The following is a 137,446-nucleotide window of genomic DNA, read 5'->3' as shown; positions in this document are numbered from 1 at the left end:
TGAGGGGTTTTTTGGGGTCTCTCAGTGGTTTTGGGGTCTCTGGGGAGATTTTTTTGAGGGTATTTTAAGAGTTTTTGGGGTCTGTGAAGGGGATTTTGGGGTCTCTGGGGTACACTTGGGGGTCTCTGAGGGGGTTCTTGGGGTCTCTGGGAGGATTTTTGGGGTCCCCGAGGAGGTTGGGGGTCTCTGGGGGGGGGTTCGGGGGTCTTCAGAGAAATTTGGGGGGTCTCTTGGGGGTTTTTTGGGTTTTCTGGGAGGATTTTTGGCATCTCTGAGAGGATTTGGGGTCTCTGTGGGATTTTTGGGGTCTCTGGGATTTTTGGGATATTTGTGGAGGTTTTGTGATCTCTGTGAGGATTTTTTGGGGTCTCTGGATCTCTGTGGGATTTTTGGGGTCTCTGGGGGGTTTTGGGGGTCTTCGGGGAAATTTTTTGGGGGTCTCTTGGGGGCTTTTGGCTTTTCTGGGAGAATTTTGGTGTTTTTGAGGGGGATTTGGGGTCCCTGTGGGATTTTTGGGGTCTCTGTGGGATTTCTGGGATATCTGTGGTGGCTTTGTGATCTCTGTGAGGATTTTTGGGGTCTCTGGGGTTTTTGGGATCTCTATGGGGATTTTTTTTTTTTTTTGTGCATCTGTTTGGGATTTTGGGATTTCTGTAGGGATTTCTGAGATCTCTGTGGGATTTTGGGGGTCTCGGGGTGGATTTTTGGGGTCCCTGCTCGCACCAAGCCCATTTCCCCCAGCACATCACGGTGGTCGTGGGGCGCCCGTTCAGCGCCCGGCCCCTCCTGGAGCGGCTGCGCAGCGAGGGGACCCCCACGGTGGGTCAGGGGTGGGACCCCCACATTTGGGGAGTTCTGACCCCAGGATTTGGGGTTTGCCCCATAGAATTAGGATTTACCCCAGAGTTTTGGGATTTACCCCAAAATTTAGAGTTTAACCCATAGAATTGGGGTTTACCCCAGAGATTTAGGGAGGTTGGCTCCACAGATTTGGGATTTGACCCCCATATTTGGGGGGTTCTGACCCCGAGATTTAAGGTTTGCCCCATAGAATTGGGATTTACCCCAGAGATTTGGGGTCTCATCCGTAGATTTAGGGGGTTCTGACCCCAAGATCTGGGGTCTGATGCTGAGATTTGGGGGTTTCTGACCCCAGGATTTGGGGTTTGCCCCATAGAATTGGGATTTACCCCATAGATTTAGGGGGTTCTGACCCCAAGATCTGGGGTCTGATGCTGAGATTTGGGGGTTTCTGACCCCAGGATTTGGGGTTTGCCCCATAGAATTAGGATTTACCCCAGAGTTTTGGGATTTACCCCAAAATTTGGGGTTTGACCCATAGAATTGGGGTTTCCCCCAGAGTTTTAGGGAGGTTTGCTCCATAAATTTGGGGTTTGCCCCAGAGATTTGGGATTTGACCCCCATATTTGGAGGGTTCAGACCCCGAGATTTAGGGTTTGACCCATAGAATTGGGATTTACCCCAGAGATTTGGGGTTTGCCCTATAGATTTGGGGTCTGGTCCTGACATTTGGGGAGTTCTGACCCCAGGATTTAGGGCTTACCCCATAGAATTGGGATTTACCCCATAGATTTGGGGTCTCACCCGTAGATTTAGGGGGTTCTGACCCCAAGATCTGGGGTCTGATGCTGAGATTTGGGGGTTTCTGACCCCAAGATTTGGGGGGTTCTGCCCCATAGATCCATGAGTCCCTTTCCCAGCCCCACAGCTCTGTGGGTTCCCCTTTCCCAGCCCCACAGACCCGTAGGTCCCTTTCCCAATCCCGTAAATCCCTGGATCCCAGCCCCACAGATCCATGGATCCTCATCCCAGCCCCACAGATCTGTAGCTCCCAGCCCTGCCCCATGGATCCCATCCCAGCCCCATCAATCCACAGATCCCAATCCCCTAAATCCCTGGATCCCAGCCCCACAGCTCCGTGGCTCTCTGCCCCATAAATCCCTGGATCCATAAATCCATAGGTCCCAGCCCCACAGATCCCTGGATCCCAGCCCCATAAATCCATAGGTCCCAGCCCCACAGATCCCTGGATCCCAGCCCCATAAATCCATAGGTCCCAGCCCCATAGATCCATAGATCCCAGCCCCATAGATCCCTGGATCCCAGCCCCATAAATCTAGATCCCAGCCCCATAGATCCCTGGATCCCAGCCCCATAAATCCATAGATCCCAGCCCCATAGATCCTTGGATCCCAGCCCCATAAATCTATAGATCCCAGCCCCATAGATCCATAGATCCCAGCCCCAGAGATCTGTGGGATCCCTGGATCCCAGCCCCACAGCTCGCTGTCTCCGCCCCATAGATCCCAACCCCATAAATCCCTTTCCCAGCCCCACAGCTCGCTGTCTCTGCCCCACAGATCCCAACCCCATAAATCCCTTTCCCAGCCCCACAGCTCGCTGTCTCTGCCCCACATATCCCAACCCCATAAATCCCTTTCCCAGCCCCACAGCTCGCTGTCTCTGCCCCACAGCTCGCTGTCTCTGCCCCATAGATCCCAACCCCATAAATCCCTTTCCCAGCCCTACAGCTCGCTGTCTCTGCCCCACAGGTGGAGCTCCGCAAGGCTCTGACCGATTTTGTCCAGCGGGAATTCGAGGCTCTGCGGGGCCACGCCCGGACCCTGCACCCCGCCCCATAACTGGGGGTCCCCCTGCCCCACAACTGGGGGGTTCTGCCCCACAACTCGGGGTTGTGCCCCATAGCAAGGCCCTCCTGCCCCATAAACGGGGATTTTACCCCAAAGCTGGGGGTCTTGCCCCAAAATGGGGGGGTCCTACCCCATAGCAGAGGGTCCCAGGTGGAGCCCCTGCCCCATAGAGGGGGGTCCTGCCCCCTGAGACCCCAACTGTGCACGGTGCCAATAAAAGAAGGTGGAACCTCGGGGGTCTCTGGGGGATTTTGGGGTCTCTGAGGGATTTTGGGGGTCCCAGGGAGAATCTGGGATGTCCCAAGATGCAATTTGGGGTCTTAGGGAGGAAATTTGGGGGTCCCAGGGGGGAATTTAGGGCCCCAAAACCAACCAAGTCCCAACCCGAGGTGATTTTATTGAAGCCGAAAAAAGGGGAGGGGTCCCCATTGCCCCCCAAAAAACCCCCTGGGAAGAGGGGAGAACAAGGGGGGGGGGTTCAGCCTCCCCAAAACGAGGCTTGGACCCCTCAAAAAATGAGATTTGGACCCCAAAAAAAGGGTGGAAGGTCCCAAAAATGACGCCAGAACGCCCCCCAAAAATGGTGTTGGAGGCGTGGCCTTGTCACGGGGGCGGGGCTTGGTCCGGGAGAGGTTGGGGGGCGTGGCCTGGTCCTAAGGGCAGATGTTAGAACCGTTGTGGGCGTGGTCTGTAGCTGTTGTGGGCGTGCCCTTGCGTGGCCCCGCCCCTCACTCCTCCTTCTTGTCCCGGGGTCCGTCGTGGGCGGCCTGGGGGGGGCAAAAAGGGGGAATTGGGGGGAGGTCCTGGGGGGGGTTGGGGGGTCCTGGGGGGCTTTGGGGGGTCCCCAGAGGGATTTGGGGGGTCCCCAGAGGGATTTGGGTGGGTTTGAGGAGGGGATCTGGGGGTTTTGGGGTGAATGGGGGGGGGTTTGGGGGGTCCCCAGAGGGATTTGGGTGGGTTTGAGGAGGATCTGGGGGTTTTGGGGTGAATGGGGGGGGGTTTGGGGGGTCCCCAGAGGGATTTGGGTGGGTTTGAGGGGGTGGTCTGGGGGTTTGGGGGGGAATCCTGAGGGGATTTTGGGGGGGGTTGAAGGGGTCCCAAGGGGGTCTGGGGGGATTTTGGGGGGTTTGGGGGTATTTCGGGGTGTATTTTGTGCTCTTTTGAGGGGTATTTTGGTGATATTTTAGGGATACTTTGGGGGTATTTTTGTGGTATTTTGGGGTGGTTTGGGGTGGTATTTTTGGGCTATTTTGGGGGGTATTTTTGGGGTGTTTTTGTTGTATTTTTGGGGTGTTTTGGGTCACCTGCAGCCTGGCGTGCTCCTCCAGCAGCCGATCGTACTCGCGGGTCAGGCCCTGGGCCTGGCGCCTCATGGCCTGCACCTCGCTCTCGGCCTTCTCCAGGGCTGGGGGGATTTTGGGGGAAATTTGGGGGATTTTGGGGATTTTTGGGAATTTTTTCTGACCCCCCCAAACCCCCCTGGACACCCCCAAATCCCCCAAAGCCCTCCCGGTCCCAGGACCTCGCTCTCAGCTCTCCCCAGGCCTTCAACCTCCCCAAAAATCCCCAAAATTCCTCTTCAACCATCCCAAACCACCCTAAATTCCCAAAATTCCCCACAAAAAATCCCTCAGACTCCCCAAAATTCCCCTTTAAACCCCTCTAGCCCCCCAAAATTCCCCCAAATTCTCCTTCAACCCCCTCAGAACTGCTAAAATTCCCCTTTACTCCACAAAATTCCACTTTAACCCTCCCAGACCACCCTAAAGTCCCAAAATTCCCCCCAAAATCCCCTAAGAACCCCTAAAATTCCCCTTTAAGCCTCCCAAAAATCCCCAAAATTCCCCTTTTACCCACTCCAAAATCCCCAAAATTCCCCTTTAACCCCCCCCCAAAATCCCCCCCCTCAGACCCCTAAAAATCCTCCTTTCTCCTTACCCCCAGAAATTCCAAATTCCCCTTTAACCCCCAACCCCCAATTCTTACACCCTCTCAAAAATCCCCAATTCACCCCTCCCCTTTAACCCCCCCCCAGAAATCCCCAAAATTCCCCTTTAACCCTCCCAGACCCACCCCCAAGCCTCTAAAATCCCCAAAATTCCTCTTTAACCCCCCAGAAATCCCCAAAATTCCCCTTTAACCCCCCAAAATCCTCTTACACCCCCCGAAAAATCCCCTTTAACACTCTCAAAAATCCCCAAAATTCCCCTTTAACCCCCCAGAAATTCCCCCAAAATTCCCTGTAACCCTCCCAGACCCACCCCAAATGCCTCTAAAAATCCCCAAAATTCCTCTTTAACCCCCCAGAAATCCCCAAAATTCCCTTTAACCCCCTAAAATCCTCTTACACCCCCTCAAAAATCCCCCCCCCCCCCCCCCCAAAATCCCCCAAAATTCCCCTTTAACCCCCTCAGACCCCCCCTAAAATCCCCAAAATTCCCCTTTAACCCCCCCAGAAATCCCCAAAATTCCCCTTTAACCCTCCCAGACCCACCCCAAATGCCTCTAAAATCCCCCAAAAATTCCCCTTAACCCCCTTCCCCAGAAATCCCCAAAATTCCCCTTTAACCCCCTAAAATCCTCTTACACCCCCTCAAAAATCCCCAAAATTCCCCTTTAACCCCCAAAATCCCTTTAACCCCTCAGACCCCCCCCAAAATCCCCAAAATTCCCCCTCAAAAATCCCCAAATTCCCCTTTAACCCCCCAGAAATCCCCAAAATTCCCCTTTAACCCTCCCAGACCCACCCCAAATGCCTCTAAAATCCCCAAAATTCCCCTTTAATCCCCCCAGAAATCCCCCAAAATCCCCTTTAACCCCCAGAAATCCCCAAAATTCCCCTTTAACCCCCCAGAAATCCCCAAAATTCCCCTGTAACCCCCCCAGAAATCCCCCAAAACCCCCAAATTTGCCCCCCACCCTTCTTGCTGAGCTCCAGCTCCCCACACCCCCCCGGCCTTGAGCTCCTTCGCTACTCCACCTTGGCTTGGGGTCTCGGCTCGGCGCTGGGACGGGGCCCCCCCAGACTCCTTCAGTTGCTGAAGGGGGGGGGACACAAAAAAAAAACCAAAAAAAAAGGGAGTTCAGGGTTTTTGGGATGGGGTCTGAGGGGTTGGGGTTTTATCCTGATGTTTTTTGGGGGAGTTATTCCAATTTATTTTTTTTTAGGTTTTTTTTTGGGGGGGGTTTATCCGGATTTTTTTTTGAGCGATTCGTGCTGGTTTTTCGGGGGCCGTTTATTCTGAGTTTTTTGAGGATTTTTGGGAGGTTTATTCTGATTGGGTTTTTTTTTTTTGTTTTTAGGGGATCCCGGGTGTTTTTGGGGTTGTTTTCAGAAGTTTTAGGGCTGTTTTAGGGGATCACAGGTGGTTTTGTGGTGGGTTTTGGGGTCTCAGGTGGTTTTGGGGATTGTTTTTAGCTGATCCCAGGTGTTTTTGGGGTTGTTTTGAGGAGTTTTAGGGCTGTTTTAGGGGATCCCAGGTGGTTTTGTGGTGGTTTTTGGGGTCCCAGGTGGTTTGGGGTTGTTTTGCGGTGGTTTAGGGCTGTTTTAGGGCTTGGATCCCAGGTGGTTTTGGGGTGGTTTTTGGGGTCCCAGGTGTTTTTGGGGTTGTTTTCAGGTGTTTTAGGGCTGTTTTAGGGGATCCCAGGTGGTTTTGTGGTGGTTTTTGGGGTCCCAGGTGGTTTTGGGGTTGTTTCCAGGTGGTTTAGGGTTTGTTGGGATCCCAGTTGTTTTTAGCTGATCCCAGGTGGTTTTGGGGTTGTTTCCAGCAGTTTTAGGGCCTCTGTGGACCTTTTTGTGGTCGTTTGTCCTCAGGTGCTGCTGCGGCTGGCGCCCTCGGTGCTTGGGGCTTGCTGGGAGGCACCCAGGGCAGCCTGGGCCGAGATCAGCGTCACCAGGCGCCTCAGGAGGCTGGGGGAGACAAAAATGGGGGTGAGGGGCCCCCCAAATCCCACTGAATCCCCAAAAACCCCCCCTGAATCCCCCAGGGCTGCCCAGAGCCATCCCTGAGCCCCCCAGGCCTGGCCAGAGGCCTCGAGTGCGGCCTGGGCTGAGATCAGCGTCACCAGGCCCTCGAGAGGCTGGGGGGACAAATTTGGGGTGAGGGACCCCCCAAATTAGGATCAGGGACGCCCAAATTGTGGTTATGGAGCCCCAAATTGGGGTTAGGGACCCCCCTGGGTCACCCAGAGCTCTCCCTGAGCTCCTCGGGCCTGCTGGGCTGAGGCCTGGCTGGAGGCCTTGAGTGCGGCCTGGGCCGAGATCAGGGTCAGGAGGCACCTCAGGAGTTTGTGGGGGACAAATGGGGGTCAGGGACCCAAAATTGGGATCAGGGACCCCCAAATTGGGTTGAGGGACCCCCCAAAATCCCCCTTGACCCCCCAAAATCTCCCCCAAGATCCCCGGGTCTGTACAAGCAGGGCCTGGCTGGAGGCCTCAAGTGCGGCCTGGGCCGAGATCAGGGCCAGGAGGCGCCTCAGGAGTTGGGGGCACAAACCTGGGGTCAGTGACCCCCAAACTGGGGTGAGGGACCCCCAGATTTGGGTCAGGGACCCTGAAAATCCCCCTGAATCCCCCCCAGAGCTCTTTGGGCCCATGTGAGGGCCTGGCTCAAGGCCATGAGTGCGGCCTGGGCCGAGATCAGGGCCAGGAGGTGCCTCAGGAGTTGGGGGGGACAAATGGGGGTCAGGGACCCAAAACTGGGGTGAGGGACCCAAAACGGGGGGAAGAGCCCCAGATTTGGGTCAGAGACCTCACAAATCCCCCTGAACCCCCCGCAGGCTCTTTGGGGCCTGTGAGGCACTGAGCGCTCAAGGCCTGAGTCAGGGCCTGGGCCCCCCAAATGTTGGGACCCCCAGTTGATTCCAGTTCCCCAAATTGACGGGACCCCCAATGGGTAGGGACCCCCAAATTCGGGTGACACAAAGAACAGGGGAGCAAACCAGCCAGCCAGCTTTCCAGCCCCAAACCACTCCAACCCCCAAAACCCCCCCCAAACCAGGAGGCCCAAGCTAGCCCAAACCAGCTCCAGGCCCCCAAACCAGCTCAGGACCCCAACCAGCTCAACCCCCAAACCAGCTCCAAACCCCCAAACCAGATTCCCAAACCAGCTCCCCAAACTAACTCCAAACCCCCAAAACCAGCTCCAAACCCCCAAACTAGCCCCAGACCCCCAAACCAGCTCCAAACCCCCAAACCAGAGGACCCAAACCCAGCCAGGTCCCCAAACCAGCTCCAGACCCCCAAACCAGCTCCAAACCCCCAAACCAGCTCCAAACCCCCCAAACCAGCTCCAGACCCCCAAACCAGCTCCAAACCCCCCAAACCAGCTCCAGGACCCCCAAACCAGCTCCAGGACCCCCAAACCAGCTCCAAACCCCCAAACCAGCTCCAAACCCCCAAACCAGCTCCAGGACCCCCAAACCAGCTCCAACCCCCCAAACCAGCTCCAAACCCCCAAACCAGCTCCAAACCCCCAAACCAGCTCCAGGACCCCCAAACCAGCTCCAAACCCCCAAACCAGCTCCAAACCCCCAAACCAGCTCCAAACCCCCCAAACCAGCTCCAGGACCCCCAAACCAGCTCCAAACCCCCAAACCAGCTCCAACCCCCCCAAACCAGCTCCAAACCCCCAAACCAGCTCCAGGACCCCCAAACCAGCTCCAAACCCCCCCAAACCAGCTCCAGGACCCCCAAACCAGCTCCAAACCCCCCCAAACCAGCTCCAGCACCCCCAAACCAGCTCCAAACCCCCAAACCAGCTCCAACCCCCAAACCAGCTCCAAACCCCCAAACCAGCTCCAAACCCCCAAAAGCTAACCCAAACCAGCTCCAAACCCCCCAAACCAGCTCCAGGACCCCCAAACCAGCTCCAAACCCCCAAACCAGCTCCAAACCCCCAAACCAGCTCCAAACCCCCAAACCAGCTCCAGGACCCCCAAACCAGCTCCAGGACCCCCAAACCAGCTCCAAATCCCCCAAACCAGCTCCAAACCCCCAAACCAGCTCCAAACCCCCAAACCAGCCCCAAACCCCCAAACCAGCTCCAGGACCCCCAAACCAGCTCCAAACCCCCAAACCAGCTCCAAACCCCCCAAACCAGCTCCAAACCCCCAAACCAGCTCCAAACCCCCCAAACCAGCTCCAAACCCCCAAACCAGCTCCAAACCCCCAAACCAGCTCCAGGACCCCCAAACCAGCTCCAAACCCCCAAACCAGCTCCAAATCCCCCCAAACCAGCTCCAACCCCCCAAACCAGCTCCAAACCCCCCCAAACCAGCTCCAGGACCCCCAAACTAACTCCAAACCCCCAAACCAGCTCCAGCACCCCCAAACCAGCTCCAACCCCCCCCAAACCAGCTCCAAAGCCCCCAAACCAGCTCCAAATCCCCCCAAACCAGCTCCAGGACCCCCAAACCAGCTCCAAAGCCCCCAAACCAGCTCCAGGACCCCCAAACCAGCTCCAAACCCCCCAAACCAGCTCCAGGACCCCCAAAGCCAAACCAGCTCCAGACCCCCCCCAAACCAGCTCCAAACCCCCAAACCAGCTCCAAACCCCCAAACCAGCTCCAGGACCCCCAAACCAGCTCCAACCCCCCCAGACTGACTCTCAAGTCCCCTCAAATCTTATCCAGGACCCCCCCAAATCCCCCCCAGGCTCACAAGGAGAGCAGCAGGGCGAAGCCAGCCAGGTACAGGTTCCTCTGGGCGCGGAAGAGTTTCATGTGGAAATGCTCCAGCGCGGCCGGGCTGGTGCCCAGAGCCTCCCTGTCCCCCACGTTGTACCTACGGGTCTCCCTCACGGCATCTGGGGGGCCAGGGGGGTCAGCGGGGGGGGGCACCCCCAGAGATGCCCCAAAATCCACCCAGAGCCGCCCCAAAATCCACCCAGAGCCGCCCCGAATCTGCCTGGACACACTGAGGCAGCCTCCGCCCCAAGGTGTCAAAATCTCCATCAAATCCACCCAAAATTCCCCCCAAATCCACCCGAAGTTCCACCAAAATCCACCCAAAATTCCCCCCAAAGTTCCACCAAAATCCACCCAAAATTGCCCCAAAGTTCCACCAAAATCCACCCAAAATTGCCCCCAAATCCACCCAAAGGTCCCCCAAAGTTCCACCCAAAATTGCCCCAAAGTTCCACCAAAACCCAAAAATTGCCCCATCCACCCAAAGTTCCACCAAAATCCACCCAAAATTGCCCCCAAATCCACCCAAAGGTCCCCCAAAGTTCCACCCAAAATTGCCCCAAAGTTCCACCAAAATCCACCCAAAATTGCCCCAAAGTTCCACCAAAATCCACCCAAAATTGCCCCCAAATCCACCCAAAGTTCCACCAAAATCCACCCAAAACTCCCCCAAATCCACCCAAAGTTCCCCCAAAGTTCCACCCAAAATTGCCCCAAAGTTCCACCAAAATCCACCCAAAATTGCCCCCAAATCCACCCAAAGTTCCACCAAAATCCACACAAAATTGCCTCAAAGTTCCACCAAAATCCACCCAAAATTCCCCCCAAATCCACCCAAAGTTCCACCAAAATCCACCCAAAATTCCCTTCAAATTCCCCCTAAAAATACCCTCAAAATTCTTCCAAAATTCCCCTCAAATTTCCCTCAAAATCCACCCAAAATTCCCTTCAAATTCCCCCTAAAAATGCCCCCAAAATTCTTCCAAATTCCCCTCAAATTTCCCCAAAATCTCCCCAGATTTCCCCTCAAGCTCGCACCGAGCAGCAGCAGCACGAGGATGACGATGAGCACGATGAAGAAGGAGTTCCCGTAGGACACGGCCAGCCCCACCAGGCGGGAGCGGAAAATCTTCTGCCATCTGAGGGGTGGGGGTCACAAATTCGGGACCCCCCCCCCCAAATTCCTGGGAAATCCCCCCCCACAGGGACCCCCGAATTTTTTTTAAATTAAATTTTTAGTTCCAGGGTCAGGCAAATGGGAAGGAAATTTTCTTTTTTTAAGGAATTTTTTTGCTTTCATGTGGGAGGGAGTGGGGGGGGGGCACAAATGGGGACCCCCCCAGCACCTCCAAAAAACTCCCCAGGACCCCCCAAATTTCAGGGAATCCCCCCCAGGACCCCCCAAATTCCCTCAGGAAATCCTCAATCCCACAAGACCCCCCTGCCCCCAAATCCTCCCCTCAACCCTCAGGGACCCCTCCCCACATTTAGAGACCCCTTCCCACATTTAGGGACCCCCCCACTTTTAAGGACCCCTCCCCACATTTAGGGACCCCCCCCCACTTTTAGAGACCCCTCCCCATTTTTAGCGACCCTCACTACTTTTAAGGACCCCTCCCCTTTATAGCGACCCCTCCCCCCTTTTAGCGACCCTCACCACTTTCAGGGACCCCTCCCCTCATTTAGGGACCCCTCCCTTTACAGCGACCCCTCCCCATTTTTAGAGACCTCTCCTCACCTTAAGGCCCCCCCCCCCCCCCTTTAGCGACCCCTCTCCACCTTAAGGGACCCCTCCCCACTTTTAAGGATCCCTCCCAACTTTCAAGGACCTCTCCCCATTTTTATCCCCCTCCCCTCCCCTCACCTGGCCGGGGACACGAAGGGGACGCAGAGCAGCAGCACCAAAAACACCTCCGCGTACAGGAACGTGGCCACCGCCGTCCACTGCAGGCTCATGGCGGCCTGAGGGGGGCACGGGCAGCGATGGGGACCCGGTTTGGGGCACCGGGACCCCCAAAATCCCCTCAGGACCCCCCAAAAACCGCCCCGGGGCCGCCCCTCCCCCACCGCCCTCACCCTCAGCTGCCGCCCCCGCCCAAACCGGAAGCAAACAGGGGAAGCCACGCCCACCCGCTGGGGGAGCGGCGAATCAGAGCGAGAGGCGGGGAAAAACGAGGTGACGTCACGTCTGTCCGCCATTTTCCACGCCTCGCCCGGGAAAATTTAACAAAAAATTTGTTAATAAATTCCATAACGAGTTTAATCGATTGGAATGAAATCGTTAACGCGGGTAAAATTAATTGCAGTTAATTTAATCATTAGTGAAGTTAATGAGATTGAAAACGAAGCCACGCCTCTTTCGTCGTGGCACCGCCCATACCTCCCCACACCTTAACGCCAATGGTTCAACCCTCACCGTAGCCACGCCCCCACCTCATCCCAGACCCAATCATTGTCCCTCCCTTACCGTTTGCCCCGCCCGCGGCATTGATTGACAGCTCTGGACACGTTTAATGCATTTATTGAGGGGGGCCGGGACCCCCCGAATTTGGGGGGGTCGTGAGGGGTCCTGGGGGGCCCCAAGGGGGTTTGGGGTCTGAGGAGGATCTCGAGGGGATTTTGGGGGGTCCCAATGGGAATTTTGGGGATTCTGGGTGGGGTCCCATGAGAATTTGGGGATCCTTGAGGGGTCCCAGGCGGATTTTGAGGATCCTGGGGGGGGTCCCAAAGGGATTTTGGGGGTCCCAAGGGGGTTTTGGGGGATCCTGGGGGAATCCCGAGGAGATTTTGGGGATCCAGGGGGGAAGGGGGGGTCCCAAAGGAATTTTGGGGGTCCTGGGGGCGTCCCACGAGAATCTGGGGATCCTGGGGGGGGGGGTCCCATGAGAATTTTTGGATCCTCGGGGGGTCCCAAAGGGATTTTGGGGGTCCTGAGGCGGGGGGGGGGGGGTCCCTGCTGAATTTTGGGGAGAATTTTGAGCATCCTGAGGGGTTTTGGGGAGGATTTTGGGGTGCCCCATGATTTGGGAGGAGGGGTTTTTTTTGGGGGGGGGGGGGTCCCGGCAGGATTGTGGGGGTCTCAGCCGGGAGCCCCCCCCAGCAGCAGCAGCCCCAGCAGGACCCCCCCGATCACCCCCAGCGCCACCAGCTGGGCTCGGAGGGGGAGGAGGCGCCCGGGGGGGGGTCCCGGGGGGGGCTCGGGGGGTCCCGCGAAGATTTTGGGGGGTCCCGGGGGGGCTCGGAGCGGCTGCCGGGGCTCCAAACGCAGGGGGCTGGGGGGGGAGGATAAATTAGGGGGGTTTGGGGGGGTCCCAAAATCCCCCCCAGCCCCTCCCCCCCCCTCACCTGTCCGCGTGATCCGTCAGGGTGGGGGAGGGGCTGGGGGGGCGCTCCACAATCTGGGGGGGCGGGGGAGGGGGTAAGGGGGGAAGGCTCCGCCCCCAATATCTCAAATAAACACCGGACCACCCCAAGGTGTGAAAAATTCCCCCAAAATCGCATCAAATTTACCTCAAAATCCGCCCAGAATTGCCCGAAAATTGCAAAAAAAAAACTCCCCCAAAATTGCCTCACAATCGCCCCAAAATTCGCCCAAAAATTCCCTATAAATCGTCTCAAAATTCCCCCCAAACTCCTTCAAAATCCCCCCAAAATTCCCTCAAAATCCCTCCAAATTTCCCTCAAAATCCCGCTAAATTTCCTCCAAAATCCACAGAAATTTCCCTCAGAATAACCCCAAAATTCACTCAAAATCCTCTCAAAATCCCCCCAAACTTCCCTCAAAATTCCATCAATTTTTCCCCCCAAAAATTCCCTCAAAATTGCCTTGAAATTGCGCAAAAATTCCCTCAAAATTCCAACAAAAATTCCCCCAAAGTTCCCTCAAAAGCCCCCCAAAATCTCCTCAAAATCCCCTAAAAATTCACCCCAAAATTCACTCAAAATTTGCCAAAATTTGCCCAAATTTCCCCAAAATCCCCCCAAATTTCCCCCAATCCCCTCCCCCTCCTCACAGGCTGCCACGCTCGTGCCCCCCCCCCAAATTCTGGGGGGGCTCTGTCGCTGTCGGGATCATCTGGGGGGAGACACGGGGGGTGAGGGGGGCGCAGAGACCCCAAAAACCCCTCAGGACCCCTCTGGGACCCCCCCCAAATCCTCCCAGGGACCCCAAATCCTCCCTGGGCCCCCCTAAATCTCTCCAGAAGACCCCCCCCCCAAGGATTGTCCCCCTCCCCAAATAGCCCCAAAGCACCCCAGGACACCCCCAGGGACCCCCAAACCCCCCTAGGGACCCCCAAACCCTCCCGGTGACCCCCAAACCCTCCCGGTGACCCCCAAAGCCCCCTGGGACCCCCTCAAATTCCCCCAGGGACCCCCAAACCCCCCAGGACCCCCCCAAATCCCACCAAGACCCCCAAAACCGCCCCAGCACTCTCCCCAAGCCCTCCTAGGATGCCCCAAAATCCCCCAGGGACTGCCCCAACCCAAACCCCCCCCACCACAGGGACCCCCCAAAACCCCCAACCGCCAGGACCCCCCAAACCCCCCAGGACCCCCAAAACCCAGGGACCCCCAAAACCGCCCCGCACACCCCCCAAACCCTAGGAACTGCCCCAAAAGCCCCCAGGAGGACACCCCAAAAACCGTCCCAGGACCCCCCCCCCAAAAACCCCCAGGGACCCCCAAATGCCACAGGACACCCCAAACCCCGGACCCCCAAACCCCCAGGCCCCACCCAGGGACCCCCAATATGCCACGGGACACCCCCAAAACCGTCCCAGGACCCCCCAAAGCCCCCCCAGGGACCCCCAAAACCACCCAGGGACCCCCAATATGCCACGGGACACCCCCAAAACCCCCCCAGGACCCCTCAAAGCCCCCCGAGACCCCCCCACGGACCCGCCCCCCCTCCTCCAGCGCCGGGTCTCGAACTCGTAGAATTTCTTCTCGTAGAGTTTGCGGGGGGGCCCTGAGGGGGGGCACGGGGTCAGCCCGGGGCAAACCAGTGCAAACCAGTGCAAACCAGTTACCCCTCCCAGTGCAAACCAGTGCAAACCAGTGCAAACCAGTTACCCCTCCCAGGGCTCCCAGTGCAAACCAGTGCAAACCAGTGCAAACCAGTTACCCCTCCCAGTGCACCCAGTGCAAACCAGTGCAAACCAGTTACCCCTCCCAGGGCTCCCAGTGCAAACCAGCGCAAACCAGTTACCCCTCCCAGTGCAAACCAGCGCTCCCAGTTACCCCTCCCAGTGCTCCCAGTGCAAACCAGCGCTCCCAGTTACCCTCCCAGTGCAAACCAGTGCAAACCAGTGCAAACCAGCGCTCCCAGTTACCCCTCCCAGTGCTCCCAGTGCAAACCAGCGCTCCCAGTGCAAACCCGCCAGTGCTCCCAGTGCAAACCCAGCGCTCCCAGTGCAAACCAGCGCTCCCAGTTACCCCTCCCAGTGCTCCCAGTGCAAACCAGCGCTCCCAGTTACCCCTCCCGGTGCTCCCAGTGCAAACCAGCGCTCCCAGTTACCCCTCCCGGTGCTCCCAGTGCAAACCAGCGCTCCCAGTTACCCCTCCCGGTGCTCCCAGTGCAAACCAGCGCTCCCAGTTACCCCTCCCGGTGCTCCCAGTGCAAACCAGCGCTCCCAGTTACCCCTCCCAGCGCAAACCAGTGCTCCCAGTGCAAACCAGTGCTCCCAGTTACCCCTCCCGGCGCAAACCACTGCTAACCAGTGTTCCCAGCTCAAACCAGTCCATCCCAGTTACTACTCCTCATCCATCCCGGTCCAAACCAGTCCATCAGAGTTTTCCCCAATCCCCTCCCAGTCCCCCCCAATCCCCCCAATCTCTCCCAGTCCATCCCAGTCCCCCCAGTGCCCCCCAATCCCTTCCCAGTGCCTCCCAATCCCCCCCAGTCCCTCCCAGTGCCCACCGAGGGGTCCGCGCCGGCTCTGCAGTTTCTCCAGCAGCTCCTGGTCCGAGAGGCCCCGAAAACTCTCCATGGCTGGGGAGGGGTCCGAGGGGGTCACTGGGGGTCTCAGGGGTCCCTGGGGGTCCCCCGTGTTTTTCGGGGTGTCCCACAGGGGTCTCCGGTCGATTTTGGGAGGTCCCGAAGGGTCCCGGGTGGGTTTGGGGGATCCCGCGGGGAGTGCCGAGGTCCCCTCACGGCTCTGGAGGGGGAGTTCGGGGGGTCTTCCCGGGGGCTTTGGGGTTTTTGGGTGGTCCCGTGGTCCCCTCACGGCTCTGGGGGTGGTTCTGTTCTGGGGGGTCTCTCCATGAATTTTTGGGGTTTTTTGAGGGGATTCTTGAGGAGTTTTTCGGGAGTGCCGAGGTCTCCTCACGGCTCTGGGTGGGTGCGATCTGAGGGTGTCCCCTAAGTTTTGGGGTTTTTTGGGGGGTTTTGTGGTGGTCCCGAGGTCCCGTCATGGCTGTGGAGGGGATTTTGGGGGGTCTCCCCCTGAGTTTTTTGGGTTTTTTGCGGGGTTTGGGGGTTCTCGAGGTCCCCTCACGGTTCTGGGGAAAGGGTCTGAGGGTCTCCCCCTGAGTTTTGAGGGGTTTGGGGTTTCTTTGAGTTTTTTTGGGAGCTCCCGAGGTCCCCTCGCGCCGTGTGGGGGTTCTGGATGTGTCCCCGTGAGTTTTTGGGGGTTTCTGGGGGTTTTGTGGAGTTTTTGGCGGGTCCCGGACGTTCCCGATGTCCCCTCACGGCCCTGGGAGAGGTCTCGGGTTTTCCCCCGCAGTTTTGGGGGTTTTGAGGTTTTTTAGGAATTTTTCGGGGGTTCCCGAGGTCCCCTCACGGCCCTGGTGGGGTTTCTGGGTGTCTCCCCTGAGTTTTTGGGGAGTTTGGGGCTTTTTTTGGGGTTTTTGGGGGGTCCAGGTACCTTGGCTCCGCCGGGGCCGCGCTGGGAATGACTCAGGGCAGGGGGCGTGACCACCACAGACCCCGCCCACCACCTTGTACGGAGTGATTCCGCCCTAATGTGTGGGTGTGACCGCTTATGGGCGTGGCTACCTCTAGGCCCCACCCACATCCTTATTTGGTGTTGTGGGCGTGGTCTACACTAAACCACGCCCGCTCCTTATTTAGGGTGGGGTCCCAGGGCAGTTTGGGGGGCTCCAACCCCTCCCATGAAGTTCGGACCCCCAAACTCCCCCCAAATTCGACATCTCCATCCTCGATACCTCCCCAAATGTGGGGTCACGACCCCCAGACCCCCCCACAAACAGACCTGGACCACAAGACCACCCCCTCCCCAAAAAATTGGGGTCCGGACCCGCCCATTCCTCCCCAAGATTTGGGGTCCCCCGAGACCACCCCCAAATTTAGGGCCCAAGTTCCCCCCCAAAAAAATGTGGGGACCCCCCCTGGCGGTGTCACCGTCATCTTTTATTCCCTCCGGGGGGGTCCCAGGGGGGGCTCAGCCCCCGCCCCCCACCCCCGGCCCTGCCCCACATTATTTTGTTTGGGGGGGGGCATTGAGGGGGGGCAGCCGGGGGCGCCCCCAAAACGTCACAATCACGGCACAAAGACACGGAGGGGGAGAGGGCGTGGGGTGGGGGAGGGGCACGGCCGGGGGGGGCGGGAAGGGCAGCTTTGGCACGGCCGTGAGGTGGGGGAGGGGCTGTGAGGGGGATTTTGGGGGGATTTGGGTGGTTTTGGGGGGGTTTTAGGGGATTCATTGGGGCGGGGGTTCTATGGGAGGGGTCAAGCCCCGCCCACTCCACGGTCCCGTCCCCCTTGGGGGCGTGGCTCAGCCCCAGGCCCCGCCCCCGATCGCCGCCGCGCGGGGCGGCTCTTCGGCACAGCGCCCCCTGCTGGAGGGGAGGACCTGGGCAAAGGAGATAAGGGGGAGGGTCAGGGCGCCCCCTGGCGGCTTGGAGGACTCGGGGGGTATTATTGGGGAGGGGGATCCAAATTTTACAACACCCCCCCCCGCCCAAAATTACCCCCAAAACCCCCAAAACACCCCAAAACAGCCAGACCCCCTAAACCCACCAAACCTCCCCCCCAAACCACCCAAAACCCCCCCCAAGCCCCTAAATACCCCCCAAACCCTCCAAAACCCCCAAAACACCCCCAAAATCTCCCAAACCCCACCAAACGTCTCCTCAAATCCCCTCAAAAAGCACCAAAAGTCCCCCAAATCCCCCCAAAACCTCCCCAAGCCCCCCCAATCTCCCTCCCAACCCCCCAAACCCCCCTGAAACTCCCCTAAACTCCCCCAATCCCCCTTTCAAATTCCCCCCAAACTCCCCTCCAAAACCCCCACGCAAACCCCTCAAAACCCCTCCCCAACCCCCAAACCACCCCCAAATCCCCCCAACCCCTCCCAAAACCCCCCAAACCCCCTCCCCAAAACCCTCCCCAACCCCCCCAAAACCCTCCCCCAACCCCCTCAAAACTGCCCCCAAAACACCCCCCAAACTCCCCCCAAAACCCCCCCCAAAAGCCTCCCCAAACCCCCCAACCCCCAAAACAGCCCCCCAAACCCCCCCCCAACCCCCCCAAAACCCCCAAAAACCCCCAAAACCCTCCCCAAACCCCCCAAACCCCGAAAACCACCAAAACACCCCCCAAACCCCCCCAATCCCCCCTCAAATTCCCCCAAACTCCCTCCAAAACCCTCCCCAACCCCCCCTCAAAACTGCCCCCAAAACCCTCCCCAAACTCCCCCCCAAAGCCCCAAAACACCCCCCAAAAACCCCCCCAAACCCCCCAAATCTCCTCCCCAAACCCCGCCCTAAACCCCTCAAAACCCTCCCCAAACCCCCCAAACCCCTCCCCAACCTCCCCAAACTCCCCAAACCCCCCCCAAACCCCCCCCCAAAACCCTCCCCCAAAACCCCCCAATCCCCCAAAACCACCCCAAACCCCCACAAATCCCCCCAACTCCCCCAAACCCTCCCCAAAACTCCTCCCCAAAGCCCCCCAAAACAGCCCCCAAAACCCCCCAAACCCCCCCAAACCCCCCAAACCCCTCCCCAAACCCCCCGAACCCCCGAAACCACCAAAACAGCCCCCAAAACCCCCCCCAAACCCCTCAAACTCCCCCCAAACCCCCCAAACCCCCAAACCCTCCCCAAAACCCCTCAAACCCCCCCGAAACCCCTCCCCAAACCCCCCCCAAACCCCCCCAAACCGCTCACCCTACATCTGGTTGGCGAAGGAGGTGGGGGCTCCCTGGCCGTACCCCCCCTCCGAGGGGGGCCCCCCGTACCCCCCCTGGCCGTAGTCGGGCTGGTAGCCCCCCCCGGGCTGGCCGTAGCCCCCCCCGGGCTGGCCGTACCCCCCCTCGGGGGGGCCGTACCCCCCTTCCGGGGCCGGGGCTTTTTCGGGGACCCCCCCCGGGGGAGGGGCGCGGGCCCCCAGGCCCCCCCAGCCGGTCTCCTTGAACACGAACCAAAGGTTGCCCGTCCACAGCACCAGGTTCAGGAAGCCGAACACCTGAGGGAGGGTTTGGGGGTTTTTTTGGGGTTTTTTTGGGGTTTTTTTTGGGGGGGGTTTTGGGGGTTTTTTGGGGGGGTTTCAGAGGATTTTTTTTTTTGTTTTATGGGTTTTTTTGGGGGGCTTATGGGGGATTTTTGGGCGATTTTTGGGGGGATTTTGGGGCTTCCCCATCCACAGCACCAGGTTCAGGAAGCCGAACACCTGAGGGAGGGTTTGGGGGTTTTTTGGGGGAATTTGGGGTTTTGGCGGGGTTTTGGGGTTTTTTTGGGGGGGGGTTGGGTTTTTTTAAAATTTTTTTTTTTTTTTATGGGTTTTTTGGGGGGGGGGTTATGGCGGATTTTTGGGGTTTTTTTTGGGGAATTTGGGGTTCCCCATCCACAGCACCAGGTTCAGGAAGCCGAACACCTGCGGGAGGGTTTGGGGGCTTTTTTGGGGGGGGTTTGGGGTTTTTCTGGGGGGGAATTTGGGGTTTTTTTGGGGGGAGGTTCAGGGTTTTTTTTAGGATTTTTTTTTATGGGTTTTTTTGGGGGGTTATGGAGGGTTTTTGGGGATTTTGGGGCTTCCCCATCCACAGCACCAGGTTCAGGAAGCCGAACACCTGAGGGAGGGTTTGGGGGTGGGGGTTTTGGGGGTTTTGGGGGGGGGTTGGGGTTTTTGGGGGGGGTTTTGGGGATTTAGGGATTTTATGGGCTTTGAATTTTTCGGGGATTTTTGGGGGGCTTTTGGGGCTTCCCCGTCCACAGCACCAGGTTCAGGAAGCCGAACACCTGAGGGAGGGTTTGGGGGTTTTGGGGTTTTTGGGGGGTTTTGTTTTGGGGTTTTGGGGGAGGTTTTTTTTTTTTTTTTTTTGGTTTTTGGGTTTTTTTGGGGGGGTTATGGGGGATTTTTGGGCGATTTTGGGGGGATTTTGGGGCTTCCCCGTCCACAGCACCAGGTTCAGGAAGCCAAGCACCTGAGGGAGGGTTTGGGGTTTTTGGGGGTTTTTGGGGTTTTTGGGGGGTTTTGGGGTTTTTTGGGGGGAGGTTCAGGGTTTTTTTTAGGATTTTTTTTTTGGTTTTATGGGTTTTTTAGGGGGATTATGGAGGATTTTTGGGTGCATTTTGGGGCTTCCCCGTCCACAGCACCAGGTTCAGGAAGCCGAACACCTGAGGGAGGGCTTGGGGGTTTTTTGGTTTTTTTGGGGGTTTGGGGGTTTTTTTGGGGGTTGGGGTTTTTTTTTTAGGGATTTTTTGGGCTTTTTTTGTTGTTTTTTTTGGGGGGGGATATGGGGGGTTTTGGGGGGATTTTGGGGCTTCCCCGTCCACAGCACCAGGTTCAGGAAGCCGAACACCTGAGGGAGGGTTTGGGGTTTTTTTTGGGGGGGTTTTGGTTTTTTGGGGAGGGTTTTGGGGTTTCTTTCGGGGGAATTTTGGGTTTTTTTCTGCGGGGGTGGGAGAGGGATGATACGGGAATTTCAGGAATTTTTCGGGGATTTTTTTGGGGCATTTTGGGGGGTTTTTGGGGCTTCCTGGTCCACAGCACCAGGTTCAGGAAGCCGAACACCTGAGGGAGGGTTTGGGGGTTTTTGGGGTTTTTGGGTTTTTTGGGGGTTTGGGGTTTTTGCGGGGAGGTTCAGGTTTTTTTTTAGGATTTTTTTTTTGGTTTTATGGGTTTTTAGTGGGGGGATTATGGAGGATTTTTGGGTGCATTTTGGGGCTTCCCCGTCCACAGCACCAGGTTCAGGAAGCCGAACGCCTGAGGGAGGGTTTGGGGGTTTTTTGGTTTTTTGGGGGGTTTTGGGGGGTTTTTGGGGGGTTGGGGTTTTTTTAGGGATTTTATGGGCTTTTTTTGTTGTTTTTTTTGGGGGGGATATGGGGGGTTTTTGGGGGGATTTTGGGGCTTCCCCGTCCACAGCACCAGGTTCAGGAAGCCAAACACCTGAGGGAGGGTTTGGGGGTTTTTTTGGGGGGGGATTTTTTAGGATTTTTTTTTGTTTTATGGGTTTTTTTGGGGGGGGTTATGGGGGATTTTTGGGCGGTTTTTGGGGGGTTTTTGGGGCTTCCTGGTCCACAGAACCAGGTTCAGGAAGCCGAACACCTGAGGGAGGGTTTGGGGGTTTTTTGGGGGGGGAATTTGGGGTTTTTTGGGGGGATTGGGGTTTTTTTCTGCGGGGGTTTTTGGGGGGGATGATACGGGAATTTCAGGAATTTTTCGGGGATTTTTTTGGGGCACTTTGGGGGGTTTTTGGGGCTTCCTTGTCCACAGCACCAGGTTCAGGAAGCTGAACACCTGAGGGAGGGTTTTTTTGGGGTTTTTTGGGGGGAGTTTGGGTTTTTTTTAGGATTTTCTTTTTTTGTTTTTATGGGTTTTTTTGGGGGGGGGTTATGGAGGATTTTTGGGTGCATTTTGGGGCTTCCCCGTCCACAGCACCAGGTTCAGGAAGCCGAACGCCTGAGGGAGGGTTTGGGGGTTTTTTTGGGTTTTTTTGGGCGGGGTTTTGGGGGTTTTTTGGGGGGGGGGTTTTTTTTAGGGATTTTATGGGCTTTTTTTGTTGTTTTTTTTTGGGGGGGATATGGGGGGTTTTTGGGGGGATTTTGGGGCTTCCCGTCCACAGCACCAGGTTCAGGAAGCCGAACACCTGAGGGAGGGGGGGTTTGGGGGTTTTTTTGGGGGTTTTTGTTTTTTTTTTTTTTATGGTTTTTTGGGGGGTTATGGGGATTTTTGGGCGGTTTTTGGGGGTTTTTGGGGCTTCCCATCCACAGCACCAGGTTCAGGAAGCCGAACACCTGAGGGAGGGTTTGGGGTTTTTGGGGGTTTTTTTGGGGTTTTTTTGGGCGGGGTTTTGGGGGTTTTTGGGGGGTTGGGGTTTTTGGGATTTTATGGGATTTTTTTGTTGTTTTTTTTGGGGGGGATATGGGGGTTTTTGGGGGGATTTTGGGGCTTCCTGGTCCACAGCACCAGGTTCAGGAAGCCGAACACCTGCGGGAGGTTTTGGGGGTTTTTTTGGGGTTTTTTGGGTTTTTGGGGAGTTTGGGGTTTTTTGGGGATTTTGGGGTTTTTTCCCGGGGTGGGAGGGATGATGGGAATTTCAGGGGTTTTCGGGGGTTTTTGGGGGCATTTTGGGGGGTTTTTGGGGCTTCCTTGTCCACAGCACCAGGTTCAGGAAACCGAACACCTGCGGGAGGTTTGGGGTTTTTTTTGGGGGGATTTTTGGGGCTTCCCCATCCACAGCACCAGGTTCAGGAACCCAAACAGCTGAGGGGGGGAGATTTGGGGGTTTTTTTGGTGTTTTTGGGGTCTCTGCACCCCAGACTCACCACGGAGGTGTTGAGCCCCCAGGTTCGTGGGGATTTGGGGTTTTTTGGGGGAGTTTTTAGGGGAATTTGGGTTTTTGGGGGGAGTTTTTTAGGAGAATTTGGGGTTTTTGGGGTCTGAACCCCAGACTCACCACGGAGGTGTTGAGCCCCGAGGTTTATGGGGATTTGGGGTTTTTGGGGTTTAGTTTTGGGTCTGTGCCCCAGCTCACCAGGAGTGTTGAGCCCGAGGTGCAGGGGATTTGGGGTTTTGGGGTGGTTTTAGGGGATTTGGGGGATTTTTGGGGGTTTTTGGGGTCTCTGCACCCCAGACTCACCACAGAGATGTTGGGCCCTGAGGTTTGTGGCAATTTGGGGTTTTTGGGGTGGTTTTTAGGGGGTATTTGGGGGATTTTTGGGGGTCTGCACCCCAGACTCACCACGGAGATGTTGAGCCCCGAGGTTTGTGGCGATTTGGGGTTTTTTGGGGTGGTTTTTAGGGGCGATTTGGGGTTTTTTGGGTGGTTTTTAGGGGGGATTTAGGGGATTTTTGGGGTGTTTTTTAGGGGGGATTTGGGGGATTTTTGGGGGATTTGGGGGGATTTTTGGGGGAATTTTGGGGGATTTTGGGGTGGCCCCAGACTTTTTTTTTTTGTGGGTTTTGGGATTTGGGGTTTTGGGTGGTTTTTAGGGGGGGGTTTTTTGGGTGGTTTTTGGGGGTTTTTGGGGTGGTTTTAGGGCGATTTGGGGGATTTTTGGGGGGATTTTGGGGGGATTTTGGGGGGGAGGTGTTGGAGCCCAGCTGGTGTGGGGTTTTTTTGGGTGGTTTTAGTTTTTTGGGGGTTTTGGGGTTTTTTGGGTCTGCCCAGACTCACCACGGAGGTGTTGAGCCCTGAGGTCTGTGGGGGGGATTTGGGGTTTTGGGGATTTGGGATTTTGGGGGGGTTTTGGGGGGATTTGGGGGGGGATTTTTGGGTGGTTTTAGGGGGATTTGGGGGATTTTTGGGGGTTTTTGGGGGTGATTTCCGGGGTTTTGGGGGGGGTTTTGGGGTTTGTTTGGGTGGTTTTGAGGTTTGTTTTTTGGATTTGGGGTTTTTTGGGGTGGTTTTTAGGGGATTTGGGGGGTTTTTGGGTGGTTTTTGGGGGGTGGGGTTTTGGGTGGTTTTGGGGGTTTGGGGGTTGGGGTGTTTTTGGGGGGGTTTTTTTGGGGGGATTTTTGGGGGGATTTTTGGGGTCTGCGCCCCAGACTCACCACGGAGGTGTTGAGCCCCGAGGTTTGTTTGGGTTTTTGGTGTTTTAGGGGAATTTGGGGTTTTGGGTGGTTTTAGGGGGGATTTTTGGGGGGTTTGGGGGTTTTTGGGGGTTTTGGGGTTTGGCGGCGCCGGGGTGTTGCCCCCTGGGTTTGTGGCAATTTGGGGTTTTTGGGGTGGTTTTTGGGGGTGGTTTTTGGGGTTTTTGGGGGGTTTGGGGGGATTTTTGGGGGTTTTTGGGGGATTTGGGGGGCGCCAGACTCACCACGGAGGTGTTGAGCCCCGAGGTTCGGGGGCTCCCAGCCGTCCGGTTTGGGGGATTGGGGTTTTTGGGTCGTTTCAGGGCCGCCAGGGGGGCTGTCGGGGGATTTTGGGGGGGGCCTGGGGAGCGATGACGAGGGCCACAGGAAAGCCAGGGCTGCCCCCAGCGCATCCTGGGGAAAAATATACCATGAAAAATAAAATCATCACCATTAAAAACAAAAAATCCCAATGAAAAACCCAAAAATCCCAATGAAAAACCCAAAAATCCTAATGAAAAACCCAAAAATCTCAATTAAAACCCCAAAAATCCCAATGAAAAACTCAAAAATCCCAATTAAAAACCCCAAAATCCCAATTAAAAACCCCGAAATCCCAATGAAAAACCCAAAAATCCCAATGAAAAACTCAAAAATCCCAATGAAAACCCAAAAATCCCAATTAAAAACACAAAAATCCCAATGAAAAACCCAAAAATCCCAATAAAAACCCCAAAATCCCAATTAAAAACCCAAAAAATCCCAATTAAAAACAAAAAAAAATCCCAATTAAAAACAAAAAATCCCAACGAAAAAGCCAAAAATCCCAATGAAAAACCCAAAAATCTCAATTAAAACCCCCAAAAATCCCCATGAAAAACCCCCAAATCTCCATGAAAAACACAAAAATCTCAATGAAAAACCTAAAAATCCCAATGAAAAACTCAAAAATCCCAATTAAAAACCCCAAAATCCCAATTAAAACCCCAAATCCCAATGAAAACGCCAAAATCCCAATGAAAACCAAAAATCCCAATGAAAAAACCAAAATCCCAATCAAAACTCCAAAAATTCCAATTAAAAAAAAAAAATCATCACCAAAACCCAAAATCCCAAAATGAACACCAAAAATCCCAATTAAAAACAAAAAAAATCCCAATGAAAAACCCAAAAATTCCAATGAAAAACTCAAAAAATCCCAATTAAAACTCCAAAAATCCCAATTAAAAACAAAAAAAAAAATCCCAATGAAAAACAAAAAAATCCCAATGAAAAAGCCAAAAATCCCAATGAAAAACTCAAAAATTCCAATTAAAACTCAAAAAATCCCAATTAAAAACCCGAAATCCCAATGAAAAACCCAAAAATCCCAATGAAAAACCCAAAAATCCCAATGAAAAACCCAAAAATCCCAATTAAAACTCCAAAAATCCCAATTAAAAACAAAAAAAAATCCCAATGAAAAACCCAAAAATCCCAATGAAAAACCAAAATCCAAAAAAACCAAAAATCCCAATGAAAAACCCAAAAATCCCAATTAAAACCCCAAAAATCCCAATTAAAAAAAAAAAAAAAAAACCCAAAAAAACTCCCAATGAAAAACCAAAAAATCTCAATGAAAACCTAAAAATCCCAATTAAAAACTCAAAAAATCCCAATTAAAACCCCAAAAATCCAATTAAAAACCCAAAAATCCCAAATGAAAACCCAAAAATCCCAATGAAAAGCCAAAAATCCCAATGAAAAACCCAATTCCCCCAGGAGCTGCCACACAGAAAAGCCCCCCAGTTAAAAATAAAAATACTTAAAAAATCCCAATGAAAACCCAAAAATCCCAATGAAAACCCAAAAATCCAATTAAAACCAAAAATCCCAATTAAAAACCCCCAAAAATTCCATGAAAAACCAAAAATCCCATTAAAAACCCAAAAAATCTCAATGAAAAACCTAAAAATCCCAATGAAAAACTCAAAAATCCCAATTAAAAACCCCAAAATCCCAATTAAAAACCCCAAAATCCCAATGAAAAACCCAAAAATCCCAATGAAAAACCCAAAAATCCCAATGAAAAACTCAAAAATCCCAATCAAAAACCCAAAAATCCCAATTAAAAACAAAAAAAAATCCCAATGAAAAACCCAAAAATCCCAATGAAAAACTCAAAAATCCCAATTAAAAACCCAAAAAAATCCCAATGAAAAACCCAAAAATCCCAATGAAAAACCCAAAAATCCCAATTAAATACCCAAAAATCCCAATGAAAAACAAAAAAATCCCAATGAAAAACCCAAAAATCCCAATGAAAAACCAAAACACCAATTAAAACTCAAAAAAAAAAATCCCAATGAAAAACCCAAAAATCCCAAAGAAAACCCAAAATCCCAAAACCCAAAAATCCCAATGAAAAACAAAAAATCCCAATAAACCCAAAAATCCCAATTAAAAACAAAAAAAATCCCAATAAAAAACAAAAAATCCAAAAAAACCCAAAAATTCCAATTAAAACTCCAAAAATCCCAATTAAAAACCAACAAACAAAACCCAAAATCCCAATGAAAAACAAAAAAATCCCAATGAAAACAAAAATCCCAAAAAACAATCCCAATGAAAAACTCAAAAATTCCAATTAAAACTCAAAAAAATCCCAATTAAAAACCCAAAAATCCCAATGAAAAAGCCAAAAATTCCAATGAAAAACCCAAAATTCTCCCCTCAGGAGCTGGCCAGCCACAGGAAAGCCAGGGCTGCCGTCACGCCCAGGTCCTGGGGACACAAAATCCCCCAAACCTCAAAAACTAAAATAATCTCAATTAAAACCCAAACCCCCAAATCCCATCCAAGCCCCCAAAATTCACCATTAAACCCCCAACCCCTCAAAAAGACCCCCAAAACCCATACCAGCGCAAACCCCCCAAATCCCCCCCAAATCCCCCCCACCCTCAAAAAATCTCACACAACCCCCAAATCCCTTCAATGAACCCCCAAACTCCACACCACCCAATCCCCCCATGAACCAAAACCCCCCAAAATCCCCACTACTCCCAAAACTGCCCAAACCCCCCAAATCCCATCCAAGCCCCAATCCCCCCCCCCCAAAACCCCTACCCCACCCACCCCAAACCCCCAACCCCAATCCCCCCATCCCCCCCACCCACCCCAAATCCCCCAAAACCCCCCAAATCCCATCCAAGCCCCCGAAATTTCACCCAACCCCCCCAAACCCCTTCAAGAGACCCCCAAACCCCATCCCACCACTCCAAACCCCCAAACCCCCCAAACCCCCAAACCCCATTAACCCCCCAAAACTGCTCCACCCCCAAATCCATCCAACCCCCCAAATTCACACCCCATAACCAAACACTAAACTCCAAACCAAATCCCATCCAAGCCCCCCAAAATTTCACCCAACCCCCCAAACCCCTTCAAGAGACCCCCCAAACCCCATCCCACACCCAAACCCCCAAACCCCCAAAGCCCCCCAAATCCCATCCAAGCCCCCCGAAATTTCACTCACCCCCCAAAACCCCTTAAATACCTCAATAACCACTCCAAACTCCCCCAAACCCCCCAAATCCCCCCAAATCCCATCCAAGCCCCCCAAAATTTCACCCAACCCCCCCCAAACCCCTTCAAGAGACCCCCAAACCCCATCCCACCCACTCCAAACCCCCAAATCCCCCCAAATCCCCCATCATCCAAGCCCCCAAATTTCACCCAACCCCCCCAAACCCCTCAAGAGACCCCAAACCCCATCCAGCCACCCAAACCCAAACCCCCCACCAACATAACCCAAAAACCCCCCAAACTCCCCAAACCCCCCAAATCCCATCCAAGCCCCCCGAAATTTCACCCAACCCCCCAAACCCCTTCAAGAGACCCCCAAACCCCCACCCCACCCACTCCAAACCCCCCCAAATCCCCCCAAATCCCATCCAAGCCCCCGAAATTTCCCCCCCCCAAAACCCCCCTCAATAACCACCCAAACCCCCCAAACCCCCAAACCCCCAAATCCCATCCAACCCCAAATCACCACCCCCCCCCAAACCCCTTCAAGAGACCCCCAACCCCATCCCACCCCCCCCCCACCTACCCCCAACCCCCAAAACTGCCCAAACCCCCCAAATCCCATCCAAGCCCCCCCAATTTCACCCAACCCCCAAACCCCTTCAGAGACCCCCAAACCCCACCCCACCCACTCCAAACCCCCCAAATCCCCCCCAATCCCATCCAAGCCCCCCGAAATTCACCCACCCCCAAAACCCCCTTAAATACCCCAACCCCCAAACCCCCCAACCCCCAAACCCCCCAAATCCCATCCAATGCCCCCCAAAATTTCACCCAACCCCCCAAACCCCTTCAAGAGACCCCCAAACCCCATCCCACCCCCCAAACCCCCCACCAACACCCCCAACCCCAACCCCCCCAACCCCCCCCACACATCCAAATCACCCAAATCCCCCAAACCCCCCAAATCCCATCCAAGCCCCCCGAAATTTCATCCACCCCCCAAACCCCCAAGAACCCCCAAACCCCATCCCACCCACCCCAACCCCCCCGAGTTCCCCCCAAATCCCCCATTAAGCCCCCCGAAATTTCACCCAACCCCCCTCAAACCCCCCCAAACCCCCCTTACATACCTCAATAACCACTCCAAACTCCCCCAAACCCCCCAAATCCCATCCAAGCCCCCCCGAAATTTCACCCAACCCCCCCAAACCCCTTCAAGAGACCCCCAAACCCCATCCCAGCCACTCCAAACCCCCCAAATCCCCCAAACCCCCCAAATCCCATCCAAGCCCCCCCGAAATTTCACCCAACCCCCCCCAAACCCCTTCAAGAGACCCCCAAACCCCATCCCACCCACTCCAAACCCCCCCAGCCCCCCCAAAACCCCCCAAATCCCAAGCCCCGGCCCCCCTCACCAGCCAAACCCCTCACCCGCCGCCCGACCTGGCGGGCGACCAGGCCCCCGGGGGGGGCGGGGGGGGGAGGAAGCCCAGCGGAAGCCCCCCACGGTACGAAGAACTGAGCGGCCGAGGAGTGGTCACCGACCAGGAACACCCACCGGCCCCCAGAGGGGGCCTCAAGTACCCCTGGTGCGCCTGGGGGTCCCCCGTTTCCACCCACCGGGGCCGTACCCCTGTTGGGGTTTTTGTTTTTGTTTTTATTACCCACCTGGTGCACTGGGGGTCCCCCCCCGCCGGGCCAGGGGCCCAGGCGGCGCGCCCCGCCGGGGTTGGGGGAAGGTCCCGGCGGGGTTTTGGGGAAGGTGGGAATTTTGGGGATTTTTGGGATTTTGGGGGACTTGACAGTTTTTTGGGGTTTGAGGGGGCCCCACACCTGGTGCAGCCTGGGGGGGGGTCCCCGTTATTTGGGGGGGGGTCCCGTCCTGATTTTTGGGGATTTTTTTGGAACTTATGGGGATTTTTTTGGATTTTTTGTGAATTTTTTTTGAGATTTTGGGACCCCCCCTTACACCTGGTGCAGCCTGGGGGGGGTTCCCGTTATTTGGGGGGTCCAGGGTAAAGTTTGGGGGGTCCCCGTCCTGATTTTTGGGGATTTTTTGGGAATTTTTGGGGATTTTTTGGGGATTTTGGGGGACTTTTTGGATTTTGGGGTTTGGGAGCCCCCCTACACCTGGTGCAGCCTGGGGGGGGTCCCCGTTATTTGGGGGGGGGTCCCGTCCTGATTTTTGGGGATTTTTTTGGAATTTATGGGGATTTTTTTGGATTTTTGGGGATTTTTGTAAATTTTTTTTGAGATTTTGGGACCCCCCTACACCTGGTGCAGCCTGGGGGTCCCCGTTATTTGGGGGGGGGCCAGGGTAAAGTTTGGGGGTCCCCGTCCTGATTTTTGGGGATTTTTTGAATTTTTGGGGATTTTTTGGGGATTTTTGGGGATTTTTTGGGATTTTTGGGGATTTTTGGGGACTTTTGTTGGGAGCCCCCCCCTACACCTGGTGCAGCCTGGGGCTCATGCCCCGTACATGACGCTGTCCCCAGTAACGCCCATTCCCCTGACCCCAAAACCCCTCCAAACTCCACCAAACCCCTCCAAAACCCCAAAAAACCCCACAAAACCCCCCAACCCCCCATTACCAATATCCAGCGTCCATAAATTCCCCAGCCTGCAGCCGCTCGTGCCCCTATGATGACCGAGGCGCCGCGCCGTCAGCGCCCGTGTACACCCACGCCGTGTGGGATTCCCGGGGAGGGGCAGCACCCCGTAAGTGATGGGGGATGTCCCAGGCCAGCACCCCCGAGGCCGGGCGAGCTCCAGCACGTACAGGTCGTTCAGGTACCTGGGGAAAGGGGTATAGGGTCAGGAGGTCCTGTAAGAAATCCTAGAGGGTGCTTGGGTATGTGGGATTTCCCTTAAACAGGTGGTTAGGGATATAGGGTTGCACCATAAGGTCCTTTAAATCCCATAAAATGTGCTCAGTGTCACCTGTGCCTATGCGTGGGAGGGTTCAGATATCTGGGGAGGGGATTAAGAAGGTCTGGAGATCCCAAAAAAATCCTAAAAAGGGTGTTTGTGGGATATGGGACTGCCCTAAAATGTCCCTTATATCCCATAAAAATGCAGCCAGGGTCCCAATGTCACCTGTGCCCACGCGCAGGTAGTTCAGAAAGTCAGGAAACCCCAAAAATATCCTAAAAGGGTGGTTGGATATGTGGGACTGCCCTAGAAAGAGTGGCTGGGGATATGGGATTGCCCTAAAGGAGTTCATAAATCCCATAAATGCACCCGGGATGGTCCCAATGTCACCTGTGCCCACATGTGCAGGCGGTTCCAGAAAGCCAGAAAACCCAAAAAAACCCCTAAAAGGGTGTTTAGATATGTGGACTCCTCTAAAAGGGTGTTTTGCATATACAGGACTATTCTAAAAAAGGTGGTTTGGGATATAAGATTGCCCCAAAGGGATCCTTAAATCCCATAAAATGCAGCCAGGGTCCCAAAACCACCTGTGCCCCGTGTGTGCAGGTGGTTCAGGTATGTGGGAGTGGGTTGAGAAGGTCTGGAGATCCCAAAAAAAATCCTAAAAGGGGTGCTTGGGGGATATGGAATTGCCCTAAAAGGTCCCTTAAATCCCATAAAATGCACTCAGGGGTGGTCCCAAAGACACCTGTGCCCGTGTGTGCAGGGGGTTCAGAAAGTCAGAAAAACCAAAAAAACCCCCTAAAATGGTTTCTGGATATGGGACTGTCCTAAAAAGGTGTTGGGTGACATGGGACTGCCCTAAAAAGAGTCTTTAGGTACATAAGGTAACCCTAAAGGGTTCTTAAATGCCCTAAAATGCCCCCAGAACCGCTTACCAGTGCCACCTGTGCCTCCCCAAAGAAGACCCCAGATGTTTTGGGGTCACTCCTGAGTCCCCCAAAGATGGGGAATGTAAACCCCAAACCCCCAGTCCCAACCCTATTCTCCGGGGTTTTGGGGTGCCCCCTGCCCTCCTGTCACTCCCAGGGTTTTGGGATCACCTGTATGGCCCCCCAAAGGATCCCTGTGCCCCCCAAAATGACCCCAATGTTTCAGCCTCACCCCCAAAAATCCCTGTGTGCCTCAAAACCAGCCCCCAGCCCCTCCCTCCAGTTATCCCCGAGATTTTTGGGGTGCCCCGAGGTTTTGGGGGTACCCTAAGATTTTGGGGTAGCCCCTAAAATGACCCCAATGTTTCAGCCTCACACCCACACCCCCAAACCAGTGCCAAGCCCCCTCCCCCACAGATTCCGGGGTTTTTTGGGGTGCCCCCAGGGTTTTGGGGTGCCCCCGGTTTTGGGGTGCCCGTCGCAGGGGATGTGTTGTTTTGGGGTCCTCGCTGTCGCTTAGCCAGCCCCGAACAGGTAACACTTGTTGCCCACCAGGAGAAGCTGTGGCCCAGCCGGGGCAAGGGGGCCCATTTTGGGGGGTCTTCGCCTTCAGCCGCTTCCACTCCCACCTGGAGGCCTGGAATGGGGGAGATGTGGGATTTGGGGAGGGTCTGTGATTGGGGGCACCCAGAGGGGTGGGGGACCCCAAAACTGGGAGGGTTCAGGGGTTCTGGGAGGGTCCCAGGTGTTTGGGGGGGGGTTCCTGAGGGGGTCCCACAGTTTTTGGGAGGGTCCCAGGGGGTCCCACAGTTTTTGGGAGGTCCTAGGGGGTCACCCATGGTTGGGGGGTGTTCTGGAATGTTTTGGGGTGGTCCCAAGGGGGTCCCCAGGTGTTTGGGAGGTGCTCTGGAGAGGGTTCCAGGGTATTTGGGGGCGCCAGGGGGTCACCCATGGTTGGAGGGGGGGATTCCCCAGGTGCTCAGGGGTTGCCCACATGCTCAGAGGTTCCTCAGGTGCTCAGGGGGGGTTCCCCAGGTGCTCAGGGGTATTCCCAGGGTGTTCCCCAGGTGCTCCCCAGGTGCTCAGGGAGGTTCCCCAGGTGCTCCCCACATGCTCAAATGTTCCCCAGGTGTTCAGGAGGGGTTCCCCAGGTGGTCCCCACATGCTCAAATGTTCCCCAGGTGTTCAGGAGGGGTTGCCCAGGTGCTCCCCAGGTGCCCGGGGGGTTCCCAAGGGGTTCCCCAGGTGCAGGGGGTTCCCCAGGTGCTCAGGAGGTTTCCCAGGTGGTCCCCACATGCTCAGATGTTCCCCAGGTGCTCCCCAGGTGCTCGGGGTTCCCCAGGGGTTCCTCAGGCTGTGGGGGGTACCTCCGCCTCGTGAGGTCGTTGCTGTACTTGCCGTGACTCCACCATGCCCCGAACACCACCAGCCGCGTCGCGACACACCCTAAGCCGTAGGCGGCACAGCCCGGGGGGATGTCCCCCCGCACGGCCGGGATGAACCACTGGTTGGTGGCTGTGGGGACACAGAGGGGACAGTGAGAACAACCCCTGAACCCCTGGTTGGTGGCTGTGGGACACAGAGGGCAGTGAGAACAACCCCTGGACCACTGGTTGGTGGCTGTGGGGACACACAGAGGGACAGTGAGGAACAACCCCTGGACCACTGGTTGGTGGCTGTGGGGACACAGAGGGACAGTGAGAGCAACCCCTGAACCCCTGGTTGGTGGCTGTGGGGACACAGAGGGGACAGTGAGAACAACCCCTGAACCCTGGTTGGTGGTGGCTGTGGGGACACAGGGGACAGGAGGACACTGAAAATGCTCGCCCAAACCCTCAAAGATGAACCAACTGGCTGGTGCTTTTGGGGACATAAGGGGGACAGGGACATAGGGGGACACCAGCATGATCCCCAATCCCCATCCCTGTGGAGATCCCCCTGTGGTCCCCAGCCCCACCTGTGCTGTGCGGGTATACCTGCAGCTCCCCCATCCCATCCTCTGGAGACCCCAGGTGCCCACCTGTGTCCACACCCCCCCGCTCCTCACCAGTGCCAGCCCTGCAGGACCCTGTGCCCCCCCAGGTGCCCACCTGTGTCACACCCCTGCAGCTCCCTCCCCAGTGCCAGCCCTGCAGGGCCCCTGTGCCCCCCAGGTGCCCACCTGTGTCACACACCTGCAGCTCCTCCCCCTAACCCCACCCCTCTGCAGAACCCCAGATGCCCCCGGTGCCCACCTGTGTGTGTACACATGCACTTTGCCCCGTCCTCCTGTGCCCAGGGACCCCTGTACCCCCCAGGTGCTTTCCCCCAGGTGCCTACCTGTGTTGTAGACGTGCAGCTCCGTCTACCTATGCCCTCGTTGCCCCGCGAGAACCACCATATGAGCTCCTTACGGCCACGGCCGCCGTAGCGTGCAGCGGGCTTTAGTGCGGGGCGTCCCACCGCCCACCACGGCCGCTCGCAGCTGCGCAGGGGGGCCGGGGGCGGCGGGGACTCCCGCACCCTGCCATGCGCCCCTCGCTGCCTGTCTGGGGGACACGGGGTCAGACTATGGGGACACCCCAAAAAATCACCAAAAATGAACAGGAAACCCCCCACTGCCTGACCTGGGGGGGGCGGAGGGTCAGACATGGGGGACACCCCAAAATTACCCAAATTACCTGACACCCCCTGCTGCCTGTCCTGGGGGGGGGACACAGGGGGTCAGACATGGGGATACCCCCAAAATCCTACCAAAATGAACTGACACCCCCTGCTGCCTGACCTGGGGACACACGGGGGTCAGGACATGGGGGGATACCCCAAAAACACCGAAACGAACTGACACCCCCCTGCTGCCTGACCTGGGGGACATGAGAGCGTCAGGTATGAGGGATACCCTAAAATAGCCAAGAGTACCTGCCACCCCTCTGCTGCCTGTCTGGGGACACGGGGGTCAGCTATGGGGACACCCCCAAAGTTCACCAAAAAATTCGTACCCAAAATCCCTAAAATGAACTGATCCCCCCATCCTGGGGGGTGCACGGGGGTCGAATACGAAGGATAACCTGAAAATCACCAAAATTACCTGACACCACGCCTAAGCTGCCTGTCCCTGGGGGGACACAGGGGGTCAGACATGTGGGGATACCCCAAAATCGCCTCACAAATGAACAGGAAACCCCCACTGCCTCGTCTGGGGGGGACACACGGGGGTCGAACATGGCGGGACACCCAAAATCACCAAAATTACCTCGACACCCCCTGCTGCCTGACCTGGGGGGACATGAGAGCTGTCAGGTATGAGGGATACCCCCAAAAAATCACCAAAATGAACTGACACCCCCCCCACTGCCTGTCCTGGGGGACACGGGGGTCAGACATGGTTTCACACCCCAAAATCACCAAAATTACCCTGACACCCCCATGCTGCCTGGACCTGGGGGGACACGGGGGGGTCAGACATGGGGGATACCCCAAAAATCACCAAAATGAACTGACACCCCCCCCACTGACACTGAATCCCCTCCCACTGCCCGTCTGAGAGCACACAAGGGGATCATGGGTATGCAGAAATCCCCCTAAAAATCACAAAATTAACTGGCACCCTCGAAAATCACCAAAATTATTCTGGTACCACCTCCCCCCCACTGGATGTTCTGGGGGTCCGAAATAGAGACACCCAAACCCCCCTTCCCCAACGACCTGACCTCCCCCCTCTGCCTGTCCTTTTCCACGGAGGGGGAGCTTGGATATGGGAGACACCCCAAAACCGAACACAGTCACCTGAGGCCCCTCCCACCCGGCACTCTATCGACCCTTCGGGGAGGATCGGGAGAAAGTCTTGGATATGGGGACACTCCAAAACTTACCCCCATTTGCACTGATTTCCTACCCCCACAAAGGTGCGGGGTTTGGGCATAGGGACCCCCCACTCATTACATCTCACAGGGGTGTCCCAAATCTGGGGGGTCAATCCCTTCTGCCCCCCAAACACCCCAGAGGCTCAAGCACGCCCCCACCCAAATCATCAAAGAATCTTTAATTCACACCACCCCAACCACAATTACCACGAAAAGTTAGCATTACCCCCAATGGGCAGGGAGGTGTGACAATGGGAGTGAGTCCACCTTGAGGGAGAGGGGAACGTTTATTCCTCCCCGTTAATTACTTTCTTCATTATGTCTCCTCTTAATTACCCCTCCTCACACCATGACCCACTACCCAATTCCCCCACCCCCCAATTTGCTCCCCTTTATCTTCATCTCCCCCATCCTCAAAATTCCCTCAGGCCGTGTCCCACACCCAGTGTCAACCCCCCAAATTATCCCCCTCAGACTGTGCCCAGGCCCCCCCCCAAATTTCCCCCCCTCAGGCCATGCCCCCCCAAGTTCAACTCCCCCCTCCCAAATTCCCCACTCATGCCGTGTCCCCCCCCTCAGCTTCGCCTCCCCCCATCCCCGAATATCCCCTCAGGTGCCCCCCCTCCCCAAGTTCAACTCCCCCCTCCCCCGAGATTCTCCTCTCAGGCCGTGTCCCCCCCCTCAGCTTCATCTTCCCCTCCCCCAAATATCCCCTCCAAGCCGTGACCCCCTCAGGATCAACTCCCCCACCCCGAATTTCACCCTCAGGCTGTGACACCCCCCCACTTATTGCCCCCCTCATGTTCATCTCCCCCCTCCCCCAAATCCCCCCCCTCAGGCCGTGCCCCCAAAATCACCCAACCCCCAGCCCTGCCTCCCCTCGCGCCCCCTCCCCCCCCCCTCCAGGCCTGCGCGCCGCCATCTTGTCTCTGCCCGGGCGGAAAATGGCCCCTCCTCCCCCACCGCCGCCCCCCGCTCACCGCGGCCTCCCTCTCCCGGCCCGCGGCCTTTCCCACAATTCGGCGGCGGCTCGGGGGTCGCGAAGGCTGCAGCGGCTCCCGGCGCGGGGCTGCGGCTGCAGGCGGAGCGCGGCGGTGGCGGCCCCTCACGCCGCCTGGGAGCCGCCATCTTGCGCCTGTGTCGGCGGCCGCCGAGGGTGGGCGGGGAAGGCTTGTGAGAGTGGGCGAGACCCAACACCGGACACGCCCCTCCGGACCCGGGCGGCGCCATGTGGCCGGGGACGGGGGGCATTTGTGTGGGGAAGGCGGGACGGAAAATGCGGCGGCATTTTGGGAAGGGGACCAGGAGGGAGGTTCACAGCCATCTCGGTGGCCTCGGGCCCGGCCAGTAGCGCTGGGGCTGGGGAGAAGCGGCGGAGAGGGCCGCGGGGGGACTATGCAGGCCGCCTGAGGGGCGCGGCCATGGCATAACGGAGGGGGTGTGTGGTCACGGAAGGGCGTGGCCACGCCCTCAACACCACCCTCTTAAAGGAGCCGCGCCCCCCACCCCCTCAGCCCGCCTTTTTACGTGGTTTTCCCTCCTTCTCGCCCCCGAGCCCCGCCATCTCCCGGTACCACCCCCTCCCAGCCCTCCCGCGGTCCCATGTCGCTCCCCCGGCATTCCGGCCTCACGTCCCCCACGCACACCAGATCCCCGCGGTCTGGCTGCCGGCGGCACGGTACTTTCCCGGCGGCGCAGCGCTGTACGGAGCGTTCAACCCGCCATGGGCGCCGCCATCTTGGGCCCCCCGCCTCTCTCCCTTGGGTGCCCCCCTCCGCAAACCCGCGCACCCTCCTTCTCCTCACTCTGCCTCGGGGTGTCCCCATCTCCCCCCACCGCACCCCCGGGGTTAACGGGACGCCAGAGGCCGCTCTGAGGCCTCCACGGCCCCGCGGCTCCAGCGACATAAACAGGCCGGGGATCCCGGGCGCTGCCATCCCCCCACCGCCTCCCGAAACTCTCAAGATGGCGGCGCGCGGGACCCGGATGCCGGCGCCTCCCAGGATGGCGCCCGGAGGGGGGAGAGGAAGGACGGATGTCGGCGCACGGCGCCCGCCATGACATCCCGCACGTCCCCTCCCAAGATGGCGCCGCCCATCCGGCGGAACCGATGCCCGGTGTCGGCTCCCACGGGGACCCCGGTTCCTACCACTCCCTCCCACGCTCCCCGCTTCCATTTCCGCCCTTACCGGGTGCGGCTCCGCTACCGCAGCGGCTCCCAGGCGGCAGGCGGCCGGTGCCCAGGTGCCGGGGGAGGGTCACAAGATGGCGGCGCTGCTGTGGGAAGGGGGTCCAATGGCGCCACCCGGTGCCCGGATCTTCCTCCTCGTCCTCCTCCTCTTCCTCCTCCCTCGCCGCGCACAAGAAGATGGCGGCGGCGCCTGCTGGGACGGGAGCGGGCTTTGAGCGCTCCCCGCGCTTTTGTTCGCCCGCCACCCCCTCCTCGTCCCCCTCAGGGACAGCCCCGATGCGGCGCCCCAAGATTAGCGCAGGTGGGGAGCTTGCGCAGCTCGCGGCGGCCCAAGATGGCGGCGGCCGCGGGACCCAGATGCGCCGCTCTCCGCGCCTGCTCCGCCGCCGCTCTCCGCACCTGCAGCCACCCGCCACCCGCTGACCCCGGGCGCCGCGCTTTCCGCCGCCACTTCCGCTCCTCAGGGCCCCGCAGCCGCGCGTAGAAAGCCGAGAGGCCCGCCCGCCCGCGCCGACTACCTGGCGCTTGGGAGCCACTCATTTTGGATCACGTCTCCTCCACCCGCCACAAAGATGGCTCCCGCCAGTCCCCGGATGGTGGCAGCTTAGCTGCACGGCGCTCACTGCGCGTGCGCGACCACTACCTGTCCAAATGGCGCATGCGCGGCTCCACCTCCTTCTTGCGCAGGCGCCTTTCCTGCCTTTCCGTAACGGATTTTGTTCAAACACCCGAAGTTGGCGCTTTTTCGCTTCAGGTTGCCCTTCCGGGACCTCAAAATACTCAGGAGAGTGGTGGAGGGGAGGGAAGGGAGGAGGGAGGAGGGGTTCTCCAGCAAAGGGGTCCGGATAGAGAAGGATCAGGGTTTTGGGGAGATTTTGGGGAAGATTTGGGGAGTTTTGGGGTCCTCAGGCTCAGATGTGGAGCACCCCCAAGGTGTGACAACCACCCCTCAGGTGGACAATAATTTCTCCCAGGTGTTACATGGATTCCCCCGAGGGGTCCGGGCAAAGGATTCGGCATTGTTGGGATTTTTGGGGCGGGTTTGGTTGGGCCTCCCAGCCAGAAGTGGGTCTGGGGTGCCCTCGGCCACCTCGGGGGCCCAGGGCCTATTGGGGGAGTGTTGGAGCTCCATTCCGTCCGTTTGTCCCAGTCCACCTCCTCCATCCGCCGGGCGCCCCATTTTTGTGTGGCGAAGCTCCCCCCCCCCGCGGTTACCACGGCATCATCGCTTTTGAGTTGTGGCGGAGCAGGCGCAAAGGCGGAAAAGGGGGCGGGGCACAGGCGCCTTCCCGCCCTACCGCATGACATCATCGGGGTTTGACGTCTAAACTCAATGGCATCTGGTGTGACGTCACAGTCCGGGGCCTCTGGGAGGAAGGGAACACCTGGGAGCGGTGGGGTCCAAAGGTCAGTGTATTGGATCTGTGTCTAGAAGGGAATCAGTGACTCATCCACTCTATGGGATCATACCCTCCTACTACACCCCCCGACCCCAAAATCAGCACCTAGGGACTTAAAGTCATCGGGGGGGGATGAGGGTGTCCCAAATCCCCTGGATGGATCCAAACTCACCTGGGGTCCCCAATCCCACCTGGGGGTCCATCCCCTGGGGGTCCAAATCAGCACCCAGGGATTCTAAACTTCACCTGGTGGGTTCAAATACACCTGGGGCCCACTACCTGGAGAGAGCCTAAAATCCACCTTGCAAGGCCAAAGCACCTGGGACCCCCAAATCCACCTGGGGACCCCCCCAAATCAGCACCTGGGAAGACCCAAAAACCAGGAATGACCTGGGGGATCCGGTACCCCTTGGGTGACCCACCCCATCCCACTCCTCTCCTCTGGCTGGAGGGCTGGGGGTGGGGGGATTGGGGGAAATTTTGGAGAGAATTGGGGGGATTTTGGTGGAAATTTTGAGGGGGACTCTGGGGGGGGTTATTTAGTGGGGAGGTACTAGAGGACTCTGGAAGGGATTCTTTGTGAGGGGATTTTTGGGGGTGTTTTGTGGGGGGGAATCTGGAGAAGATTTTTGGGGTGTGATTTTGGGGGAACCAGGTGGGATTTTTATAGGGAATCTGGGGCAGATTTCAGTGGAGTTTTAGTGGGAATCTGGAGAGGGATTTTGGGGGGAATCAGGTGGGAATCTGGGGGGATTTTAGGAAGATGTATGGGGGATCTGTGGAGGATTTTTGTGAAGGGTATTTTGTGAAATTTTTGGGGGGGGATCTGGGAGGGTTTTTAAGAAGGATTTTTTGGGAGATCTGTGAGGATTTTTTGGAGGGGTGGAAAGTTTGGGGGGCATCTGGGGGGGTGGTGTTGAGGAGGATGTTGGGGGGATTTTGGGGGGGTGATTTTGGGGGGGATCGTGCTTGGAGCAAAAGCGTGCGGGGCGGTGAGGGTTACACAGATTTGCAATACTGGATAGGCGGCAGCAGCAGCATTGGCAGCCACCCGGGGACCCCGGGGGAGAGAATTGGGGGGCTTTAAATGGGGAGGGGCGGGGGGCGGCGTCGTGGGGACCCCCTCCCCAAAAACTGCAACCCCGGCTTTCCGAGGGCTTTTCGGAACTTTATAAGGTAAAGACTTCGAGAGGATAAATAGGTGGGGGAGGGCCCCCCAAATCCCCCAACGGTGGTAGCTGTACCCCCCCTCCTCCCCGGGACCCCTCCCCACATGGCCCCTCCCCTTCAGGGGGTTTTGCTCTCTGTGACCCCCTCCGTGTGTGCCGTGGGGGAGGGGGTGGGTTGGGGCCTGGTTGTGGAAGAGAGGGGGCACAAGGGGGCTCCCTCCAGAGTGGGTAAAAGTGAGGTGGGACCCCTCCCCCCCAAATAGTGGGGTGTGGAAGAGCCTCCCTGTGGAGGACCCATCCTCTGTTGTACATCCCTCCCTCACTCTTATTGGCCCAATTAGTCTTCGTTTTTTGGCTCAGACCAGATCCAGCCCACCCATACCATTTGATTGCTCTACCACCCCCCCAACTCATGATGTGTTATCACTCTTCCCACTGATTGGCTGCATTCAGATCACCCCTCAATTTTGATTGGCTCCAACTAGATCTTCACTCCAACATTCTGACTCCTGATTGGCTCCACGATCATTTTATACTCTGACCCCCCACCTCCCTCTTCTCCTGATTAGCCCCTTGGATCTCCCCTCCAGAGCGAGCGCCCCATTGGGTCAAACCACCCTCCCTCAATCCAAACCACTCCCTATTGATTGGATCCTGTGCGGGCCCCGCCCTTGCCCAAGTCACTCCTAGGACTGAGATCCGCCCCGCCCATGCGGGATCTCAGCCCTGATTGGGCCGCGCCCGGCCCACCCAGTCCCTTGATTGGCTCTTGCACTTGACCACGCCTCAGTTTGGGGGATCTGAATCCCTCCCCACCCCCATCTGGATGTACCTCCTATTAGCAACACTATTTCGCTCAAGCTCTTCTAATTGGCTGGGTATCCTCCCTCCTGATTGGCTCACCCAGATCCTCCTCCGCTCCCATTGGCCAAAACCATGCCCCCCCCTCCTGATATCCTGCTTCTGATTTGGTCCAGACACTGGATCCTTGCACAAGCGGTAGCTGCTAGTGGCTCTCTAAATCAAGCCCCCCAATAAAAGTCACACCTGATTGGCTCAACGCAGACCCCTCTCCTCCTCAGTACTCCTGATTGCCCACACTTGATCCCACCCCTGCCCAGCTCAGCTCCTGATTGGCTCAGCCCCCAGATCCCAGCTGAACCCACACACTCACTCTTGATTGTCACCACCCCCACCCCCTGACACCCACCCCTTCTCCTGGTGGCTCCATGCTGGATCCCTGCCCCTGATTGGCGTAGCCTCAGTCCCCCCCCTCTTCACAGCGGCTCCCCGTGGCCCACCCAGGTCCGCCCCCTCCCTCCCATAGTGCAAATGGTTCCCACGGGCGAAAGCGAACTGGAAGAACAAGAAAAAGCGGCGGGGGGGGAGAAGAACACCCCCCCCCCAAACAACCCCTCCCCCCACCCACCAACCTGCGGGGAGGCAGCAGAGCCCCCCTCCTCAAAAAGTGTAGCAAAGTGGGGGGGTCAGTGAGGGTCCCTACGCTGTGCTTATGCGGTAATAGTGAAAGCTTGGGGAGGGGGGGGTGTGGTGAGGAAACTCACTTCTGGGAGGGTGCCTTTGTTGGGGGATGTTGGAGGTCCACTCCTACCTGCCTCGTGAAGGGGGTGGGGTGGGGAGGGCCCGTCCTGTGTTCTCCTCTCCTCGTCCGTGGGGTGCGTCGATGGCGTCGCGTTCCCCGCGCGGCCTCACGAGAATCAGCTCACCACGCTTTCGGCACAGAAGTCAGCGTGTCCACCCGGCTCCTCGCGACCGGTGCGGGGGCATGCTTCAATCACGTGGAAGCGGCGGCGGCGCCAGGCGGGACGGGAAGAGGAGGAGAGGAGGGGGTGAGGAGGGGGAAGAGGAGGAGGAGGGGAGGAGGTGGAGGAAGAGGAGGCAGAGTTTTGTGCTTTCAGGGCTCCCCTAGGTGTTGTAGGGGCGGGGGGGTGGTTGGGGGCTCCTGGGGCGTCGGACGACCCCCCCCCCCCTCCACACCAGCTCAAGTCCTGGGGGCGGGCGGCGCGGAGGGGGCTGCCTTCGGGGGTGGGGGTTGTGGGCGAGCGGGAGACCCCAGGACTTATGCGGGGGGGGCGGGGGGGGGCGGCCGGCGTAGCCAGTTTTGTTTGTGTAGAACATTCCACCACCACCGTCTCCTGTCTCCTCTTCTTTGAGACTACGTCTCCCTGCGGGCGGGGGTCCTGCTGAGGGCCCACCCCCCCCGCGCCCCCCCCACCCGTTTGCGGCTTTTCTTAGACGCGGCCGGACTATCCGGCTTACGACCAGCGCTTGCTGGCCCGACGCCCCCGCAGACCCGCGTGGACGTAGCCTGAGGCCCGGCTGGCCCGGGGGAGGGGCGGCATCTTGGTAAGCAGCTTGCTGGGGGGGCTTCTCCAGAGACCCGTGTTGCCACAGACCCCTCAGACACAGCGGAGAGCGCCTTGGCGGCCTACCCCCCCGCCGCTACCCGAAGAGCGCCCGCGGCGCCGGGGTACCGGCCTTTAGCGCGGTATTTGGAAGGCTTCTTAAGGCCCTGGTACAGCTACTTCCTAGTGTAGCGAGGGCTGGTGTGGGGTGGCGGTGAAGTGGAAGTCGTTGGGATCCAGCGAGGTGTCCCCACCTTCTACCAAAGTAGGCGATCAGCTCCACCTTGGGGCTGAAGGCTTTTCCTGAGGGCTGCGGAGGGCAGAAGAGTGAGCATTCAGCGGCGGGTTGGCGGTGATGACAACTCCACTCTCCGCCCACCCCCACACACACACACAACCCGAGCTGAGGCTCACTTGATCAGGTAGGCGTGGTGTCGTGCCTTGCGGCGGCGGCGGAACTTGCGCTACTTGGCGAAGTTTTGCGTGTCCAGCCACTGGGCAGCGTGGGAGTCGTGGTATAGGCCCTGGCCCTTGTGGTGATGGAAGGCGCCGCTGCCGGCGCCGCCCGCAGCCTCGGGGCAGGCCCCCCCCCCCTCGGGTCGCCGTGCCGCCTCGGCCGAGTTCTCAGCGAGCAGGTCCCTCTGCTCCTTCTTGGAAGCTTGCTTGGCCTTGGGCGCTGCAGGTTCTCCCTGGGACTTCTCCTCCCTGTGGGGAGACCCGTGGCGGTCAGCGGGGAGGGAGGGTCAGGGGATGGGTGTAGCGGGCGTGAGGGATGCAGGAGGATGTGGCACAAGGGTTTGCTAGGTATTACAGGGTCAGTGGTGAGTGGTGGATACGGACACGCCTGGAACGCGACACACAGGCGGCCTGGGACATCTTCAGTGCTGGACACTGCACAGCTGGGGCCTGGACGACCCATGGCTGTCAGTGCTGGGCTGCACCTGGGTCGGTGGTGAGGTGCTGGACACATGGACGGGCCATGGACACAGCATGGTCAGTGCTGGACATCGGGACGGGGAGCCCTGACACGGTGCTGGTCAGCGCTGAACACATGGACGGAGACCTGGGCTGCACGGACAGGGCCCCAACACAGCGCTGGACACACGGGCGAACTCCGGCTTACAGCGCTGGTCTAGTGCTGGACACACGGACAGGCCCTGGACACAGTGCTGGTCAGCGCTGGACATATGGACAGGGCCCCCAACACGAAGCGCTGGACACCGGACGAATCGACACAGCTGGTCGGCGCTGGACACCACCCGGACACTGGCGGGAGGCCCGTGCAGCTCTTTGAACCTGGTGCTGGTCAGCACTGGACGCGCCAGACCCAGCGGACACATGGACACAAACTGCAGCTGGGCATGGACTGGCCTCGCGACTCTCAGGACACTGCAGTGGTCAGTGCGGCTGCACGCCAGGCTGATGGACACCGCGGACACAGCCTGGGGGCACCTCTGGACACAGCGTGGGTCAGCACTGGATGCATGGACACCATGAACTACATGAACACCGCGGACACTGCCCCATGGCTCCCTGGACACCGGCACTGGTGAGTGCTGGACACGCAGACACTGATGGACAGGGCCCTGTGACTCTGGACACAGCACTGGTCAGTGCTGGACACACGGACCCAGCTGGACACATGGATGCAGCACCGCAGCTCCCTGGACACAGCACTGGTCAGTGCTGGACACGCAGACAGACAAATGGACAGCACACTGGACACAGGACACAGCCCCGAACACGACGCGAGGGGTGAAGCGGCGGGTGGGGCGAAACGCGGGGACGGGCCTGGCCAAGAGCAGGACCAAGGAGGAGGAGGAGGAGGAGGAGGAAGGAGGGCAGCCGGGCGGCGGGAGTACGGCCGTGGCGGAGCGACATCCCAGTGTCCGTCAGTCCGGGTGTAGAAGCACCAGGGGACACCGGACACCCCCAAAGCCCCGTCCTGGCTGGGCGACCAGTGTCCGGCAGCCCTGTGTCCCACCCCGCGGGACTAGCGGCAGCCCTGAAGGGTCGTGGTCAGTGACACGGCGGCTGTGCGGGCGTCACGTGTCGGGTGTCTGCCGGGGACAGGACCTCGGGGCCACCAGAACCCCGACCCCTCCCAGCTATGGGGAGCACAGCGGGACCCCCCCAGCCCCATCCTGGGGCTGCAGAGTGCATAAGCAGCACCAAAAAAATTTGGGAAGGGCGTGGGAACGTCGGGGTGAGGGAGGCAGGGACGGGGGTGACCCCAAGGACCCCAACATGGCCCAGGGTCTCAGGAGGCTGGGGTGGCCTCCAGGGTTGGGGGTCCTGAGGTGGCCCTATGAGGGGTCTTAGGGCCTCCTCACCCAGGTTCAGGCAGGCCAGGGTGTTGGTGCACTTCCACTCCTTCTCGTGCGTCGCCACCTTCACATCATCCATCACCAGGGGCACCCACCCCCCAAAAACGTACATCCTGGGGGGGTAAGAGGTCAGGGGGGGTCAGGGGGACACCCAGAGACCCCCCTCCCCACAATTTTCATCTTTGGGGGGGAGGTCACAAGATCACCCATATTAATTAAAAAATAAATTAAAACAAAACACTCCCCCTAAGGACCCCAATTCCCCTTCCAGGGTGGGGACAGGGACACAAAGGGACCCCCTCAGGATAAAGGGGGGGATCAGAAGGGATTTTGGGGGGTCGCCCCCAGACTCACTTGTTACCAATGGTGGTGGCCGAGTGGAGGCTGCGGGGCAGGGGAGCGACGCCGCTCAGGCTCGGCTTGTTCCAGGTCAGCGTCTCTGGAAACCCCCAAAATGTGAGGAAACAGCCCCAAAATCACCCAAAATGTGAGAAAACTGCCCCAAAATCACCCAGGATTTAAAGAAACTCAAAATGTGATGAAATGGCCCCAAAGTCCCCCAGAATGTAAAGAAATTAACTCAAAATGTGAGGAAATAACCCCAAAACCCCAAAGTGCAAAGAAATGGCCCTAAAACTACTGAAAATATAAGGAAACAGCCACTGGTGCCCCCGTAGATGCCAACATCCCCCAATGTCCCTCAGTATTCTCTATTCCCTGGACCCCAAATCCCCTAAAAACCCCCAAAACCCCCCTAAATACCTTAAAAACCCCACAAAAACCCCAAAATCCCCCATACCAATATCCAGCGTCCATAAATCCCCCAGCCTGCAGCCGCTCATGCCCCCGTAGATGACAACGCCTCCCAGTAACCCTCATTCCCCTGACCCCAAAACCCCCCAAAACCCCAAAAAAAACCCATAAAACCCCTCCAAAACCCCAAAAAAAACTAAAACCCAAAACCCAATATCCACGTCCATAAATCCCCCAGCCTGCAGCTGCTCTGCCCCCGTAGATGACGCCCCGCCCACCAAAACCCCTCCAAACTCCACAAAACCCCCATAAAACCCTCCAAACCCCACAAAAACCCCCAAAACCCCCCAAACCCCCCGTACCAATATCCAGCGTCCATAAATCCCCCAGCCTGCAGCCGCTCATGCCCCCATAGATGACGCTGTCCCCCAAAAACCTCCATTCCCCTGACCCCAAAACCCCCCAAACCCCAAAAAAACCCCATAAAACCCCTCCAAACCCCACAAAACCCCACAAAACCCCTGCAAAACCCCACAAAACCCCCAAACCCCCCGTACCAATATCCAAGGTCCATAAATCCCCCAGCCTGCAGCCGCTCATGCCCCCGTAGATGACGCTGTCCCCCAGTAACGCCCATTCCCCTGACCCCAAAACCCCTCCAAACTCCACAAAACCCCCATAAAACCCCCTCCAAACCCCACAAAATCCCCCAAAACCCCCCAAACCCCCCGTACCAATATCCAAGGTCCATAAATCCCCCAGCCTGCAGCCGCTCATGCCCCCGTAGATGACGCTGTCCCCCAGTAACGCCCATTCCCCTGACCCCAAAACCCCTCCAAACTCCACCAAACCCCTCCAAAACCCCAAAAAACCCCACAAAACCCCCCAACCCCCCCGTACCAATATCCAGCGTCCATAAATCCCCCAGTCTGCAGCCGCTCATGCCCCCGTAGATGACGAGGCGCGAGCGCCGCCCGTCGCGCTCCGTGTACACCACGGCCGTGTGGGATTCCCGGGGAGGGGGCAGCACCCCGTAAGTGATGGGGATGTCCCAGGCCAGCACCCCCGAGCCGGGCGCAGCTCCAGCACGTACAGGTCGTTCAGGTACCTGGGGAAAGGGGTATGGGGTCAGGAGGTCCTGTAAGAAATCCTAGAAGGGTGCTTGGGTATGTGGGATTTCCCTTAAACAGGTGGTTAGGGATATAGGATTGCACCATAAGGTCCTTTAAATCCCATAAAATGTGCTCAGTGTCACCTGTGCCTATGCGTGGAGGGGTTCAGATATCTGGGGAGGGGATTAAGAAGGTCTGGAGATCCCAAAAAAAATCCTAAAAGGGTGTTTGGGGATATGGGACTGCCCTAAAATGTCCCTTATATCCCATAAAATGCAGCCAGGGTCCCAATGTCACCTGTGCCCACACGAGCAGGTAGTTCAGAAAGTCAGGAAACCCCAAAAATATCCTAAAAGGGTGGTTGGATATGTGGGACTGCCCTAGAAAGAGTGGCTGGGGATATGGGATTGCCCTAAAGGAGTTCATAAATCCCATAAAATGCACCCGGGATGGTCCCAATGTCACCTGTGCCCACATGTGCAGGCGGTTCAGAAAGCCAGAAAACCCAAAAAAAACCCCTAAAAGGGTGTTTAGATATGTGGGACTCCTCTAAAAGGGTGTTTGCATATACAGGACTATTCTAAAAAAGGTGGTTTGGGATATAAGATTGCCCCAAAGGGATCCTTAAATCCCATAAAATGCAGCCAGGGTCCCAAAACCACCTGTGCCCGTGTGTGCAGGTGGTTCAGGTATGTGGGGAGTGGGTTGAGAAGGTCTGGAGATCCCAAAAAAATCCTAAAAGGGTGTTTGGGGATATGGAATTGCCCTAAAAGGTCCCTTAAATCCCATAAAATGCACTCAGGGTGGTCCCAAAGACACCTGTGCCCGTGTGTGCAGGTGGTTCAGAAAGTCAGAAAAACCAAAAAAAAACCCCTAAAATGGTTTCTGGATATGTGGGACTGTCCTAAAAAGGTGTTGGTTGACATGGGACTGCCCTAAAAGGGGTCTTTAGGTACATAAGGTAACCCTAAAGGGTTCTTAAATGCCCTAAAATGCCCCCAGAATGGCACCAGTGCCACCTGTGCCTCCCCAAAGATGACCCCAGTGTTTTGGGGTCACTCCTGAGTCCCCCAAAGATGGGGAATGTCCCCAAACCCCCCAGTCCCAACCCTATTCTCGGGGTTTTGGGGTGCCCCCTGCCCTCCCTGTCACTCCCAGGGTTTTGGGATCACCTGTATGGCCCCCCAAGGATCCCTGTGCCCCCCTAAAAATGACCCCAATGTTTCAGCCTCACCCCCCCAAAAATCCCTGTGTGCCCCCAAACCAGCCCCAGCCCCCTCCCCTCCAGTTATCCCCGAGATTTTTGGGGTGCCCCCGAGGTTTTGGGGTACCCTAAGATTTTGGGGTAGCCCCTAAAAATGACCCCAATGTTTCAGCCTCACACCCACACCCCCCAAACCAGTGCCAAGCCCCCTCCCCCCACAGATTCCCGGGGGGTTTTTGGGGTGCCCCCAGGGTTTTGGGGTGCCCCGTACCGGGGGATGTTGTTTTTGGGGTCCTCGCTGTCGTTGGCCAGCCCCCCGAACAGGTAACACTTGTTGCCCACCAGGGAGAAGCTGTGGCCCAGCCGGGGGCAAGGGGGGGGCCCATTTTTGGGGGTCTTCGCCTTCAGCCGCTTCCACTCCCACCTGGAGGCCTGGAATGGGGGAGATGTGGGATTTGGGGAGGGGTCTGTGATTGGGGGCACCCAGAGGGATGGGGGACCCCAAAACTGGGAGGGTTCAGGGGTTCTGGGAGGGTCCCAGGTGTTTGGGGGGGGGTTCCTGAGGGGGTCCCACAGTTTTTGGGAGGGTCCCAGGGGGTCCCACAGTTTTTGGGAGGGTCCTAGGGGGTCACCCATGGTTGGGGGGTGTTCTGGAATGTTTTGGGGTGGTCCCAAGGGGGTCCCCAGGTGTTTGGGAGGTGCTCTGGAGAGAGTTCCAGGGTATTTGGGGGGGGCCCAGGGGGGTCACCCATGGTTGGAGGGGGGGATTCCCCAGGTGCTCAGGGGGTTGCCCACATGCTCAGAGGTTCCTCAGGTGCTCAGGGGGGGTTCCCCAGGTGCTCAGGGGTATTCCCAGGGTGTTCCCCAGGTGCTCCCCAGGTGCTCAGGGGGTTCCCCACATGCTACAAGGTTCCCCAGGTGTGGAAGGAGGTTCCCCAGGTGCTCCCCAGGTGCTCAGGGAGGTTCCCCAGGTGCTCCCCACATGCTCGGAGGTTCCCCAGGTGCTCAAGAGGGGTTCCCCAGGTGCTCAAGAGGGGTTCCCCAGGTGGTCCCCACATGCTCAAATGTTCCCCAGGTGTTCAGGAGGGGTTCCCCAGGTGGTCCCCACATGCTCAAATGTTCCACAGGTGTTCAGGAGGGGTTGCCCAGGTGCTCCCCAGGTGCCCGGGGGTTCCCCAGGGGTTCCCCAGGTGCGAAGGGGGGTTCCCCAGGTGCTCAGGGAGGTTTCCCAGGTGGTCCCCACATGCTCAGATGTTCCCCAGGTGCTCCCCAGGTGCCGGGGGTTCCCCAGGGGTTCCTCAGGCGCTGTGGGGGTACCTGCAGCTCGTAGAGGTCGTTGCTGTACTTGCCGTACTCCACCATGCCCCCGAACACCAGCAGCCGCGGTCACACACGAAGCCGTAGGCGGCACAGCCCGGGGGGATGTCCCCCCGCACGGGGATGAACCACTGGTTGGTGGCTGTGGGGACACAGAGGGGACAGTGAGAACAACCCCCTGAACCACTGGTTGGTGGCTGTGGGGACACAGAGGGGACAGTGAGAACAACCCCCTGGACCACTGGTTGGTGGCTGTGGGGACACAGAGGGGACAGTGAGAACAACCCCCTGAACCCCTGGTTGGTGGCTGTGGGGACACACAGGGGACAGTGAGAACAACCCCCTGAACCCCTGGTTGGTGGCTGTGGGGACACACAGGGGACAGGAGAACACTGAAAATGCCCCCGCCCAAACCCTCAAAATGAACCAACTGGCTGGTGGCTTTTGGGGACATAAGGGGGACAGGGACATAGGGGGGGACACCAGCAATGATCCCCAATCCCATCCCTGTGGAGATCCCCCTGTGGTCCCCCAGCCCCACCTGTGCTGTACACCTGCAGCTCCCCCCCCATCCCATCCCTCTGGAGACCCCCAGGTGCCCACCTGTGTCACACCCCTGCAGCTCCTCACCAGTGCCAGCCCTGCAGGGACCCCCTGTGCCCCCCCAGGTGCCCACCTGTGTCACACACCTGCAGCTCCTCCCCAGTGCCAGCCCTGCAGGGACCCCCTGTGCCCCCCCAGGTGCCCACCTGTGTCACACACCTGCAGCTCCTCCCTAACCCCACCCCAAGGCAGAACCCCAGATGCCCCCCGGTGCCCACCTGTGTGGTACACATGCACTTTGTCCCCAGTCCCCTCCCTGTGGGGACCCCCTGTACCCCCCCCAGGTGCCCCCCCAGGTGCCCACCTGTGTTGTAGACGTGCAGCTCGTCCACGATGCCCTCGTTGCCCCCGCCGAAGACCACGATGAGCTCCTTGATGGCCACGGCCCGGTGGCCGTGCCGGGGCCGGGGCACGGGCCCAGCCCAGCCCACCACGCGCTTCCAGCGCGGCTGCAGCGCGGGGGGGCCCGGGGGGGCCCGCGGCGGGGACCCCCCCCCGCCCAGGCCTGCCATGCGTCCCCCGCTGCCTGTCCTGGGGGGACACGGGGGTCAGACATGGGGGACACCCCAAAATTCACCAAAATGAACAGGAAACCCCCCCCACTGCCTGACCTGGGGGGACACGGGGGGTCAGACATGGGGGACACCCCAAAAATCACCAAAATTACCTGACACCCCCCCTGCTGCCTGACCTGGGGGACACAGGGGTCAGACATGGGGGACACCCAAAATTCACCAAATGAACAGGACCCCCACTGCCTGTCCTGGGGGAACAGGGGGTCAGACATGGGGAACCCCAAAATCACCAAAATTAATTGGCGACCCGAAAATCCCTAAAATGAACTGATCCCCTCCATCCTGGGGGTACACGGGGGGTCAGACATGGGGGATACCCCAAAAATCACCAAAATGAACTGACACCCCCCCTGCTGCCTGACCTGGGGGAACACGGGGGGTCAGACATGGGGGATACCCCAAAAATCACCAAAATGAACTGACACCCCCCCTGCTGCCTGACCTGGGGGGACATGAGAGCGTCAGGTATGAGGGATACCCTAAAAATCGCCAAAATTACCTGCCACCCCCTCTGCTGCCTGTCCTGGGGGGACACGGGGGGGTCAGCTATGGGGGACACCCCAAAATTCACCAAAATTAATTGGCGACCCAAAAATCCCTAAAATGAACTGATCCCCCCCATCCTGGGGGTACACGGGGGGTCAGATACGAGGGATAACCTGAAAATCACCAAAATTACCTGACACCCGCCCTGCTGCCTGTCCTGGGGGGACACAGGGGTCAGACATGGGGGATACCCCAAAAATCACCAAAATGAACAGGAAACCCCCCACTGCCTGTCTGGGGGGACACGGGTCACAGGGGGACACCCCAAAAATCACCAAAATTACCTGACACCCCCCCTGCTGCCTGACCTGGGGGGACATGAGAGCGTCAGGTATGAGGGATACCCCAAAAATCACCAAAATGAACTGACACCCCCCCCACTGCCTGTCCTGGGGGGACACGGGGGGGTCAGACATGGGGGACACCCCAAAAATCACCAAAATTACCTGACACCCCCTGCTGCCTGACCTGGGGGGACACGGGGGGTCAGACATGGGGGATACCCCAAAAATCACCAAAATGAACAGGAAACCCCCCCACTGCCTGTCCTGGGGGGACACGGGGGTCAGACATGGGGGACACCCCAAAAATCACCAAAATTACCTGACACCCCCCCTGCTGCCTGACCTGGGGGGACATGAGAGCGTCAGGTATGAGGGATACCCAATGCCATACCTGAACCTGTTGTCTGGGGGACGGGGGTAGACAAACCAAAAATCACCAAAATGAACTGACACCCCCCCCACTGACACTGAATCCCCTCCCACTGCCCGTCTGGAGAGCACACAAGGGGATCAGGTATGCAGAAAACCCCCAAAATCACCAAAATTAACTGGCACCCTGAAAATCACCAAAATTATCTGGTACCACCTCCCCCCCCACTGGATGTTCTGGGGGGGTCCGAAATAGAGGACACCCCAAACCCCCCCCTCCCCAATGACCTGACCTCCCCCCTCTGCCTGTCCTTTCACGGAGGGGGAGCTTGGATATGGGAGACACCCCAAAAACCGAACCAGTCACCTGAGGCCCTCCCACCCCGCACCCTATCGACCCTTCGGGGAGGATCGGGAGGGTCTGGATGTGGGGGACACCCCCAAACGCCCCCCATTTGCACTGATTTCCTACCCCCACAAAGGCGGGTTTGGGCATAGGGACCCCCCCTCATTACATCTCTCACAGGGGGTGTCCCCAAATCTGGGGGTCAATCCCCTTCTGCCCCCCCCCAAACACCCCAGAGGCTTGGCACGCCCCCCCACCCAAATCCCGCAAAGAATCTTTAATTACACCACCCCCACCACAATTACCACGAAAGAGTTAATTACCCCCCCCCCACGGCAGGGGGTGTGACAATGGGGGAGGAGTCCACTTGAGGGAGAGGGGAACGTTTATTCCTCCCCGTTAATTACTTTCTTCATTATGTCTCCTCTTAATTACCCCTCCTCACACCATGACCCACTACCCAATTCCCCCCCCACCCCCCCGAATTTGCTCCCCTTTATCTTCATCTCCCCCATCCTCAAATTCCCCTCAGGCCGTGTCCCCACCCAGTGTCAACCCCCCCCAAATTATCCCCTCAGACTGTGCCCAGGCCCCCCCCCCAAATTTCCCCCCTCAGGCCATGCCCCCCCCCCCAAGTTCAACTCCCCCCTCCCCAAATTCCCCACTCATGCCGTGTCCCCCCCTCAGCTTCATCTCCCCCATCCCCGAATATCCCCTCATGCGGTGCCCCCCCCCCCCAAGTTCAACTCCCCCCTCCCCGAATTCTCCTCTCAGGCCGTGTCCCCCCCTCAGCTTCATCTTCCCCCTCCCCAAATATCCCCTCAAGCCGTGACCCCCCCTCAGGATCAACTCCCCCCACCCCGAATTTCACCCTCAGGCTGTGACACCCCCCCCCCACTTATTGCCCCCCTCATGTTCATCTCCCCCCTCCCCAAATCCCCCCCTCAGGCCGTGCCCCCAAAATGCCCAACCCCCCAGCCCTGCCCCTCCCCTCGCGCCCCCCCCCCCCCTCAGGCCCCTGCGCGCCGCCATCTTGTCTCTGCCCGGGCGGAAAATGGCGGCCGCCTCCTCCCCACCGCCGCCCCCCCCGCTCACCGCGGCCCCGCGGCCTCCCTCTCCCGGCCCGCGGCCGCTCCCCGATTCCCGGCGGCGGCTCCGGGGGTCGCGAGGCTGCAGCGGCTCCCGGCGCGGGGCTGCGGCTGCGGGCGGAGCGCGGCGGTGGCGGCCCCTCACGCCGCCCTGGGAGCCGCCATCTTGCGCCTGTGTCCGGCGGCCGCCGAGGGTGGGCGGGAAGCGACAGGAGTGGGCGGGGCCAACGCGGACACGCCCCCTCCGGACCCGGGCGGCGCCATCTTGGCCGGGGACGGGGGGCGACATTGTGGGGAAGGCGGGACGGGAAAATGCGGCGGCATTTTGGGAAGGGGACCGGGAGGAGGTTCACAGCCATCTCGGTGGCCTCCGGGCCCGGCCCAGTAGCGCTGGGGCTGGGGAGAGCGGCGGAGGGCCGCGGGGGGGACTGTACGGAGCCGCCTGAAGGGGCGCGGCCATGGCGCCAACGGAGGGGGTGTGGTCACGGAAGGGCGTGGCCACGCCCACTCCAACCGCCTCTTAAAGGAGCCGCCCCCCCCCCCCTCAGCCCGCCTTTTACGTGGTTTTCCCTCCTTCTCGCCCCCCCGAGCCCCGCCATCTCCCGGTACCGCCCCCTCCCAGCCCTCCCGCGGTCCCGTAATCGCTCCCCGGCATTCCCGGCCTCGTCCCCCCGCACACACCGAATCCCCCGCGGTCTGGCTGCCGGCGGCGCGGCCCTTTTCCCGGCGGCGCAGCGCTGTACGGAGCGTTCAACCCGCCATGGGCGCCGCCATCTTGGGCGCCCCGCCTCTCCTTGGGTGCCGCCCCTCCGCAAACCGCGCACCCTCCTTCTCCTCCTCTGCCTCGGGGTGTCCCCGCTCTCCCCACCGCCCCCCGGGGTTAACGGGACGCCAGAGCCGCTCTGAGGCCTCACGGCCCCGCGGCTCCGAGCGACGCAAACGGGCCGGGGATCCCGGGCGCTGCCATCGCCCCCCGGCCCTCCCCACGGACTCTCAAGATGGCGGCGCGCGGGACCCGGATGCGGCGGCGCCTCCCAGGATGGCGCCCCGGAGGCGGCGGAGGGGGGAAGGACCCGGATGTCGGCGCACGGCGCCGCCATGACATCCCGCACGTCCCCTCCCAAGATGGCGCCGCCCATCCGGCGGAACCGATGCCCGGTGTCGGCTCCCACGGGGACCCCGCGGTTCCTACCCTCCCTCCCGCGCTCCCCGCTTCATTCCGCCCTTACCGGGTGCGGCTCCGCTACCGCAGCGGCTCCAAGGCGGCGGAGCGGCCGGTGCCCGGGTGCGCGGGGGAGGGGTCACAAGATGGCGGCGCGCTGCTGTGGGAAGGGGGGGTCCAATATGGCGCCGCCCGGTGCCCGGATCTTCCTCCTCGTCCTCCTCCTCTTCCTCCTCCTCGCCGCGCGCACAAGATGGCGGCGCCTGCCCGGGACGGGAGCGGAGCTTTGAGCGCTCCCCGCGCTTTTTGTTCAAGCCCCGCCACCCCCTCCTCTCGTCCCCCCTCCGGGACAGCCCCGATGCGGCGCCCCAAGATGGCGCAGGTGGGAGCTTGCAGCTCCGCGGCGGCCCAAGATGGCGGCGGCCGCGGGACCCGGATGCGCCGCTCTCCGCGCCGCTCCGCCGCCGCTCCGCACCTGCAGCCACCCGCCGCCCGCTGACCCCGGGCGCCGCTTTCCGCCGCCGCCGCCGCTCGCTCCGGGCCGCCGCAGCCGCGCTGAAAGCCGAGAAAGGCCCGCCCGCCGCGCCGACTACTGGCGCTTGGGAGCCGCCATTTTGGACGCGTCTCCTCCACCCGCCACAAAGATGGCGCCCGCCAGTCCCCGGATGGTGGCGCTTAACGGCTGCGGCGCTCACTGCGCGTGCGCGACCGCACCTGTCCAAATGGCGCATGCGCGGCTCCACCTCCTTCTTGCGCAGGCGCCTTTCCTGCCTTTCCCGTAACGGACTTTTTGTTCAAACACCCGAATTTGGCGCTTTTCGCCCCAGTTTTGCCCTTCCGGGACCTCAAAATACTCCAGGGAGGGTGGAGGGAGGAGAGGAGGAGGGAGGGGTTCCTCAGCAAGGGGGTCGGGATGAAAGTCCCAGGGTTTGGGGAGATTTTGGGGAAGATTTAGGGAGTTTTGGGGTCCTCAGGCTCAGATGTGGAACACCCCAGGTGTGACAATAAGCCCCCAGGTGTGACAATAAACCCTCAGGTGTGACAATAAACTCCCAGGTGTTACATGGATTCCCCCCGAGGGTCCGGGCAAAAGATTCGGCATTTTGGGATTTTTTGGGGCGGGTTTGGTTGAGCCCCCGAGCCAGAAATGAGTCTGGGGGCGCCCTCGGCCACCTCGGGGGCCCCAGGGCCTTTTTGGGGGGAATGTTGGAGGCGCCATTCCGTCCCAGTTTATCCCAGTCCCGCCTCCTCCATCCGCCGGGCGCCGCCATTTTTTGTGTGGCAGAAGCTCCGCCCCCCGCGGTTACCACGGCAACGGCGCCATTTTGAGTGTGGCGGAACTGGGCGCAAAGGCGGGAAAAGGGGCGGGGCCTGAGCGCGCTTCCCGCCCTTAGCCCGCGATGACGTCATCGGGGTGATGACGTCGTAAACTCGAATGGCATCGTGGTGTGACATCACAGCTGCCGGGGCACTCGCGAGGGCTGGGGGAGGGGGGAAAGGGCAGGGGGAACACCTGGGAGCAGGTGAGGTCCCACAGGAGGGTCAGTGACGTCATCTGAGGGAATCCAGTGATGTCATAGAAGGGAATCCAGTGACGTCATCCAGGCGATCTATGGGGAGATCCCGGATCACCCTCCTGACCCCACAAACCCCCCGGGGACCCCAAAATCAGCACCTGGGGACCCAAAAGTCATCGGGGGGGGATGGGGGTGTCCCAAATCCACCTGGATGGATCCAAACTCACCTGGGGGGTCCCGAATCCACCTGGGGGGGTCCCAATCCCACCTGGGGGTCCCAAAATCAGCACCCAGGGATCCTAAACTTCACCTGGTGGGTTCCAAATACACCTGGGTGCACACAAAGCTACCTGGAGAGAGCCTAAAATCAACACTTGCAAGGCCAAAAAGCACCTGGGGACCCCAAAATCAGCACCTGGGGACCCCAAAATCAGCACCTGGGAAGACCCAAAAACCAGAATCGCCTGGGGGGATCCGGTACCCCCTTGGAGTGACCCAGCCCCATCCCACTCCTCTGGCTGGAGGGGCTGGGGGAACCTGGGGGGATTGGGGGGGAAATTTTGGGGGAATCTGGGGAATTTTGGTGGAAATTTTGGGGGACTCTGGGGGGATTTGTGGGGAAATTTTAGAGGAATCTGGAAGGGATTCTGCGGGGATTTTGGGGGTGTTTTGTGGGGGAATCTGGAGAAGATTTTGGGGGTGATTTTTGGGGGGAACCAGGTGGGATTTTTAGGGAATCTGGGGCAGATTTCAGTGGAATTTTAGTGGGAATCTGGAGAGGATTTTGGGGGGAATCAGGTGGGAATCTGGGGGAGATTTTAGGAAGATTTTTGGGGGTTCTGTGGGGGATTTTAGGAGGATTTTGATGAGGATTTTGTGGGAATCTGGGGGGCATTTTGGGGGGAGATTTTTGGGGGAACCAGGCGGGATTTTTGGAATTGGGGGGATTTTGGTGGAATTTTAAGGGAAATCTGGAGAGGATTTTTGGGGGAATCAGGTGGGAATCTGGGGGGGATTTTAGGAGGATTTTTTGGGGATCTGTGGAGGATTTTCGAAGGATTTTGGGGAAATTTTGGGGGGATCTGGGAGGGATTTTAAGAGGATTTTTGGGAGATCTGTGGAGGATTTTTGGAGGAATTGGGGGAAATTTTTGGGGGCATCTGGGGGTGGTATTAGGAGGATGTTGGGGGGGATTTTTGGGGGTGATTTTGGGGGGATCCGTGCGCGGAGCCAAAGAAGCGGCGGAGGCGGCTGAGGGTTACACAGATTTATAATCGCTGGATCACGCGCAGCAGCAGCAGCAGCAGCACAGACACAGACCCGGGGGGAGGAGAATTTGGGGGGCTTTAAATGGGGGGGGGGCAAGGGGGGGCGGCGCCGTGGGGACCCCCCCCCTCCCCAAAAACAACCGACACCGAGGGGCTTTTCCGGAACTTTATAAGGCAAAAACGTCTCGAGAGAATAAATAGGTGGGGGAAGGGGGGGCCCCCCAAAATCCCCCCCCCCAACGGTGGTGGCTGTGCCCCCTCCTCCCCGGGACCCCTCCCCCACATGGGCCCCTCCCCCCTTCGGGGGGTTTGCTCTCTCTGGCCGCCCCTCCCCCGTTATTGCCGTGAGGAGCCGAGGGGGGGGTGGGGACCCCTTGGGGGGGCGATGGAAGAACGGGGGGGGGCACAAAGGGGGCGTGGCCCCGACCCCTCCCCCCCCAGAGTGGGTAAAGTGCAGGATGGGGACCCCTCCCCCACCCCAAAATAGGACTGGGGGGGTGGGTGGGGGAGGGGCAGGATGACACCCCTCCCCCCATGTGGAATGGCTCGCCCCATGCTCGCTCCTGATTGGCTCGGGACCAGATCCCGGCCCTGCCCAGCTCACTCTTGATTGGTTCCCAATTAGATCCTGGCCCTCGTTTCTGATTGGCTCAGGACCAGATCCCAGCTCCACCCATACTCGATTCTGATTGGCTCTGGACCAGATCCTGGCCCTGCCCAGCTCGATCATGAGTGGCTCCGTACCAGATCCGACTCTTCCCACTGATTGGCTCCAGACCAGATCACACCCTCAATTTTGATTGGCTCCAGACTAGATCCCAGCTCCGCCCATTCTGACTCCTGATTGGCTCCGGACCGGATCATTCCCTTGCTCCTGATTGGCTCCCACCATGCCTGCGGCTTCTCCTGATTGGCCCCGACTGGATCTCCCCCATCCAGAGCAGAGCAACCCCATTGGGCGGGGGCCGGACCCACCCCTCCAATCCAAACCACTCCTGATTGGATCCTGGCCGGGCCCCGCCCCCGCCCAGAGTCACTCCTGGGACCAGATCCGGCCCCGCCCCTGCAGGATCTCAGCCCTGATTGGACGGCGCCGACCCCACCCAGTCCTTGATTGGCTCTTGACTTGACCACGCCTCAGTTTGGGGGGGGATCTGGAATCCTCCCCACCCCCATCTGGATCGCGGCTCCTGATTGGCCAAACACTGGATCCCAGCTGAACCCAAGACTGCTTCTGATTGGCTCCGGGCCTGATCCTGCCCCTCCTGATTGGCTCCACAACAGATCCTCCTTACACAGAGCTGCCCCCATTGGCCAAAGGCCATGCCCCGCCCCCTCCTGATCCTGCCCCTCCTGATTGGCTCCAGACACTGGATCCCGCACAGAACGGTAGCTGCTAATTGGCTCTAAATCCGACCCCCAATAAAGTCACACCTGATTGGCTCAACACCAGACCCCTCCTCCTCAGTCGCTCCTGATTGGCTCCACACTTGATCCCACCCCTGCCCAGCTCAGCTCCTGATTGGCTCAGCCCCAGATCCCGGCTGAACCCACCGCTCCTCTTGATTGGCTGCACACCAGACCCCGCCCCCTGACACCGCACCCCCTTCTCCTGATTGGCTCCATGCTGGATCCCTGCCCCTGATTGGCCGTAGCCTCAGCCCCGCCCCCCTCTTCAGCAGCGCCGCTCCCCATTGGCCGCCGGCCAGATCCCGGCCCCGCCCCTTCCCCTCCCCCATAGTGCAAATGGTTCCCACGGGCGGAAAACGGAACTGGAAGAACAAGAAAAGCGGCGCCGGGGGAGGGGGGAAGACGCGGCCCCGCCCCCCCCAAACAACCCCCTCCCCCCCAACCCCGCCCAACCTCGCGGGGGGGAGGGGGGAGGGCCGTGGAGACCCCCTCCTCAAAAAGTGCAAAGTGGGGGGGTCCGGGGCGGTTCCCTCGCTGTGCTTGTCGGTAATAAAAACTTGGGGGGGAGGGGGGAACGGTGGTGGGGAGGAGAACCCAACCCACGGTGGGAGGGGGCGCTTTGTTGGGGGATGTGGGGGGTCCCCACTGCCTCGTGAAGGGGGGGGGAGGGGGGGGGGGGGCCCGTCCGTGTGTCCGTCCGTCCGTCCGTCCGTCCGTCCGTGCGTGCGTCCGTGCGTGCGTTCCCCCGCCGCGGCGGCTCACAGTCAGCTCACCCGCTCGGGCACAGGCGTCCGCGTGTCCACCGGCTCCTCGCGGGCCGGGGCGCGGCACGGCCACGCTGGGGGGGGCGGCGGCGGCGCCGACGAGGACGACGAAGAGGAGGAGGAGGATGAAGAGGAGGAAGAGGAGGAGGAGGAGGAGGTGGAGGAAGAGAGGCAGAGTCTTTGTGCTCGGGCTCCCCTCGGTGTTTGTAGGGCGGCGACGGCGCAGCGGCGGCGGCGGGGGCTGAGTCTTAGGGGGCTCCTTGGCGCAGCTGCCGGGGCCGCGGGACCCCCTCTGCTCCGAGCACCCGCTCAAGTCCTGGGGGCGGCGGCGGCGGCGGGGGGCGGCGGGGGGCTGGCGCTGTCCTTGGGGTCGCTCTGGGGGGCTCCGGTGGTGGCGGCGGCGGCGGGGGGCGGGAGGAGCCCCCCGACCCTTGGGGCTGCCCTCCTTGCTGCGCCGCCGGGGCTGCGGGCGCTGCGGGGCCGCGGGAGCCCGGGCGGGTCGTCGGCAGCCGCGGCGTCGTTGTTGTCGCTGCCGTGGCGGTCGCGGTGGCCGCCATCGTCACCGGTTCCACCACCACCGTCTCCCTCGTCTTCCTCTTCTTGATGGGCAGCACGGTCTCCTGCACGGCCGGGGAGTCGCTGCCTTCTTGTCGGGGCCACCCGGCCCCCGCCCCGCCGCCCCGCCGGTTTGCGCCAGCGTTTCTTGGGCACGGCGGACTATCCGCTCGGCCCGGCGCTTACGGCCCGGCGCCCGGGAAGGCGGCGGGGCGGGCGGGGCCCGGCTGGCCGGGAGAACGGCATCTTGACCAGCAGCTTGCTGGGGGCTTCTCCAGAGCCCGTTTGGCCGCAGAGCCCCCCCGACACGGCGGAGGCCGCTTGGGCGGGCGCTGCCGCCCACCGCCGCTGCCCTTGGGCCGCGCCCGGCGCGGCGGTGCCGGGGCCTTTGGGCGATTTGGGCTTCTTGGGCGGGCGCTGCTCGCGGCGCGAGGGGCTGCCCCGGCCGGTGACGGTGAAGTCGAAGTCGTTGGGATCCAGCGAGGTGTCCCCCACCTTCTCGAAGTAGGCGATCAGCTCCACCTTGGAGCGGAAGGCTTTTCCCTGCGGGCTGCGGGCAGAAGAATGAACATTCAGCGAACGGTCAGCGGCGATGAGCACAGCTCCCTCTCCGGCCACCCCCCCCACACACACACACACAACCCGAGCTGGGCTCACTTGATCAGGTAGACGTCGTACTTGCCGGCCGAGCGGCCGGACTTGCGCTGCTTGAGTTTGCGTGTCCAGCCCTCGGGCAGCGTGGGCTCGTCGTACATGGGCCCGCGGTCGCGGATGATGGAGCGCCGCTGCTTCGGCGACGCCGACGCCTCCGGGGCCGCCGGGCGCCGCCCCGGCCCCCTCCGAGCTCTCGGCCTTGCCGGCCTCGGCGGGCTCAGCCGCGGGCTGATCCGGCTCCTTGCGCTCCTTCTTGGGCTTCTTGGCCTTGGGCGGCCGCTGCAGGTTCTCCTCGGACTTCTCCTCCCTGTGGGGACACGCGGCGGTCAGCGCAGGGAGGGGAGGGGGTCAGGGATGGACGCACGGACGTGAGGGATGCGAGGGGTGCGGGCACAAGGGTTGCTGGGTGTGCAAGGGGTCAGTGGTGGGTGGATGGACACACGGACAGGGCCTGGACACAGTGCTGGACACACAGACGGGCCTGGGACATAGCGCTGGTCAGTGCTGGACACTGCACTGGTCAGTGCTGGGGTATGCTGGACACACGGACAGGCCCTGGACACAGTGCTGGTCAGTGCTGGACACATGGACAGGGCCATGGACACAGCGCTGGTCAATGCTGGACATACGGACAGGCCCTGACACAGTGCTGGTCAGCGCTGGACACATGGACAGGGCCATGGACACAGCACTGGCCCCAACAGCGCTGGACACAGGGACACAGGGCAAAACCCTGAACTTGGTGCGGCATATGGACAGGGCCCCAACACAGCGCTGGACACACGGACAGGCTCCGACACAGCGCTGGTCAGCGCTGGACACACGGACACTGACGGACAGGCCCGTGCAACTCTTTGGACATGGTGCTGGTCAGCACTGGACACGCAGACCCAACGGACACATGGACACAAACTCGCTGGACACATGGACCAGGCCCTGCGGCTCTCCGGACACTGCAGTGGTCAGTGCCGGCTGCACAGACCCGATGGACACACGGACACAGCCCTGGGGAGCTCTGGACACAGCGTGGGTCAGCACTGGATGCATGGACACCATGGACACATGGACACACGGACACTGCCCCATGGCTCCCTGGACACGGCACTGGTCAGTGCTGGACACACGGACACTGATGGACAGGGCCCTGTGACTCTCTGGACACAGCACTGGTCAGTGCTGGACACACGGACCCCGCTGGACACATGGATGCAGCACCGCAGCTCCCTGGACACAGCACTGGTCAGTGCTGGACACGCAGACAGACAAATGGACAGCACTGGACACACGGACACAGCCCCAGACACCGGCACGGGGTGAAACGGCGCCGAATTGGGCAAAGCACGGGACGGGCCTGGCCAGAGCCAGGACAAGGAGGAGGAGGAGGAGGAGGAGGAAGGAGGGGCAGCCCGGAGCGGCGGGAATTACGGCCGTGGCCGGAACGACATCCCAGTGTCCGTCAGTCCGTGGTGTGGGGGGGACACCCAGGGGACACCGGACACCCCCAAAGCCCCGTCCTGGCTGGGCCGGCCGAGTGTCCGGCAGCCCTGTGTCCACCCCGCCGGACTAAACGCAGCCCTGGGGGTCGTGGTCAGTGACACCGCGGCTGTCACCGGGGCGTCACCGTGTCGGTGTCACCGGGGACGGGACCCTCGGGCCACCAGGGAACCCCCCCGACCCCTCCCCAACTATGGGGGAGCACAGCCGGGACCCCCCAGCCCCATCCTGGGGCTGCAAGTCGCAAAAGCAGCACCAAAAATTTGGGAAGGGGCGTGGGAACGTCGGGGTGAGGGGAATTGGGGACGGGGGGGTGACCCCCAGGAACCCCCCCAACATGGCCCAGGGTCTCAGGGGGGCTGGGGTGGCCTCAGGGTTGGGGGTCTGAGGTGGCCCTGGGGGTCTTGGGAGGGTCTGGGGTGACCCTGAGAGGTCCCAAGGGGGTCTTGGGGTGGCCCTGGGGGTCCCATGGGGGTCCTGGGGGTCTCTTGGTGGCCCTGGAGGGTCCCTGGGAGGTCCCAGGGGGGTCTGGGGTGGCCACAGGGTTGAGGATCCCAAGTGGCCCCGGGGGTCTCAGGGGGTCTCAGGGTGGGCACAGCAAAGGTGGGCGTGAGAAACCAAATTTTGGGGTGTTCCGGGGAAATTTGGGCGATTCCAGCAGAATTTGGGAAATTTCGGGATGATTTGTGGCATTTCGGGGGGTGAGGGCAGTTTTAGGGCGATCCCAGGTGGGATTTGGAGGAATTTGGGGGGATTTGGGGGGATCCGGAGGGGTCGCGGGAGCGCGGCCATTTTGGGGGAGTTTCAGGCGTTTTTAGGAGCAGCGTGAGGGGAACAACTGGAACAACTTTGGGGCAATTCTGGATATTTTGGGGCTGCTGAATTTTGGGGGAATTTGGGGTAACTCGGGGAGTTTGGGAGCACTGCATGAGTGCAGCAATTTGGGGAAATTTGGGGGATTTTAGGGTGAATCGAGCGTTCGGGGCGTTCAGCGTGAGCAGCATTTTGGGGCAATTTTGGGTATTTTGGGCTGGCACACGAGCAGAAAATTTTGAGGTAATTCAGGGGATTTTAAGGTAAAACAGGGGAATTTGGGACGCGGCGTGAGCAGCAGTTCGGGGCAATTTTGGGGATTTTGGGGCGCAGAATTTTGGGATAACTCAGGGTTTGGGGGCGCAGCGTGAGAAGCGGTTTGGGGCATTTGCAAGGTTTTGGGGCACAGCATTTTGGGGCAGTTCGGGATATTTTGGGTTTCCACGTGCACACAATAATTTGGGGCAGTTTTGGGGCGCAGCATTTAGGGGAAATTCAGAGTATTTTGGGGTAACCCGAGGTATTTTGGGGCACCACGTGAGGGCGACAGTTCAGGGCAAATTTGGGCATTTTGGGGCGCAGCGCGGTGACATTTTGGGGTGACTCGGGCGTTTCGGGGTGACTTCTGGGGATTCTGGCGTGACTTCGGGGTGAATTTTGGGGTGACTTCGGGCGGGTTTTGGGGTGACTTTGCGGGGGGTCGGGATAACTCGGGGAGTGATGGGGTGGTTTAGGGGGGTTTGGGGTAACTCTAGAAATTCGGGGTGACTCGGGAGAGGTTCGGGGTGAATTTTGGGGTGATTCGGGGCGCATTTTGGGGTGACCCGGGAGAGCTTTGGGGCGCGTTTTGGGGATTTGGGTGCGCGCAGGACGGGCCGGGGGGTGTGTCCCCTTGAGGGGGGCGGGGGTCCCTCTAAGGGGGTCCCCATCTCCCACCCTAACGGGGGCAACACCGGCATGGCGACGCAGACAAATTTTAGGGAGGGACTGTGGGGGGTCCCCAAATTTCGTAGCGGGGTTGTTGGAGCGGGGCGGGGGGGCCCGGCATTTTGGGGGCTCACGGAGGAAAGGGACCGGAGGTCCCCCCATTCCGGAGGGGTCCCGCGGAAGGCTCGGGGGGTCCCACCGAGGGTTCCCCGTACCTGGGGGGCTCCTCCCGCCCCCCGGGGGGGCCGCGGCCGCTCGTGACGCACTCGCGGCGCTCGCAGCCCCCCCCAGCCCTCACACACACACCCACCCCCCCCCGCCCGCCATTCCCGGTTCCCGCCCGGCCCGTGAGGGGAAGGAAAGGGGGGCGTGAGGGAGAGAGGAGGGGGGGGGGCGCCCGCGCGCGCGCGCGCGCGCGAGACCCCCCCGCCTCTCGGCTCCCTCACAGCTTTCCCCAACACCCGCCGCGGCCCCCCCCGGCCACGCCGCCCCCTCCTCACTCACAGCCGCCCCTCGTCGCCGCTCGGCGCCGCCGCCGCCATTTTCTTCGCAGCGAAGAACCCGCGGGGAAGCTGAGGGGGGGCCCGGGGGGGGGGCGGGGGGGGGCGGCCCGGACGGAGCGGCGACGGGAACCCGGAGCGGAGCTGGCCCCGCCCCTCTGCCCGGAGGCGATTGGCCGAGCGTCCCGTCGGTCAAGGCGTCGGAGCGCGGTGATTGGGCGGCGGGGCCGCCCTCCGGAGGCGGAGCCGGGGCTCTCGCGCAGGGCCGTTGGAATTGGCGGGAAGCGCTGTCAGTTACGGGAGGCGGGGCCGGCGGAGCGCGCGCGGGCGTTTATTGGGCCCCGCGCCGGGACGCCGAGCGCTGATTGGCTGTGGGGGATGTCGGTCAAGAGACGGCGAAGGGGGCGTGGCCTGGGCCCCCCCGCGCTGCGAAGGGTTTGAAATCCAACGGCCGTAACGGTCCGCGAGGCCACGCCCCCTCCGGGCCACGCCCCGGCCACGCCCCTCCCGCCCCGGGTCCCGCTGCCCCAGTACGGGGACAACTGGGACCAGTGCGGGATAACTGGGACCAGTACGGGAGAACTGGGACCAGTGCGGGAGAACTGGGACCAGTACGGGACAGTGCGGGGACAACTGGGACCAGTGCGGGGAGAACTGGGACCAGTACGGGTAACTGGGACCAGTGCGGGATAACTGGGACCAGTGCGGGGACAACTGGGACCAGTGCGGGATAACTGGGACCAGCACGGGATAACTGGGACCAGTGCAGGATAACTGGGACCAGTGCAGGGACAACTGGGACCAGTAAAGGGACAGCAGGGACCAGTATGGCGCAGCAGGGACCAGTATGGGGACAACTGGGACCAGTGTGGGGACAGCAGAGACCAGTACGGGGAGAACTGGGACTAGTACGGGATAACTGGGACCAGTACAGGACCAGCAGCAGGGACCAGTATGGGGATTGTGGCCACCAGTACTGGACCAGTATGGCGACAACCGGGACCAGTACAGGACCATATGGGGATAACTGGGCCCAGTACCGGACCAGTGTGGCCCCTGCGGCCACCAGTAAAGAACCAGTATGGCAATGACGGCCACCAGTACAGCCCCTGCGGCCACCAGTAAAGAACCAGTATGGCAATGACGGCCACCAGTGCGGCCCCTGCGGCCGCCAGTAAAGAACCAGTATGGCAATGACGGGCACCAGTACAGCCCCTGCGGCCACCAGTTTGCTCACGGTGCCCCCCAGCCCAGGGATAGGGGGGAGGGGCGGGGGCCGGACCCCCCCTCCCGGGGGATGAGCGGGGATGGAGCGCTAATCCCCCCTCCCCCACCCCCCACCCCCACCCCCGGCCTTTCCCGACCCCCCCCGGGCAACCCCAAACCCCCCCGCCCCCCTCCTCAATATGGGACCCCCCCCCCCCAAAACCCCTCAGGACACTCCCAAACCCCCGGCCCCCCCCCATCCCCCCCTGGTTTGTGAGTTTCTTTCCCCTCCCCCCCTTTTTTCCACCCCCCCCTCCCCTTTTCGGGGGTCCCGCCCCCCCTCCCCCCCATCCCCGGATCGGGGTCACCTCCGGGGGGATTGTCCCTAATCCCGGGCACCCGTGACCCCCCCGGGATTAGGGGGACACCTGGGGGGGGTCCCCAGAGGGACCCTGGGACATGTAGTCCCCTCTGGGGGGGGGCAGGGACCCCCCAAATGTCACCCGGGACCCCCCAAATGTCCCCAAAGCCCTGCGGTGGCACCGGGGGGGGCAGTGGGACCCCAAAATCCAGGGGAGCGGGAATTTGGGGGGGGGGGGCTCTGGAGGGGTTTGGGGGTACAGGGGGGTCGGGGGGTGGGGAAGGTTTTGGGGTCCTGGGGGGTTTTGGGGGGTTTGATTTGTGGGCATGGGACAGTTCCAGTAAAATTTTGGCAAACCAGGGGGGTTTTGGGGTCCGATTTAGGATCCCAAGGAGGTTTTGGGGTCTAATTTGGGATCCCAAGGAACTTTTGGGGTCCAGTTTGGTGGCACAGGGTGGTACCAGGGACCTTTTGGGATCCCAAGAAGTTTTTGGGATCCAATTTGGGGTCTCACAGAGCTTTTGGGGCCCAATTTGGGATCCCAGGGACTTTTTGGGGTCCAATTTGCAATCCCAGGGACCTTTTGGGATCCCAAGAAGTTTTTGGGGTCCAGTTTGGGGTCTCACAGAGCTTTTGGGGCCCAATTTGGGATCCCAGACGCCTCCCAGTCTCCAATTTGCCACCTCAACACCCCCAAAACCCCCAGCCCCCCGCAGCACCCGGGGTATTTCAGGACCACCCCCCCCCCCCAATTACACCAGCACCCAATTAAGCCCTTTTAGGATGGGGGGGGGCTCTGATACCCCCTGATCCCCCACCCCAACCCCGCTAATCAGGGCTCGGGGTGATTAAGACCCCCCGAAAGCCGCTTGCCCGGCGCCTAAGCCCGGCTTGGCCAGCGCCGGCTCCGGGATGAGCCGGGCTCAGCTGCGCTTTACCTCCTGAGCCCCGATTACGGGGGGGGGGTCCCATCCGCCCCCCGCCCTATAAAAGATCCTCCTCGTCGCCCCCCACCCGCCCGTCCGCCCGCCCGCCCGTCCGTCCGTCCGCCCGCCGCCATGCAGAAGTCGCGGGAGATGCGGGACGAGCTCCCCGAGGATTTCTACATCCCCATGAGCCTGGACACCCCAAACGTGACGGCGCTGAGCCCCTTCCTGGTACCCCAAACCCACCTGGGCAGCCCCGGCATCTTCAAGGCCATGGCGGCCTTCATGTTCCTGCTGGTGGTGCTGGGCGTCCCCATCAACGCGCTGACCGTGGTGTGCACGGCCAAGTACAAGAAGCTGAGGTCGCACCTCAACTACATCCTGGTCAACCTGGCGGTGGCCAACCTGCTGGTGGTGTGCGTGGGCTCCACCACGGCCTTCTACAGCTTCTCCCAGATGTACTTGGCCCTGGGGCCGCTGGCCTGCAAGATCGAGGGGTTCGCGGCCACGCTGGGCGGTGAGGGACGGGGAGGACGTGGGGAGTGGAGCGGTTGGGGGCGGTGGGGGTGTGGGATGTGGGTTATGAGGTCACTGTGGTCTGGGGGTTTTGGGTCTGGGGGCAATGGGTGCGCAGAACGTGGGGCACAAGGTCACCATGGTCTGGGGGTGGTGGGTCTGGGGGCGTTGGGGGTGTGGGATGTGGGCTACAAGGTCACCGTGGTCTGGGGGTGTTGGGTCTGGGGGCTTTGGGGGTGTGGGATGTGGGCTACAAGGTCACCATGGTCTGGGGTTAGTGGGTCTGGGGGCTTTGGGTGTGTAGAACATGGGGCACAAGGTCACCATGGTCTGGGGATGGTGGGTCTGGGGGCTTTGGGTGTGTAGAACATGGGGCACAAGGTCGCCATGTTCTGGGGGTGTTGGGTCTGAGGGCTTTGGGGGTGTGGGATGTGGGCTACAAGGTCACTGTGGTCTGGGGGTGGTGGGTCTGGGGGCGTTGGGTGCACAGAACATGGGGCACAAGGTCACTTTGGTCTGGGGATGGTGGGTCTGAGGGCTTTGGGGGTGTGGGATGTGGGCTACAAGGTCACTGTGGTCTGGGGGTGGTGGGTCTGGGGGCGTTGGGTGCATAGAACATGGGGCACAAGGTCACTTTGGTCTGGGGATGGTGGGTCTGGGGGTGTTGGGTGCACAGAACATGGGGCACAAGGTCACCACTGCCTGAGGTGGTTGGGTCTGGGGGCGTTGGACATGAAGGCAGGAGGTCATCATCATCTGGGGGTGCTGTGTCTGGGGGCATTGGGGGTGTGAGACACGGGGCGTGTGGGACATGGGATAGAAGGTCACCACGGTCTGAGGATGCTGGGATGGGGACATTGGACACGTGGGACATTGGGTCTGGGGGAGTTGGGTTTGGGGACGTTGGGGGTGTGGGACGTGGGACATGAGGTCACCGTGGTCTGGGGGTTTTGGGTCTGGGGGCTTTGGGGATGTGGGACATGGACTGCAAGGTCACCATGCTCTGGGGGTCCTGGGTCTGGGGGCTTTGGGGATGTGGGACATGGACTGCAAGGCCACCATGGTCTGGGGACACTGGCTGTGGTGGCACTGTGGGGACACTGGACGCCTGGGCTGTGGGGCAGAAGGTCACCAGGGTCACTGAGGACATCGGCCGTGGGGACAGTTGGCTGAGGAGCGCCAGGGACATCGGGCAGAGGGACAGGGGGACACAAGGACATGGTGCATGGGGACACAAAGGACAGGGGACAATGAGGACACGTGGACACCACGGCATCGGTACAGAGCAGTGTCCCTGTGGTCACTGGTGGCGATGGTACAGGGGTGGTGACAGGGGTGTCACCAGCGTCCCCTGTCCCCAGGGATGGTGTCCCTGTGGTCACTGGCCATGGTGGCCATGGTGACAGGGGTGTCACCAGCGTCCCCTGTCCCCAGGGATGGTGTCCTTGTGGTCACTGGTGGGGATGGTACAGGGGCCATGGTGCCAGGGATGTCACCAGCGTCCCCTGTCCCCAGGGATGGTGTCCCTGTGGTCACTGGTGGGGATGGTACAGGAGTGGTGACAGGGGTGTCACCTGTGTCCCCTGTCCCCAGGGATGGTGTCCCTGTGGTCGCTGGCCATGGTGGCCATGGTGGCCATGGTGCCAGGGGTGTCACCCGTGTCCCCTGTCCCCAGGGATGGTGTCCCTGTGGTCACTGGTGGGGATGGTACAGGGGCCATGGTGCCAGGGGTGTCACCCGTGTCCCCTGTCCCCAGGGATGGTGTCCCTGTGGTCGCTGGCCATGGTGGCCATGGTGCCAGGGGTGTCACCAGTGTCCCCTTTCCCAGGGATGGTGTCCCTGTGGTCACTGGCCGTGGTGGCCATGGTGACAGGGGTGTCACCAGCGTCCCCTGTCCCCCCAGGATGGTGTCCTGTGTGGTTATGTGACAGCCCCGTCCCCAGGATGGTGTCCCTGTGGTCGCTGGCCGTGGTGGCCATGGTGGCCATGGTGCCAGGGGTGTCACCCGTGTCCCCTGTCCCCAGGGATGGTGTCCCTGTGGTCACTGGCCGTGGTGGCCATGGTGCCAGGGGTGTCACCCGTGTCCCCTGTCCCCAGGGATGGTGTCCCTGTGGTCGCTGGCCGTGGTGGCCATGGTGGCCATGGTGCCAGGGGTGTCACCCGTGTCCCCTGTCCCCAGGGATGGTGTCCCTGTGGTCGCTGGCCGTGGTGGCCTTTGAGCGGTTCCTGGTCATCTGCAAGCCCCTGGGCAACTTCACCTTCCGGGGCAGCCACGCGGTGCTGGGCTGCGCCATCACCTGGATCTTCGGCCTCGTCGCCTCCGTGCCCCCCCTGTTCGGCTGGAGCAGGTCTGGGGGGGTCCCGGGGGGGTCAGGGGGTCCCCAAAGTTTGGGGTTCCAGTGGAAGTTGGGGATCTGGGGAAGGTTGGGGGGTCCCAGCTGGATGGGGGGTTCCCAGGAGGATCCGGGGGTCCTGGATGGGTTCAGGGGGTCCCTGGAGGATCCGGGGGTCCTGGATGGGGTCTGGGGGTCCCGGGGGGGGTCAGGGGGTCCTGGATGGGGTCTGGGGGTCCCGGGAGGATCCGGGGGTCCTGGATGGGGTCTGGGGGTCCCGGGGGGGTCAGGGGGTCCTGGATGGGGTCTGGGGGTCCCGGGGGGGTCAGGGGGTCCTGGATGGGGTTTGGGGGTCCCGGGGGGTTGAGTCTTCAAGGGAGGTTGGGGGTCTTGGATGGGGTCGGGGGTTTTGGGGGTCCCGAGGGGTTTTAAGGGTCTGGGGGCGGATCGGGGTTCTGGGGGAGTCTGAGGGTCCCGGGGGGTTTCGAGGGTCCCTCACCCGTGCGACCCCTCCTCAGCCGCGCCCCCAGACCCATCTCCGCGGGTTGGCAGTGCTCGGAATTGTCGGGGATTTGGGGATCCCGGGGCTCCCAGGGATTTGTCTGATCCCGGGGCCGGTTTGGGGGTCCCGGGCTGAGTTCAGGGGTCCCATGGGCGGTGCCCACCCCCCGTGCCCCCTCCTCAGCTCCATCCCCGAGGGGCTGAGCAGCTCCGGGGCTCGAAAGTGCCGGGAATTTTCAGGGATTTGTTGGACCGGGAATCTCGGGGGCGGTTCGGGGGTCCCGGGGGCGGCTCGGGGGTCCCACTGAGGTGTGACCCCCTTGGTGTCCCCCTCCCCAGGTACATCCCCGAGGGGCTGCAGTGCTCGTGCGGCCCGGACTGGTACACGACGGACAACAAATGGAACAACGAGTCCTACGTGATTTTCCTCTTCTGCTTCTGCTTCGGCTTCCCCCTGAGCGTCATCGTGTTCTCCTACGGGCGGCTGCTGCTCACCCTGCGTGCGGTGAGGGGATTTTGGGGGGTCCCGGGGGGGTCCCGGGGGTCTTGGGGAGCACACGGTTTGTTGGGGTACGCGGCTTTATTGGGGTACAGGGTTTATTGGGGGCACAGGGGAATTGGGGTGCTGTGGGGTAGGGGATCCTTGGGGGGACCCCAAAGTGGGGGGGGGGGCAGTGGGGTCAGTGCTGGGGGTCTGAGCCCCCGGGTTTGAGACCCCTGTGGGTCACTGGTGTGGTGGAGTCCCCCAGTCTGACCCCATAACTGACCCCAGGTCTGACCCATAACTGACCCCCAGTGTGTGACACCCCCATAGCTGACCCCATAAATGTCCCCCATATCCCCCCATATCCACCCCTATATCTCACCCTATATCCGACCCCATATCCCCCCTATATCTGACCCCATATCCCCCCATATCTGACCCCATATCTGACCCCATATCCCCCCCATATCTGACCTCATATCTGACCCCATATCTGACCCCATATCCCCCCCATATCTGACCCCATATCTGACCCCATATCTGACCTCATATCTGACCCCATATCTGACCCCATATCTGACCCCATATCCCCCCCATATCTGACCCCATATCCCCCCCATATCTGACCTCATATCTGACCCCATATCTGACCCCATATCTGACCCCATATCCCCCCCATATCTGACCCCACATCCCCCCACATCTGACCCCACATCTGATCCCACCCTGTCCCCTGTATCTGACCCCATATCTCACCCCACATCTGACCCTATATCTCCCCACCCTCCCCACACTAACCCCACATATCCGACCTGCCCCTATATCTACCCCACATCTGACCCCACATCTGATCCCACCCTGTCCCCTGTATCTAACCCCATATCTCACCCCACATCTGACCCCATATCTCCCACACTGACCCCCCACCCGTATTACCCCATACTCCCCACCTGTCCCCTATATCTGACCCCACACTGACCCCACACCTGACCCCACACTGACCCCATATCTAACCCCACACTGACTCCACATCTGACCCCATATCTCCCACCCTTTCTCCTATATCTGACCCCATATCCCACCCCGTATGTGACCCCATATCTCCCCACACTGTCCCCTATATCTGACCCACACCTGACCCATATCTGACCCTATATCTCCCCACATCTAACCCCACACCTGACCCCATATCTCCCACACTGTCCCCTATATCTGACCCACACCTGACCCATATCTGACCCCATATCTCCCCACACTGTCCCCTATATCTGACCCACATCTGACCCATATCTGACCCCATATCTCCCCACACTGTCCCCTATATCTGACCCCACACCTGACCCATATCTGACCCCATATCTCCCCACACTGTCCCCTATATCTGACCCACACCTGACCCATATCTGACCCCATATCTCCCCACACTGTCCCCTATATCTGACCCACACCTGACCCATATCTGACCCCATATCTCCCCACACTGTCCTCTATATCTGACCCCACACCTGACCCATATCTGACCCCATATCTCCCCACACTGTCCCCTATATCTGACCCCACACCTGACCCATATCTGACCCCATATCTCCCCACACTGTCCCCCACACCTGACCCCATATCTCCCCACACTGTCCCTATATCTGACCCACACCTGACCCATATCTGACCCATATCTCCCCATTACCCCCACACTGACCCCATATCTCCCCACACTGTCCCCTATATCTGACCCACACCTGACCCATATCTGACCCCACCCTGCCCCCACACTGCCCCCATACCTGACCCTGTCTCTCCCCACACTGACCCCACACTGGCCCTGTATGTCCCCATATCCAACTGCGTATCTGACCCATATCTCCTCACCCCGACCCCACACTGGCCCCACATCTGACCCCATATCTCCCCACGCTGACCCCCCGTCCCTCAGGTGGCCAAGCAGCAGGAGCAGTCGGCCACCACGCAGAAGGCGGAGCGCGAGGTGACCAAGATGGTGGTGGTGATGGTGCTGGGCTTCCTGGTGTGCTGGCTGCCCTACTGCTCCTTCGCGCTCTGGGTGGTGACGCACCGGGGACACCCCTTCGACGTGGGGCTGGCCTCCATCCCCTCCGTCTTCTCCAAGGCCTCCACCGTCTACAACCCCATCATCTACGTCTTCATGAACAAGCAGGTGGGGACACGGGGACACAGGGACACGGGGACATGGGGACAGTGGGGCAGTGGGAACAGTGGGGACAGGGGGGCAGTGGGGAAAATGGGGCAGTGGGGGTGATGGTGGTGTCTATGTCTTCATGAATGAGCAGGTGGGGACACGGTGACACGGGGACACAGGGACACGGGACACGGGGACATGGGGACAGTGGGGCAGTGGAGAGGATGGTGACAGTGGTGACATGGGGACAGTGGGACAATGGGGACATGGGGACAGTGGGGCAGTGGGGATGATGGGGACCAATGGGACAATGAGGGTGATGGGGGTGATGGGTTGATGGGGAAATTGGGACAGCGGGGGTGATGGGGACAGTGGGGACAGGGGGGACAATGGGGACGTGGGGACAGTGCAGTGGGTCTGGGGTCCTGTCCGTGGGTCAGGGGTCCTGCTGTGGGTCTGGGCTCTCTCCATGGGTCGGGAGTCTCTCCGTGGGTCTGGGGTCTCTCCATGGGTCAGGGGTCCCACTGTGGGACTGGGGTCTCTCTGTGGGTCTGGGCTCTCTCTATGGGTCTGGGGCTGTTCCTATGGGCCCCGCCGTGGGTCGGGGGTCCCGCCGTGACGCCCCCCGCCCGCCCGCCCGCAGTTCCGCTCCTGCATGCTCAAGCTCGTGTTCTGCGGCCGGAGCCCCTTCGGGGACGACGGACGACGTGTCCGGCTCGTCCCAGGCCACGCAGGTGTCCTCGGTGTCCTCCAGCCAGGTGTCCCCGGCGTAGGGCCCGGCCCCACGGCACGGCTGCCCCACGGCACGGCTGCCCCACGGCACAGCTGCCCCATGGCGGGCTCAGCCCTATATCGAGCTCTGCCCCACATAGGGCTCTGCCCCACATCGGGCTCTGCCCCACGGCACAGCTGCCCCACATCGGGCTCTGCCCCACACTGGGCTCAGCCCTATATCGGGCTCTGCCCCACATCGGGCTCTGCCCTATATCGGGCTCTGCCCTATATCGAGCTCAGCCCTATATCGGGCTCTGCCCCACATCGGGCTCTGCCCCACATCGGGCTCTGCCATATATCGGGCTCAGCCCTATAGCAGGCTCTGCCCTGTATCAGGCTCTGCCCCACATCGGGCTCTGCCCCACATTGGGCTCAGCCTTATATCGAGCTCGGACCTACATCAGGCTCTGCCCCACATCAGGCTTGGCCCTATATCGAGCTCTGCCCCATATCAGGCTCAGCCTCACGGTTCTGCCCCATGGAGGGCTCTGCCCCCCGCAGTGCTGCCCCACAGCTCTGCCCCACATCAGGGATGCCCCACAAGGGGCTTGGCCCCCTAGCGGGCTCTGCCCCATGGCGGGTTGCCCCATGGCTCTGCCCCACACCGGGCTCTGCCCCACATTGGGCTCTACCCTATGGTGGCTCTGCCCTATATCAGGCTCTGGCCCACACCGGGCTCTGCCCCACACCACTCTCAGCCCCACGGCAGCTCTGCCCCCCCGCTATGGGGCAGCCCCACGGCTCCATTGTACATAAACCCCCCCCATCCCCCTGCATTAAACACTGGAGACGCAGCCACTGCCTCTGCTTTGCCCCACAAGTGCCCCCAGACCCACAGGTACCGCCCCAATGCCCCACAAGTGCCTTTGCAGTGCCCTCCAAGTGCCTCACAAATGCCCCCCAAGTGCCCCCAGACCCACAGGTACCACCCCCAATGCCCCACAAGTGCCCCACAGGTGTCCTCACAGTGCCCCCAACCCCACAAGTGTGCTCCAAGTGCCCCACAAGCACCCCACAAGTGCCCCGCAAGTGTTCTTGCAGTAACCCCATAGCCCTGCAGTGCCCCCCCAGCCCCACAAGTGCCCCACAAGTGCCCCCAAATACCCCCGTGTTGCCCCCCGGGTGCCCCCCGGGTGCCCCCGCAGTGGGGCGCGCGGCCGAGTTCTGCCAGTAGTGAGCTTTTTTGGCAGGAAAAAGTTCAGAACTAGCGGAATTCCGACCGCACGGCCCGGGGGGACACGGGGGGGACACCCCAGAGGGGACACGGCGGGGGGACACCCCATAGGGACACCCCACAGGGACACCCCACAGGGGACACGGGGGGGGACACCCCACAGGGGACAGACATCCTATAGGGGACATGGGGGGACACAAGGGGGACACAGGGGGACAGCCACAGGGACACCCCACAGGGGACACGGCGGGGGGACACCCCATAGGGACACCCCACAGGGGACACCCCACAGGGGACACCCCACAGGGGACACGAGGGGGGACACCCCAGAGGGGACATCTCATATAGGGCACCCCACAGGGGACATTCACGGGACACCCCATAGGGGACACGGGGGGGGACACCCATAGGGACACCCCACAGGGGACACAGGGGGCACACCCCACAGGGGACAGACACCCCATAGGGGACATGGGGGGACACAAGGGGGACACAGGGGGACACCCATGGGACGCCCATAGGGGACACCACATATGGGGCACCCCACAGGTGACACCCTACAGGGGACACGGGGGGACACCCCACAGGGGACACCCACGGGACACCCATGGGATACCGGACAGGGGACACCCTCTGGGGGACACAAGGAGGACACGGGGGGACAAGCACGGGACGCCCCATAGGGGACACCCCATAGGGGACAGCCCAGAAGGGACACCCACAGGACACACATAGGACACCCATAGGACACCCACAGGACACCCCATATGGGGCACCCTACAGGGGATACCGGACAGGGGACACCCCACAGGGGACACCCACAGGACACCCCATAGGGTTCACCCCACTGGGGACACCCCATTGGGGACAGCCCGGAGGGGACACGGGGGAACACCCACGGGACACCCCATAGGGGACACCCACGGGACAGCCATGGGGGCACCCTGTTGGTGACACCCCATATGGTGACACCCACGGGACAGCCATGGGGGCACCCTATAGGTGACACCCCATAGGGGACACCCCTCAAGGGACCCCCACAGGGACACGTGGCACCCATGCAAGCCCTTGGTGGCCCCCAGAGCCCCCCAACCCCCTCCCCCCACGCCCCCCCAGCACTTACCGGCCGCCCCCCGGGATGGGGAGATGGGGGGTGGGGGGCACAGCCCGCCCCCTTTGTCCCCCAATTTGGGGGGGTCCGGCGGCTGCCCAAGCCAAAATCCCCCCACCGGAACCCACGGGACCCCCCAGGACCCCCCCAAGGCCTCCCCAGGGACCCCCGGAATGCTCCCAAAACCGCTCGGAACCGCCCCAAAACCGCTCGGAACCGCCCCAAAATCTTTCAGAACCGCCCCAAAACCCCTCAAATGGCCCCAAAATCCTTCAGAACAGACCCCAAATCCTACAGAACTGCACCAAAACCCTTCAGAACTGCCCCAAAATCGCTCAGAATGGCCCCAAAACCCTTCAGAATCACCCCAAAATCCTACAGAACTGCACCAAAACCCTTCAGAACTGCCCCAAAATCGCTCAGAATGGCCCCAAAATCCTTCAGAATCACCCCAAAATCCTACAGAACTGCACCAAAACCCTTCAGAACTGCCCCAAAATCGCTCAGAATGGCCCCAAAATCCTTCAGAACCGCCCCAAACCCCCCTCCAGTCCCCCCCCCTCCGAGAGCCCCCGAACCCCCAGACCTCCCGGACCCCCCCAGGACCCTCCCGCCCCAGGACCCCCCCCCCAGAACCCTCCAGACCCCCCAGCATCCCCTCAGAGCCACCCCAAAACCCTTCCTTGGAACCGCTCCTAAACCCCTCAAAACCTCCCCAAAACCATCCCCGACCCCCCCCCCCGCACAAAGCCCCCCAGACCCTCCCGAAGCCGCCCCAGCTGCTCCCCCCAGGAGCCCCCCGGAGCCCCCCAAGCTTCTCCGTCCGCCGCTGCGCGCCCCCTTTTCCCCGGGGGGGGATTAAAGTTTCCGTGTCCCCCCTAATCGGACTCCCCCGGGGCGACCCGAAAATCCCGGGATTAGGGGGGCAGCTCCGGGATTAAGGTCAGGCCTGGGGGGCCCTTCTGGGGTGACCCCCCCCCCGGGCAGCGCCCCCAAGCCCCGGGACCCCCCAGGACCCCCCCGTGGGTGCAGAATGGGATGGGGGAGGGGGACACCCCAAATTCCAGCCCCTCCCCCCTCCCTCCCCTCGTTAATCCGTCCCTTCTTCCCCCCACAATGGGGTTAATTGCTAATTAGGGCTGAGGTTATTTTTGGGGGGCGGGGTGGGGCTCCCCCCGTGCCCCACTTGGCCCCGAGCCGGAGCCCCCCGTGATGTAACGCGGCCCCGTGACCCCGATGCGGGGGGGCCCGACCCCCAAATGTGGGTCAGGAGGGGGTCGGGACCCCCCGGTGTGGGGCGGGACCCCAAATGTGGGTCAGGAGGGGGTCAGGAATCTCCGATGTGGGGCGCGACCCCAAAATGTGGGGCGGGAGGGGCCTGGGAGTCCCCGGTGTGGGGCAGGACCTCGATGTGGGGCAGAACCCCAAATGTGGGTCAGGAGGGGGTCGCGACCCTGCTATGGGGTGGGAGCGGGGTCAGCACCCTGATATGGGGCAGAACCCCAAATGTGGGTCAGAAGGGGGCCCCGACCCCCCAGTGTGGGGCAGGACCCCAATGTGGATCAGAAGGGGGTCAGGACCCCCCGATGTGGGGCAGGACCCCCTGACGTGGGGCAGAACCCCAAATGTGGGTCAGGAGGGGGTCAGGACCTCGCTATGGGGCAGGGAGGCTCCAGAACCCCTCAATGTGGGTCAGGATCCCCCAAAGTGGGTCAGAAGGGGGCTGGGACCCACAATTTTGTGGGGCGGGGGGCTAGGACTCCCCGATGTGGGGCAGGGTGTGCTGGGATCCCCGATGTGGGGCGGTCCCCTGTGGGGTGTTCCCGCTGGCTACCCATGGGGGTGGCATTGGACGGGTGCCCGGGACGGGGTGGGGTGGTGGGGTTGGGGGTCACGGTCCCTGGCGGCTTTCTCCGGGGGGTCTGGGCCCCGGGCCTTTAAATCCCGGGGGCCAATTTGGGCCCCGAGGGGGCGGGTCCGGGAAACCTCGGGGTGGGGAATCGGCGCTGGGGTTTGGGGGGGTCCCGGGGGTCTCTGGGGGCGCCGATTTCCATCCCGGGGGTCCCGTTGGGATTCTGGGGATCCCGGGGGGGGCAATTGAAATGGCGGGGGGGCAATTTGGATGGAAATTATCCAAGGAAACCTCCGGGATGTTTGTGACGAACGCCACGTTCTGGGGGTCCCGGGGTTTCGGGGTCCCGGGCTTTTCGGGGGTCCCGGGGGTTTCCGGGGGTCCCGATTTCCATCCCGGGGGTCCCGTTTGGATGCCGGGGGTCCCGGGGGGGGCAGTTCAGACCCCGGGGGGGGCGCAGAGCCCAGGAAACAGCGGGGGATTAGCGCTGGCGTCAATCCCATCAGCTCACCCCGGCTGCTCAGGTGAGCCCGGGCCGTCCCCCCCGGATCCGCGCGGCCCCAATTAAGGGCTCAGGGACGGGATTTTGGGGGGTCCGGGCTAATCCGGGGGCGGGGGGTTATAAGAGCAGGGGGGCGCGGCTGGCCGGGGCAGTGGCGCTGGTGGCACTTGGGGACGATGGCGACGGGCGTTTTCGACGGGGCGGTTTTCGCCGCGCGCCGGCGTCACGACGACGACGACACCACGCGCGACAGCATCTTCACCTACACCAACAGCAACAACACGCGCGGTGAGCGGCGGCGACGCGCGGGGACACCGCGGGGACACCGGGGAAGGGGGCCCGGGGCAGTTCTGGGGGGGCTTTGGGGGAGTTTTGGGGCGTTTTGGGGTTGGCGGTTGTGGTGCGTCAATGGCAGGTGTGAGCGTGGTGAAGATGTTGGGGACATCAGGGGATATAGGGAGGCATGGAGGGACATAGAAGGACATCAGGGGACACTGGGGGACATCAGGGGACACTGGGGGACATCAGGGGACATTGGGGGAGGGGTCTGGGGCAGTTCTGGGGGGGCTTTGGGGGAGTTTTGGGGTTTGGGGTTGGCGGTCAAGGTACGCCAATAGTAGAGATGAGTGAAGATATTGGGGACATCAGGGGACACAGAGAGGCATGGAGGGACCCAGAAGGACACCAGGGGACACCGGGGGACATGGGGGGACATGGGGAGAGGGGGTTTGGGGGACTTTGGGACAGTTTTGAGGAGTTTTGGGGTCAATGGACATCAATGGCAACAATGCGCCATCAAGACATGGAGAGACATGGGGGGACAAAAAGGGGCAGGTGGGGACATCGGGGGTCACCAAAAGGCACAAAGGGAGGTGAGGGGACATGAGGGGACATGAGGGGACACAGGAGGAGCATTTTGGGGGATTTGGGGGGAGTTTTTGGGGTGAACGATCAACAAATGCTGACCCATATTGATGGCAGCGAGGCAGTGAAGATGTGGGGGGACATGGGGGGGGATATGAGGGGACACAGAGGGACACGGGGGGACACGGAGGGACATGAAGAGACACAAAGTGACATCAGGGGATCATTTTGAGGGAGATTTTTGGGGAGTTTTGAGGAGTTTGGAAGAGTTTTGGGGTCAATGATCCATGTACACCAACCCAAACCGATGAGAGTGAAGATGTGGGGGGACACGAGGGGACACAGAGGGACACGAGGGGACACAAAGGGACATGAAGAGACACAAAGGGACATCAGGGGATCATTTTGAGGGAGATTTTGGGGAGTTTTGGGGAGTTTTGAAGAGTGTTTTGAAGAGTTTTGGGATCAATTGTCAACGTACGCCAACCCACGCCGACGGCAACGACACGGGGAAGATGTGAGAGGACACATGAGGGGACACAAAGGGACACAAGGGGACACGGAGGGACATGAAAAGACACAAAGGGGCACCAGGGGATCATTTTGGGGGACATTTGAGGGAATTTTAAGGTCAACACCAACCTCCACCACCACCGCCGCCACCCCCAGCGGGCGCGAGGCGACACGGGGTGACACGGGGCGACACGGGGTGACACGAGGGTCGCTCACGGCCACCACCACTGACCCCGCTCCGTCCCCCAGGTCCCTTCGAGGGCCCCAACTACCACATCGCCCCGCGCTGGGTGTACAACCTGACGTCGCTGTGGATGATCTTCGTGGTGATCGCCTCGGTGTTCACCAACGGGCTGGTGCTGGTGGCCACGGCCAAGTTCAAGAAGCTGCGGCACCCCCTGAACTGGATCCTGGTCAACCTGGCCGTGGCCGACCTGGGCGAGACGGTCATCGCCAGCACCATCAGCGTGGTCAACCAGATCTTCGGCTACTTCATCCTCGGCCACCCCATGTGCGTCATCGAGGGCTACACCGTCAGCGCCTGCGGTCAGTGGGGCTGGGGACACTGGGGGTGGGGGGTGGGCAGTGCCTGTGGTCAGTGCCTGTGGTCAGTTGGGCTGGAGGACATGGGTGGGGTGTGGGCAGTGCTTGTGGTCAGTGCCTGTGGTCAGTGCCTGTGGTCAGTTGGGCTGGAGACATGTGGGGGATATGAGGACATGGGTGGTGCCTGTGGTCAATGCCTGTGGTCAGTTGCAGTGGGGTGTGGGCAGTGCCTGCGGTCAGTGCCTGTGGTCAGTTGGGCTGTGGACATGGGATGGGATGTGGGGTTGTGGTCAGTGCCTGTGGTCAGTTGGTGTGGGGACACGGGGTGGGGTGTGGGGTTGTGGTCAGTGCCTGTGGTCAGTTGGGGGCAGGGGGATGGGGGGCAGGATGTAGGGCTGGGGTTAGGCTCAGGGGTGTAGGGCAGGGCTATGGGGCAGAGATGAGGGTCAGGGATATGGGGCAGAGATATGGGGCTGAGATGTGGGCTGGGATGTGGGTCAGGGATGTGGGCTGGGATGTGGGTCAGGGATGTGGGGTGGGGTTAGGGTCAGGAGTGTAGGGCAGGGAGGAGGGTCAGGGATATAGGGCAGGGATGTGGGTCACAAATGTGGGTCACAAATGTGGGTCAGGGGCTCTCTATGGGTCTGGCGCTATGGGGCAGCCCCATAACCACCCCAAACCGCTCCAGCCATCCCAGCGCTGCAGTTCCTGGTCCCATTCCCCACAGCAGGGACTGGATGTTACGGGGCTGTCTATGGGGCTCTATGGGTCTGAGCTCTATAGGGCCGCTCTCTATGGGCCCGGGCGCTATGGGGCGGCCCCACAACCACCGCAAACCCCTGCAGGCATCACGGCGCTCTGGTCCCTGGCCATCATCTCCTGGGAGCGCTGGTTCGTGGTGTGCAAACCCTTCGGCAACATCAAGTTCGACGGCAAGCTGGCGGTGGCCGGGGTCCTCTTCTCCTGGATCTGGTCCTGCGCCTGGACCGCGCCCCCCATCTTCGGCTGGAGCAGGTGGGGAGGGGGCCCGGGGTGGCACCAGCGTCCCCAGGGGTGTTGGGGGGTGGCACCAGTGTCCCCAAGGGGTCACAGGGGTGGCACGAGCGTCCCCAGGGGTATTGGGGGTGGCACCAGTGTCCCCAGGGGGTCTGAGGGGTGACACGAGGGTCCCCAGGGGGGTGACGGGGGGTGACACCAGTGTCCCCAGGGGGTCATTGGGGGTGGCACCAGTGTCCCCAGGGGTATTGGGGGGTGACACGAGTGTCCCCAGGGGTGTTGGGGGTGGCACCAGTGTCCCCAGGGGGTCACAGGGGTGGCACCAGTGTCCCCAGGGGGTATAGGGGGATGGCACCAGTGTCCCCAGGGGGTCACAGGGGTGGCACCAGTGTCCCCAGGGGTGTGGGGGGGGGGTGCCCCAGGGGTGTTGGGGGGTGACACGAGGGTCCCCAGGGGGTCACAGGGGTGGCACCAGTGTCCCCAGGGGTATTGGGGGGTGGCACCAGTGTCCCCAGGGGGTGTTTGGGTGGCACCAGTGTCCCCAGGGGGTCACAGGGGTGGCACCAGTGTCCCCAGGGGGTCACAGGGGTGGCACCAGTGTCCCCAGGGGTATTGGGGGGTGGCACCAGTGTCCCCAGGGGGTCACAGGGGTGGCACCAGTGTCCCCAGGGGTGTTTGGGGTGGCACCAGCGTCCCCAGGGGTGTTGGGGGGTGACACGAGGGTCCCCAGGGGGTCACAGGGGTGGCACCAGTGTCCCCAGGGGTATTGGGGGTGGCACCAGTGTCCCCAGGGGGTGTTTGGGGTGGCACCAGTGTCCCCAGGGGTGTTGGGGGGTGACACGAGGGTCCCCAGGGGGTCACAGGGGTGGCACCAGTGTCCCCAGGGGTATTGGGGGGTGGCACCAGTGTCCCCAGGGGTGTTAGGGGGTGGCACGAGTGTCCCCAGGGGGTCACAGGGGTGGCACCAGCGTCCCCAGGGGGTCACAGGGGTGGCACCAGTGTCCCCAGGGGGTGTTTGGGGCGACACGAGTGTCCCCAGGGAGTCACAAGGGTGGCACCAGTGTCCCCAGGGGTGTTTGGGGGTGACACCAGTGTCCCCAGGGGTGTTGGGGGGTGGCACCAGTGTCCCCAGAGCTGTCCAAGGCTCCAGGGGTGACCCGGGTGTCCCCAAGGCAGGTCCGGGGTTGACCCCCCGAGGTTCCCAGGGATCCCCCAGACCCGGATCCTTTGTGAGGAATTTGGGGGGGTCCCCATTGTCCCCCCTGACCCCCAATGTCCCCCCCCGGGCAGGTACTGGCCCCATGGGGGTGACCCGGGTGTCCCTGAGGTGGGTCTGGGGGTGACTCCCTGAGGTTCCCTGGGGTTTCCCGGACCCGAATCCTTTCTGAGGAATTTGGGGGGGTCCCCATTGTCCCCCCTGACCCCCAGTGTCCCCCCCCGGGCAGGTACTGGCCCCACGGGCTGAAGACCTCGTGCGGGCCCGACGTGTTCAGCGGCAGCACGGACCCGGGCGTGCAGTCCTACATGGTGGTGCTCATGGTCACCTGCTGCTTCTTCCCGCTGGCCGTCATCATCTTCTGCTACCTGCAAGTCTGGCTGGCCATCCGCGCGGTGAGGAGAGACCTCCCCCCCCCAAAAAAAATCCGAGACAAAAACAAAACCCTGGGGAAAAAATCCCGAACTGAAAAAAAAAAAACCCTGGGGAAAAAATCCTGAACTGAAAAAAACCCTGGGGGAAAAATCCTGAACTGAAAAAAAACCCCGGGGAAAAAATCCTGAAGCAAAAAATCCCCCCAGACCCCACAATAACCCCCCAAACCCCACAATTACCCCCCAGGACCCTTTTAACCCCCCCGTGCCCCCCCCAGGTGGCGGCCCAGCAGAAGGAGTCGCCTTTGTACCCCTTTAACCCCTCAAACCCCACAATGACCCCCCCAGGATCCTTTTAACCCACTCAAACCCCACAATGACCCCCCAGACCCCACAATAACCCCCCAAACGCCACAATTACCCCCCAGGATCCTTTTAACCCCCCCGTGCCCCCCCCAGGTGGCGGCCCAGCAGAAGGAGTCGGAGTCGACGCAGAAGGCGGAGAAGGAGGTGTCGCGCATGGTGGTGGTGATGATCCTGGCCTACTGCTTCTGCTGGGGGCCCTACACCATCTTCGCCTGCTTCGCCGCCGCCAACCCCGGCTACGCCTTCCACCCGCTCACCGCCGCCCTGCCCGCCTTCTTCGCCAAGAGCGCCACCATCTACAACCCCATCATCTACGTCTTCATGAACAGACAGGTGAGGGGCACACCTGGGGACAGCTGTGGGCATGGGGACACAGCCAGGACATGGGGTATGGGCTATAGGGTACAGGGTATGGGAAATAGGATAGGGACAGGGCCACCATCTACAGCCCCATCATCTACGTCTTCATGAACAGACAGGTGAGGGGCACACCTGGGGGCAGCTGGGGACAGCTGGGGACAGCTGTGGGCATGGGGACAGCTGTGGGCATGGGGACACAGCCAGGACATGGGATATGGGAAATAGGATAGGGACAGGGCCACCATCTACAGCCCCATCAGCTACGTCTTCATGAACAGACAGGTGAGGGACACACCTGGGGACAGCTGGGGACAGCTGTGGGCATGGGGACAGCTGGGGACAGCTGTGGGCATGGGGACACAGCCAGGACATGGGGTATGGGCTATAGGGTACAGGGTATGGGATCTGGGACAGGGCCACCATCTACAGCCCCATCAGCTACATCTTCATGAACAGACAGGTGAGGGACACCTGGGGACAGCTGGGACACACCTGGGGACACCTGGGGACAGCTGGGGACAGCTGTGGGCATGGGGACAGCTGGGGACAGCTGTGGGCATGGGGACACAGCCAGGACATGGGATATGGGAAATAGGATAGGGACAGGGCCACCATCTACAGCCCCATCAGCTACGTCTTCCTGAACAGACAGGTGAGGGGCACACCTGGGGACACCTGGGGACAGCTGTGGGCATGGGGACACAGCCAGGACACGGGGTATGGGGTATGGGACAGGGCCACCATCTACAGCCCCATCATCTACGTCTTCATGAACAGACAGGTGAGGGGGACACCTGGGGACAGCTGGGACACACCTGGGAACACCTGGGCACACACCTGGGGACAGCTGGGACACACCTGGGGACACACCTGGGGACACCTATGGACACGGGGTATGGGATGTGGGGTATGGGGTACAGGGTATGGCATAGAGCCACCATCTACAGCCCCATCATTTACATTTTCATGTCCCCCTGTCCCCTGTCTGTCCCCTCTGTCCCTTGTTTGTCCTCTGTCTGTGTCCCCTCCATCCCCCGTGTCCCCCGTGTCCCCCCCGTGTGTCCCCTGCATCCCCCTGTCCCCATTGTCCACTGTCCCCCCCGCTGTCCCCTGTGTGTCCCCTGTGTGTCCCCATGTCCCCCTGTCTGTCCCCCCGTCTCCTGTCCCCCCCTGTGTCCCCTGTCTGTCCCTTGTCTGTCCCCCTGTCCCCGTGTGTCCCCTGTCCCCTGTCTGTCCCCTGTCCCCCCTGTTTCCCCTGTCTGTCCCCTGTCTCCTGTGTCCTCTCTCTGTCCCCTTGTCTCCCCCTGTCTGTCCCCTGTCCCCCCGGTGTCCCCCGTGTGTCCCTTGTCCCTTCCTATGTCCCCTGTTTGTCCCTATGTCCCCCCATCCCCTGTGCCCCCCGTGTGTCCCCTGTCCCTTGTGTGTCCCCTGTCTGTCCCCTGTCCCCGGTGTCCCCCGTGTGTCCCCCTGTCCCCCCCTGTCCCACCCGGTGTCCCCCGTCTGTCCCCTGTCCCCTGTCTGTCCCCTGTGTCCCGTGTCTGTCCCCTTGTCCCCCCCGTCTGTCCCCTGTCTGTCCCCTGTCCCCCCTGTCTGTCCCGTGTGTCCCGTGTCTGTCCCCTTGTCCCCCCCGTCTGTCCCCTGTCTGTCCCCTGTCCCCTGTCTGTCCCCTGTGTCCCGTGTCTGTCCCCTTGTCCCCCTCGTCTGTCCCCTGTCTGTCCCCTGTCCCCTGTCTGTCCCCTGTGTCCCGTGTCTGTCCCCTTGTCCCCCCCGTCTGTCCCGTGTCTGTCCCCTGTCCCCCCCGTGTGTCCCCTGTCCCGTGTCTGTCCCCTTGTCCCCCCTGTCTGTCCCCTGTCCCCCGTGTGTCCCCTGTCCCCTGTCTGTCCCGTGTCTGTCCTCTTGTCCCCCCTGTGTGTCCCCTGTCCCCTGTCTGTCCCGTGTGTCCCCCGCGCAGTTCCGGAACTGCATCCTGCAGCTCTTCGGCAAGAAGGTGGACGACGGCTCCGAGGTCTCCACCTCCCGCACCGAGGTGTCCTCGGTGTCCAACTCCTCCGTGTCCCCCGCCTAGGGACCCCCGCCGCCCCCTCCCCAATAAAGCTTTGTACCTCCCGGACAGCCGTGCGCCCGTGTCACCTCCCTGCGCCGCCCGTGTCACCTCCCCGCCGGCCCCAATGTCCCCAAGAGGCTGGGGGTCCCCTCCTTGGTGTCCCCAATGTCCCCAAGAGGCTGGGGGTCCCCTCCTTGGTGTCCCCAATGTCCCCAAGGGGCTGAGGGTCCCCTCCTTGGTGTCCCCAATGTCCCCAGGGGGCTGGGGGTCCCCTCCTTGGTGTCCCCAATGTCCCCAAGGGGCTGGGGGTCCCCAGTGTCACCTCCCCGCGCCGGCCCCAATGTCCCCAAGGGGCCGAGGGTCCCCTCCTTGGTGTCCCCAATGTCCCCACGGCTCTGGGGGTCCCCAGTGTCCCCTCCTGGGGGGGTCCTCACTGTCCCATCGCCCTCCGGGATGTCCCCTCCAGGGTCCCCAACCCTCCCATCAGCCTTTGCGGCGGTGTCACCCCCACCCCCCCGTGTCCCCCCAAATCCCCCCCGGACCCCGGGGAGCGACAGCTGCCGCTGGCCCCGCCCCCAGGAGCTCGAAGCCAATGGGAAGCGCTCCCGCTGCTTGCAGCTCTGCTATTGGTTAACAGGGATGTCAATCATCGCTGCCCCAAGCGGCCAATCAGGAGCAGGGGTGGGGCGAAGGGGGCGTGGTCTGAATGGAGATGATGTCATCGCCGCTGGCCACGCCTCCCGTGCGTTCTCATTGGTGAAAAAGGGCGGGAGGGGCGCGCGCCGCGCTGTGATTGGCGGGGAGGGGGCGGGAAAGGGGCGGGGCCAGAGGAAAAGGCACGTGGAGGGGGGGCAGAGATGGGGACAGGGATGGGGACACAGGGACAGGGACAGGGATGGGGACAAAGAATGTACGGGGATGGGGACAGGGATCGGGACACAGGGACAGGGACAGGGATGGGGACAGGGATGGAGACAGAGATGGGACAGGGATGGGGACAGGGATGGGACAGGGATGGGACAGGGACAGGGATGGGGACAGGGATGGAGACAGAGATGGGACAGGGATGGGGACAGGGATGGGACAGGGATGGGACAGGGACAGGGATGGGAATGAGACAGGGAGAAGGACGGGGACTGGGATGGGGACAAGGATGGGGACAGAGGGATGGAGACAAAGAATGGACAGGGATGGGACAGGGAAGGGGACAGGGACAGGGATGGGGACATAGGGATGGGGACAGGACAGGGATGGGACAGGGACGGGAATGAGACAGGGAGAAGGACGGGGACTGGGATGGGGACAGGACAGGGATGGGACAGGGACAAGACAGGATTGAGGACTGGGATGGGGACAAGGATGGGACAGGAATGGGGACAGGAAAGGGACAGGAAAGGGACAGGAGGGTGTCCCCTGAGCTGACACTGTCCCCGGTGTCCCCACACCCTCTGTCCCTCGCATCCCCCTGTCCCTCTGTCCCGTGTCCCTCGTGTCCTCCGTGTCCTCCCTGTCCCCTGTGTCCCCCCCGTGCCCCCCCGGGTGGGTGGGTGGCCTGGCCCTCCAAGGGATGGGGACACCGAGGTGACACCCGGGGGACAGGAGGGGACAGGTGAGACACGGGGGGGGTGACACGGGGGAGGGGACACACAGGAGGTGGCACAGGGGGGTGACGCAGGGGAGGTGACAACCCCGGTGGTCTCCACCAGCGACGTCGGGGACGGAGAAGGGGGTGGGGATGGGGGGGGGATTCCCACCCAGTGGGCGTGGCCTCCCCGCAGGCCCCGCCCCCCGCAGGCCCCGCCCCCGGCCCGCAGCGCCTCCGGCAGCGCCGCAGCGCCGGGACCGATGGGCCGGGACCGGTACCGGGGGGGGCCCGCGGGGCCGGGGGGGGGTCGGGGGGGCTCCGGGGGGGCTCCGTGCTCGGTGGGGGGCGCGGGGGGAGCGGGGGAGGGGCGGGGGAGGGGGCAGCGCGCGGGGCTGCGGGAGGGGGAAGGGGGGAGGATGCGGGGGGAGGGGGAGAGGGGGGATTTGGGGGGGCTGGGGAGGCGGGGGGAGGGGGGAGAGAGCGGGGGGGGGGCACCTGGGCAGGTGAGAGGCCGAGGGGGAGGGAGGGCGGGCCAGGGGTGGCCAGGTGTGGTGGGGACAGCTGTGAGCAGGTGTGACACGGATGGGCGGGCGTCAGGGACAGGGGTGGGCAGGGGTGGCAGGGCCAGGTGTGTCAGGGGTGGGCAGGTGTGACAGGGCCAGGTGTGTCCAGGTGTGCCCAGGTGTGTCCAGGTGTGACAGGAGTGCCCAGGTGTGGCAGGGCCAGGTGTGTCCAGGTGTGTCGGGGTTGTCCAGGTGTCATGGCCAGGTGTGTGTAGGTGTGGTGGGGACAGGGGTGGCCAGGTGTGTCCAGGTGTGTCGGGAATGTCCAGGTGTCATGGCCAGCGGTGGCCAGGTGTGGTGGGGAGCGGTGTCACCAGCTGTGACCAGGTGTGTCAGGGATGTGCAGGTGTGATAGGGCCAGGTGTGTCCAGGTGTGTCAGGGACAGGTGTGAGCAGGAACTGGGAGTTCCTGGAGTGAACTGGAGGTACTGGGAGTTACTGGGTGAACTGGGAGTTTCTGGAGGCACTGGGGGTTACTGGGATTCACTGGGTGAACTGGGACATACTGGGCGTTACTGGGAGTTACTGGGGGCACTGGCGGTTACTGGGGTTCACTGGGTGAACTGGGGGTTACTGGGGTTCACTGGGCGTTACTGGGGTTCACTGGGCGAACTGGGACATACTGGGAGCACTGGGAGAGCCGTGAGCTCCTGGGGACGCTGGGACTGCCCGGGGCTCACTGGGCAAACTGGGACTTACTGGGAATTACTGGGAGCCCACGTGTGCCCAGCTGTGCCGCGCTGGGGGCGGGGCTTTCCCCGCTGTGGGCGGGGTTTGCAGCGCGGGGGCGGTGGGTTTTTCCGCGTGGTGGGCGTGGTTTTATCCATATATGGACTGGAAGGCCCCGCCTCCGCCCCGAGGCCCCGCCCCCCGTTTGGCGCAGTCCGCGCGCGCCGCCGCAGGGCCGGGGGCGGGGCCTCGGCGCTGGGCGCGGGCGCTGATTGGCTGAAAACGTGGGATGGACAGGAGGGGGCGTGGCTTGGGCGGAGCGAGACGGGACTGAGAGAACTGGGGGGGACTGGGGGGAACTGGGAGGGTCCGGGATTTACTGGGGGAACTGGGAGGGACTGGGACGCACTGGGAGCACTGGGATTTACTGGGGGACCGGGAGGGACTGAGGCGAACCGGGATTTACTGAGGCACTGGAAGTTATGGGGAAGAACTGGGGGGAACTGGGAGTTACTGGCGGTCACCGGTGTCCCCGGGGGGCGGGGCCGCTGCCCGCTGTCCCCTCAGGTGTCCCCGCTGTCCCCAGGTGTGGCCCGGACAGGGGGGGCGGCCGGGCCCCCCCCGGCGAGACCCCCCCCAGGCCCCGCCAGCGCTGACAGGTGAGGGGCGGTGGCGCTGGCCCTGTCCCCAGCCATGTCCCCATTGCTGTCCCCCCTTCCGTCCCTCCTGCTGTCCCCGCGCTGTGCTCGGTGTCCCCCGGCTCTGATGTGTCCCCAAGCCTTCAGCCGTGTCCCCAGTGCTGTCCCCAGCACTGCTCTCATGTTCCCACACCTGTCCCCAGGCCCCCCGCGGTGGCCTCAGTGCTGTCCCCGTGTCCCCAGTTGTGCCCCCATCTTTGTCCCCGTCCCCAACCCTGTCCCTGTCCCGAAGCCTGTTCCCATCTTGTGTCCCCATGGCTGTCCCCACGCTGTCCCCACGCTGTCCCCACGCTGTCCCCATGGCTGTCGCTGTCCCCACGCTGTCCCCACACTGTCCCCATGGCTGTCCCCACGCCGTCCCCATGGCTGTCCCCACGCCGTCCCCATGGCTGTCGCTGTCCTCACGCTGTCCCTGTCCCCACGCTGTCCCCATGGCTGTCGCTGTCCCCACGCTGTCCCCATCGCTGTCCCCACGCTGTCCCCATCGCCGTCCCCATGGCTGTCCCCTGTCCCCACGCTGTCCCCATGGCTGTCGCTGTCCTCACGCTGTCGCTGTCCCCACGCTGTCCCCATGGCTGTCCCTGTCCCCACGCTGTCCCCACGCTGTCCCCATGGCTGTCCCCTGTCCCCACGCTGTCCCCACGCTGTCCCCACGCCGTCCCCATGGCTGTCGCTGTCCCCAGGCCGCCATGGGGGACGCCGGGGGGGGTTTCGGGCTGGCGCTGCCGGAGCTGCGGGCGCTCATGGAGCTCCGGGGCTCCGAGGCGCTCCTGAGGCTGCAGCGGGACCTGGGGGGGGTCCCGGGGCTCTGCCGCCGCCTGCGCACCTCCCCCACCGACGGTAACGCCCCCCGACCCACCGCGACCCCCCCGGGACCCCCTAAACCCACCGGGAGCCCCCAAAACCCACCGGGAGCCCCCAAAACCCACCGAGACCCCCTTCGGGACCCCCTAAACCCACCGCGACCCCCCCGGGACCCCCTAAACCCACCGGGAGCCCCAAAAACCCACCCCCCCTCGGGACCCCCTAACCCACCGTACCCCCTGGAACCCCTTGGGAAAGCCCCCGGGAGCCCCTCAAAACCCCCAAAACCCCCTCGGGATCCCCTAAACCCGCCGGGACACCCCGGAACCCCCCAGAACCCACTGGGACCCCCCAGAAGCCGCCCCGACACCCCCAGACCCCTCATTCCCTTGGAAACCCTTGGGAATGCCCCCCGGCACTCTCAGAATCCCCCAAAATCACCTGGGACCCCCGGAAAACCACACGGGATGTCCCCAACCCCCCAGAACCACCAGGATCTCCCCAAATTCTCCCCCCCCCAGACCCCCAGAACCCTCCAAAACCACCCAAGGGTCCCCAGGGTGGCCGTGGGGGTGACACCCGTGTCCCCAGGGCTGTCCGAGGGTCCCCGGGGTGGCCGTGGGGGTGACAAGGGTGTCCCCAGGGTGGCCGTGGGGGTGACAGGGGTGTCCCCAGGGCTGTCCGAGGGTCCCCCGGAGCTGGAGCGCCGCCGCCGGACGTTCGGCCGGAACTGGATCCCCCCGCGGCGCCCCAAGAGCCTCGCGGCGCTGGTGTGGGAGGCCCTGCAGGACGTCACCCTCGTCATCCTCGAGGTGGCCGCGCTCGTGTCCCTCGGGCTGTCCTTCTACGCCCCCCCTGGCGCCGCCGATGAAGGTGACACCTCTGTCTCCACGGCCCTGGCACTGTGTCCCCGTCCTGTGTCCCCATCCTGCTGCCATGCCCTGCCCTGTGTCCCCATGTCCCCGTCCCTGTGTCCCCATCCTGCTGCCATCCCCTGCCCTGTGTCCTATCTGCTGTCCCCATGTCCCCAGCTCTGTGTCCCCATGTCCCCAGCTCTGTGTCCCCATCCTGCTGCCATCCCCAGCTCTGTGTCCCCACCCCTGTCCCCATCCTCACTGCCATCCTCAGGTCCCCATATCCTCATCCCTGTGTCCCCACGTCCCCAAATCCCCATCCCACATATCCTACACCCCTGGCCATGTCCCTGCATGTGTCCCTGGTGTCCCCACGTGTGTCACCCATGTCCTACGTGTGTCGCCCATGACCTCATGTGTGTCACCCATGTCCCCACGTATCACACCTCTGTCCCTGGTGTCCCCACATGTGTCGCCCATGTCCTCACGTGTGTCACCCATGTCCTCACATGTGACACCTCTGTCTCGCTGTCCCCACGTGTGTCGCCCGTGTCCGCATGTGTGTCGCCCATGTCCCCACGTGTGTCACCGCTGTCCCCACGTGTGACACCTCTGTCCCGCTGTCCCTACGTGTGTCACCGCTGTCCCCACGTGTGACACCTCCCTCCCGCTGTCCCCACGTGTGTTGCCCATGTCCCCACGTGTGTCGCCCATGTCCCCACATGTGACACCTCTGTCCCGCTGTCCCCACGTGTGTCACCGCTATCCCCACGTGTGTCACCCATGTCCCCACATGTGACACTTCCGTCCCGCTGTCCCCACGTGTGTCACCGCTGTCCCCACGTGTGACACCTCCGTCCCGCCGTCCCCAGCGTGCGGGCAGGCGTCGGGGGGCGCGGAGGACGCCGAGGGCGAGGCGGAGGCCGGCTGGATCGAGGGCGCGGCCATCCTGCTCTCAGTGGCCTGCGTGGTGCTGGTGACGGCGTCCAACGACTGGAGCAAGGAGCGCCAGTTCCGCGGCCTGCAGAGCCGCCTGGAGCGCGAGCAGCGCGTGGCCGTCCTGCGCGGGGGACACCTGGCACAGGTGCCCGTGGCCGACCTGGTGGTGGGGGACGTCGTGCAGGTCAAGTACGGTGAGTGACACAGAGGGTGGGGAAACGGGGGGGACAGAGGGTGTGGGGTTGTGGTGGGGTCCCATGTCGTCATCTCGATGGCATCTCCTGTCCTCATCCCCTGTCCCCACCCCCTGTCCCCACCCCAGTGCCATCCCCTGTCCTCATCCCTGTGTCCCCATCCCTTGTCCCAATCCCCCTGTCCCCATCCCCATCCTGATGCCATTCCTGTCCCCATCCCTGTGTCCCCATCCCCTGTCCCCCTACCAATGCCATCCCCTGTCCCCATCCCCACCCCAATGCCATCCCCTGTCCTCATCCCTGTGTCCCCATCCTCTGTCCCCATCCCCTGTCCCCCCACCAATGCCATCCCCTGTCCCAATCCCCGTGTCACCATCCCCATCCTGATGCCATTCCTGTCCCCATCCCCTGTCCCCATCCCCTGTCCCCATCCCCATCCTGATGCCATTCCTGTCCCCATCCCCGTGTCCCCATCCTCTGTCCCCACCCTTGTGTCACCATCCCCATCCCGATGCCATCACCGCGTCCCCATCCCCACGTCCTCCTGTGTCCCCACAACCATGAGCACACGAGGGCACACCAGGGGACATCAGGACACACCAGGACACACCACAAGGTCCTGGTCACACCATGGTGACACAGCCCTGACACCTGATCCAGGGACACTCCCGTGGACATCACAGGGTCCATGGTCACACCCGGACACACCACAAAGTTCTGGTGGCACCGTGGTGACACAGCCCTGATGCCTGGTCTGGGGACACCCCAGGACACCAGGTGACACCATGGTGGCCCTGTTCCCCTCCCAGGTGACCTCCTGCCGGCCGACGGGGTCCTGATCCAGGGCAACGACCTCAAGATCGACGAGAGCGCCCTGACCGGCGAGAGCGACCACGTGCGCAAGTCCCTGGACAAGGACCCGCTGCTGCTCTCGGGTGAGGGACGTTTGGGGACACGGGGGGGACAGCCAGGGGACCGCGCCGTGACCCGCGGTGTCCCCGCCAGGCACCCACGTCATGGAGGGCTCGGGCAGGATGGTGGTGACGGCCGTGGGGGTGAACTCGCAGAGCGGCATCATCTTCACCCTGCTGGGCGCCGCGGGGGACGACGAGGACGACGGCAGGGACAAGAAAGGTGACGCCACACCTGGGGGTGGCTGCTGGCCTCCGTGGGAGCTGTCCCCAAGGGGGCTGGCACTGCTTGGCACTGTCCCCAAGGAATCTGGCGCTGGGTGGCACCGTGGGTGGCTGATGGCCCCACGGGAGGTGGCACTGGGTGGCACCACGGGTGGCTGATGGCCCCATGGGAGGTGGCACTGGGTGGCTGATGGCCCCATGGGAGGTGGCACTGGGTGGCACTGTGGGAGGCTGGTGACCCTGTGGGATCTGTCACCTTCTGTCCCCAAGGTCTCCAGACCCTCTTTCCCACTCTGTCCCCAAGGTGTCCAGACCCCTCTGTCCCCTCTGTCCCCAAAGTCTCCAGACCCTCTGTCCCCAAGATCTCCAGAGGTCTCCAGGGTCCTCAAGGTCTCCAAATCCTCTGTCCCCTCTGTCCCAAGGTCTCCAGACCCTCTTTCCCACTCTGTCCCCAAGGTCTCCAGACCCTCTGTCCCCTCGGTCTCCAGACCCTCTGTCCCCTCTGTCCCCATGTGCTCCACCCCTCCCATCCCTGTCCCCAGCAGTGCCACCACTGCCGCTCCCCTCCCTGTCCCCACCCCGGGGGCTCTCCCTGTCCCCCTCCCGGGTCACATTTCAGGGTGTCCCCACCCCCCGTTTGTCCCACAGGGAAGCCCCAGGATGGCGCCATGGACACCCCACAACCCAAAGGTGCTTTGGGGTCGGGTGGGGACAACCCCAAAGCCCCCTCCCCGTGTCCCCCCCCCGTGTCCCCCTGCCACGTGGCCGGTGTCCCCAGGCAAGCGGCAGGACGGGGCGGTGGCCATGGAGATGCAGCCGCTGAAGAGCGCCGAGGGAGGGGACACGGCCGACGGGCCGGGGACACGGCCCCGAGGTGGCACCAAGAAGGAGAAGTCCGTGCTCCAGGCCAAGCTGACCCAGCTGGCCGTGCAGATCGGGAAGGCAGGTGGGGGCTGGGGTCCCCAAATCGGGGGCCAAAGGGTTGGGGACATGTCCTGAGGGGCGGGGACACTGTGGGCAGGTTGGGGACACTGGGGACGTGTCCTGAGGGGTGGCTGAACAACACCAAGGGTGGGGACATGTCCCCGAGGTGTCCCCAAGAAGGACAAATTGGTCCTGCAGGGCCCCCAGCTGGGGCGTTGAGGGTTCCCAAGGAGGGGACAAAGGGTTGGGGACCTTGGGGACGTTTCCTGAGCATGGTGGCACCCCACAGGCCAGTAACGTGTCCCTGAGGTGTCCCCAAGGAGGACAAATCGGTCCTGCAGGGCAAAGTGACCCAACTGACCATGCAGACTGGGGGGTCGGGGGTCCCCAGTGAGGGGACAAAGGGTTGGGGACATGTCCTGAGTGTGGGGACATCAGGCACAGGGTGGGCACAAGGACACAGGGCGTCCCCAAGAAGGACAAAGCCGGCCAAGCTGACCCCAGTGACCGCGCACATCAGAGGGCTCGGTGTCCCCAGACGGGGTGACAGGGGCACGGCGACCTTTCGTGGGGGGGACCGTGTCCTGAGGGTGTCCCCGCGCAGGCCTGGCCATGTCGGCCATCACCGTCATCATCCTCGTGCTCTACTTCGTCATCGAGACCTTCGTGGTGCAGGGCCGGCCCTGGCTGGCCGAGTGCGCCCCGGTCTACGTCCAGTACTGGGTCAAGTTCTTCATCATCGGCGTCACCGTGCTGGTGGTGGCCGTGCCCGAGGGGCTCCCGCTGGCCGTCACCATCTCGCTGGCCTACTCCGTCAAGGTGGGGAATGTCTGTCCGCGTCCGTTTGTCTGTCCGGCCGTCTGGCCATCTGTGTGTTGTCCATCTGGCCATCTGGCCATTTGTCCCTCCATGTCCATTTGTCCATCTGGCCGTCAGTCCCTCCATGTCCATTTGTCCCCCCATGTCCATTTGTCCATCCATGTCCATTTCTCCATCCATGTCCATTTGTCCCTCCATGTCCGTTTGTCCCTCCATGTCCGTTTCTCCATCCATGTCCATTTGTCCATCCATGTCCATTTGTCCCTCCATGTCCATTTGTCCATCTGGCCGTCAGTCCCTCCATGTCCATTTGTCCCCCCATGTCCATTTGTCCATCCATGTCCATTTCTCCATCCATGTCCATTTGTCCCTCCATGTCCGTTTGTCCCTCCATGTCCGTTTCTCCATCCATGTCCATTTGTCCATCCATGTCCATTTGTCCCTCCATGTCCATTTGTCCATCTCCGTCAGCCTCCATGTCCTTGCCCCCATGTCCATTTGTCCATCCATGTCCATTTCTCCATCCATGTCCATTTGTCCCTCCATGTCCGTTTGTCCCTCCATGTCCGTTTCTCCATCCATGTCCATTTGTCCCCCCATGTCCATTTGTCCATCCATGTCCGTTTCTCCATCCATGTCCATTTGTCCATCCATGTCCATTTGTCCCTCCATGTCCATTTGTCCATCCATGGCCATTTGTCCATCCATGGCCATTTGTCCCTCCATGTCCATTTGTCCATCTGGCCGTCAGTCCCTCCATGTCCATTTGTCCCCCCATGTCCATTTGTCCCTCCATGTCCATTTGTCCATCCGTGTCCATTTGTCCCTCCATGTCCATTTGTCCCTCCATGTCCATTTGTCCATCCATGTCCATTCCTCCCATTTTCCCCATTTCACTCTCATTTTCCCCCAACTCCCTGATTTTTTTCCCCCCCAGAAAATGATGAAGGACAACAACCTGCTCCCATTTCCCCCCTATTTTCCCCATTTACCCCCCTCTTTCCCCCCATTTTTCTCCCCATTTTGCCCCTATTTTTCCCCCCCCCATTTTTCCCATTTTTTCCCAATTTCTCCCCAATTTTTCCCCAATTTTTCCCCATTTTTCCCCATTTTTCCCCCCAAATTCCCTCCTTTCTCCACCCCCCCCAGAAAATGATGAAGGACAACAACCTGGTGCGGCACCTGGACGCGTGCGAGACCATGGGCAACGCCACGGCCATCTGCTCGGACAAGACGGGCACGCTGACCACCAACCGCATGACGGTGGTGCAGGCCTTCGTGGGGGGGTCCCACTTCAGCCGCCCCCCGGCCCCCGCCGCCCTGGCGCCCCCCACGCTGGACCTGCTGGCCCAGGCCATCGCCATCAACAGCGCCTACACCAGCAAGATCCTGGTCAGGGCAACTGGGAGGCACTGGGAGGCACTGGGAGGGGTTTTGGGGCAGTTTGGGGTGATCTGGGGGGGATTTAGGGGAATTGGGGGACGTTTGGGGGGGTTTTAGGAGAGTTTGGGGGGGGTTTGGGGGGCTTTTAGGGGAGTTTGGGGGGGTTATGGGCACAAGCCATTGGCACCAACAGCGCCTACACCAGCAAGATCCTGGTCAGGGCAACTGGGAGGCACTGGGAGGCACTGGGAGGGGTTTTGGGGGAGTTTGGGGTGACCTGGGGGGGTTTTAGGGGAGTTTGGGGGACGTTTGGGGGGGTTTTAGGGGAGTTTGGGGGGGTTATGGGCACAAGCCATTGGCACCAACAGCGCCTACACCAGCAAGATCCTGGTGAGGGGCACTGGGAGGGGTCTAGGAGGTGATTTTGGGGGAATTTAGGGGGTTTTGGGGGGGGTTATGAGCCCAGGCCATCAGCATCAACAGCGCCTACACCGGTAGGATACTGGTGAGGGGCACTGGGAGGGGTCTGGGGGGGGTCTGGGCGGGGGATTGTGGGGTTTTGGGGGGGATTTGAGGGGAGTTTTTTGCCCTCCCACCCCCTTTACCTGCCCCTTTTACGTATCCCCTGTGCTCATAATTACCCCCTTTACCTGCCCCCACCCCTTTTACTTGCCCCTCTCACCCCCTTTACCTGTCCCTGCCCCTTTTACCTGCCCCGCCCCTTTACCTGCCCCCCTCATCCCCTTTACTGCCCCCGGATCCCTTTTACCTGCCCCGCCCCTTTACCTGCCCCCCTCATCCCCTTTCCTGCCCCCTTTATGTGCCCCCTGTCCCCATAATTACCCCCTTTACCTGCGCCCTGACCCTCTTTACCTGCCCCCACCCCCTTTACCTGCCCCTTTACCTGCCCCCTCACCCCTTTACTGCCCCCTGATCCCTTTTACCTGCCCCCACACCCTTTACCTGCCCCCCTCACTTGCCCCCCTCACCTGTCCCTTTTACCTGCCCCCTTTACCTGCCCTCACCTCCTTTACCTGCCCCTCTCACCTGCCCCCTTTACCTGTCCCCTTTATCTGCCCCTTTACCTGCCCCTTTACCTGCCCCCCTCACCTTTCCCCCCCTTTACCTGTCCCCTTTACCTGCCCCCACCCCCTTTACCTGCCCCTTTACCTGCCCCCCTCACCTGTCGCCCCTTTCCCAGCCCCCCGAAGCGCCCGGGGCCCTCCCTCGCCACGTGGGCAACAAGACCGAGTGTGCCCTGCTGGGGCTGGCGCTGGGGCTGGGCCGCGACCCCGAGGCCGAGCGGGCGCAGGTGCCCGAGGAGCACCTGGTCAAGGTGTTCACCTTCAACTCGGAGCGCAAATCCATGAGCACCGTGACCCGCCGGCCCGGGGGGGGCTACAGGCTGCTCTGCAAGGGCGCCTCCGAGATGGTGCTGCGCAGGTGAGGGGGGGCACACCTGGGCACACCTGGGGGGCACACCTGGGCACACCTGGGGACACCTGGGGACACCTGGGCACACCTGGGGACACCTGGGGGGCACACCTGAGCACACCTGGGCACACCTGGGGACACCTGGGCACACCTGGGCACACCTGGGGACACCTGGGCACACCTGGGGACACCTGGGGGGCACACCTGAGCACACCTGGGCACACCTGGGCACAAACCTGTGCAGGGGGGATGGTACCGGCTGCTCTGCAAGGGCGCCTCCGAGATGGTGCTGCGCAGGTGGGGGGGGGGCACACCTGGGGAGGTGTAAAACAACCCCAAAATACACCTGGGGAGTCTAAAAGGGGCTCCCAAGAGCCCCCGATGCCTCCCCCAGGTGCAGCTCCATCCTGGAACCTGCGGGGGCCCCCTGACCTACCTGGGACCCCTCCCCTGACTCACCTGTCCCCCCCCGCCAGGTGCACCTCGATGCTGGACACGGAGGGGGTGGGTCCCATAACCCCTGACCCCCCTCACCTGTCCCCCCTGACTCACCTGTCCCCCCCCATCAGGTGCACCTCGATAATGGACATGGGAGGGGTCCCATAACCCCCTCCCCGACCCCATAACCTCTTCCCATAACCCCTGAGCCCCCTCCCCTGACTCCCTGTCCCCCCCGACTCACCTGTCCCCCGCCCCAATCAGGTGCACCTCGATGCTGGACACAGGGGGGTTCCCATAACCCCTGACCCCCCTCACCTGTCCCCCCCGACTCACCTGTCCCCCCCGACTCACCTGTCCCCCCCTGACTCACCTGTCCCCCCCCGCCAGGTGCACATCGATGCTGGACGCGGGGGGGTTCCCATAACCCCTGACCCCCCTCACCTGTCCCCCCCTGACTCACCTGTCCCCCCTGACTCACCTGTCCCCCCCCACCAGGTGCACATCGATGCTGGACGCGGGGGGGTTCCCATAACCCCTGTCCCCCCTGACTCACCTGTCCCCCCCGACTCACCTGTCCCCCCCCCCCCCCAGGTGCACCTCGATGCTGGACGCGGGGGGCGCCCCGCGGGCGCTGGGGGGGCCGGAGCGGGAGGAGCTGGTGCGGCGCGTGGTGGAGCCGATGGCGGCGGGGGGGCTGCGGACCCTCGCCCTCGCCTTCCGCGACTTCCCCGCCCGGCCCGAGCCGCCCTGGGACGACGAGGCCGCCGTGGTCGGGGAGCTCACCTGCATCGCCATCGTGGGCATCGAGGACCCCGTGCGGCCCGAGGTGCGGGGACGCGGGGACCTGGGGACACGGGGGGGGGGGGCGTGGGGAAATGGGGACACGGGGACACGGGGGAAATGGGGACATGGGGGGCGTGGGAACACGGGGACACGGGGGGGGTGGGGGGTGGGGACACGGGGGGCGTGTGGGGGACATGGGGACATGGGGGGGACATGGGGGCGTGGGGGGAAATGGGGACACGGGGGTGCGTGGGGACACGGGGGGGAATGGGGGCATGGGAGGGAAATGGGAACATGGGGGGAGATGGGGATGTGGGGGGGACATGGGGGGTGTGGGGACATGGGGGGACATGGGGACATGGAGGTGAAATGGGGACATGGGGGGAAGTGGCGACAAAGGGGACACGGGGGGGTGTGGGACATTGGGGGGACATGGGGACATGGAGGTGAAATGGGGACATGGGGGGACAAAGGGGACATGAGGGGGAAATGGAGACATGGGGGGCATGGAGGGGCGTGGGGACATGGGGGGGGATGGGGGGAGATGGGGACATGGGGGGACATTGGGACAAAGGAGATGTGGGGGTGTGGGGGACATGGGGGGGCGTGGAGGCATTGGGATATGGGGGGCAATGAGGACAAAGGGGACATGAGGGGACAAAGGGGACATGAGGGGATTGGGGACACTGGGGGACATGGGGGGCAAATGGGGACATGGGGGGAAATGGGGACATGAGGACATGGGGCAGCGTGGGGACATGGGGGGAAATGGGGACAAAGGGGAGACTGAGGGGACACACGGGGGACACCGGGGACAGGAGGGCGGCGCTGCGGGGACACCGCGGGGACAGGACGGGCACGGGTGCGTGTGGCAGGTGCCCGAGGCCATCCGGAAGTGCCAGCGCGCGGGGATCACGGTGCGGATGGTGACAGGCGACAACCTGGACACGGCGCGCGCCATCGCGGCCAAGTGCGGGATCCTCCCCGCGGGCGGCGGCGGCGACTGGCTGTGCCTGGAGGGGAAGGACTTCAACCGGCGCATCCGCAACGACCGCGGCGAGGTGCCGCTGGGGACACTGGGGACACTGGGATGGGGATTGGGGACAGTTGGGGACAATGGGGGACACTGGCTGTGCCTGGGAAGGACTTCAACCGGATCCGCAACCACGCGCGCGAGGTGGCGCTGGGGACACTGGGGACACTGGGGACACTGGGATGGGGATTGGGGACAGTTGGGGACAATGGGGGACACTGGCTGTGCCTGGAGGGGAAGGACTTCAACCGGCGCATCCGCAACGACCGCGGCGAGGTGGCGCTGGGGACACTGGGGACACTGGGATGGGGACTGGGAGGGACTGGAGGGGTCCCCAGGGGTCTCGGGGTGTCCCTGGGGGGGTCCCCGGGGGTCTCACACCCCCCGAACCCCCCAGGTGGAGCAGGAGCACCTGGCCACGGTGTGTGGGGATGTCTGGGGTGGTTCAGGTGACCCTGGAGGGGTCCTTGGGGGTCCCGGGGGGGTCCCCGGGGGTCCCACCCCCTCAATTCGCCCCAGGTGGAGCAGGAGCGCCTGGACAAGGTGTGGCCCAAGCTGAGGGTCCTGGCTCGGTCATCGCCCACCGACAAACACACCCTGGTGAAAGGTGCGAATTTGGGGAGGGGTCCCGGGGGGGCTGGGGGGTCTCGGGGGTCTCACCTGTGCCCCCCACCTGTCCCCAGGGATCATCGACAGCACCATCGGGGACCAGCGCCAGGTCGTGGCTGTCACCGGCGATGGCACCAACGACGGCCCCGCCCTCAAAAAGGCCGATGTGGGGTTCGCCATGGTAACGCCCCCTCCCCAAAATGGGACCCCTCCCCAAAATGGGACCCCTCCCCGAAATGGGACCCCTCTCCGAAATGGGAACCTTCCCCAGATAGCAGGACCCCTCTCCAAATAGCGTAGCCCCTCCCTGAAATGAGATTCCTCCTCAAAATGAGACCCCTCCTCAAAATGGGACCCCTCCCCAAACAAACAGCGGGACCCCTCCTCAAAATGGGACCCCTCCCTGAAATGCGACCCTTGAGAACCCTCTTGGATTGGGACCCCCAGAACCCCTCCCCAAAATGGGAGAACAGTCCCGAATTGGGACCCCCCCAGAACCCCACTCAAAATTGGGACCCCTGAGACCCCTCCCCAAATTGGGACCCCTGAGTATCCTCCCCAGTTTGGGATTCCCGGGACCCCTCCCCAAATTTGGACTCTCAAGACCCTTCCTGAAAATGGGACCCCCAAGACTCCAGACCTCCCCCTCCCAAAATGGGGACCCCTCCCCATCCCTGTGGCCACCTGGGGGTCACCTGTGCCCACCTGAGGGTCACCTGGGTGTCACCTTGGTGTCACCTTGGGGATCTACCACGGGGTCATCCCTCGTGCTACCTGGGGGTCACCTGAAGGGTTTGTCCTACCTTGGGGACCTACCACGGGGTTCCTCATCCCTGTGCCCACCTGGGTGTCACCTGTGCCCACCTGAGTGTCACCTGTGCCCACCTGGGTGTGTCACCTGTCCGTGTCCCCAGGGCATCGCGGGCACGGATCGTGGCCAAGGAGGCCTCGGACATCATCCTGACCGACGACAACTTCTCGAGCATCGTCAAGGCCGTCATGTGGGGCCGCAACGTCTACGACAGCATCGCCAAGTTCCTGCAGTTCCAGCTCACCGTCAACGTGGTGGCCGTCATCGTGGCCTTCACCGGCGCCTGCATCACCCAGGTGAGCTCACCTGGGCGGGTGGGACATGGGGGGAATGGTCATCGTGGCCTTCACCGGCGCCTGCATCACCCAGGTGAGCTCACCTGGGCGGGTGGGACATGGGGGGTGTCATTGTGGCTGTCACTGGTACCTCCATGACACAGGTGAAGGGTCACCTGCCCAGGTAGGGTCACCTGGGCCTGCGTCACACAGTCCCTCTGTGCTCACCTGTCCCATCTCTGTCCCCACCTGTCCCATTCCTGTGAGCCACCTGAGCTCACCTGTGCCCACCTGAGCTCACCTGTGCCACCTGTCCCTGTTCCTCTGAGCCACCTAAGCTCACCTGAGCTCACCTGAGCTCACCTGAGCTCACCTGTCCCATTCCTCTGAGCCACCTGTGCCCACCTGAGCTCACCTGAGCTCACCTGTCCCATTCCTCTGAGCCACCTGTGCCCACCTGAGCTCACCTGTGCCACCTGTCCCATTCCTCTGAGCCACCTGAGCTCACCTGAGCTCACCTGTGCCCACCTGAGCTCACCTGAGCTCACCTGTCCCATTCCTCTGAGCCACATGTGCCCACCTGAGCTCACCTGTGCCACCTGTCCCTGTTCCTCTGAGCCACCTAAGCTCACCTGAGCCACCTGTGCCCACCTGAGCTCACCTGTCCCATTCCTCTGAGCACACCTGAGCTCACCTGTGCCCACCTGAGCTCACCTGTGCCCACCTGTGCGCAGGACTCTCCGCTGAAGGCGGTGCAGATGCTGTGGGTGAACCTGATCATGGACACCTTGGCCTCGCTGGCGCTGGCCACGGAGCCGCCCACGGAGGCGCTGCTGCTGCGCCGGCCCTACGGCCGCGACCACCCGCTGGTGTCCGGCACCATGCTGCGCAACATCCTGGGCCACGCCGCCTACCAGCTGCTGGTCATCTTCACCCTGCTCTTCGCCGGTCAGTGACACTGGGGACACCCAGGTGATGGGGACCCATGGGGACACATGGGGACATGGTGGGACACGGTGGGACACATGCCCTACAAGCTGCTGGTCATCTTCACCCTGCTCTTCACCGGTCAGTGACACTGGGGACACCCAGGTGATGGGGACACATGGGGACCCATGGGGACACATGGGGACATGGTGGGACATGGTGGGACATGGTGGGACACGGTGGGACATGGTGGGACACATGCCCTACAAGCTGCTGGTCATCTTCACCCTGCGTCGTCTAGTGACACTGGGGCCACCCAGGTGATGGGGACACATGGGGACACATGGGGACATGGTGGGACATGGTGGGACATGGTGGGACACGGTGGGACATGGTGGGACACATGCCCTACAAGCTGCTGGTCATCTTCACCCTGCTCTTCGCCGGTCAGTGACACTGGGGCCACCCAGGTGATGGGGACACATGGGGACACATGGGGACACATGGGGACGCAGTGGGACAAGGTGGGACAAGGTGGGTCATGGTGGGACACAGTGGGACACATGGGGACATGGTGGGACATGGTGGGACACATGCCCTACCAGCTGCTGGTCATCTTCACCCTGCTCTTCGCTGGTCAGTGACACTGGGGCCACCCAGGTGATGGGGACACATGGGGACATGGTGGGACACGGTGGGACACGTGGGTATCCCACGCTGGTTTACCCAGTCGGGACATGGTGGGACACAGTGGGACACATGGGGACAGGGTGGGACATGGTGGGACACGGTGGGACACATGCCCTACAAGCTGCTGGTCATCTTCACCCTGCTCTTCGCCGGTCAGTGACACTGGGGACACCCAGGTGATGGGGACACATGGGGACACGGTGGGACACGGTGGGACACATGCCCTTCTGGTCATCCCCACCTGCTGGTCATCTTCACCCTGCTCTTCACCGGTCAGTGACACTGGGGACACCCAGGTGATGGGGACACATGGGGACACATGGGGACATGGTGGGACATGGTGGGACATGGTGGGACACATGCCCTACCAGCTGCTGGTCATCTTCACCCTGCTCTTCACCGGTCAGTGACACTGGGGACACCCAGGTGATGGGGACACATGGGGACATGGGGACATGGTGGGACATGGTGGGACACGGTGGGACACATGCCCTACCAGCTGCTGGTCATCTTCACCCTGCTCTTCGCTGGTCAGTGACACTGGGGACAGGGACATCCAGGTGATGGGGACACATGGGGACATGGTGGGACATGGTGGGACACATGCCCTACCAGCTGCTGGTCATCTTCACCCTGCTCTTCGCTGGTCAGTGACACGGACAGGGGACAGGGGACACAGGAGAGGATTTCCCACACCCACAGCCATGTCCCCAGGGGTGTCCCCACGAGTGTCCCCATGTGTCCCCACAGGGGAGGTGCTGTTTGACATTGACGGCACGCGCCGTCCTTGGAGCAGCGCTGTCCCCATGAGTGTCCCCATGTCCCCATGAGTGTCCCCAGCGGTATCCCCATGTCCCCATGAGTGTCCCCAAGGGTGTCCCCATGAGTGTCCCCATGTCCCCACGAGTGTCCCCACGTGTCCCCCCAGGGGAGGTGCTGTTTGACATCGACGCACGCGCCACCCTCAGAGCAGCGCTCCCCATCAGTCTTCCACACCGTCGTGCTGATGCAGCTCCATGTCCCCACGTGAGTGTCCCCAAGGGTGTCCCCATAGTGTCCCCATCTCCGCCATCGTCCTGGCACTTGTCCCAGTGGACACGGATGGTAGGCTCTGGAGCAAGTTGGTGAGTTTGGGTTGGGGGCAGGTGTCCCAAGTCCTGGGCCATGCCCCCTCCCCTTGTCCAGGTCATGGGGGCCAGGGGTTTTGGGGCCCGGGTGGCTGGGGGTGTCCGGGTGGCTGTGTGACCCCCGTGTCCCCCCCCCCAGGTGCTGTTTGATCGTTCGGAAGCCCTTCAGCTGCTCCCGCTCAGCCGAGCAGTTCTCCATCATCTTCACACGTTCGTGGGGAGCTCGTCTGGGGACAGGTACGGAGACCCCGCCCACCCGCGAGGGAGCCCCGCCCACCTGGGGACCCCTTCTGCTCACGTCCTGGGAACCACGCCGCACGTGGGACACGGGCCAGCTGGGGACCCCTGGGCACCTGGGGACGCCACGTGGGGACACATTGGGACACCTGGGGACACCTACTCGGACATGGGGGCACACAGGCCGCTGGGGGCCCCGCCAACCCCACTCTGGGGATCCCCCTGCTCACCCTGGGGCCCCGCCCACCTGGTGGGCCCCGGACACCTGGGGACACCTGGGGGACAGCTGGGGACACCTGGGGGACACTTGGAGACAATGTCCTGACAGGCTGCAGTGGGAGTTTTGGGCTTGGGAAGGACCCTGGGGACACCCAGGGATGTGTCCCAACTTCTGGGCCATCGTCCTCAGCACCCCCTGCTCACCTGGGACACGACCCAGGGACATTGTGGGCACATTTGGGGCACCGGGGTGACTGGGGTGTCAGCCTGTGGACCCGTCCCCCGGCCCCCCCAGGTGCTGCCCAGTCGTGCCCAGCGCCCCCGCCCCAGCAGGGCTCTGGTGCCCCCGCGGGGACGCGCCTCTGGGGACAGGATGCCCACACCGGCCCCGCCCACCTGGGGACCCCCTGCTCACCTGGGAGCCACGCCCACGTGGGAGCCCCGCCCACCTGGGGATCCCCTGCTCACCTGGGAGCCACGCCCACGTGGGAGCCCCGCCCACCTGGGGCGCCCCTGCCACCCCTGGGAGCACGTCACGCGGGAGGCCCCCTGGCGGGACCCCCTGCTCACCTGGGAGCCACGCCCACGTGGGAGCCACGCCCACCTGTCCCCCGGGTCCTGGGAGCCACGCCCAGGTGTCCCCCTGGGCTGCTCCCCTGGGCACGCCCACGTGGGAGCAGCCGTGGGGCCCTGCTCCCTGGGGCCCAGCCCACCGTGGGAGCCACGCCCACCTGGAGCCCCCGCACTCACCTGGGCCCCACGCCCCCGGGGGCTGTCCCCCGGGGGCCCCCCTGCTCACTGGGGCCCCAGCCCAGCCCCCTCCCACGGGCCCCTGTGTCCCAGCCCACAGCGTCCCCACTGTCCCCAGAGGCTCCAGGTGTGACCCCAGGGGCCGCAGCGCTCCGGCCACTCGGGTGGTCAGTGGCCTGCAGTGACCCCACTGACCCCAGGGTGTCCCTGGAGTGTCCCCAGGGTGTCCCCATTGTCCCCCTGTCCCCAGGTGCTGGTGTGTGTCCTGGGGGGGCCGCAGTGTCCCAGCCCCTCGGGCGGTCAGTGGCCGGAGCCCAATGACCCCACTGACCCCAGTGTCCCCAGGGTGTCCCCAGGGTGTCCCCAAGGTGTCCCCAGGGTGTCCCCAATGTCCCCAGGGTGTCCCCAGGGTGTCCCCATTGTCCCCCTGTCCCCAAAGGTGCTGGTGTGTGTCCCGGGGGGGCCGCAGTGCCCCCCGACCCCAGTGGCCCCCAGTGGCCCCAGGGTGTCCCCATGGTGTCCCTGCAAGGTGACACCACTGACCCCAGGGTGTCCCCAAGGTGTCCCCAAGGTGTCCCCATTGTCCCCCTGTCCCCAAAGGTGCTGGTGTGTGTCCCGGGGGGGCCGCAGTGCCCCGGCCCCTCGGGCGGTCAGTGGCCGGAGGGCTCCGGCCACGCTGACCAGGCCGAGCTGGACGCGGCCGAGCTGCGCCGGGGGAAGGTTCTGTGGGTCAGGGGCTTGAGCCGCATCCAGACCCAGGTGAGACCCCCTCCCCAAAATAACCCCACCCCCCGCGAAATTCCCCTCCTTTCCGCCTGAAATTTGGGGGGGAAATCCTGAAATTTGGGAGAAGTTCCAAAATTCGGGGAGAAAATCCCAAAATTTGGGAATTCCCAGGGGGAAAATGGGGAGTTTGGGGGTCTTTTAGGGGAGGATTTTGGGGGGGTTTGGAGTGTTCAGGGGGTTTGGGGAGGGTCTCCCACCCCCCAAAATTCTCATTTTTGCCCCAAAATTCGGGAAAAAAAATCCCCAAATGTGCGGAAAATCCCAAAATTTGGGCGTTTTTGGGGTAAAAGGAGGGAAATGGGGGCTTGAGGGTCTTCTTGTGGGGGGGTCCTGGGTTTTTGGGGGGCCTTTCCAGGGGTCTTTGGTGTTATCTTTTCGTTGGGGGGGGGGTTATTAGTTGGGGGGGTTAATTAGGGTTAATTAGGGTTAATTAGGGTTAATTAGGGGGTTTTTGGTGGGGGTGGACATTGAAAACACCGGTTTTTGGGGGGAGGGCTCAATTTGGGGTCTCCTTTATGGGGATGGGGGGTCCCTTTATATTCTTGGGGTGCCCCCCCCTCAATTCGGGCTTGAAAACACTGGGGGGTTTTTGGGGGAGAAGATTTTTTGGGAAAAGTATTTTTTTTGGGGGGGGATTATTTAGCAGGAGATTTTTTTTGGGAGGGGATTTTTTGTGGGGGGAATTTTTGGGCCTGGAATTTTTTTGCGGGGGGTCACTTTCTCTTTTTGGGGTGTCCCCCTCCTCAATTCGGGGTTGAAAACTCCAGGGGGATTTTTTTGGGGGGCTGGGGAATTTTTGGGGGGATTTTTTTGGGGGGGAATTTTTGGGGGGAATTTTTGGGGGGGGGGGATTTTTTGGAGGGCATTTTTTTGGGGGAGGAATTTTTTCGGGGAGATTTTTTTGGGGGGGGCATTTTTTTGGGGGAGATTTTTTTTGGGGGGGATTTTTTCGGGGGAGATTTTTTTGGGGGGGCATTTTTTGGGGAGATATTTTTTTGGGGGGATTTTTTTGGGGGGGGAATTTTTTGGAGGGGGATTTTTTGGGGGGGATTTTTTGGAGGGCATTTTTTTGGGGGGGGAGGATTTTTTCGGGGGGATTTTTTTGGGGGGAGGCATTTTTTGGGGAGATTTTTTTGGGTTGGGGGATTTTTTGGGGGGTTTTTTGGAGGGCATTTTTTGGGGGGGAATTTTTTCGGGGGAGATTTTTTTGGGGGGGCATTTTTTCGGGGGGGATTTTTTGGGGGGGATTTTTTGGGGAGATTTTTTGGGGGGGATTTTTTGGGGAGGATTTTTTTGGGGGGGGAGGAAATTCTTTTTTTCTTTTTTGTGGGGGGTGTCACTTTATATTTTTGGGGTGCCCCCACCCTCATTCTCTCCCCTCCCCCCCCCACCAGATGCGGGTGGTCCGCGCCTTCCGCAGCAATTTGGGGGGGGGTCCCCCTCCCCTGCCGCGGCCGGAGCCCCCCCTGGGGCTCATCGTGGGCGGGGGGGGCCCTTTCGGGGTGCCCCCCCACGCCGAGCTGATTTTCGGGGACACCCGCGACATCCCCCTGATCGACGACACCGACGCCGAGAGCGAGGCCCCGCCCATCCGCGCCCCCCCCCCAAATCGCAACAACAACCACAGAGCCCCCCCCCCGCCCCGAGCCCCCCCCGGGCCCTTCTGCCCCCCCCCCGGGCGCCTGCACAGCCTGGAGACCTCGCTCTGAGCGGGGGGGGGGGGGCCCCAAAATCCTCCCCAAATTGGGGACCCCCCCCCCCAAAATTGGGTCATTTGAAATTGGGGACCCCCCCTCAAATTGGGTCCCTTTAAATTGGGGACACCCCCCAAATTGGGTCCCTTTAAATTGGGGACACCCCCCAAATTGGGTCTCTTTAAATTGGGGGGACCCCCCCCCCAAATTGGGTCATTTGAAATTGGGGACCCCCCCTCAAATTGGGTCTCTTTAAATTGGGGAACCCCCCCCCAAATTGGGTCTATTTGAAATTGGGGACCCCTCCCAAAATCTGGGATCCCCTCCTTCAAATTCAGGACCATTCTCAAATTGGGGACCCCCTCCTCAAATTTGGGACCCCTCCCAAAATTGGGTCCCTTTAAAACTGGGGGGGGTGGGCCCTTCTCAAATTGGGGACCCCCCCTCTTTGAAACTGGGAACCCTCCCTTTAAAATTGGGGGACCCCTCCCTAATTGGGACCCCCCCTCAAATTGGGGGACCCTTCCCCTCTTAAATTGGGGGACCCCACCCCAAATTGTGTCTATTTAAAATTGGGGGCCCCTCCCACTGAAATTGGGGACCCCTCCTCAAATTGGGTCCCTTTAAAATTAGTGACCCCCCCCTCTCAAATTGGGAGACCCCCCCCCAATTTGAAATTGGGGACCCCCCCTCAAATTGGGACCCCCACCCAAATTGTAGAATCCCCTCCCTTCAAACTGGGGACCCCCCCCAAATTGAGGACCCCCCCCCATAAGCCATGTTTTATTTTGGGGGGGCACATCTGGGTTGAGGGGCTTTTAATTAATTTAATTCATTAATTTATTGGGGTTTAATTGCTGTAATTATTTATTGGGGGGGGGCGTGCACGGGGTCGGGACCCCTCCCCCCTCGTGTGCGCCCCCCCCGTGGGAATTAAACACGGCCGAGGCTGAGGGGGGGTCTGTGCTTATTGGGGGGGGGATTTGGGGAGGGGTCCTGGGGGGGGAGTTTTTTTGGGGGGGGGTCTCTCTGTATTTGGGGTTTTTTTGGGGGGGGTCTCTCTGTATTTGGGGTTTTTTGAGGGGGGGGTCTCCCTGTCCATGGAGGTTTTTTGGGGGGGGGGTCTCTCTGTCCATGAGGTTTTTTTTTGGGGGGGGTCTCTCTGTATTTGGGGTTTTTTTGGGGGTCTCTCTGTGTTCGGGGTTTTTTGGGGGTCTCTCTGTCCATGAGGTTTTTTTTGGGGGGGGGTCTCTCTGTATTTGGGGTTTTTTGGGGGTCTCTCTGTATTTGGGTTTTTTTTTGGGGGGGGTCTCTCTGTATTTGGGTTTTTTTGGGGGGGGGTCTCTCTATCCATGGCGGTTTTTTGGGGGGGGGTCTCTCTGTATCTGGGTTTTTTGGGGGGTCTCTCTCTGTTTTGGGTTTTTGGGGGGGGTCTCTCTGTGTTTGGGGTTTTTTTGGGGGGGGTCTCTCTGTATTTGGGTTTTTTTTGGGGGGGGGTCTCTCTGTATTTGGGGTTTTTTTTGGGGGGGGGTCTCAGGCTCTGTCAGGACCTGGGGGGGTCCCTCTGTCCGCGTGTGGGGGAGGGGGGGGGGCTCCGTCTGTCCGTCCTTTTCTGGGGGGGCGGGGCTCGGCGGGGGGGAGGGGGCTCGGGCAGCGGCGGGGGGGGGGGCGGGGGTCGCGGCCCCTCCCCCCCCCACCTGGGTGTCGAGGCTGTAGAGCCCCAAAAGCTCCCGCACGATTCCTTCCAGCGCGGGAGGGGTTAACCCCGGGCTCAGCACCTGGGGGGGGGGCACGGGGGGGCGTTAAACCCTCCTGGGACCCCCAAAAAAAAAAATCCCCTCAAAAACCCCCCTGAGACCCCCCCCCAAAATCCCCCTAAAACTTCCCCCAGGACCCCCCCAAAAACCCCCCCAGGACCCCTCAAAAATCCCCCCAAAACCCCATGGGACCCCTCCCCAAATCTTGGCATCCCCAAAACTCTCAAAGACCCCCCCACACACAAAAAACCCCAAAAATGGCCCCAAAACCCCCCCCAGGACCCCCCAAAAATCGCCCCAGGAGCCCCCAAACCCCCCTTCCGACCCCTCCTCAACCCCAAATTCCATCAAATCCCCCCTGAAACTCTCAAGCCCCCTCCCCACAAATCCCTTCTAAACGCCTGCCAAGCCCCCTCCCCACAAATCTCCTAAAACGCCCCCAAAAATCCCCCAAATCCCCCCCAAAAACCCCCCCAAACCCCCCAGGATCCCTCCCCACCCCCTCCTCACCTGCAACCAGTGGGGGGGGGGGAGGTTCCCAAATTCCCCTAAAACCCCCAAAAATCCCCCCAAAACTCCCGTAAAACCCCAACCCCCCACCCCCAAATTTCCCCTAAAACCCTAAAAATTCCCCCCAAAATGCCCCCAAATTTCCCCTAAAACCTCCCAAAAATCCCCCCAAAATCGCCTCAAACACCCCCGGGACCCCTCCCCACAATTCCCCTCACCTGCCACCCGCGGGGGGGTCCCGGGTCCCCACAAAACCCCCCCAAATTCCCCCCAAAAACCCCCCAAAATGCCCCCAAAAATCCCCCCAAAATCCTCGTAAATCCCCAAAAATCCCCCCCAAAACCCCCAACCCCCCCGGGACCCCTCCCCACAATTGCCCTCACCTGCCACCAGCAGTGGAGGTCCCAAATCCCCCCTAAAACCCCCAAAATGCCCCCCAAATTTCCCCTAAAACCTCCCAAAATCCCCCTCAAAATCGCCTCAAAGACCCCCGGGACCCCTCCCCACAATTGCCCTCACCTGCCACCAGCGGGGGGGTCCCAAAATCCCCAAACTCCCCAAAAGCCCCCCCAAAACCCCCAACAAAACCCCCCAAAACCCCCCCCCAACCCCCCGGGACCCCTCCCCACAATTCCCCTCACCTGCCACCAGCAGTGGAGGTCCCAAATCCCCCCTAAAATCCCCAAACCCCCAAAATCCCCCCAAAATTCCCCCTAAAATCCCCCCAAACCCCCCCAAAACCCTCGTAAAACCCCCAAAAACCCCCCCAACCCCCCGGGACCCCTCCCCCACCATTCCCCTCACCTGCCACCAGCAGGGAGGTCCCAAATCCCCCCCCAAAATCCCCCCAAATTCCCCTAAAACCTCCCCAAAATCCCCCCCCAAAATCCCCTCAAAACCCCCCGGGACCCCCCCCAAATTGCCCTCACCTGCCACAGGGGGTCGGGGTCCCCCCCTAAAACCCCCAAAATGGCCCCAAAAACCCCCCAAAACCCCCCGGGACCCCTCCCCAGCATTCCCCTCACCTGCCACCAGCGGGGGGTCCCAAATCCCCTAAAACCCCCACAAAACCCCCCAAAATGCCCCTAAAACCCCCCAAACCCCCCACCTCGTAAAACCCCCAAAAATCCCCCCCCCCCCGGGACCCCTCCCCACAATTCCCTCACCTGCCAACAGCAGGGATGGTCCCGGGGTCCCCACAAAACCCCCAAAATGCCCCCCAAATTCCCCACAAACCCCCAACCCCCCGGACCCCCCCCCACAATTGCCCTCACCTGCCACCAGCGGGGGGGGTCCCGGGTCCCCACAAAACCCCCAAACCCCCAAATTCCCCCTAAAACCCCCCAAAATGCCCCCAAATTCCCCCCAAAACCCCTGAAACCCTCCCCAAAACCCCCAACCCCCCGGACCCCTCCCCACAATTGCCCTCACCTGCCACCAGCAGGGATGGTCCCGGGTCCCCACAAAACCCCCAAAATGCCCCCTAATTCCCCCAAAATGCCCCCAAAACCCCTGAAACCCCCCAGAAAACCCCCAAAACCCCGGGACCCCTCCCCCACCATTCCCTCACCTGCCACCAGCGGGGGTCCGTCCCACAAAACCCCCAAAACCCAAAATGCCCCCAAACCCCCAAAACAACCCCCCCCCCCAATGCCCCTAACTGCCACCAGCGGGGGGGGGTCCCGGGGGGCGCCCCCCGCCCGCACAGCTCCATCCCCAGGTGCAGCGGCCCCCAAATGTGCGGGGGAATGGCGGCCCAACCCCAAACGCGGCCCCGTCCCCAACAGCCACGAGACCCCCCAAAAGGGCCCCGCCCCCCAGTAGCCCAGCGCCAGCAGGTACTGCAGCAGGTACTGGGGACGGGGGGGGTACGTTAGAGAGACCCCTCCTCAATATGCAAAATAGCCCCAAAAATAGCCCCAAATAGCCCCAAAAATAGCCCCAAAATAGCCCCCAAAATAGCCCCAAAAATAGCCCAAAATAGCCCCAAAAATAGCCCCAAATAGCCCCAAAATAGCCCCAAAAATAGCCCCAAAATAGCCCCAAAAATGTCCCGAAAAATAACCCAAAATAGCCCCAAAAATAGCCCCAAAAATAGCCCCAAATAGCCCCAAAAATGTCCAGAAAAATAACCTAAAATAGCCCCAAAAATAGCCCCAAATAGCCCCAAAAATAGCCCAAAATACCCCAAAAATAGCCCAAAAATAGCCCCAAAATAGCCCCAAAAATAGCCCCAAAATAGCCCCAAAAATAGCCCAAAATAGCCCCAAAAATAGCCCCAAAAATAGCCCCAAAATAGCCCCAAAAAATAGCCCCAAAAATAGCCCAAAATAGCCCCAAAATAGCCCAAAATAGCCCCAAAAATAGCCCAAAATAGCCCCAAAATATCCAGAAAAATAACCCCAAAATAGCCCCAAAAATAGCCCAAAATAGCCCCAAAAATAGCCCAAAATAGCCCCAAAATGTCCAGAAAAATAACCCAAAATAGCCCCACAAATAGCCCCAAATAGCCCCAAAAATAGCCCAAAATAGCCCCAAAAATAGCCCCAAAATAGCCCCAAAAATAGCCCCAAAAATAGCCCCAAAAATAACCCCAAAATAGCCCCAAAATACCCAGAAAAATAACCCAAAAATAGCCCCAAAATAACCCAAAAATCCCATCAGAACCCCCCCCGTAATAGCCCAAAAAGAGCCCAAAAATATCCAGAAAAATAACCCAAAAAATGGCCCCAAAAATAGCCCCAAAATAGCCCCAAAATAACCCCAGAAAATAGCCCCAAAATATCCAGAAAAATAACCCAATAAATATCCCAAAATCTCATTCGGGACCCCCTGCAAATATCCCAAAAATTCCCCAAAAAATGCCCCCAAAAATGCCCCAAAAATAGCCCAAAAATCCCACTAGAGACCTCCCAAAATATCCCAAAAACTCCCCAAAAATTCCCCAAAAATATCCCCCAAAAAAATCCCAAAATCCCATTAGAGACCCCCCCCTCAAATATCCCAAAATAGCCCAAAAATCTCCTTTTTGGGGAGGGGGCAGCAGGGACCCCCCCCCAATATCCAAAGTTGTCCAAAATCTTCCCAAATTTGCCCCAAAAATCCCCAAAATCCCGTTAGTGACTCCCAGGGAGTTTTTGGGTTTTTCGGGCTCCCAGAATTTGGGGATTTTTTGGGGGTCCCCGGGGGGGTCCCGTGGTAATTTTGGGGAGGGGTCTCACCTTGTGGGGGTGGGCCAGGGGCACCCAGAAATGCTGGGATTTCGGATTTTTTGTGAGATTCAGTGGGATTTTTTGGGAATTTTGGGGTTTTTAGGCTCCCAGAATTTGGGGATTTTTTGGGGGTCCCCAGGGGGGTCCGGGGTGATTTTGGGGAGGGGTCTCACCTTGTGGGGGTGGGGGAGGGGCACCCAGAAATGCCAGGATTTGGGGTTTTTTGCTGGGATTTGGTGGATTTTGGGGGATTTTTGGGGTTTTTTTGGGTTTTTAAGCTCCCAGAATTTGGGGATTTTTTGGGGGTCCCCGGGGGGTCCGGGGGTGTTTTTGGGGAGGGGTCTCACCTTGTGGGATGGGGGAGGGGCACCCAGAAATGCCGGGATTTGGGGTTTTTTGTGAGATTCAGTGGGAGTTTTGGGGTTTTTTTGGGTTTTTTAAGCTCCCAGAATTTGGGGATTTTTTGGGGGTCCCCGGGGGGTCCGGGGGTGTTTTGGGGAGGGGTCTCACCTTGTGGGGGTGGGCCAGGGGCAGCCGGAAGCGCAGCACCCGCAGCAGCAGCAGCTCCTTGCACTGCAGCAGGCTGTCCCGCAGCTGCCAAAATTCCCCGTCCAGGGCCGGGGGCGGCGACCCGGGCTGGAGACACCTGGGGGGAAATTTGGGGAAATTTGGGAAATTTGGGGAATTTTGGGGAATTTCGGGGGGGTCTGAGTGGATTTTGGGGGGTCTGAGTGGATTTGGGGGGAGGGTCTGAGTGGATTTGGGGGGATCTTGGGGGGAATTTTGGTTTTTTGGGGGGGATTTTGGGGGCCCTGGAGAAGTTTTGGGGTTTTTTTTGGGGGGGGGTTTATGGGGAGGGGGGATTTGATGGGATTTTGGGGTTTTTTGGGGGCGTTTTGAGGGGATTTTTGGGGCAGTTTTGGCCTCCCCTGTGCCAGCCTCACCTGAGGGTGACCTTGAGGGGATTTGGGGGTTTTTGGGGAGATTTTGAGGGGATTTTGTGGTTATTTTGTGGTTATTTTGGCCTCCCCTGTGCCATTCTCACCTGAGGGTGACGTTGAGCTGATTTTGGGGTGATTTTGGGTGGTTTTGGGGGATTTTGGGGTGATTTTGGGGTATTTTGTGGTTATTTTGGCCTCCCCCGTGCCCATTCTCACCTGAGGGTGATGTTGAGCTGATTTTAGGGTGATTTTGGGGTTTTGGGGGTGATTTTGGGGTATTTTGGGTGATTTTGGGGCAGTTTTGGCCTCCCCCATGCCCATTCTCACCTGAGGGTGACGTTGAGCTGATTTTGGGGTGATTTTTGGGGTTTTGGGGTGATTTTGTGGTTGTTTTGGCCTCACCTGTGGCCGTGTCTCACCTGAGGGTGACGTTGAGGGGATTTGGGGTGATTTTGAGGGGATTTTGGGTGGTTTTGGGGTGATTTTGTGGTTATTTTGGCCTCCCCTGTCCCATTCTCACCTGAGGGTGACGTTGAGCTGATTTTGGGGTAATTTTGGGGTGATTTTGGGGTGATTTTGGGGTTATTTTGGGGTTATTTTGGGGTGATTTTGGGGGATTTTGGGTGATTTTGGGGTATTTTGGGGTATTTTGGGGTGATTTTGGGGTGATTTTGGGGCAGTTTTGGCCTCCCCCGTGCCCAGTCTCACCTGAGGGTGACGTTGAGCTGATTTTGGGGTATTTTGGGGTGATTTTGGGTGATTTTGGGGTGATTTTGGGTGATTTTGGGGCAGTTTTGGCCTCCCCCGTGCCCATTCTCACCTGAGCGTGACGTTGAGCTGATTTTGGGGTGATTTGGGGTGATTTTGGGGTGATTTTGGGGTATTTTGTGGTTATTTTGGCCTCCTCCGTGCCCAGTCTCACCTGAGGGTGACGTTGAGCTGATTTTGGGGTGATTTTGGGGTATTTTGGGGTGATTTTGGGGTATTTTGTGGTTATTTTGTGGTTATTTTGGCCTCCCCCGTGCCATTCTCACCTGAGGATGACGTTGAGCTGATTTTGCGGGATTTGGGGTATTTTGGGGTGATTTTGTGGTTGTTTTGGCCTCACCTGTGGCCGTGTCTCATCTGAGGGTGACGTTGAGGGGATTTGGGGTGATTTTGAGTGGTTTTGGGGTGATTTTGTGGTTATTTTGGCCTCCCCCGTGCCCAGTCTCACCTGAGGGTGACGTTGAGCTGATTTTGGGGTGATTTTGGGGTGATTTTGGCTTATTTTGGGGTATTTTGTGGTTATTTTGGCCTCCCCCGTGCCCATTCTCACCTGAGCGTGACGTTGAGCTGATTTTGGGGTGATTTTGGGGTGATTTGGGGTGATTTTGGGGTGATTTTGTGGTTATTTTGGGGCAGTTTTGGCCTCCCCCGTGCCCAGTCTCACCTGAGGGTGACGTTGAGCTGATTTTGGGGTGATTTTGGGTGATTTTGGGTGATTTTGGGTGATTTTGGGTGATTTGGGGTGATTTTGGGGCAGTTTTGGCCTCCCCGTGCCCATTCTCACCTGAGCGTGATGTTGAGCTGATTTTGGGGTGATTTTGGGGGATTTTGGGGTGATTTGGGGTGATTTTGTGGTGATTTTGGGGCAGTTTTGGCCTCCCCGTGCCCATTCTCACCTGAGCGTGACGTTGAGCTGATTTTGGGGTGATTTGGGGTGATTTTGGGGTGATTTTGGGGTGATTTTGGGGTATTTTGGGGGTATTTTGGGTGATTTGGGGTGATTTTGGGGTGATTTTGGGGTGATTTTGGGGTGATTTTGGGGTATTTTGGGGTATTTTGGGGTGATTTTGGGGTGATTTTGGGGTGATTTTGGCCTCCCCTGTGCCCATTCTCACCTGAGCGTGACGTTGAGCTGATTTTGGGGTTTTAGTGATTTTGGGGGATTTTGGGGTGATTTTGGGGTGATTTTGGGTGATTTTGGGGTATTTTGGGGTGATTTTGTGGTTATTTTGTGGTTATTTTGGCCTCCCCCGTGCCCATTCTCACCTGAGGGTGACGTTGAGCTGATTTTGGGGTGATTTGGGGTGATTTTGGGGTGATTTTGGGGTGATTTTGGGGTGATTTTGGGTGATTTTGGGGTGATTTTGGGGTGATTTTGGGGTATTTTTGGGGTGATTTTGGGGCAGTTTTGGCCGTGCCATTCTCACCTGAGGACGATTTTGAGCTGATTTTGGGGTTTTTGGGGGTATTTTGGGTGATTTTGGGGTGATTTTGGGGTGATTTTGGGGTGATTTTGGGGTGATTTTGGGGCAGTTTTGGCCTCCCCCGTGCCCATTCTCACCTGAGCGTGACGTTGAGCTGATTTTGGGGTATTTTGGGGGGTATTTTGGGGTGATTTGGGGGTGATTTTGGGGTGATTTTGTGGTTATTTTGGGGGCAGTTTTGGCCTCCCCGTGCCATTTCACCTGAGGGGTGACGTTGAGCTGATTTTGGGGGTGATTTGGGGGATTTTGGGGGTATTTTGGGGTGATTTTGGGGTGATTTTGGGTGATTTTGGGGTGATTTTGGGGTGATTTTGGGGTGATTTGGGGTGATTTTGGGTGATTTTGGGGTGATTTTGGGGTGATTTTGGGGTGATTTGGGGTGATTTTGGGGCAGTTTTGGCCTCCCCGTGCCCATTCTCACCTGAGCGTGACGTTGAGCTGATTTTGGGGTGATTTGGGGGATTTTGGGGTGATTTGGGGTGATTTTGGGGTGATTTTGTGGTTATTTTGGGGCAGTTTTGGCCTCCCCGTGCCCATTCTCACCTGAGGGTGACGTTGAGCTGATTTTGGGGTGATTTGGGGGATTTTGGGGTATTTTGGGGTGATTTTGGGGTGATTTTGGGTGATTTTGGGGTGATTTTGGGGTGGGGTGATTTGGGGTGATTTTGGGGTGATTTTGGGGTGATTTGGGGTGATTTTGGGGTGATTTGGGGTGATTTTGGGGCAGTTTTGGCCTCCCCGTGCCCATTCTCACCTGAGCGTGACGTTGAGCTGATTTTGGGGTATTTTGGGGTATTTTGGGGTGATTTTGGGGTTATTTTGGGGTATTTTGCGGTGATTTTGGGGCAGTTTTGGCCTCCCCGTGCCCATTCTCACCTGAGCGTGACGTTGAGCACGTCGCGCCTCCAGGCGTGCCCTGCGCGCCTGGCAGCCCCTGGCGGTCGCCTGGGGCCACCAGGTGTCACCTGTGTGTCACATGTGTGTCACCTGTGTCACACCTGGGGGGGAAACACACCTGGGGGTCACCTGGGGTCACCTGTGTGTCACATGTGTGTCACATGTGTGTCACCTGTGTCACACCTGGGGGTGACCTGAGTGTCACCTGGGGGTCACCTGGGTGTCACCTGTGTCACATGTGTGTCACATGTGTGTCACCTGTGGGTCACCTGTGTCACCTGAGTGTCACCTGTGTGTCACCTGGGGTCACCTGTGTCACCTGTGTCACACCTGGGGTCACCCAGGCCCAGCTTCACACCTGGGGGGGACACACACCTGGGAGTCACCTGAGTGTCACCTGGGGTCACCTGTGTCACACCTGGGGACACTGAGCTGAGCCCAGGCCCAGCTTCACACCTGGGGGGGACACACACCTGTGTCACCTGTGTGTCACATGTGTGTCACCTGTGTGCACCCAGGCCCAGCTTCACACCTGGGGGTCACCTGAGTGTCACCTGTGTGTCACCTGTGTGTCACCTGAGTCACACCTGTGTCACGTGTGTCACACCTGGGGGTCACCTGAGTGTGTCACATGTGTGTCACATGTGTCACCTGGGGTCACCCAGGCCCAGCTTCACACCTGGGGAGACACAGCTGGGAGTCACCTGTGTCACCTGAGTGTCACCTGAGTGTCACCTGGGGTCACCTGGGGTCACATCTGTGTGTCACCTGTGTCACCTGTGTCACCTGAGTGTCACATGTGTCATCTGTGTGTCACCTGTATCACACCTGTGTCACGTGTGTCACACCTGGGGACACCTGGGGGTTACCTGTGCTTCACCTGTTCACTGTGTCAGGTGTCAGGGGCACCCAGGCCCAGCTTCACACCTGGGGAGGGACACCTGGGGGTAACCTGAGTGTCACCTGTGTCACCTGTGCCACACCTGGGGTCACCTGTGTCACCTGAGTGTCACCTGAGTAACACCTGTGTCACACCTGAGTCACACCTGAGTGTCACCTGAGTGTCACCTGGGGTCACCTGGGGTCACACCTGAGTCACCTGAGTGTGTCACGTGTGCCACACCTGGGGGTCACCTGTGTCACCTGGTGTCACATGTTTCACCTGGGGTCCCCTGTGTTCACACTGTGTCACCTGGGACGTGTCACCTGGCACCTGAGTGTCACCTGAGTGTCACGTGTGTCACGTGTCGTGTGCCACACCTGGGGCTGTCACTGAGCCAAGCCCAGCCCTGCTGTGCCACCATGACGTCACGGTGACATCACCGAGCTCAGCTCCAGAACAACCGCGCCAACATCCGCACGATGACGTCGCTGTGACGTCATTGTGACGTCACACTATGAACCTCCCGCGTATGTGACGTCGCTTTAACGTCACCGCCAAGCCCCGCCCCGCGCTCACTCCCACGGCGCTGCCACGACGCCATCGCCGCCTCCCCGATGACGTCACCCCCGCTATGACGTCACTCCCCGCCCCTTACCCGCCTCCATGATGAACCGCGCGATTCGGAACCGCGCCCGGGCCTCGGCCCCGCCGGGCTCGGGGGGCCCGCGTGACGTCAGGGCCCGCGCCGGTGACGTCATGGTGCGCGCTTGTATCAAAGGCCTGGGTGACGTCACGGCGGCCGCCGCGGTGACGTCACGGGGGGGGGCGGCAGACGCCGCGCGCGGGACCCGGAGGCGGCGGCGGCGGCGGCCGCGCGCGCGCACCGAGCACTTCCGGGGTCACGCGGCAGCAGCGCCCGCTCCGATTGGCCGAGAGACACCGCGGGGGGCGTGGCTCAAACGCGATCACCGCTCAATGCCGCGCGTCCGTTGGGCGTAAAAGCTCTCTGATTGGTGAAAGCCCTGCTGTTGCTGTCCAATAACAGCGCGCGTGGCGGTGGAGGGACGAGAGAAAACACCCAATCAGAGCGAGGGGCGGGAAAGCGGCGGCCAATCAGCGCCGAGCGCGGGAAAAATGGCGGCGGCCGAGGCGATGGCGGCGGCGACTCTGGAGCGGCTGGAGGTGGGGTAGGGGCCCTGAGGGGCCCTGAGGGGTCCCGGGGCCGTGGGGGGGTCCCGGTACCTTTGGGGGGTCCCGGGGGGGCCCAGAAGGGGCCGTGCCCCGCCCAGGGGTCCCTCAGGGCCTCCCGCTCCCGCCCCCTCCCCTCAGGCCTTGCCCCGCCCCCCCCCTCCGGTTCCCCGCGGTCTCCTCCCCCCCCACCGTGGGGGGCGTGTCCTTGACATGGCTCCGCCCCCTCAGTGTGGGACACGCCCACAGCCCCGCCCCCCAGTTTGCCCCTCATTGCCCCCCCCAGAATGGATCTCTGACCCCCAGGTTGTGACCCCTCCCCCAAACCCCTGGTGCGACCCCCCCCACCACTTTTACCCCCCAATTTTTGCCCCTCCCCAGTAGTTCTGACCCCCCCCCATTTTTGCCCCTCCAGGGTTTGTCACCCCCAAATATTTCTCACCCACCCCCATTTTGGCCCCCCCAGAATTTCTGACCCCCCCCATTATTTCTGACCCCCCCCCCCCATTTCTGCCCCCCCCCCCTTCTGCCCCTCCCCCCCCCCAGGCCCTCTCGTGCCCCGCGGTTTTGGGGGGCCCCCCCCGCGCCCCCCCCGCGGCGCTGGAGCTGCTCTGCCGCCCCTCCCCCACCCGCTGGGCCCTGCTCTGCTGGGCGGGGGCCAGGTACGGGGGATGGGGGATAAAAATGGGGGAAGGGGACCCCAAAAATGGGGGGTGGAGCCAAAATTGGGGGGGGGGACGTCAAAATCGGGAAGGTGCCAAAACTTGGGGGGGGGGTGTTGTCTCAAAATAGGGGAGGGGGCACCTCAAAATGGGGGGAGAAGAGACCCCAAAAATAGGGGGGTGTCCCAAAATCGGGGGGAGGGCAAAGTGGAGGGAGGGGTCCCAAAATGGGGGGGGGGGAACCCCAGAAATGGGGAGGAGGGAACCCAAAATGTGGGGGGGGGGAGGGCAAAATCGGAGGGGGGAGTCCCAAAAAAGGGTGGGGGGGGGCAAAATTGGGGGGAGACATCAAAATGGGGGTCCCAAAATGGGGAGGGGACCCTAAAATCAGCCCCCCCTTCCCCCTCCCTCCAGGGTTTACCCCCCCCTCAGTGCCGAGCTGGAGTCGCTCCCTGAGGAGAATCAAATGAGGGGTGAGAATCCCAAAAACCCCAAAAACCCCCCCCCAAAACCAAATCCCCCCAAAATTCCCCCAAAACCCCCCAAAAACCCCCCCAAAACCAAATACCCCCAAAAAACCCCCAAAACCCCCAAAAATCCCCCCTAAATAACCCCAAAAACCCCTAAAATAATCCCCAAAAATCCCCTCAGGAACTGCCCAATCCTCTCCCCAAAAATTCCTCCCCAAATAACCCCAAATACCCCCCAAAAAACCCCAAAACACCTCAAAAATTCCCCTCTAAATAACCCCAAATACCCCCCCAAAAAAAGACCCACAAAACACCCCAAAAATTCCCCCCAAATAACCCCAAATCCCCCTCCCCAAAAAACCCACAAAACACCCCAAAAATCCCCCCTGAATAACCCCAAATACCCCCCAAAAAATTCCCAAAACACCCCAAAAATCCCCCCCGAATAACCCCAAAACACCCCAAAAATCCCCCTGAATAATCCCCCCAAAACACCCCAAAACACCCCAAAAATCCCCCCTAAATAACCCCAAATACCCCCAAAAACCCCCAAAACACCCCAAAAATCCCCCCCAAATAACCCTAAATACCCCCCAAAAAACCCTCAAAACACCTCAAAATTCCCCCCAAAAATCCCCAAAACACCCCAAAAATTTCCCCCAAATAACCCCAAATACCCCCCAAAAAACCCCCAAACACCCCAAAAATCCCCCCAAATAACCCCAAATACCCCTCCCAAAAAACACCCCAAAACACCCCAAAAATCCGCCCTAAATAACCCCAAAAACCCCTAAAAAATCCCCAAAAATCCCCTCAGGAACTGCCCAATCCTCTCCCCAAAAATACCCAAAAATTCCCCCCAAATAACCCCAAATACCCCCCAAAAAACCCCAAAACACCTCAAAAATGCCCCCTAAATAACCACAAATACCCCCCCAAAAAATCCCCAAACACCCCAAAAATCCCCCTGAATAACCCCAAATACCCCCCCCAAAAAAACCCCAAAACACCCCAAAAATCCCCCCCGAATAACGCCCTCAAAAAATCCCCCCTAAATAACCCCAAAAATCCTCCCCAAATAACCCCAAAAACCCCTAAAATAATCCCCAAAAATCCCCTCAGGAACTGCCCAATCCTCTCCCCAAAAATTTCCCCCAAATAACCCCAAATACCCCTCCCAAAAAAACCCCAAAACACCCCAAAAATCCCCCCCAAATACCCCCCCAAAAAATCCCCAAAATCCCCTCAGGAACTGCCCAATCCTCTCCCCAAAAATACCCAAAAATTCCCCCCCAAATCACCCCAAATTACCCCCCCAAAAAAACCCAAAACACCCCAAAAATTCCCCTCTAAATAACCCCAAATACCCCCCGTAAAAAACCCTAAAAAATCCCCTCAGGAACTCCCCAACCCCCTCCCCCAAAAGAACCCCAAAACCCCCCCAAAAGCTGCCAAAATCCCCTCAAAAATCCCCCGGAACTCTCCCCAAAAATCCCCAAAAAATCCCCCAAAACCCTGAAAAAGCCTCCCAAAAAATCCCCCCAAAAATCCCCCAAAACCCCCCAAAAATCCCCCAAAAAATCCCCCCAAAACCCTGAAAAAGCTTCCCAAAAAAAACCCCAAAAATCCCCCAAAACCCTGAAAAAGCCTCCCAAAAAATCCCCCCAAAAATCCCCCAAAACCCCCCAAAAAATCCCCCAAAAAACCCCCAAAACCCTTAAAAAACCCTCCAAACCCCCTCAAAAAAAACCACCAAAAACCCACCAAAAAAAAATCCATAAAAAACCCCAAACCCCCCCAAAAAACCCCAAAACACCCCAAGAAATCACCTCAAAAAATCCCCCAAAACCCCCTAAAAATACCCCCAAAAATCCCTAAAAAATCCTCCAAAACCCCCTAAAAACCTCAAAAAAAAAAAAATCCCAAAAAAAATCCCAAATGCCCCAAAAACCCCCAAAATGGCCGCGGTTTAACCCCTTCGTGCCCAGCGCTGGCCGAGCTGGGGGCGGAGCTGCTGCTCTGTGGGCCCGAGGACCTCGCCCTGATCCAGGTGGGAATTTGGGATTTTTTGGGGGGATTTTTTGGGGGGTTTTGGGATCTTTGGGGGTGGGGGGGGCTGGAAGGAGGAGGGAAAATTGTGAGGGAGGGGATTTTGGGGTTTTTTGGAAGGTTTTGGGGATTTTTGGGGGGAGTTTTGGGGCCTTTGTGGGGAGGGGCTGGGAAGAGTCGGGGAGGGAAAATTGGGCGGGGGGATTTGGGGATTTTTGGGTGGGATTGGGGGATTTGGGGGATTTTGGGGTCTTGGGGGGTTTGGGGTGTGGGGGATTTTGGGGTTTCAGGGGAATTTTTGGGGTCTGGGGGGATTTTGGGGGTTTCAGGGGGATTTTGGGGGTTGGGGGGATTTTTGGGGGTTCCCAAGGGGATTTGGGGGTCTGGGGGAAATTTTTGGGGGATCCAGGGGAATTTTTGGGTCTGGGGGGATTTTTGGGGGTTCCCAAAGGGATTTTTGGGGTCTGGGGGGAATTTTTGGGGGTTCCAGGGAATTTTGGGGGTGGGGGGTTTCGGGGTCTTTGGGGGTTGGGGGAGATTTTTGGGGGTTCCAAGGGGATTTGGGGGTCTGGGGGAATTTTTTGGGGTTCCCAGGGGGATTTTTGCGGTCTGGGGGGGATTTTGGGGGTTTCAGGGGGATTTTTGGGGGGTCTCAAGGGGGATTTTTGGGGGTTCCCAAGTGGATTTTTGGGGTCTGGGGGGAATTTTTGGGCTTCCCTGATGGATTTTAGGGCTGGGGGAGATTTTTGGGGTCCTGGGGGGGGATTTTTGGGGGTCCCAAGGGGATTTTGGGGGGTCCTAGGAGGATTTTTAAGGTTCCCAAGGGAATTTTTTGGGGTTTCAGGGGGATTTTTGGGGTCTGGGGGGGGATTTTGGGGGTCCCGAGGGGATTTTTGGCATTCCCAGTGGGATTTTTGGGGTCTGGGGGGATTTTGGGGGTTTTTCAGGGGTTTTTGGGGGGTTGGGGGGATTTTTGGGGTTCCCAATTTTGGGGTGGGGGTTTTGGGGCCCCCCCCAGCAAGTTGGGGGTCCTCAGGACCTTTTTGGGGTCTGGGGGGCCCCCGGGGACCCCCCCCAAAATAGGTTGGACCCCCAGTCCCCCAGCCCCAAAACCCCCAAAAATCCCTGAAATTCCTTTTTTTTGGTTCCCAAAAAATTTTCCAAAATCCGGGCATTTTCTCCCAAAGATCCCCAAAACTCCATTTTTGGGGTTCCCAAAGGATTTCGCCCGGAGGAATCCCTTTTTTTCCCGAAGGAAATTTTTGCCGTCTCGGGGCATTTTTCGGGGTCCCCCAAAGGCCATTTTCGCGCCCCAAAATCCCATTTTTAAGGTTCCCCCAAGCCCATTTTTTGGGATTTCAGGGGTTTTTCCCCGAAAATCGGAATTTTGGGGTCCCCAAAATTGTTACATTCCCCAAAAAGATTTTTAGAGTCTGGGGATTTTCCCCCAAAATCCCATTTCCCCAAAATCCCATTTCCCCCAAAATCCCATTTTTCCCCAAAAATCCTCATTTTTTCCCCTCCCCCCCCAAATCCCATTTTCCCAAAATCCCATTTCCCCCAATCCCATTTCCCCCCAAAATCCCATTTTTTTCCCCAAAAATCCCCCAATTTTTTCCCCAAAATCCCCAAAATCCCATTTTCCCCCAAAATCCCATTTCACCCCAAATCCCATTTTTCCCCAAAATCCCATTTTCCCCAAAATCCCATTTTCCCCCCAAATCCCATTTTCCCCAAAAATCCCATTTCCCCCCCAAAATCCCATTTTTCCCCACAATCCCATTTTCCCCCCCAAAAAATCCCCAAAAATCCCATTTTCCCCAAATCCCATTTTCCCCCAAATCCCATTTTTCCCCCCAATCCCATTTTCCCCCCCAAAAGATCCCCAAAATTCCATATTTTTCCCCCCCAAAAAATCCCCAAAAATCCCATTTTCCCCAAATCCCATTTTCCCCCAAAATCCCATTTTTCCCCCAAAATCCCATTTCACCCCAAATCCCATTTTCCCCAAAATCCCATTTTCCCCCAAAAACCCCAAAATCCCATTTCCCCCCAAAATCCCCAAAATCCCATTTCCCCCCAATCCCATTTCCCCCCAATCCCATTTCCCCCCAATCCCATTACCCCCCAAAATCCCATTTTCCCCCAAAAATCCCATTTTCCCCAAAATCCCATTTTTCCCCCCAATCCCATTTTCGCCCCAAAATCCCATTTTTGCCCCCCAATCCCATTTCCCCCCAATCCCATTTCCCCCCAAAATCCCATTTTCCCCAAAAAACTCCAAAATCCCATTTTTCCCCCAAAGATCCCATTTCCCCCCAAAATCCCATTTTTCCCCAAAATCCCATTTCCCCCCAATCCCATTTTCCCCCCAATCCCATTTTTGCCCCCCCCCAATCCCATTTTTCCCCCCAATCCCATTACCCCCCAAAATCCCATTTTCCCCCAAAAACTCCAAAATCCCATTTTTCCCCCAATCCCGTTTTTCCCCCAATCCCATTTTTTTCTCCCAATCCCCTTTTTCCCCCCCAATCCCATTTCCCCCCAAAATCCCATTTCCCCCCAATCCCATAACCCCCCCAAATCCCATTTTCCCCCAAAAACTCCAAAATCCCATTTTCCCCCAATCCCATTTTCCCCAAAAACCCCAAAATCCCATTTTTGCCCCCCAATCCCATTTTTGCCCCCAATCCCATTATTTCCCCCCAAAATCCCCAAAATCCCATTTTCCCCCAAAATCCCATTTTTGCCCCCCCAATCCCATTTTCCCCCCAAATCCCATTTCCCCCCAATCCCATTTTTCCCCCCCAAAACCCCAAAATCCCATTTTTGCCCCCCCAATCCCATTTCCCCCCAATCCCATTTTCCCCAAAATCCCCAAAATCCCATTTTTCCCCCCAATCCCATTTTGCCCCCAATCCCATTTTCCCCCCAATCCCATTTCCCCCCCAATCCCATTTTTCCCCCCCAATCCCATTTTTCCCCCAAAACCCCAAAATCCCATTTCCCCAAAATCCCATTTTTGCCCCCCAATCCCATTTCCCCCCCATCCCATTTCCCCCAACCAATCCCATTTCCCCCAATCCCATTACCCCCCAAAATCCCATTTTCCCCCAAAAATCCCATTTTCCCCCCATCCCCCCCCAATCCCATTTTTTCCCCCCAATCCCATTTTTCCCCCCAAAACCCCACCCAATCCCATTTTCCCCCCAATCCCATTGTTGCCCCCCAGCCCCCCCCCGGCCGCCCCGTTCCTGCTGCAGCTGCTGGAGACCCCCGGGGGGTGGCTCGCCCGGCCCCCCGCCCCCGCGCGCTCCCCGAGCCCCCAGGCCCAGGTGCGTGCTGGGGACCCCCCCTCCCCATCACCCCCCCCCATCTCCCCCCACCCCAAATTCCCCCACTGAACCCCCCCGTGTTTGGCTCCTCCCCAGGAGACCCCTCCCCAAATTGCAGGAGGTATTGGGGGGGGTCCGGCGGGGCCTGGAGGAGCTGCAGGAACAGGTGGGGGGTTGGGGGGTTTTGAGGTTTGGGATTTTGGGGAAATGGGGGGATTTGGGATTTTGTGGGGGTCCCTTGGTTCTATTGGGGGGGTTTGGGGGGTTTGGGGAAATTTGGGATTTTGGGGGGGGGGGGGGGATTTGGGATTTTGGGGGGGGTCCCTGGGTCCTATGGGGGGATTTGGGGGTGGGGGTTTGGGAGGTTTTGGGGGTCCTTGGTTCTTGGGGGTTTGGGGGGATTTGGGATTTTGGGGGGGGTCCCTGGGTTCTATTGGGGGTTGGGATTTTGGGGGGTCCCTGGGTCTATGGGGAGGGATCTGGGGGGTTTGGGGGATTTGGGATTTTGGGGGGGGTCCCTTGGTTCTATTGGGGGGGGGATTTGGGGGGTTTGGGGAAATTTGGGATTTTGGGGGGTTGGGGAATTTGTTTTGGTCCTGGTTCTATTGGGGGATTTGGGGGGAATTTTGGGGAAATTTGGGATTTTGGGGGGGGTCCCTGGTTCCTATGGGGGGGTTGGGGGAATTTGGGATTTTGGGGGGAGTCCCTTGGTTCTATTCGGGGGGAATTTTGGGGGGATTTGGGATTTTGGGGGGTCCCTGGGTTCTATGGGGGGATTTGGGATTTTGGGGGGGTCCCTGGGTCCTATGGGGAGGGATCTGGGGGGTTTGGGGGAATTTGGGATTTTGGGGGGTCCCTTGGTTCTATGGGGGGGTTTTGGGGGGTTTGGGGGAAATTTGGGATTTTGGGGGGAATTTGGGGGGGATTTGGGATTTTGGGGGGAGTCCCTTGGTTCTACTGGGGGTTTTGGGGAGATTTTGGGATTTTGGGGGGGGGGTCCCTGGGTCCTATGGGGGGGATTTGGAGAGTTTTGGGGGAAATTTGGGATTTTTGGGGAGGACTTGGGGGGATTTGGGGGGTCCTGGGTCCTATAGAGGGTTTGGGGGAGATTCTGGAGTTTTTGGGGGTTTGGGGTCATTTGGAGGGGTTGAAGGGGATTTGGGGGGTGGGGGGATTTGGGGGGGTCCTCGAGTCCTATGGGGGTGTTTTGGGGTAAATTTTTGGGTTTTGGGGGCATTTGGGGTCAATTTGGGGGGATTTGAGGGGAATTTTGGGGGTCCTGGGTCCTATAGAGGGGGTTTGGGGGGAGATTTTGGGGGGGGTTGGGGTGAATTTGGGGGGGGTGAAGGGAATTTTTGGGGGGATATGGGGGGGTTTTGGGGGGGATTTTGGGGTAAATTTGGGGGGATTTGGAGGGAATTTTGGGGGGGATTTGGGGGGATCTGGGTCCTATGGGGGGGTTGTGGGGGGAGATTTGGGAGCTTTTCAGGGGGGTTGGGGTGGATTTGGGGGGATTTGGGGATTTTTGGGGGGTCCCTGGGTCCTATGAAGGGGCGTGGGGGTTTTGGGGGATTTGGGGTCAATTGGGGGGAATTTTCGGGGGGGTTTTGTGGGGGTCTGGGGTGAACTGGGGGGATTTGGGGGTCCCTGGGGGGAAATTTGGGGAGATTTTGGGGTTTTTGGGGTCAGTTAAGGGGAATTTGGGGGGTCCCTGGATCCCAATTTGGGGCAGGGGGCTCTCCCTGGGTCAATTTGGGGAGGATTTGGGGGTCCCTGGTGGTAATTTCGGGGGTCCCACTATGGGGTGAAGCAGCTCCAGGTGGGTCTGGGATCTTTTTGGGGGAAATTTTGGGGTTTTTTGGGATTTCCCCCCCCCCCCCCTTTAACCCTTTTACCTTTCAGGTGTCAAATCTGGGGGGGTCCTCGACCCCCGACCCCCCAAATTTGGGGGTCCTGGGGGGGGCTTTGACCTCATTGGCTGCAGATTTTGGGGCCTCCGAGCTCCGGGGCCACCCAGGACCCCCCAGGACCCCCCAGATTTGGGGCGGTGGGAGCCGGGTCCCCCCTGTGGGGAGGGGGCTGCGGGAGCTCGGCCAGGTGAGGGGGGGGGAGATTTGGGGGGGGCAATTTTGGGGAGGGGGCTTGGGATTTTGGGGGGTTTTGAGGGGGGTTTAAGGGGATTTTTGGGGGTTTTGAGGGGGGTTTAAGGGGATTTTTGGGGGGTTTTGAGGGGGGTTTAAGGGGATTTTTGGGGGTTTGGGGAGGAATTTGGGGAGGGGGTGAGGGATCTTGATGGGTGGGAGTGGGAGGGGATTTTTGGGGGATTTAGGGGAATTTGGGGAGGGGATTTTGGGGGAAGTTTAAGGGTATTTTGGGAGGAATTTGGGGAGGGGGCTGTGGGAGCTCGGTGAGGTGAAGGGGGTGGGTTTGGGGGGATTTTGGGGAGAATTTGGGGCGGGGAGAGGATTTTTGGGGGGTTGGGGGAAGTTTAAGGGGATTTTTGGGGTGGGGGTCTTGGGTTGAGGGGGATTTTGGGAAGAATTTGGGGGAGGGGGCTGCAGGACCTTGATTGGGGGGAAGATTTTGGAGGGTTTGGGGAGGGGGCTTGGGATTTTTGGGGGGATTTTTGGGAGGGGGCTGTGGGACCTTGGCCAGGTGGGGGAGGGGGGAATTTGGGGAGGGGGTTTGGATTTGGGGTTTGTTTTTTTTTGAGGAGGGGGCTCAGTTTGGGGGGGTTAGAGGGATTTTTTGGGGGCTGTGGGATTTGGGGCGGGGGTCTCAGGGGATTTGGGTTCATGGGGGGAATTTGGGGTCCCAAAATGGGGCTGGGGGGGAGGTCTCTTTTATTTTGGGGGTGGGGGCGGGGTCAGACCCTCAGGGGGGAGGGGCTGAGACCCCAAGCCCCTCCCCCCTCCCCTCCCCCCAGGTTTTGGGGACCCTGGCCCAGCTCGGGGCCAGCGCGGGGGAGGTGACGCGGCTGGGGGGTCACCGAGGCCATTGGTGAGTCTGGGGGGCACCCCAAAAACTGCCCCAAAATACACCAAAAATACCCCAAAAACTGCCCCTAAGTACGCCAAAAATACCCCAAAAATACCCCCAAAACCTGCCCCTAAATACCCCAAAAATACCCCAAAACCTGCCCCTAAATACCCCAAAAATACCCCCAAAACCTGCCCCTAAATACACCAAAAATACCCCCAAAACCTGCCCCTAAATACACCAAAAATACCCCAAAAACTGCCCCTAAATCCACCAAAATACCCCAAAAACTGCCCCTAAATACGCCAAAAATACCCCAAAAACTGCCCCAAAATACGCCAAAAATACCCTAAAAACTGCCCCTAGAACTTCCCCAAAACATCCCAAAACCTGCCCCTAAAATTGCCCCCAAACACCCAAAAATACCCCAAAAACAGCCCTGATATACCCCCAAAATACCCCAAAAACTGCCCCAAAAATACCCCATAAATGGCCCAAAAAGCTGCCCCAAAATACCCCAAAAACTGCCCCCAAATGACCCCAAAAATCCCCTAAAATACCCCCCAAACTGCCCCAAAAACTGCCCCAAACCAACCCAAAAACTGCCCCCAAATGCCCCAAAAAATTACCCCAAAACTGCCCCCAAATACCCCAAAACTGCCCCAAATACCCCAAAAACTGCCCCCAAATGACCCCAAAAAATCCCCTAAAATACCCCCCAAACTGCCCCAAACCAGCCCAAAAACTGCCCCCAAATGACCCCAAAAAATCCCCTAAAATACCCCCAAAAGTGCCCCAATAATTGCCCCAAACCAACCCAAAAACTGCCCCCAAATGCCCCAAAAAAATACCCCAAAATCTGCCCCAAAAGCTGCACCAAACCAACCCCAAAACTGCCCCCAAATGCCCAAAAAAATTACCCCAAAAGCTGCCCTAAAATACCCCAAACACTGCCCCAAAGCACCCCAAAAACTGCCCCCAAAACCTGTCCCAAAATACCCCAAAAGTGCCCCAAAAACTGGCCCCAAATGACCCCAAAAATCCCCTAAAATACCCCCCAAACTGCCCCAAAGCACCCCAAAAACTGCCCCCAAATGCCCCAAAAAATTACCCCAAAACTGCCCCCAAATACCCCAAAACTGCCCCAAATACCCCAAAAACTGCCCCCAAATGACCCCAAAAATCCCCTAAAATACCCCCCAAACTGCCCCAAAGCACCCCAAAAACTGCCCCCAAAACCTGTCCCAACATACCCCAAAAAGTGCCCCAAAACTGCCCCCCAAATGACCCCAAAAATTACCCCCCAAAACTGCCCCCAAGTACCCCAAAAACTGCCCTAAAACAGTCCCAAAACTGCCCCAAAAACTGCCCCAAACCAACCCAAAAACTGCCCCCAAATGCCCCAAAAAATTACCCCAAAACTTCCCCAAAATACCCCAAAACTGCCCCAAAGCACCCCAAAACTGCCCCTAAATGACCCCAAAAAATCCCCTAAAATACCCCCCAAACTGCCCCAAAGCACCCCAAAAACTGCCCCCAAAACCTGTCCCAAAATACCCCAAACAAGTGCCCCAAAAACTGGCCCCAAATGACCCCAAAAATCCCCTAAAATACCCCCCAAACTGCCCCAAACCAGCCCAAAAACTGCCCCCAAATGACCCCAAAAATCCCCTAAAATACCCCCAAAAGTGCCCCAATAATTGCCCCAAACCAACCCAAAAACTGCCCCCAAATGCCCCAAAAAAATACCCCAAAATCTGCCCCAAAAAGTGCACCAAACCAACCCCAAAACTGCCCCCAAATACCCAAAAAAATTACCCCAAAAGCTGCCCTAAAATACCCCAAACACTGCCCCAAAGCACCCCAAAAACTGCCCCCAAAACCTGTCCCAAAATACCCCAAAAGTGCCCCAAAAACTGGCCCCAAATGACCCCAAAAATCCCCTAAAATACCCTCCAAACTGCCCCAAACCAGCCCAAAAACTGCCCCCAAATGACCCAAAAAATTACCCCAAAACTGCCCCCAAATACCCCAAAACTGCCCCAAATACCCCAAAAAGCTGCCCCAAATGACCCCAAAAAATCCCCTAAAATACCCCCAAAAGTGCCCCAATAATTGCCCCAAACCAACCCAAAACTGCCCCCCAAATGCCCCAAAAAAATACCCCAAAATCTGCCCCAAAAGTGCACCAAACCAACCCCAAAACTGCCCCCAAATGCCCAAAAAAATTACCCCAAAAGCTGCCCTAAAATACCCCAAACACTGCCCCAAAGCACCCCAAAAACTGCCCCCAAAACCTGTCCCAAAATACCCCAAAAAGTGCCCCAAAAACTGGCCCCAAATGACCCCAAAAAATCCCCTAAAATACCCCCCAAACGCCCCAAAGCACCCCAAAACTGCCCCCAAATGCCCCAAAAATTACCCCAAAACTGCCCCCAAAACCCCAAAACTGCCCCAAATACCCCAAAACTGCCCCCAAAAGACCCCCAAAAATCCCCTAAAATACCCCCAAAACTGCCCCCCAAAACTGCCCCCAAAACCTGTCCCAAAATACCCCAAAAAGTGCCCCAAAAACTGCCCCCAAATGACCCCAAAAATCCCCTAAAATACCCCCCCAAACTGCCCCAAACCAGCCCAAAAACTGCCCCCAAATGCCCCAAAAAATACCCCAAAACTGCCCCAAGTACCCCAAAACTGCCCTAAAAACAGTCCCAAAACTGCCCCAAAACTGCCCCAAACCAACCCCAAAACTGCCCCCAAATGCCCCAAAAAATTACCCCAAAACTTCCCCAAAATACCCCAAAACTGCCCCAAAGCACCCCCAAAACCTGCCCCCAAATGACCCCAAAAAATCCCCTAAAATACCCCCCAAACTGCCCCAAAGCACCCCAAAAACTGCCCCCAAAACCTGTCCCAAAATACCCCAAAAAGTGCCCCAAAAACTGGCCCCAAATGACCCCAAAAAATCCCCTAAAATACCCTCCAAACTGCCCCAAACCAGCCCAAAAACTGCCCCCAAATGCCCCAAAAAATTACCCCAAAACTGCCCCCAAATACCCCAAAAACTGCCCCCAAATGACCCCAAAAAATCCCCTAAAATACCCCCAAAAGTACCCCAATAATTGCCCCAAACCAACCCAAAAACTGCCCCCAAATGCCCCAAAAAATACCCCAAAATCTGCCCCAAAAAGTGCACCAAACCAACCCCAAAACTGCCCCCAAATGCCCAAAAATTACCCCCAAAAGCTGCCCTAAAATACCCCCCAAACTGCCCCCAAAGCACCCCAAAACTGCCCCCCAAAACCTGTCCCAAAATACCCCAAAAAGTGCCCCAAAAACTGGCCCCAAATGACCCCAAAAATCCCCTAAAATACCCCCCAAACTGCCCCAAACCAGCCCAAAAACTGCCCCCAAATGCCCCAAAAAATTACCCCAAAACTGCCCCCAAGTACCCCAAAAACTGCCCTAAAAACAGTCCCAAAACTGCCCCAAAAACTGCCCCAAACCAACCCAAAAACTGCCCCCAAATGCCCCAAAAAATACCCCAAAACTTCCCCAAAATACCCCAAAAACAGTCCCAAAACTGCCCCAAAAGCCCCAAAACCCAAAAACTGCCCCCAAATGACCAAAAAATCCCCTAAAATACCCCCCAAACTGCCCCAAAGCACCCCAAAAACTGCCCCCAAAACCTGTCCCAAAATACCCCAAAAAGTGCCCCAAAAACTGCCCCCAAATGACCCCAAAAATCCCCTAAAATACCCCCCAAACTGCCCCAAACCAGCCCAAAAACTGCCCCCAAATGACCCCAAAAAATCCCCTAAAATACCCCCAAAAAGTGCCCAAAAACCCAAACTGCCCCAAAATTGCCCCAAACCAACCCAAAACTGCCCCCCAAATGCCCCAAAAATTACCCCAAAAATCTGCCCCAAAAACTGCCCCAAACCAACCCCAAAACTGCCCCCAAATGCCCAAAAAAATTACCCCAAAAGCTGCCCTAAAATACCCCCCACACTGCCCCCAAAGCACCCCAAAAACTGCCCCCAAAACCTGTCCCAAAATACCCCAAAAAGTGCCCCAAAAACTGGCCCCAAATGACCCCAAAAATCCCCTAAAATACCCCCAAACTGCCCCAAACCAGCCCAAAAACTGCCCCCAAATGCCCCAAAAAATAACCCCAAAACTGCCCCCAAGTACCCCAAAAACTGCCCTAAAAACAGTCCCAAAACTGCCCCAAAAACTGCCCCAAACCAACCCAAAAACTGCCCCCAAATGCCCCAAAAAATTACCCCAAAACTGCCCCCAAATACCCCAAAACTGCCCCAAATACCCCAAAAACTGCCCCCAAATGACCCCAAAAAATCCCCTAAAATACCCCCAAAAGTGCCCCAATAATTGCCCCAAACCAACCCAAAAACTGCCCCCAAATGCCCCAAAAAAATACCCCAAAATCTGCCCCAAAAGCTGCCCCAAAACTGCCCCAAAGCACCCCAAAAACTGCCCCCAAAACACCCCAAAACCTGCCCCAAACCACCCCAAAAAATTACCCCAAAACCACCCCAAAAATACCCCAAAGCTGCCCTAAAACACCCCAAACCCTCCACGCCCCTCAAAAACCCCAAATCTCCCCAATTTGGGGTTTTCAGGGGGGTGCGAGGAGCTCTTTGGGATTTGTTTTAGGATTTTAAGGGATGTGGGGGCTCTTATGGGGTTTTTGGGGGTGAATTTATAGGATTTCAGCTTTTTTATGGGATCGGTTCCAACTGGAATTTTCTTTTAGGATTTTATGGGGTGGGGGGGCTCCAGAGAGAAACTTTTTTAGGGTTTTTTTTGGTTGATTTTATAGGATTTGGGTCATTTTATGGGATTGGTCCCTACTGGGATCTTTTTTTAGGATTTTTTGGGGCGGGGGGTATAATGTGAATTTTTTTAGGTTTTTTGGTTGATTTTATAGGATTTGAGCCTTTTTATGGGATTGGAACCTACTGGGATTTCTTTTAGGATTTTTTGGGGTGGGGGGGTCTCTAATGTGAATTTTTTAGGGTTTTTTTGGGTGATTTTATAGGATTTGAACCATTTTATGGGATTGTGACCATTTTGGGGGGGGAATATTTAGGATTGGGGGGGATTTACAGGATTTAGGGTTTTTATAGGATTGGGCCCTCCTGGGACATTTTTTAGGATTTTTGGGGTGGGGGGAGCCCTTATGTGAATTTTTTGGGGTGATTTTATAGGATTTGAGCCATTTTATGGGACCAGGACCATTTATGGGATTGGGAACTTTTAGGATTGTGGGGATTTGATAGGATTTGGGTCATTTGATGGGATTGGGATTTCCTGGGATTTCTTTTAGGATTTTAATGGGTGGGGGGGTCTCTAATGTGAATTTTTTAGGGTTTTTTGGTTGATTTTATAGGATTTGGGTCATTTTATGGGGGGGAATTTTTAGGATTGTGGGGATTTTATAGGACTTGAGCCTTTTTATGGGATTGTGACCATTTTTGGTGGGGGCAGCTTTTAGGATTGGGGGGGAGTTTATAGGATTTAGGTTTTTTTATAGGATTGGAATTTATTGGGATTCCTTTTAGGATTTTTTGGGGGGGGCTCTGATGTGATTTTTTTGGGGGTGATTTAGAGGATTTTGTGGCATTTTTGGGGGGAATTGAAGGATTTCTAGGGTTTGGTTGAATTGGGGGATTGAGGTGAGGTTTTAGGATTGGGGGGTCCCTTTTAACCCCGAATTTTGGATTTTCCCCCCCCAGCCCCCCAAATCCCCCCCCTGGCCCAGCGCTTCCAACCCCCCCCGGACCGCACCATTCCCGGTAAGCCCGGGGGGGTTTTCTGTGGTTTTTATTGAGATTTTGGGTACAAAAATCGGGATTTTGACCGGGGGGCTCCTTTAGGATCTCCTAAATTCCTGGGATTTATTTTAGGGCTGGGGGGCTTTATGTGAAATTTTTTGGGGTGATTTTATAGGATTTGAGCCGTTTGATGCCATTTTTCGGTGGGGGGGGATTTAAGGATTTATAAGATTTGGGTGAATTCTGGGATTGGGGTGAATTTTTAGGATTTGGGGGGTCCCATTTAACCCCAAACTCTTTTTATCCCCCAAAATAAATCCCCCCACCGGACCGCACCATTCCCGGTAAGCCGGGGGGGGGGTTTTTTTGGTGTTTTTATTTTTTTTTAAGGAGATTTTGGGTACAAAAATCGGGATTTTGGCGGGGGGGGCTCCTTTGGGACCTCCCAAATTCCTGGGATTTATTTTCGGGCCGGGGGGGGCCCTTCCCGGTGCTTTTCGGGCCCTATAAGGGCAGCGGATCCCGTGTTTACCCCGCGGCCGCCGTGACTCAGCCCGGATTCCAAAATTCCAAAATTCCCACCCCGCCCCTTCCCCCCCCGTGACGTCACCGCCCCCTCCCCCCCCCCAAAAAAATGTTCCCTCCCCCCCATTCCCAACCCAAATTCCAGGCGGGATGAGATCATCGGGATGGGGGGCGGGGATCGGGATTTGGGGCATTTTGGGGCATTTTGGGGCATTTTGGGGCATTTTGGGGATGGGGGGGAATAAAGGGGGGAGGGGGAAATGGAAATCGAGCCCCACCCCCCCCACCCCACGGGAAAATTTGGGATTGAGAGAAAAATTCCTAAAAAGGGAAAGTTTTTATTTTTTTAAAGGATATTCCTAAAAAAAGTCATTTTTTGGGGGAATTAATTCTAAAAAATGTTTGGGGGGAAAAATCCTAAAATAATTGGTGGGGGGAATAAAGGGGGGAGGGGGAAATGGAAAACTGCCCCCCCCTCAATGGGAAAATTGGGGATTGGAGGAAAAAATGGGGAGGAAAATTCCTAAAAAGGGATTTATTTTTTTTAAAGGATATCCCTAAAAAAAGTGATTTTAGGGGGAGGAAATGAATCCTAAAAAAAAAAAAAAAAAAAAAATTTGGGGGGAGAAATCCTAAAAAAAACCTGGAATTGTAAAAAATGGGGAGAAAGATCCTTCAAAATTGGCAAAATCCTTAAAAATGGGGAGGGGGAAATTTGGGATGGGGTGGGAAATCCTGAAAAAAAAAAAAAAGTGGGAAAATGCTAAAAATGGAAGGAAAAAAATTTGGGGGGAGATCCTAAAAAATTGGGGGGGGGGGGAAATTTGGGAAATGCTGAAAAAGAGAGAAAATCCTAAAAAAACAAGGGGGGGGAATCTTTTAAAATTGGGGAGAAATCCTAAAAAAATGGGAGAAAATCCTAAAAAAATCATAAAAGGGATTAAAAATCATTAAAAAAAAAAAAGGATCCTAAAAAAAAAATCAAAAAAAATTGGGGGAAAATCTTGGAAAAAAGGGAAAATTCCCTAAAATCCCCTGGGTGTCTTTGCAGGTGCGGCCGGAGCCGGAGGTGACACGGAGGGGACACCTGGGGGGAGGGGACGGGGACACACCTGGGACACACCTGAGTGTGTGTGACACACCTGGGACACACCTGAGTGACACACCTGGGACACACCTGGGACAGTGAGTGGGACACACCTGGGACAGTGAGTGTGACACACCTGGGACACACCTGGGACACAGCTGGGTGTGTGTGACACACCTGGGACACACCTGAGTGACACACCTGGGACACAGCTGGGTGTGTGACACACCTGGGACAGTGAGTGTGACACACCTGAGCATGTGTGACACACCTGGGACACACCTGAGTGTGTGACACACCTGGGACACAGCTGGGTGTGTGACACACCTGGGACACACCTGAGTGTGTGACACACCTGGGACAGTGAGTGTGTGACACACCTGGGACACAGCTGGGACAGTGTGTGTGACACACCTGGGACACAGCTGGGACACAGCTGAGTGTGTGACACACCTGGGACAGTGAGTGTGACACACCTGGGACAGTGAGTGTGACACACCTGGGACACACCTGAGTGTGTGTGACACACCTGGGACACACCTGGGACAGTGAGTGTGACACACCTGGGACACAGCTGAGTGTGTGGGACACACCTGGGACAGTGAGTGTGACACACCTGGGACACAGCTGAGTGTGTGGGACACACCTGGGACACAGCTGGGACACAGCTGAGTGTGTGACACACCTGGGACAGTGAGTGTGACACACCTGGGACACACCTGAGTGACACACCTGGGACACACCTGGGACAGTGAGTGGGACACACCTGGGACACACCTGAGTGACACACCTGGGACACACCTGGGACACACCTGGGACAGTGAGTGGGACACACCTGGGACACACCTGAGTGACACACCTGGGACACACCTGGGACAGTGAGTGTGTGACACACCTGGGACACACCTGGGACACACCTGAGTGTGTGACACACCTGGGACAGTGAGTGTGTGACACACCTGGGACAGTGAGTGTGACACAACTGGGACACACCTGGGACACACCTGGGCTCGGCCCTGTGGGTGTGACACAGCCCCTGGCGATGCTGGGGACATGGGGTGTGACACAGGTGTGACACGGGTGTGACACGGGTGTGACACGGGTGTGCCGACACGGGTGTGACACGGGTGTGACACGGGTGTGCCACAGGTGTGACACGGGTGTGCCACAGGTGTCACATGGGTGTGACACAGGTGTGACACGGGTGTGACACGGGTGTGACACGGGGCTGAGTGGGTGTCACCGATGTCCCCGAGCTTGTCCCCCCTGTCCCTGTGCCCCCTGCCCAGGTGTGTCCCAGGTAACTCTGATTGTCACACCTGTCCCTGACAATGTCACCTGTGTCTCCAAGTGTCCCACCTGTCCCCAGGTGTGTCCCAGGTGTCCCTGTCCCCAGGTGTGTCCCCCCCCCCCCTCGTGCTCACCTGAGCCTCTCGCTGTGCTGCCGTTTGGGGGGGGGGAGGGGGAGGGGACGGCGCTGGGGGCGTGGCCTGAGTGTGACACAGGTGGGGGCGTGGCCTTGGCCCCACCCGGGGTGTAGCACGGGTGGGCGTGGCCCAGGTGCGGGTGTGGCCCGGGGTGGGCGTGGCCCTGACCCCACCCAAGTGCTGACCCAGGTGTGACCCTGAGGGTGACCCACGTGCGGGTAAAGGGGCGTGGCCCAGGTGTGGGCGTGGCCCAGGTGTGGGTGTGGCCAAGGGGCGTGGCCCAGCGCGCGGGCAGGTTCATTAACGCCGTCAGCAGCACTGTAATTAAAACCTCGTTAATGAACACCTCGTTAGTGACTCCCCATTGATGAGCCCTCATTAATTTAATCCCTAATTAGCCCCCCGTTAATGAACCCCCCCCAATCAGCCCCGTTAATGAGCCCCCAGTAATTAACCCGATAAGGAACCCCCGTTAATGAGCCCCCATTAATGAACCCTCAGTAATTAACCCAATAAGGAACCCCCGTTAATGAGCCCCATTAATGAGTTCCACAATAATTAACCCATAATGAACCCCTGTAAATAAACCCCCATTAATGAACCCTCAGTAATTAACCCAATAAGGAACCCTCGTTAATGAACTCCCCAGTACTGCCCCTGTTAATTAACCCCCATTAATGAACTCCCCAGTAATTAACCCCAGACCTCCCCCCGTAACCCCT

At 59.7% G+C, this 137,446-nt stretch overlaps 8 protein-coding genes and 1 long non-coding RNA gene across 11 annotated transcripts in view; 4 read left to right on the top strand and 5 right to left on the bottom strand.

Annotated features, from left to right (window-relative positions):
* Positions 1-2,905, top strand: part of TAZ (tafazzin) — an 8,675-nt gene extending 5,770 nt beyond the window's left edge. The window contains exons 9-10 of the mRNA XM_030970346.1: positions 742-819; positions 2,574-2,905. Of these exons, the coding sequence (XP_030826206.1) occupies positions 742-819; positions 2,574-2,663 (168 nt within the window). The 3' untranslated portion in view covers positions 2,664-2,905. The remainder of the gene's footprint in view (positions 1-741; positions 820-2,573) is intronic.
* Positions 2,904-11,557, bottom strand: LOC115916634 (B-cell receptor-associated protein 31-like). The gene is given in 10 exon segments (XM_030970347.1): positions 2,904-3,439; positions 3,977-4,077; positions 5,592-5,625; positions 5,627-5,710; positions 6,463-6,497; positions 6,500-6,582; positions 9,334-9,478; positions 10,398-10,498; positions 11,224-11,321; positions 11,436-11,557. Coding segments are annotated over 9 exon segments (714 nt in total). The 5' UTR covers positions 11,316-11,321; positions 11,436-11,557; the 3' UTR covers positions 2,904-3,400.
* Positions 11,558-12,314: 757 nt separating this feature from the next.
* LOC115916631 (salivary acidic proline-rich phosphoprotein 1/2-like) lies at positions 12,315-16,314 on the bottom strand. Of its 2 annotated transcripts, XR_004061616.1 has the most exons (6): positions 16,226-16,314; positions 15,280-15,351; positions 14,259-14,328; positions 13,373-13,434; positions 12,705-12,757; positions 12,315-12,631 (listed from the first exon to the last, which is right to left on the bottom strand). XR_004061616.1 is itself a non-coding variant. In XM_030970345.1 (5 exons), exons 1-5 carry the CDS (start codon positions 15,102-15,104, stop codon positions 12,439-12,441), a joined length of 405 nt encoding a protein of 134 aa, XP_030826205.1. In that variant the 5' UTR covers positions 15,105-15,158; the 3' UTR covers positions 12,315-12,438. The 2 variants fall into 2 exon arrangements, 1 of the variants encoding a protein (XP_030826205.1); XM_030970345.1 differs by lacking the exons at positions 15,280-15,351; positions 16,226-16,314 and adding an exon at positions 15,078-15,158.
* A 417-nt stretch (positions 16,315-16,731) lies between these two features.
* LOC115916632 lies at positions 16,732-23,618 on the bottom strand. 2 transcript variants are annotated; one of them, XR_004061617.1, is made up of 3 exons: positions 23,580-23,618; positions 18,492-18,789; positions 16,732-17,173 (listed from the first exon to the last, which is right to left on the bottom strand). It is a non-coding gene; the product is annotated as an uncharacterized LOC115916632 (long non-coding RNA). The 2 variants fall into 2 exon arrangements; XR_004061618.1 differs by lacking the exon at positions 23,580-23,618 and adding an exon at positions 22,220-22,244.
* An 18,458-nt stretch (positions 23,619-42,076) lies between these two features.
* LOC115916624 lies at positions 42,077-53,326 on the bottom strand. The gene is given in 11 exon segments (XM_030970338.1): positions 42,077-42,317; positions 42,834-43,054; positions 43,860-44,052; positions 44,294-44,378; positions 45,593-45,769; positions 45,772-45,800; positions 47,280-47,440; positions 48,326-48,393; positions 48,396-48,467; positions 49,233-49,459; positions 52,818-53,326. Coding segments are annotated over 11 exon segments (1,932 nt in total). The 5' UTR covers positions 53,276-53,326.
* Positions 53,327-58,994: 5,668 nt separating this feature from the next.
* LOC115916623 (methyl-CpG-binding protein 2-like) lies at positions 58,995-63,260 on the bottom strand. The gene is given in 5 exon segments (XM_030970336.1): positions 58,995-59,181; positions 59,183-59,362; positions 59,470-59,633; positions 59,635-59,773; positions 63,205-63,260. Coding segments are annotated over 5 exon segments (708 nt in total). The 5' UTR covers positions 63,243-63,260.
* Positions 63,261-65,825: 2,565 nt separating this feature from the next.
* On the top strand, positions 65,826-72,452 carry LOC115916628 (blue-sensitive opsin-like). The gene is given in 6 exon segments (XM_030970342.1): positions 65,826-66,210; positions 68,389-68,557; positions 69,383-69,548; positions 71,458-71,697; positions 72,323-72,379; positions 72,381-72,452. Coding segments are annotated over 6 exon segments (1,089 nt in total).
* A 4,799-nt stretch (positions 72,453-77,251) lies between these two features.
* LOC115916629 (red-sensitive opsin) lies at positions 77,252-84,434 on the top strand. The gene is made up of 6 exons (XM_030970343.1): positions 77,252-77,380; positions 78,719-79,015; positions 79,858-80,026; positions 81,454-81,619; positions 82,058-82,297; positions 84,276-84,434. The coding sequence occupies exons 1-6, from the start codon at positions 77,269-77,271 to the stop codon at positions 84,387-84,389; spliced, it is 1,098 nt and encodes a 365-aa protein (XP_030826203.1). The 5' UTR covers positions 77,252-77,268; the 3' UTR covers positions 84,390-84,434.
* Positions 84,435-87,796: 3,362 nt separating this feature from the next.
* LOC115916622 (plasma membrane calcium-transporting ATPase 3-like) lies at positions 87,797-106,767 on the top strand. Its single transcript, XM_030970335.1, is given in 22 exon segments — positions 87,797-87,844; positions 88,567-88,723; positions 89,363-89,560; positions 90,414-90,674; positions 91,484-91,609; positions 91,680-91,808; positions 92,459-92,500; positions 92,589-92,756; positions 93,339-93,553; positions 94,703-94,945; positions 96,138-96,379; positions 97,403-97,637; positions 98,470-98,655; positions 99,147-99,234; positions 99,311-99,417; positions 100,151-100,168; positions 100,170-100,343; positions 101,057-101,270; positions 102,868-102,965; positions 103,250-103,303; positions 104,873-105,031; positions 106,453-106,767. Coding segments are annotated over 21 exon segments (3,423 nt in total). The 5' UTR covers positions 87,797-87,844; positions 88,567-88,572.
* The last annotated feature ends 30,679 nt before the right edge of the window (positions 106,768-137,446 follow it).

This window comes from Camarhynchus parvulus, unplaced genomic scaffold, assembly GCF_901933205.1.
Source record: "Camarhynchus parvulus unplaced genomic scaffold, STF_HiC, whole genome shotgun sequence".
Taxonomy (NCBI): Eukaryota; Metazoa; Chordata; class Aves; order Passeriformes; family Thraupidae; genus Camarhynchus; species Camarhynchus parvulus.
This window is presented reverse-complemented; position numbering and strand designations above follow the sequence as displayed.

What these genes read in the sequence shown, in the direction of transcription:
- LOC115916631 (XM_030970345.1), bottom strand. Translation starts at nt 15,104, where the DNA reads ATGGACTGGTTTGAGCTGGGAACACTG. An exon ending in CGCTGGAGGAGGGGGGGCGG is followed by an intron (nt 13,435 to 14,258) that starts GTCCGTGGGGGG and finishes GTCTCCCCCCAG; the next exon opens with ATGATCCCGACAGCGACAGA. An exon ending in CTGACGGATCACGCGGACAG is followed by an intron (nt 12,632 to 12,704) that starts GTGAGGGGGGGG and finishes CTCCCCCCCCAG; the next exon opens with CCCCCTGCGTTTGGAGCCCC.
- LOC115916629 (XM_030970343.1), top strand. Translation starts at nt 77,269, where the DNA reads ATGGCGACGGGCGTTTTCGACGGGGCGGTTTTCGCCGCGCGCCGGCGT. An exon ending in CAACAGCAACAACACGCGCG is followed by an intron (nt 77,381 to 78,718) that starts GTGAGCGGCGGC and finishes TCCGTCCCCCAG; the next exon opens with GTCCCTTCGAGGGCCCCAAC. An exon ending in CTACACCGTCAGCGCCTGCG is followed by an intron (nt 79,016 to 79,857) that starts GTCAGTGGGGCT and finishes AAACCCCTGCAG; the next exon opens with GCATCACGGCGCTCTGGTCC.